Source organism: Cydia amplana, chromosome 13, assembly GCF_948474715.1.
Source record: "Cydia amplana chromosome 13, ilCydAmpl1.1, whole genome shotgun sequence".
NCBI classification, from domain to species: Eukaryota; Metazoa; Arthropoda; class Insecta; order Lepidoptera; family Tortricidae; genus Cydia; species Cydia amplana.
This window is the reverse complement of record NC_086081.1, coordinates 646,833-768,653: the sequence shown is the minus strand read 5'-3', so window position 1 is coordinate 768,653 and position 121,821 is coordinate 646,833. Positions and strand designations below refer to the sequence as shown.

Genomic DNA, 121,821 nt, shown 5'->3' with positions numbered 1-121,821 from the left:
CCATGGTTGTTATTGGGAGGATATTATATTACATTAACGAGATTTGCTGTAAATAGCGCCAATTATCATGCATATTGTGAATTTGATAATATTTCTAGTTTATTAATCTTATTTAAAATAAAATCAGTATCATATAATAGAATTATTTTGCGGAAATTCATATTAATTAAAACAAAAACATTAATTGCATGTAAAAATACGCAAGTACATACTTAAATATAACGGGTGAGCACTGATTGTCTAGCAGTACGTAATCATTTCGCGGATTAGAAAATATTTTTGTTTTAATTAAATCAGTATCATTCACATAAGTCACATTTATACGGCGCTTTGATATCTCTGCTTATTATTATTACCCGAATGTTTTCAAACTATGTACCTATTTTAAAAGCTTATTAATTGTGTTGACGTTGACGCTGATGCATGCAATGTACCTACCTAAACAAGGAACGAAATTAAGTACTTTAACATATATTGCCAATCTTTATTGTATTCTGGTCTCTGCTGCCGAACAGTATTGCGTCTAGTTCACATTGTACTGTCGCGTTGGAATGTGGATTGTGCATTATGCAATATATTTGGAAATTTTGACTGCAAATAAAGTAAAAAATTAAAAAAATATATATTGAAAGGTCAGAAAGCATGAAAAAAAGCTATATTTTTCTTGCTAAACGACGTAAAAACTAAAACGTAAACGTCTTGACGTAAAATATATTTATTGATAGCAAAAGCATTTCACGAAATGATTGATTGGCTACAATCATGAAGTGATCAATTATAAAATGGTGCTTTACGAAGTTATCAAATTCTACGATCTGACCAAGACCTGGGTCGTTAACTTTTGTATTGTCCACAGAAGAGACTTTTCCTGAAACCTATGAATATAATTGTATGTAACTCACGTTTACTGCACTGCTGCAGTTCACAGTACACGGCACAAGTCACTGTCACCGACTGTCACGGCGCTGGCAGTGTGCGCGAGCGCAGGTTACACAGTATTCCCAATTTCTTGTTCAGAGAGAGCGAGGCGAACCAGCCGGCCTAGCCAAAGCATAGTCTTATAGAAGTGGTCTACGCGTGCCTCCGTGAGGGACAAAACATATAAAGTCGAATTTATTTTTTGTTATGGTGGGCAACAAATAAATTCGACCAATCATCCATACTAATTTATGGTGGGGAATAAAGAAAAATGTGAGACTGTGACAAGGACAAACAATAATAGCGCTTTCGCTGCTACTCCTATTGAAAGATACATAAGACTATCCCGTTCTGTCAGTTATCCCCACCACTCATGCCCAATCCAGTTTAATACTAGATTCATGAGCCAAGGTGACAGTCGCTATCGCTTGGACAACAAAACGCTTTGTGTCTCTCTATTACTCTTTCCTATTAATGTCAGTGATAGCTGCGAGCTGCGTTTCGATCGGAGCGTAAGCGATAGGCATGTTGGCTACGAGGCCTGGGACCTTAGCCAAGATGGCAATCGTTGATAAAAAACGCCGATCGACAGTTAAATAATGTATGGAAAATAGTGTCGTGATTTTAGGATTTGTCATCGCAATAAATTTTAGTTTTCATTTGGCGTTCTTGGCTAGGTCCCCAGAGCGATAATAAGCCAAGAAAATTTGCAATTGAAACTTAAGAATGAGAACTTTTTGGTGTTTCACGCAAATACGAATAAGGTAAACGTACTGGTGCTCGACGCGGTCCCAGTACATGTCATCTTGAAACTTAAGTCATTGTCAATATAGGTGACAGCAGGGTGTCATCTATTGGGCATTAGCATGTCGAGCACTAGTACGTTTACCTTAAAATGTATTAGATATCGCTAAAGTTTGACTCGCATGTTAGCGTTAACGTTAAGAATGACGTCCTAGCGCTGCGTTTGATCGCACGTGGGAACCGACCCGGGGCCACTAAGTTAGCGAGGTTTGAGGTCAAAGTTAATCGCTACGAGCGATTATTTATGCTCGTCTCGTCTATTTGCCTAAATGCTCAAAGGTTGTCGAAGTTGTCGTCCCCATAGTGCCAAGAAAAAAACTGGTGCTCTGTCCGTGTCGATATTTTGGACCTTGACTGTATGAAGTGTAGCTATAACCGTCAAGCTGTGAATGAGGGACATTGACTCTAGACTGACCATGAATCTAGTATTTTAACTGGATCAGTCATGAGGGGTGGCGGGAAATGACCGAAAGGGATAGTCTTATGTATCTTTCAGTAGGAGTAGCAGCGAAAGCGAAAGCTATTATTGTTTGTCCTTGTCACAGTCTCACATTTTTTTTATTCCCCACTATAAATTAGTATGGATTATGGTGGGCAACAAATAAATTCGACCAATCATAGAATCGCCTTGCCTATGTTTTGTACCTCACGGACGCACGCGTATACCACATCTATTAGGATCCTACTATCTATGAGACTGACCGACTAAGAAGAATTAACCGATCATTTTGATGTGTGTGTGACAATTTTTAATTATGACAGCAGCGCGACCATTTCTAAGTGTTTTTTTAAATCCCTCTGTCACAGAAAAGAGATTATTATTCTATTCGCTATTCGTGCCTAACCAAGATGACAACCGTTGATAGAAAACGTCAATCGAAACTTATGATACCGTACTTACTGCTGTGGACTTATTGCACACACAAAGAAAAATGTACAAATGGCGGACCTAATGCCAAAAGGCATTCTCTTTTTGTAGCATCTGTCATACCGATACATTTTCTTTTTTCGTTTGGCGTTTGTTGATGTACGAGTGTCATCTTGTCTAGGCCGCCAGGCACACTTTATTTTTTTTTATTTTTTTTTTTTTATTTACTTGAAACCTAATACAGTAAGTATTACAGCCTTATACAATTACAAAAAAAAGGAAACAAAACAAAAAAAAAAACTTATAAGTATTAGGTTTGTATCAGTTTCATTTTGGATTGAGCCTCTGTTTCCTGAACTAGGACAAAGCCTGTGACTCAGGATTCAGCGATTCTAACTACAGGCATAGAGAAATATACTATATTAGTAAGACTAAAGGCATAGAGAAATATACTATATTAGTAAGACAAGAGTGCTCACTCCATACATCAGTTCAGACTATTAATTTCAGTGTCTACATCTAGCATCGAGTAGCGGAACTGTCAGTACTGCTACTTGACAATAGATGTAGCACCGACCGGAAAGTCTTATGCTGTTGAGATAAGACTTTCCGGTCGGTGCTACATCTATTGTCAAGTAGCAGTACTGATAGTTCCGCTACTCGATGCTAGATGCTAATAGTCTTTTTGGTACTAAAACTGATGTATGGAGTGAGCACTCTATGTATTTTTTTCTCTATGCTAAAGGCAAAAGACTATTCTTTAAGTTGCCCCACACACTACGCTCACAACACAACCAATCGAAGCCCGCTGTTTTGGTGGCCTCGCGGGGAAAGGACCGCGGCCTCCACTCCTGCCAACAAATTGCAGCTAATCTGCGATTTATTGTCTACTACATATACGAGCCGCATTGCAACTGTAAAAACCTGATGTTGATCTGATATTGGTTTAGTATTAATCGTAGTGTATCGCGTTCGGGCAAAATTAAATAACTTATTAGTTACTTTAACTAGAAAACAATAAGCTGGTAACACACACACACACACACCTTGTTCACTGGTATACGCCTTCATTGCATTGTAGCTACAATGCAATGAAGGCGTATACCAGTATACAAGCTAACAAGCGTATACAAGCCAACAAGCTAATTGTCTCTCATTCCGTGGTGAACTCCTTTACTTAACTGGGTTATAGGTAGATTTTATAAAAAGTCTCTCAAGTCTCTTACAAAAAGTAATTGCACGAGGGTTAGCGAAGCTCCCTTTCTGGTTGGGCAAATAATGTTTTCGTATGTCCGGATGTTCTCTTCTACCAGGTCGCAATTCTCAACTGATACTAGTGAAATCATGATTATTAAATAATTTTTTTTATTCAGTTTTTGGAAAATGGCCGAGTATACATTTACTCAGTTTTAATAAGCTATGCTCGCGGTCTACTTACAGTCCACAAAGCCCCTAGTGTAGGTATTTATTATATATTTTATTCTTTATTTAGAACTACATAATACCCAATTTCAATTTTCCATTAAAAATTAGCCAAAACTTCTGTTCTTTAGTGATCAAGTATTCTGTGCTATCAAATCAAATTAAGTATTTCCGAAGTCCGAATGCCTCCATATCTCATTATTTATTCGAGACACCTGTTCGCCTCAATTCGCGCCTACTTTACGCGATTATTCACATTTTAACGACGTCTTATTAATTGGATACTACTTTCTATTATATGTGATAGATTCATATTTATTTGAGAATTATTTTAGCTATAAATAAAATCCTTGAAGCCGATGAGTCCAGTTATAACTGTCCCAACTAATCCATACTTATATTATAAATGCGAAAGTGTGTCTGTCTGTCTGTTTGTCTTTTTGTCTGTCTATTACCTCTTCACGCTTAAACCGCTGAACCCATTTAAATGAAATTTGGTATAGAAATGGTTTGAGTTCCGGGGAAGGACATAGAATAGTTTTTATTCAAGAATTCATCCTTTTAAATAGAGGATGAAAAGAGAGGCGGAATCGACTATTGAGTTGGTATATGAAAATACGTTGGTATACGCAGACGAAGTCGCCGGTAGAAGCTAGTATCTAATATACAATTCAACATGTGTCATCCCTGAGTCGGAAGGAGGAAGACGGATACGACACTTAAGGTCATTTTTAAAGTTTTCCTCTATTAGACGTGTGACTACCTATCTGGGGACACGGCAGTGCCCCCGCCAAGTCGAGCAAAACAACCGCCGTACCATCCTTTTCTCGAAGCGATTCAGGGCATTTTCGACGTCCTGTAATTTTGTGCTGGCTGAAGCTAGAACCCTGAATTTTCAGTAATATATGGCTAAACATGCTTAAGATATATTCTCAAAAACATTCAATTTGAACTAGTAGTTTAAGAATTATTGTACGTCAGAGTTCCTTATTTTCGACACCGACACACTCGCTCACTCACTCACTCACCTACGATCATCATAATTCTAAGGTACTTCTAGTATACCCTCAAGCTTCAAATTTTAAACATAAGTAGTTTTCAGCTTATCAAGCCATAGAAAAACTAAAAATATTGCAATATTACGTTTTAAAGATCTAAGAACCTCCCTGGCACTGATTAAAATAACCGACTTGGTTTCACATTACATCTCAAAACTTTTTTGTAGTAGAAGCGTTGCGAGACTTGCACCTAAACATGTAATGTTTTTGATGGGATTTTATTTACACCTACACCTACCTACTTATACATTAAGGCGAAGTTACACTCAAAATTAAAGGTGTTTTGAATCTGGGGCCGTGGGGACCTAGCGCGTATAGCCTCTACGAGGAGCTGTCAAAGCGCCTTATAGAGGCTTAATTCTGGTGACCAGAGGAGAGAGCTGGCCAGTATTTTGCCCAGCGGATCAGCATTGCCATCCAGCGGGGCACTGCGGCCAGCCTTCTGGGTACCCTACCGAGCGACTACGACTTAGGCCAATTTTTTTATTTATAAGTTTTGAATTTCAATTGTCACTTCATATAAAGTGACGGCGATTGAAAACGCATCGATCCCTATAACAGAGACAATTTATCTACTAAACTACCTACAAATGTTTAATTAGGTAACGAAAAATTGAAAAATTCATTGCTTAAGCAATAACAATTCTTATAGCAAATACTTTTGGAACACCGGTTCGATCGCTCTTAACCAACTAAGCTACCAAAACTTACTAAGCGTCTTTCCATTTCTTTTTAATTAAACGCAGGAAGGCGAATGACGACATCAATCATATATCGATCACCTATATTACTTATATCTTGGAGGATACAACTAAACGGAGTAGCCATTAACAAGCTTTCCCCTCTGTCGAAAATAGGCGGCCAACGGTCATACACAATGTATGGACTGACGTTTATCTGACATGGCTATTTTTACGTTACGCATACATTTGACGTTCCCCTCCCCCGCAAAAATCGGCAGACTGTTTTGTACAGAAAATTACAGACAAGGCGTCTCCGTTTGATTATATCCTCTAAGACTTATATCGATCTTTTTCTGTTGCTTTTGTTGTATCTTATGAATGTTGGTCAACTGTTGATTTTGCTTCTTTCCGGCCCTAAACCTAATTCCTTGGACATTGGACCCTTTTAGAGTGGCCTCGCACGGATTAAGGTCACTATAAGAGGTCGGTTAGGGGTAGGCCCGGCCTTAACGCCTTTGTGTCCCATATCTTGGCCGTTGGGCCAGTAATCTACGTTGGAATCATCTGGAGTTGCACAAGGCTCTTAATTAGCTCGCTAAAGTTATATGGGGATGTTCTGAATTTTGGACAAATCTTAAACGTAGAAACGTTTAGAGCTTTAGTGCTGAATAGGAAATTATTATTTTGTTGTTGCCATGGAGTAACTAAAACTATAGAAAAAAAAAATCTAGTATTTGATCTTAAATTAAAAAAAAGGTAAATACCAAGTGTATTAATTGTTAGGCGGAGCTGTATCAAATATCAAGGAGTACTGTAAAATCTTTTTAACCATTATGTAGATACCTGTGTTTGACATCAATTTCACCAGCACTGAGAATCGGGGGCAAGGTGTGCGAGCCACATCAGTGTAAGTGCGGGGTAATGGTGGAGACGGATGGACACCACGGGCTAAGCTGCTTACGGTGTGTGGGTAGGATACCTAGGCACTGTGCCATCAATGAGTTAATAAGGCGAGCTTTGGTGTCGGCGAACGTCCCATGTATCATGGAGCCCCAGGGCCTAAGTCGTTTGGACGGTAAGAGACCGGATGGTCTTACACTTGTTCCTTGGGCGAAGGGCCGCAGCTTGCTTTGGGATGCCACGTTTGTGAGTACTTTTGCACCCACTCATCTCGCGCGCACGGTGAACAAGGCAGGTGCAGCGGCTGAAAGTGCTGCTAGGTTGAAGCACAGCAAGTACGCGAACCTTGAACAAGTGTACGACTTCGTCCCGGTTGCCGTCGAGACGGCGGGGCCTTGGTGTGCCGAGGCCAAAGCCTTTATTAAGGATATAGGGCGACGTTTAACGGATAGGGGCTGTGACCCTCGCTCTGGTTCTTTCCTTGTCCAACATATATCACTGGCCATTCAGCGGGGTAATGCGGCCAGTATTTTTGGCACATTTGATCCGGGAGACAATCAGAGTGAGGGGTGATATTTTATTTGTTAAGTTACTTTTACTCATTCTTAGGTTTATTTTAGTTTATAATTTGTATGTTTAATCAGTTAACTACCAACTAACTGTAAACTGTAACTTATTAACTAGCGAACTAAAAGCAAACCCAAATCCTGCATATAATTCTTTAAATCTTTCATTAACCCTTCCTTCTCATAGCCGATATTCCGTCCGGACGTTCCGGGCCGATTGAATTCCGACTGCCCGGATATTTACTATGCAGGGAGCCGGAAGCCACAGCACTGTAATACCAGTACGGAGATTTAGGTAAGTCATCCGGAAATGTGGATGTAAACTATTAGAACTGGCTTATAAACTGAAATAGATACCATACACCAAATAAAATGTGACCAAGCCCACCGGTGGCGGAGGCGGGAATCGAACCCGCGTCTTCAGCTTACGCGGCTAACGTCCTGACCACTAGAACTAGCTTAGGTATCTGTTTTTGGCATCGTGAAGCGCGACGTGCAGTTGTAGTAGTAGTAGTAGTAGTAAACTCTTTATTGTACAAAAATACATATTAAAAATAACATACAAGTAGTGAGAAGTACAAAGGCGATCTCTTCCAGTTAACCGTTCAGTTGTGTGTCCAGGGTAGAACGGACTTGATTTAGCCACCTTGTTGGGTAACCGCCTCTAGGTCGTTTGCCATCATTGCCTTGCCAGTAACTTATGAGAGTTGTCATAGACGATGTAACTACTGTTGTTATTCTTCTGCGGTGGACGGTGGATCAATGATTGATGCGAGCTGAATCGGCGACTTTTTGCGTCTGCATTTAACGGTGGAACTGTAATACTAGCCGACTGCAACCCTCGCGTCGAAAACAACTCTGATATATTTTACTGTTATACTTAACAAGAAAATATCTGGGAGATCGAGCTTTGCTCGGAAAACATATATAAAAACTCAAAATGGCGCATTTTCCCAGAGATTAGACCTAGCTAGATCGATTTTTCGCCCCCGAAAACCCCCGTACCTATAGAAAATTTCATAGAAATCATAAGAGCCGTTTCCGAGATCCTCGAAATATATATATATACATATAAATAAAAGAATATACAAGAATTGCTCGTTTAAAGGTATAAGATAAGATAACAAGAAATTACTACATGCATAGGCCTCGGTGGTTACTTTAATACATTACATATTATAATTTCTGGAATATATTACAGACGTGTGTTGTGATATGCGTTCTTCATGCCGTCATCACTCTTTTTCACGTGTTTCCCTGTCAAATATATAAGTAAAAATGGTTATTGTTTTTTTACACGTCTGCTAAAGGAGGCTTATGTTTTTTTCAGCCCTATTATGTGTTCAAGCTTTTATTTAGTTGCCTGTCTTTGTTTCGGTCTGTAACAATCAAATCTTGCATGTTAAATTTGACCCATAATATGTAAAGTCACTAGACTTATAAATGATAATGCAATATTATGGTACCATCGAGCTGATAATGCAAGCTATAGAAACTCTGTGATAAAACAACGCGACCTAGTTTCGTTTGGGGTTTTTAGAATTGTTTCGATAAGTATTACTTGCCTGTGGAAAGAATAGTACAGTCAGCGATAAAAGCTTGTAGATATTTGCCAAAAACTTATTTCATTTATATACAATTTAAACGATACGACTATTATAATGCGGCATTTTGAGTGTGTCATAACCGACCGTAGTTATGCAGAAAACGACCAACTCAATTTTTTTATCAATGCAGAAAGCGACGAAAGTCACTGAGTTAGGGTGCTTTGACAAAAATAACTACTACAGAACTACGGTCAATTTTACCGTTACTAGGTGATAGATTGTTATTGCTCTGTTTGTGTTTTAAATCGCTTTTTGTTTTTGTTTCACTAACACTTAGTTTTTAATCTTAATTGTTACTAACCATTATGGGCCATTGTTGTCTATTAAGTAAATAGTAAATTGAATTGAATTGAATTAAAATAATCTCTTACTGGGCTCAATAGCTATTCCAAGAGTAGGAGTTGGGATCGGCGGAGCGCTCGTTGTCAGCACGTCTAAACAGGATATGCAATGTGCCGCCGCCCCTGTAAACAAAGTGAATAATTAAGAAAACAACGGGTTGCACTCCGGGAGTGCCGACCGAAGTGAAAACTCAATGACATCTTACGGTCACGTGATCGTCTCACGCTGTCTCGAGTTTAACATCCCCACCTCAAAAAGTGCACAGCGCCGCTAAAGAAGTTTTCACTTCAAAAATACATAAATAACATGGAACTTGGCGTAAACATTCAAATAAATATACAGGGTGCTTCCTGTAACAGGAGCAATAAATTAAACTGTAGGCTGTACTCCTCAAACTGACCAACATTTGTTCAGCAACTATTGAAAATACCTCATGTTTTGATTTTTATTACACTTTAAAGTTTATTCTAAGACGCAATGTATTGCAAATTTTGTTATGTTTAAAGCGTGACAAGCAACGTCAAACAGACTGATGTCAGCGTACATTGAAGGCAATATTTATTTTGTAAGAAAAAGAGGAAGTCTAAAGGATTCATAATTTTTAAAAGTTGCTGAACAAATGTTGGTCAGTTTGAGGAGTACAGCCTTGAGTTTAATTTATTGCTCCTGTTACAGGAAGCATCCTGTATATCTATGTCTGGGGCTTAGTGTTCGTTGCTAGAAATTGTAATACAAAGAGAATAGCAAATGGGTCAAACATGTTTGTGTACCTATGAGTTAAGCTTATGCTAAATGTGGACATTATAAATAAAAAGTTTTTTAAAGCCTGGTTCTTATCGGTATCTCAAAACCTACTTTTCTTATAAAGTCTTAGAAAAATGTACTCAAAACGTCAACTTTCGTCAATGTCCACAGAAAAGACGCTGTTTTTTTTCCAGAACATTTTGACTCTCATGGATGTTACAAATTTAAATACAAATTTAAATTTTTGGCACAAAAGTGGTAAAAAGGATCTCTAACCAGTGATGACCACGCCGGGACTGATAAAGTTGTTCTGGCCGGGGGTCGGATGCACGCCTGTAGTCATCAAGTCGCAGTGGCTGGTCGAGTGCGCGGCGATGGTGAACATCTGGCCTGTCAACATCACTAATCATACTTTTTTAAAGGATGACTCACGTGAGAACGATCCTGAGGGGCTATGGAGAAAACCAACGGAGATCTTTCTCTTTTACTCCAATGAAGGCGTAATTAAAGTGACAGAGAAAAATGCCCGCAATTTGCGAAATTCGGTTTTCGCGGTAGCCCCTCTGGTCGGGACCGAGGCGCCTATCACTTCGCTTTCTAATACGCGTGCGGGTGTTCACGTGATCCTGTCTATAGGAAACGAAGTGTCAGAAACCTCGGCTGGGACCCGAACCATACTAGAGTGACAACAGACAGTATGATACGATTTTAAAGGGGCCGACTGATTAACAGTCCGCCGGACGGTATCGGCCTGTCAGTTGTTCGGAACTGTCAACTTTTTGTTCTGACAGGCCGATACCACAGGGCTGACACGCCATACATCAAAAATGATTTGCGTTTATATGTGTGCGCGGCACGTCTGTACACGCGTCATTGAGTTTCTGACGGAATCCTGACATGCTCTCAGTAGAGCGACTTACGCACACATTCATGTCGCGGCCTGTCGCGGGCGAGGTAATCCGAATCGGGGCGGGGCGGTGCGTGTCCGTTCTGTATATTATCATACTATTATACTATTACTTATTCTGTGCCGATACCGTCTGGCGGACTGTTAATCAGTGGGACCCTTAAGAGTTAAGACGCTAGACCGGGCCATGTCATTTTCTATGACGTCTGATCGGTGATCACATGGTGCTTTCCATAGAAAACGAAGCGCCGGAAGCTCCGGCCCGGCCCCGACCCGGTCTGGCGTGAGTCACCCTTTAGGAGCGGAAAAAGATTGAAAACATACTGTCGGAATTCTTATAATACTAAATGAATCCAAAAAGTCAAACGACCACTTCGTGAGTTCAAAGCTGTGTTAATTAATTTAACATATTGTGTAAAAATATATTCCATAATGGCATGTTCCTCTGTATGAATTGTCCACTTTTCGTATAAGTACGTATAATAATAATAATATACTAGCTTCTGCCCGCGACTTAGTCTGCGTAGAATTAGTGACAATAGTGACAGCAGCTAAAGTATAGCGCCTGGATAATACTAATAGCAATCATTTAATTTGCGCATTGCATACTTAAATTATTAGGCAATTAATTCATTAACTCTTTCAATTCTACCCCCTTTGCACTCTCTTCAGGGATGATTTTCGACGTAAAAACTATCCTATGTCCTTCCCCGGGACTCAACTCAAACTATCTCTACTATGCCAAATTTTAACTAAATCGGTTCAGCGGTTTAAGCGTGAAGAGGTAACAGACAGACAGACGGACACACTTTACAATTTATAATATTAGTATGGTTGTAAATAACTTACCCGTACGGGACAAACAGTACACACTGTGAAGAAAATGTATTTATTAACCCAATTAGTATAATTAAGTCTCTTCATATTTTATAAATGCGAAAAATCACACTTCCAAGGCCCTACAATTCCAAGGCACAGCTTTAACGATGCTAGTGGGATCCGATTGATGAGGGTACGATTTCGTTGCGAATTTCCTATTTTTCGCACTTGTATCGTAAATAACTAATAATATATGTCTGTTGTCTGTTTGTCAAGGAAACTGATAAAGGATTACGCACTTGTACTGTTGCCACAGCAGCCATAAGCGTGGCGACGACTACGATCAGCGTACGAGTCATTGTTACCTGGAAAAGTACGTCACCCTTACGTCACCCTAGGCCCGTAAGTGGGATTTTCTCCCCGCTACGCTATTCTCACTTCCTGGCCAAGGCAAGACGTAAAACTTTAGACAAACCACGGGCGGTAATTCGTAAAGCCCCAGATCGCATATTTATGGCCCTCACCTTCGGTTCGGGCCACAAATACCTGCGATCTGGAGCATTCACGAATTCACCTCCCTAGGTATGTAGTGTACTATTACATTACAGCCATTCGCTAAAGCGCATTAGGTATGTCACCGACAAATTAATATTCGCTAGGTGCACGACTGGTGCAGCCCTCATTTTGGCAGACTTTCTACGTTAAATCTTATGGAGTAAAATTAGTTCAAGCGGCTGCCGCTAGTACTAATGTCAGACATTCCATAAGATTACCTGTGTTTGTGACGATCAGCGCCACTTCCCCCTCCACCGACTGCGCAACTTGCCAATACGCAGGTATTTTTAATGGTTTAGGAGGCAAAGCAGCATAAAAATAGCCTAATGGTATGGTCGAACCCTGGACCGCGGCAGGTAGGGTCACTACCCACTAGGCCAGACCAGTCCTCAAAATTATCAGCAAACTAAAATTATCTAAGTGTCTAAGTACTTAATAAATTAAAACAAAACACGAACCTGATGTACTCTGAGACTTAGCAATTGATATGGCTCAGAAATTTTGCTTATATACCGGCCATGATAACCAGACATGTATTGGATTGTATCAATATAATGTATAATTATGTCACTTTAAATAATCGCTATGTACAGATTCGACTCGGTTTTTTATATTCATATATATATATATACCTATGATTAGCTACTTTAAATGTAAGCTGTATTATTGGCGATAAAACGTTTGGTCATTTTACTACTACCTAATCAGCCTGCGTTTGTACAAATTATTACCCGACTTCAAAATAAAGAGGTCAAACAATCAATCAATCAATCAATCAATCAATCAATCAATCAATCAATCAATCAATCAATCAATCAATCAATCAATCAATCAATCAATCAATCAATCAATCAATCAATCAATCAATCAATCAATCAATCAATCAATCAATCAATCAATCAATCAATCAATCAATCAATCAATCAATCAATCAATCAATCAATCAATCAATCAATCAATCAATCAATCAATCAATCAATCAATCAATCAATCAATCAATCAATCAATCAATCAATCAATCAATCAATCAATCAATCAATCAATCAATCAATCAATCAATCAATCAATCAATCAATCAATCAATCAATCAATCAATCAATCAATCAATCAATCAATCAATCAATAAATCAATCAATCAATCAATCAATCAATCAATCAATCAATCAATCAATCAATCAATCAATCAATCAATCAATCAATCAATCAATCAATCAATCAATCAATCAATCAATCAATCAATCAATCAATCAATCAATCAATCAATCAATCAATCAATCAATCAATCAATCAATCAATCAATCAATCAATCAATCAATCAATCAATCAATCAATCAATCAATCAATCAATCAATCAATCAATCAATCAATCAATCAATCAATCAATCAATCAATCAATGGATCAATTCGATCATGTTTTTTTTTATTTTTATATGAATCAGAACTTCGCCATTTCTGAACCAATTTGTTTGTTTTGTGTTTAAAATCCAGACTGGTAATAATATTCATGAGGAATTGAGGGAACTCCTCGAATCTATAAGCGATTACGATTTCACGATCAAACGTTTGATAGGCTTCCTTGAAGAGGCCAGCCTATTATGGATAGCTTTATCCATCTTTATCCACGTGATAAAATAACTGTCACTGTTTAACACCGTGGGAAAGAAAGTGACGGACACCGTTTTATCACGCTGTCACGTAGACAAGAACGACCATCATATCCGTACAGGTCTTCAGGCGTACTGGCCCCGTAGACAACATGCCAATCGCTAACGCTACGCAGCGAACGAAACGCAACTGTCACTGTCACACAAATATGGAACAGTGATAGAGAGACACAAAACGATTCGATGGCGAGGCGCAAGCGATCGTCACCTTGGCTAGGCCGCCTGGACTGATTAGACTAGCCCACCCTCCATCCCCTTTATGCAAAATAGGGGCCAGTCGTGTGGCGTTGCGTAAACCTGCCAATGCTACAATACAATACCATCCCCAGCGGAGACATTGATACGCAGAGCTGGTGGTTCTAGTGTATTGCCAAGGTTCCGCACCTGAAAAGCGTGCAGTCAATGCCCTAATTCCTTTTCTGGAAAGACTATACCTATTAACTTAATAGCCTAGCCCATTTGTTGTTGTTCTAGTTCTGTAGTAGGAGTGGTGGTGAATTTTTATATTTGTTTTGCCTTCTGGTTTCTTTTCCGCACCTTCTTTCTTTTCACCTTTTAAACGGAATGTTCTGCTCACCAAGTTCAGCGTGTGTCAGGCACTAAAGAGTCGCACGCTCACTTTCTTCAGTGGAAGCTCTATACAATTCGCCAATGCGAGTTAAGGATGACTCACGTTAGACCGGGGCGTGACAGGGCCGGAGCTTCCGGCACATACTAAAGAGTCGCACGCTCACTTTCTTCAGTGGAAGCTCTATAGGTACAATTCGCCAATGCGAGTTAACGCTACGTCTTACGTAGGCGAACAACGCGCGAACGCGGTGCGCCGCGCCGCGCCGCTTCGCGTCTAAATCGCTCACGTACGAGTAGGACACACCTATACGTATCAACGGTTTGTTTCATCCTCGCCGCGCCGCGCCGCGCCGCGTTCGCGCGTTGTTCGCCTACGTAAGCCGTAGCGTTAGGATGACTCACGTTAGACCGGGGCGTGACCGGGCCGGAGCTTCCGGCACATACTTTTCTATGACAGATGACAGATGATCACGTGATGCTTTCCATAGAAAACGAAGCCTCGGAAGCTCCGGGCTGGACATGGCCCGGTCTAACGTGAGTCATCCTTTAAACGGACTCCGTCCGGGGCCCATTCCACTCACATGGCAGCCTGCCTTTCCACTGAGTCGGATGAGTATGAGAGGAGCCGTGCGGGTATCACCCAATAGCGGAGAAGACAACCAATACTGTTGGTTGATTCTCTCAAGTCTCTTCTCATCTCTTCTCCAGTCGAAAGGCAACGATCATTCCGAACTGAGCGGACAGGAATTAAATGGTTTTGCACTTTTATTGACATAGGTATAATTTGAGATGACTGTGATTTTAGTCAATAGGTTTGGAAGAAGTCACAAATAAGTATATGGTTTGATTTGCGATAATTTTATTTCCTGGATTATAATGAAACAGAGGCTTGTAGACATATTACGTGGTCTTCAAGCTGCCATCACGTCTTTTCACGTTTTTACCTGTCAAAAAAATTAACAAACATACCTAATTATTGTTTTTAAAGGCTGCCGAAGGAGCCTAGTTAAAAATGTCGAGATATGTATAACGGATTATTTCGCGTATAATTAATTTAATATACATTTCATGACAACTATCGCGGTAACCGAAGACAATCTGCCGTATTCGAACTTCAATATATTCACAAGAGACGACACATACTAGATCCATTCTAGATACGTTATAGTTTAGATTTTAACTAGTTCTCTTTTGCAGCGCAATTCGGGCAACCAATGTCACTTTTATCTATGATATCTATTAGATGTGAATTAGATCTCTAAGTAATATCTTGTGGAAATCATTCAAGAGTATCTCCAGAATCGCGGAAATGTCATATTTGACAGGTTAGATCTTAAAGATATCGTTATCGTATCTTGGCGATGTCTAATAGATGTCTATTACAAAATCCGAATCGGGCCCAATATTAAAAATATCGATTCAATATGATATCCGCGATTACAAGTACGCACGGCCGTCCGTTCAGTACTCAGCGAGCCGCGTTCGCAAGGGAGTCCCTTGAAGGGACCTGGATTCTTAGACAAGATGCCAATCGTTCACTCCGTAGCGATGATGTTGGCTACGCACCCTTGTACTCACTGCGTCTTAAGGGGCCCACTGACTACAGTCCGCCGGACGGTATCGGCCTGTCAGTTGTTCGGAACTGTCAACTATTTGTTCTAACTGACAGGCCGATACCGTCCGGTGGACTGTCACAGTGGGCCCCTATAAATTTGTTTTCCTAGTGAGATTATGTGGCAAATACGTACGTGTGAAATATAAACTAGACGCTAATTGTTCCAGGAGACGGGGGATACTAGGAGTCGAAATTTGCCCTCCTTTTTCCTCTCTGGCTCCAGCTGCGAAAAAAGAGAAAAAAACTTTTTGGAAAAATGGTTTTCTATGTATTTAAGTATTTATAAAAATAAATATATTATATATTTAGTGGTGGAGCGCTGGTGGCCTAGCGGTAAGAGCGTGCGACTTGCAATCCGGAGGTCGCGGGTTCAAAGCCCGGCTCGTACCAATGAGTTTTTCGGAACTTATGTACGAAATATCATTTGATATTTACCAGTCGCTTTTCGGTGAAGGAACCCGGACTCATTCCAATAAAGGCCTAGTTTACCCTCTGGGTTGGAAGGTCAGATGGCAGTCGCTTTCATAAATACTAGTGCCCACGCCAATTCCTGGGATTAGTTGCCAAGCGGACCCCAGGCTCCCATGAGCCGTGGCAAAATGCCGAGACAACGCAAGGAAGATGATAATATATATTTCATTGTCTGAGTACCTACAACACAACAATTCTTGAACTAACAGTGGGACTTAGTCAATTTGTGTAATGAATGTCGTATATATATATTTTTTTATAATAATTGTAGGTATTTACCGTTGATAGTTGTCACCAGAGTCGAATTCGAAGTCGTCGAGGTCAGGGTTACGACGTCCAAACATCTGTTTTAAAGTTCCCCTGTAAAAATGTGAATTAAGTATTTGAAGCGGTGGTGGCCGAGTGGATAATGACGTCCGACTTTCAATCCGGAGGTCGTGGGTTCAAATCATGGCTCGTACCTACCAATGAGTTTTTCGGAACTTATGTACGATAGTACGATAGGTATATCATTTGATATTAACCACTAGCTTTTCGGTGAAGGAAAACATCGTGAGGAAACCTGCATACATCTGTGAAGAAATTCAAAGGTGTATGTGAAGTCCCCAATCCGCATTGGGCTAGCGTGGGGACTATAGCCCGAGTCCTCTCGCGCATGAGAGGAGGCCTGTGCCCAGCAGTGGGACGTATATAGGCTCAAATTATATATATATATATATATATTTTTTTAAAGTATTTGTCTGGAAATGCATATTAATAGGTACTAAGGGTCCGTGGGTTCAGGGAGCGGAGTTTTCGGAAAATAAGGAAATAAGTAGTATCTTTTTACGGTTGCTTATGCTTAATAGTCTCGATACAAATGCGACGGCCGGTCTGGCCTAGTGGGTAGTGACCCTGCCTGTGAAGCCGCGGTCCTGGGTTCGAATCCCAGTAAGGGCATTTATGTGTGATGAGCACAGATATTTGTTCCTGAGTCATGGTTGTTTTCTATGTAAGTATTTGTATATTATATACAGGGTGTCCCAAGAAGTAGTGATATACTGAAGCTGGGAGGTAGAGGACCTAGAGGGCTATCTGAATCACCCCCATGTATGTTCCGCGATTTTTCGTATTTTCGGAGTTATGATTTTTTTTAATTTTTCACCTATCGCCGAGTACGATGAGATTTTTATTTATGGTGACGTGAATTATTGCGGTAGATGCTTGATTTTTTTTGTGTGCTACGCTGATAGATAGGCCAATTCAGTATGTAACATTTACTATCGTTAGATCTCTGAATGGAATTAAAAAAAATGTAATGCCAAGAAAGATAAAATTACCCAGTATGTTTTATTTTTCTAAGCGCCCTTGAAGTTGTGATCGCGTGTAGCGGCATCAGAAATACATCATCTGTGAAAATTTCAACTGCCTAGCTATCGCGGTTCATGAGATACAGCCTGGTGACAGACAGACAGACTGCAAAGTCTTAGTAATAGGGTCCCGTTGTTACCATTTGGGTACGGAACCCTAAACAGGAGCACTAACCAGCCCTGACGGCGATAACTATCAAATCGTTCGGCGTCACTCCGGTAATCGTCGTCGGCGTCACGCCGGTAGTCGTCGATTAGTCGCATCGGCGAGTCTGGTGTACGGCGGTGATGTGCAGGCTGGTCTGATGGTGGTGGTGGTGGTGGCCTGTAAACAAGAGCTCGAGTCAGAGGGCCTACCGCGAAAACCGACTTTCGCAAATTGCGGGGATCTTTCTCTTTTACTCCAATGAAGGCGTAATTGGAGTGACAGAGAAAAATGCCCGCAGTTTGCGAAATTCGGTTTTCGCGGTAGCCCCTCTGTTTCCAGTCCCCGGCAAGCTCGGTTTTTCATACAAACGTAGTTACGCTCTCATTTTAAAAAGACTAGTTAGATTGTAATGAAACTTTGCACATACAAAGACATGATCGACGAGGTATATCTACTTCTGTAATTAGTTTATGTTAGCTTCAGATGCCATAGTTAAAAAAATACAGCGTAAGTATACAAATATTTTAAATTTTACATACAAAACTTGTTCTTGCTCCATTTCGTTTGTTTTATAAACTGGAGCTATATTGTAAACTAATTACAGAACTAGATATATAGTTGAGAGTGTAGGTCCTAAAATACGGCGTTACGTGAATAAGAGATTTCCTTTGGCAGGATTGGTCTTTGGGACCCAAGGATGGATTCTTAAGAAGTGGAGCCACCGAGATTCTTGATGTAAAATTTTAGGAATCGGGGATGACGAATTCATTTACCTATGATATCATAATGATACCATTCCGTAGTAAAAACACATAAAATATGAAAAAGAAAACAATACGGCTGGGCAAATAGCAATCTCGAGGCCTTTCTCGAGGGACTATATACCTATATCGATTCGAATCCTGCGTTTTCGACTTTCGCTCAATAGAAAAAAATCACGAACATACTCGTAACATCTAAAATGCACTTTATACATTTGTAACAAATTATGCACAAAAGCTAAAAATATGAAAATTACTTCTAAAACTCGGTAATCAAACGAGCAAAAATACTAATCGCGTAAAAATATTTTCTATGATGTTAATTTCCAGAGAATGAAATTCCTAGGAGATAAGGTACTTATGTAAATAACTTACGGGGGCTGAACACACTATAAATAAAATATATTAATTAATTAAATTACTTACTATATCCTACCATCACCCCTCCGGTAATAAATGCGAAAATAATTCGGTTTTTCTGTCCGTATATTACGTTTTACGCTTAAATTGCTGAACTTATATCTTTTATAATTTGATTATCAGATTTAGATAAAATTTATAAATTTAGATAAAAAGATTAAGTGTCTTTATTAGCAGCTGATGTCAAGCAGCCCTAGTAGCACGGTCGCATTTTTATCGTTTATCACCATGCCTGTCACGTTCTAACAAGTAAGTATGTAAGTGCGAAAGAGACGGGCATAGTGATAGTCGATAAAAATGGAACCGTGCTGAGCCCGCAGGAACGAGGTTTTCTCAAATTTTATTTACACTTATATCTTTTATTACTCATTTATATCAGGTAAGCAAATTCTACATTTTTTACATTAAAGGAAAAATGGAAAAAATTACCGCTTCGGGCAAGACTCGAACTTGTGACCTTCCGGAACATTGGTTCGATCGCTCTTAACTGACTGAGATACCGAGTACAAAAAAGTCTAAAATTATGGGTTATAAAAGATATATCTTTTTAATTTAAGATTAGTACTTAAGTTTGTAAATATGCATGCTTTTTTATGAAATAAACAGATTAAATTTTAATTTTTTTTTATGTTACAGCAGCAGGGTTACAAAGGGCTATATACTCACTTGTACTAATGCGATAGCAGCCAGCATTGCGACAACTACGAGCGCTTGAGTCATTTTGTCTGGAAAATTTAATTAATACACATTACTAGGTACATACTAATGGCCGTAGGTACTCTAAAAACTCATTATGATACCGATAGAGGAGCAGTGTTGGTAGGAACAAGAGTCTTAATTCGAAGAACTGGACTCGTTTTATGAGACTTAGCACCAAACTCCCGAGTCTTGTAAGTCTCGTGTATAGTTACCTATATCGTTTTTAACCTTTTGACTGCTAAAGCCGTCAATTGACGGGCGCGGCTGTAGCCCAATATCAAACTTCGTGCATCCCGATAAGGTTCACGATATCGCGCCGCACACGATAGGCGTGGCGTTCAAAGGATTACGTAAGCGTTAAGCGCAATCTATACTCTGTTATCAATTTTATAGGTTTTAAAGAAAATAGGCGTTACTATTTGACTGGTGTATGTATGGTGTTAAGAGGCCCACAGATTACCATATCGCCGGACGATATCAGCCTGTGAGTTGTTCGGAACTGTGACCTGTTGCGTTTAACTGACAGGCTCATATCGTCCGGAGAAACTTGTAGTCTGTGGTCCCCTTTAGATATGTACACATTAATTTTATACTAGAGTCTGTGCGGAAAGAGAAGAGTCGTGGAATGTACGTGGGCCCAATACATTCCACGACTCTTCTCTTTCCGAGCAGACGCTATGACAATGCTTCTCTGACACGGACTCAAGTTTCTACAAAAGACTTGAGTTTCGAAATAGTTCTCGTACTCGCATAATGATAAAAACCCAAAAATCACTAGATGTATGCCTTTAAAATTTCAGAAGTTCCCTCGATTCCTCATAGATGCCATCATCAGAACTGGGTTTTGACAAAAACGGGATCAATCTGAATGCATATATAAATAAATAAATATTATAGGACATTAATTACACGAATTGACTAAGCCCCACGGTAAGCTCAAGAAAGCTTGTGTTGTGGGTACTCAGACAACGATATACATAATATACAAATACTTAAATACATATAAAACAACCATGACTCAGGAACAAATATCTGTGCACATCACACAAATAAATGCCCTTACTGGGATTCGAACCCAGGACCGCGGCTTCACAGCGCGGCTTCTTCATATATGTACATACAAACAAAAAAAGATTTTTCAAAATCGGTCTAGTAATGACGGAGATATAACATTAGCAGGAGTAACAAACATTAAAAAAAAAACATACAACCGAATTGATAACCTCCACCTTTTGAGATTTGGAAGTCGGTTAAAAAAGAAAGAAAACATACTTAATATAGGTAATTTAAAAACAAAACACGAACCTGAATGGGACCCGTGGAGCTTGACAATAATAATTATAAATATCAGGATTCGCTTATATACCAACTATGTAGTGACGATACGTATCGAATGGTACACTGTCAATTATAATTTATTTGTTATTTTAATTGGCTGTGTCCAAATTTGACTGGGTTATAGATACTTACATTAGATTATATGATTATAGTTACGGAAGCTAATGTGCTTTTACGGACAATTTACTATCCAATTAGTTATCTTGATTTTGTATTGTACCGATTTTGTACTTAAAATATAGAAGACGTATTCTGATTGTAATAACAGGTTATAAATTTGATGTGGTTTTGTTATGAATGTGCTCTTTATTATTTTCTTACTGAAAGGTTCCATTTAAGGTGTATTGGGATGATTTCGAAAGCCGAGCAATTTTGAAAGTAGCAAACGTCTATGAAGCTTTTTTAATACCACGCCGGTGACAAACAAGCAGACGGCCCCACTTGTTGGTCACCGCAGCCACTGAAGCCTATGGACGCCTCCAACTCCAGAGCGTGTTACAAGCGCGTTGCTGACCCTCCTTTTTTTAAGAACCCCATACTGTAGACCTTTGAGAAAACCATGGCTTTTCATACTTTAGCGACACACAGATAGTTACTACATATGCTTACGGAGGCACCTTACTTACGGTTGCTACAGAAGAAAGGGCTTCTAGCTTCGTAGAGTCGCTATCGAAGTTAACGAAAATCCAAATATCCTTATCAATTGCATCAATTTTTCATTTGAAGATTGCAGTTTTTTTTCGTTACACCCCTTAAAAGCAAATTTCAATTGTTTATCTAAAAAAATGTAAAAAATCGTGCATGGAAAGTTAAATGCTCTAGTGCAGAAACGTATCACTTTCTGCACACCTTTTAGAACAACAATGACCCTCTTTCAGAGCATGATAGATGAATAATTTTCGATACAAGTGCGAAAAAGAGGAAATTCGAAACGCGAGTGGCGATAAATTAAAACACGACTGAAGGAAGTGTTTTAAATCGACACGAGTTGCGAATTACCTATTCGCACGTGTATATTATATACACGTGTATTTACAAGAGCATAGACTCCAATTTACAGTAGTGATGGGTAGGACATCAATTTAAAATGAGTTTGTATGAGTACCTCATTTTCTAAAATGAGGTGTTACAATGTCTTACTTCAAATGAGGTGAGGTAAAGGATTACTGTTTCTAAGCAAGCTTCGTAAATGCCTGTTTGAGAGCGCGTACCGCGAACCAAGTTCGTCATGTGGCGTCCCTGTCACACTTACCTACGAATTTACAAGTGCGACAGAGAAGCAACACATCGAACTTCCTTTTAGTGACTGATTTCTCGCGCCATTTTGACAAGTAAGAAAGGATCAAAAAGGCGTAAGATGTATGACAGCTTGCAGCGCTTACGCTTGTTGTCTTTCGTGTTTAATTGTTAACGTATTTTCGGTGGTGACGCGAAGCGATATTGAAGTACGTTGCGTGTCTGTCTCACTCCCTCTTTGGGTATTTCTAATTCATTGTTTCATTTTGAAAGGATTTTTGAGGGGTTCATGTCACAGAGAGGCGGTGAGTGGTACAAACTCAACGCATTTCTCGGTGGACCTTTTGTCGTTGCAATAAGGTTTGTAGTTCGGCAGTTGACAGTGTGGACCATTATTCGTTTCTTCATTTGAGACATTTGAGTTACGAGTGTCGGCGAGCAGGCGAGCACCTAACGCCTCGCGCGATCCAGGGACTGGCAGGGACTCTCTTGCGAGTTTTGAGGAGTGTATGAGTTTTGAGGGTCGCGAGACTCGCGAGTGAATTAGAACGGATAAGCGTTTTTTGAAATTTGAAGTATGTGAATGATTTGTGTGGCAAGAGGTGTTTGTGATGCGCGCGAGTAAATGAGTAAAATGAATAGAGGAGTGAAGTAAGACATTTTTGCGGTACGAAGTACTGCGACAAATTAACAAAATGAGTGGTACAAATGAGGTGCCTCACGAGTGAGGGACTGTTTTGTGGTAGGAGTGGTGGTGAGTTTATATACTTAAATATTTGTTTTGCCTTCTGGTTTCTTTTCTGCACCTTATTTCTTTGTACCTTTTAAACGAAATGGTCTGCTCGGACCGAAATTTGAAATAGTTTTGTACTTTTATTGACCTATAGTTTGAGATGATTGTGATTTTAGTCAATATTATAGGTACTGGATTGTAAGAAGGAATAAACAAGAACATTATTTGCTTTGCGATATTTTATTTCCTGGATTATATGAAACAGAGGCTTGTAGTCATATTACGTGGTCTTCAAGCTGCAATCACGTCTTTTCACGTTTTGACCTGTCAAAAAAATAACAAATATAATTATTGTTTTACAGGCTACCGAAGGAGCCTAAATAAAAATATCGAAATATAACCTCCTATCCTTATGTCCTATAATATTTATTATTTAAAAAAAAACTGGAGTGTGGAAACGGATTATATTGCGTATCATTATTATACGTAACATAAACGTAAATATACATTTCATGATAACATAATCGCGGTAACCGAAGACAATATTAAAAACCGTCCAAGTGCGAGTCGGACTCGCGTTCCAAAAGGGTTCCATACATTAAATCTGAGTCACGCTTAACTACACATTTCTATTAGGTTTTCCTGTCTATAGGTATCGAACTACTATGTGCATTTTTTTTTAACTTTTAAGACCCAGTAGTTTCGGAGATAAGGGAAGGGGAGGGGGAAGGTTAGACAGGCAGACAGACAGACGCACGAGTAATCCTATAAGGGTCCTTAAAAATATCGATTCAATAAATATGATACCCGCTATCCCGTGCACGCACGACGCACGGCCGTCCGCTCAGTGCTCACTGAGCTCTCTGCTCTGCGAGTTGCATTCGGAGAGGGACCAACTCACAGCACCTTAAATTTGTTTTTCACCTCAGCAGCTCGAACAAGGGTACTTTGATACTTAAGAACAGTGAGCAAAATCGCATTTTGCTCACTGAGTGAGACAAAATGACATTCAAGTGACCTTAATATTCAAATGTCATTTCAACATGCGGGGTCTAATACAAGTTCGAAATACTTGGATTTTATTATCTCTGTCCCTTTCACGTCGTTAGCAAAAAGAAAGAGACAAAAAAAGTTCAAACGACATTCAACGGTATATTGACGGTTTATAATAGACCCCCGAAAAACGTCAAAACGCATCGTTCCAAAACATATATACGAGTATGAATTCTTAATAATTAATTAATGAAAATAAAGTTTAAGATTTGATAAAAACTGATAAAAACACTATATTTTACGTAATTTATTGTAAGATTAAATAATGAACTCAAAAAATACAGAGAATATCACGTAAAATAAATAATTATACTTTTAAGAATCTCTACTATAGTTTACAAATAGTAAGTATCCGCAATTCGGACCGTATCTTACAATGTTTTTTATACAAAAAAAAGTTGTCACATGTAGTGTCAATCAATTGATGGTCGTTGTTTTCATATATTACCTATTTTACTGAAATTTACTACGTTTTGTTTTTGTGTTTGATTGTGGTGATTAAACTTAATTGTTAGTATATGTTAAGAAAACATGAGTAAATAGGTAGGTAAGTGCTTTCGGGTTGTCTAATATGTTCTCACTGCTAAGGTGAAAAGTTTTGTGAACTATACACGAGATTAAAGTTATTTACATCTCGTGCGCTTTTGAGTCCCTTACTACGCTCAAGATTCTACGCTACGCTCGTGAATCTACTATAGAATCTTTCGCTTGCACGGGACTCAAAATAAGCACTCGAAGAAATATCAAACTTTGATCTCTTGTTGTACAAATAACTATTTCTAGTGAGATTGTGTAGCAAACACCTACGTGTGAAATAGAAACTTACTAGGCGCTGAATGTTCCAGGAGACGGGGGATACTGAGAGTCGAAATTTGCCTCCCTTTTTCTTATATATATATAGTTTTTACCCCTGTGAAAATATTTAAACAAACTTTTTATCGCTGACAGTACTTTTCATTCAACAGGCAACTAATACTCATAGAGACAATTCTAACAAAACTTTTTTTTTTTACATATGATGAATAGAATGAATATAGTGACGAAAATGGTTAGCCAAGCCAACCAATAATAATAAATGATTTAAGAAAAACTAAAGGGACGAATTCAAGGGAAATAGTCTAAAATAGGGATGATGACACAATATGTTGAATTTTATAACAAAATCTAGTGAAATAGATAGCAAATGAGCAATTTATCACAATATTGTAGATATTAATAAAAATATGGAAAGAATACAAAAATACAGCACCTGAAAGTTTCAAAAATAAAGTTTTAACTTTCAAAAACGAAATAAGTAACCTAGGATACCATTTGATTCCTCACATTTTATCCAAAAAAATATTGTATAGCAAATATATACATAAACGCAATATTTCAACGACAGAAATGCAATTTTTTTGTTTTGTTCATACTTCAAGATTCAAGATGCGATCTCAGTGACCTTGACGTTACGTTCACATAGCGATTTGTTAGGGTCGTTTCGCGAGTGAAGTACGACTGTCAGACTTTGACTATCATTTCTGACTTTTGTATTGCTTTAATGCAATGGGTCCCATATAGACATTTGATCCTAAAAACAAACTTGATTGATTGATACCATAAATGAAAATTTGTCATCTAGCCTATTTCATAATTATTTAGCACCGTCGATTGGACCGAAACGGCTTAAAGGGGCCCGGCCCACTGATGATCAGTCCGCCGGACAATATCGGCCTGTTAGTTGTTCGGAGCTGACACCTTTTGAGTTTAACTGACAGGCTGATATCGTCCGGTGAACTGATCATCAGTGGGCCCCTTAAAGGTGACAGTCCATTTCCAACCGCAGCTGCACTACTGTTCATTTTACTATGGAAATTGACAGTAATAGCGGCGCGTTCAGTACCAGTAGTGCAGCTGCGGTTAGAAATGGAATGTTACCCTAAGACAGAAAAATATGGCGTGTTTGTTGTCGGAGGAACGGATTAATTTCGAGTCATTGCGCCACAACAGTAAGTACCTAAAGTCAATGAGGACAAGACCGTCTGTCGGATAATATTGTTGTATTTATATACAAGCTCTGTCGTATGTTGCGTCGCTTTTAATTCCTAATTTTTGATATTTAACAAAAATTAACACATATCAGTGACAGAATAAGGATCAAAGTCAAATGGCGTTCTAACAGTTTTAATCTTTTGTCGAAAGATGGCAGTAAATATAGTGTGGCTACATAATTTACCATGACATTATCTAACTCTCTACACACTCTATTCTCTTTGGTAATATGAGATACCTACCCACCACTCGCACTGACAAAAAGTTATCAGATCTCTTGTAGAGCCAAGCTTCTAACTCTACAGGCCCTACCTTCACACTTCACAGACTCTACACCTTAGTGCAAATATGTGGCTTGGCCGTTTCATTTTTACAAGAACTATTTTATAATAAAAAATAATGAATAGTGAATACATTTTTAACCTTACGCCCATGTGACGAAACGGCCAAGCCACATATTTTGACTAAGGTGTAGAGTCTGTGAAGGTAGGGCCTGTAGAGTTAGAAGCTTGGCTCTACAAGAGATCTGATAATTTTTTGTCAGTGCGAGCCTTATGGTTTCGTCTTGGCAACATTTTACGTGAAAATGTTTTTGGTGGGATTTCACATCTTTTTGTAAGTTGCTTATGACAATCTTCTGATTTAAATTGTTGCGGGTGATTTACTATTAAAAATCCTGAAATACGTACCTGGGGGCATCTTTTAGGTATGTTATTTTATATACAATCTGCTTTTTACTGATTCCCCATACAAACATCAACCAGCTTTTTCCCTTAACGCCTTTTTCCACCCCTTTTCACCCTTACGGGGTGATTTTGGGGTTGAAACTATTTTATATCCTTCCCCATAATAATAACTATCTACATACCAAATTTCAACTAAATCAGTTCCGCGGTTATTGATTTCCCATACAAAATTCCACCCCCCTTTACCCCCTTAGGGGCTAATAATTTCAAGTTTTTGAATTTTTTTGTTGTTGGTGGACTGATACTATCATATATCACATACCAAATTTCAGCTTCCTAGGACTTCAGGAAGCACCCTAGAGGTTTTGATGATCAACAGTGAGTGAGTGAGTCAGTGACGAAATCGGGGTTTTTTAGACATTAATAAAATCTAAAGTATAAGAGCTATGCAATTGAAATTTTTTATGCTTAATAAGTCCACTGTTGATATCATATCCCGAGAGTTTTGTTTATCTGGTATAATCCAAACCCAAGTTAAGAGGGTTCAAAAATACGACGAAGCGCTTCGAGAAAAGGTAGGTAGTGCCCTTGCGCTTCGCTTTGCTCGTCTTGGTGGGGGCACTACCGTGCCCCCAGATAATGTCCTGCAATATTTTTTTTATAATATAATATTTATTTTATATAATAGCTAGGCTCTTACCGTCGATGCTTGTGATTTTGGGAATGATGTTGGGCAAGGTCTTGTTTACGACTACCAAACATCTGTTTTAAAGTTCCCGTGTAAAAAAAGTGAATTAAGTAGTAGTAAAAAAAGTAGTTTAAGTGACTGTAAAAAATAACCACTAAAGCTCTGTACGGTTACCATCAGTTTGTCACTGACATAAACGCCGTCGAGAACGTAATTTACTTTCTATACATCCCGTTTGCACTAATATACGAGTGCGAGCGAGATGTATAGAAAGTAAATTACGTTCTCGACGGCGTTTATATCAGTGACAAACTGATGGTAACCGTACTGGTTTCCTAGCTTTGCCGTCATATAGCGGCCGTCTCCATACAAAATACTACTCATTCATATTTAGTCGTATTATTTTGTATGGAGACGGCCGCTATATGACGGCACCGCTATCCTAGGAAAACAGAGGGTCTACTGCGAATCACCTTCGACCTCTTGCCTCCCTGTCACACTTACGTGCGAATTTACAGGTGCGACAGAGAGGCATCACGTCGATCGTGGTTCGCGGTAGGCCCTCAGAGCTTTACCATCCAGCATTCCGATAGCGCTCATATGGTTGTGGTTGATAGTCGGAGTCCCGCAGGTAATCGTCGTCGACGTCACGCCGGTAGTCATCGACGTCACGCCGGTAATCGTCGTCGACGTCACGCCGGTAGTCGTCGATGAGTCGCATCGGATAGTCTGGTGTTCGGCTGTGATATCCAGGTTGGTCTGATGAGTATTGATGTGGTGGCCTGAGGACAGGGGCACGAGTCAGATTTACGAATACAAATGCGTTTATTTCATTACTTTTTGTACAGATGTTGATAGGTATAAGGGTTAGGTAGGTAATTGATCCATCTTAGGTAAATTAGATAAGTACTTATACTTACCTCTAGGTATACCTTAAGGGGCCCACTGATTAACAGTCCGCCGGACGATATCGGCCTGTCAGTCAGAACAAAAAGTTGACAGTTCCGAACAACTGACAGGCCGATATCGTCGGGCGGACTAGCAATCAGTGGGCCCCTTTACTTAAATCTAAATAACTTACCCGGGCCTAACACACTGTAAAGAAAATGTAATAATGAAATTAAGTATATCCCACTATCCCTACGATAATATTAAAAATGGGAAACTAATTTTGTCTTTCTGTCTGTCTTAACCTTTTCATACTTAAGCTGTTGAACTGATTCAAATGGAATTTGGTATGGACATAGTTTGAGGCCCGGAGAGACATAGGGTAGTCCGTGTCCGTCTGTCTGTCTGTCACCAGTCTGTATGTACTTCATGAACCATTATAGCTCGGCAGTTGAATTTTTCACAGATAGTGTATTTATGTTGCCGCTATAACAACAACTAGATTAGGTACTAAAAAGTACACAACAATAGTGATTTAATTCTCTTTGCTTGCAACCTGTCGGAACACTGCTCCGATCGCTCTTAACAGTCTTAACCAACTAAGCTACCAAAACCAAGACACGTCTAATGTTAATAGTCTTTGGTGCAAGTAGGTTCAGAAAATCTTTCAGCCGGGTTTATATATGTTAAAGGCGGTTTCTGGCGAAATTTCTGTAAAATATCAAAGGAAACTTACATAGGATAAACTTTAATTTACGTTAGACCGGGCCGTGTCTGGGGCGGAGCTTCCGTCGCTTACTTTTCAATGATAGATCACGTGATGCTTTCCATAGAAAACGAAGCTCCGGAAGCTCCGGCCCGGAGACAGCCCGGTCTAACGTGAGTCATCCTTTACAGAGGGCTACTCACTTGTACTAATGCGACAGCAGCCAGCACCGCGACAGCTACGAGCGCTTGAGTCATTGTTGTCTGGAACATTAATTAATACACATTACTATTACAGATGTAGTGCATAATTATTTTCACCTCAGCAGCTCGAACAAGGGTATTTAAAAACAGTGAGCAAAATCGCATTTTGCTCACTGAGTGAGACAAAATGAGCAAAAGCGATTTTGCTCACTGTTTTTAAATATCAAAGTATCCTTGTTCGAGCTGCTGAGGTGAAAATTTAATTGTTGGTATATGTTAAGAAAAGATGTGTGAATATTAGAGGTAAGTGATGAAGAAGGATTACATTTTTCGGGTTCTCTAATATGTTCTCACTGCTGAGGTGAAAAGTTTTGTGAACTACACGAGATCAAAGTTATTTACATCTCGTGCGCTTTTGAGTCCCTTACTACGCTCAAGATTCTAAATTAGATAGTATAGAATCTTTCGCTTGCACGGGACTCAAAATAAGCACTCGAAGAAATATCAAACTTTGATCTCTTGTTGTACAAATAACTATTTCCATCGTATTTTCACGGAAACGTACGAACCTGTCTTGCTATTTCAGTCAGTTTCGGTACAAAAAGTACTGAGGTTGACTGAAGTAGCATGACAAATACGAACATGTCCGAGAAAATACGATGGAAAACAATTACTTATGCCTATATCTATACGTAACAACAGTCGTACTCTAAAAACTTATTATGATACCGATAAATGAACGGTGTTGGTAGGAAGAGGAACTCGAGTAATTTGAGCCTAAATTTTAAGAAATCGACTCCTGTTATGAGACTTCGCGAAAAATTTCCGAGTCTTGTAGTGAATAAAAAATAAAAGACTTAAATTATAAAAATAATGTAATTGTAGGTATATAAAAGTGTAATTTTGAATGATTTTTAATATTTAATAATAAATGCCGGATAAGGCTCGCAGAAAAACACTGGAGTACAAGAGCCTCTTGTTGAGTTGTCCTGGTTATTGGGAGTTTGGCAGGGATGCTATAAAGAATAAGGCCAAACATGCAATTTATTCTACAACCCAGGTGATGGACCCTATTCTTTATAGCACCCTTGCCTAACTCTCATAACCAGGTTAAGGCAACAAGAGGCTCTTGTACTCCAATAGTTCAGTGTTTTGCTGCGAGCCTTATCCGGCATTTATTATTGAATATTTAAAAGCATTGAAGAATATAATCTTAATATACCAGAACTAATTGATCCTCACTATTACAATCCAAACTTTCATTTCTATTCACTAGTCTTTAAAGTCAAGAGTAGATTTCTTTATTTTTTAAGCGCAACCCAAAACCCGAATAGGTTAAGACTCCGTTAACAATTATATACGTGAAAAGGCGTCATTGTTTGACTTTTGTATATTGAATGAATGAATGAATGAAAATATTTATTTTCAGGCAACTATTGTCCCATAGATATATAGGTAAGTACCTTAAAACTAGCATACCTACATATTATACACTATATCTTAAAAACTAAAACAGACGCTGTGGCTGCAATTTGTGATATAATAGATATACGTGAATTAAGTATAATAATATATTATGATATTTTTTCTCTGAAAAGGACTTAAGTTTTTACTAAAGAATCGAGTCTCTAAATATAGTTCTCACACTGTCTAAATGAGCCATTATATCACGATTGTATAAAATACTATTATAAAAGAAAAGTAAAAACACTATTACTACTACACAGGGATCGGATACCGGTATTTTTTCTATGGGAACGGAAACGGTATTTTTTCGTTCTTTGCTAATTACTTCATTTCTAATTGGGCAATCAAATAATACGAAGTCGTAACCTAAAAACACAACCGAGTCCTACATTTCGAGTATAAAATAATTCGAAAAATATGGTTATTTCTAAGTTTTTGCAAAAAACCGGTTCCGATCCCTGCTACTACATAATTAAAAAACAAAATTAGAACCGGAATTAGAGACGTGGGTAGACTGTACTCGCAGACTTGACAATAATAATATGAATATGAACGCTTATATACTAACAATGTAATTATGTAGTGACGATACGTATCGAATGGTACATTATCCTCTCGCCGCCCAGAGACCTATAAAAAGGTCTCCTGTTCCATTCTAATTTGAACTTTGTGTTGACAAAATAAAATTTCATTTTGTTTGGCAAGGTTTGACGTATGGGCGGCTTGAGGTTATCAATTAATTGTCATTTTAATTGACTATGTCCAAATTTGACTCGGTTATATAGATATATTACGAATATTAGTTTATGTGATTAGATTAAGCGGAAGCTAATTTGATTTTACGGACAATATATTATCCAATTAGGTCCTGCCTGTATACCGATTTTCAGATAAACATGCCACCAGGTGCCTATTTCACCACGGTGAGAGGTGCGGAAATTGTCGACATCACTGTTACTGACGTCACAGGCCTCCATAGACTACGGTAACCGCTTACCATCGGACGGGCGGTGTGCTTGTTTGCCACCAACATATTAATTAAAAAAAACTCCATTATATCGCCAATAAATAAGTACTTATTTTGCGAAGCTAATGACAATTGTCACAAGAAACACGACAATTGTCACGAAATTCCGACACAGAACTCATTTCGTGTCAAGAATTACCGAAAGTTCTATTAAATCGTGTGACAATTGACATCATCGTCATCATAAACTTCGAAAGAGAAATACCTGTTTTTTGCCGATTTAATAAAGTTTTTTAAATAATACAATGATGGTGGCAAACAGGAATACGGCCCGCCCGATGGTAAGCGGTAACCGTAGCCAGCAACAGTGACATTTAATTGTCGCACCTGTCGCCGTGGTGAAATAGGGGCCAGCATGTCGAATTGTATCATAATTCATACAATTTCCGCGTGTATGTTACTTGATGGACAATTAGGTGGATTAGCAAATAAATATTTTTTATTGAACTCAAAAAAAAAAAAACTCATTACATTTTACAAATCACATTGAAAAAATTGTGGTTAAACAAAATTGGTCAGACTTATCGCTAAAAAGCGAATTTAAACTGTCGTTAGTCATACTAACATTTAACTAGATACTCTTATGTATAAAGGTAAGTTTTACACACAAAGCTTTTACTCGCTCTATTTTTTTTAAATAAGTAACAATTTTAGGAACGAATTTTAATACCAGACATAGATGTATGTTACGTTAAATTTCAGGCCAAGTTACATGTAAAATTGTAAACTATAGTCGGATTATTCCTATCTACAATATTTGACACATGTCACTCACCACAGCAATGCCTACAACGTAGTCTTGCACAATGCTTGCACATCGAAATCACAAAGGAAGACAATTGTGCAATTGCACTGCGAAGGTTTACGATCTACGTCTTTTTAGGGTTCCGTAGCCAAATGGCAAAAATCGGAACCCTTATGGATTCGTCATGTCTGTCTGTCCGTCTGTCTGTCCGTCCGTATGTCACAGCCACTTTTTTCCGAAACTATAAGAACTATACTGTTGAAACTTGGTAAGTAGATGTATTCTGTGAACCGCATTAAGATTCTCATACAAACATAGAAAAAAAAAACAATAAATTTTGGGGGTTCCCCATACTTAGAACTGAAACTCAAAAAATTTGTTTTCATCAAACCCATACGTGTGGGGTATCTATGGATAGGTCTTCAAAAATGATATTGAGGTTTCTAATATCATTTTTTTCTAAACTGAATAGTTTGCGCGAGAGACACTTCCAAAGTGGTAAAATGTGTGTGTCCCCCCCCCTGTAACTTTTAAAATAAGAGAATGATAAAGCTAAAAAAAATATATGATGTACATTACCATGCAAACTTCCACCGAAAATTGGTTTGAACGAAATCTAGTAAGTAGTTTTTTTTAATACGTCAAAATCCCCTAAATACGGAACCCTTCATGGGTGAGTCCGACTCGCACTTGGCCGCTTTTTTTAATTTAGGGTTGGCCGGACACCACCGTTATGAATCGGTAGTCGTCTAAGTAAATCGATATAATTTTTTCATTTCAGGTTGCAACAAAGCATTTTTAAAATTATTATATTTTCTTATTATTATTTATTAAGTAACCATATAACTAGCTTTATTTATTAAATCTCAAATAAAAAATCATTAAACGTCACAATTCGATACCTCAGTCTAGGTGCAATCCAATCGTAATCGCTTGCTGTGACAATCGATTTGGATTAGTTATATCTCTATAAACGTCAGTCATAATGTGTCTAATAATGCAAATAGGAATAATCCGACTATAAACATGTCGTTTTAAAATAAGAACGCAACTTTGATTGTATGGGAGTGGTTTTTTCGTAGAGGGTTCGTGAGATGATGTAAATCATCTTGTGTACAAAACTACATATAATTGAACTACATATTTCTATTTATGGATAAGTTGGATTGATATGTTTATCTTTTCTTATCTTTTCGATTCCTTTTTTTCTGTCTACTAAGATGGATTAATTATATGTCAGTTTGGTCTTAGAAGATTGATTGTCTTATCATAGGTCTGATGTCCGTACCCCATGGGATAGGCGACCTAGTTCTAAGATAATTATGTCTACGATTTCGAAAATTAATACTATTATATTTCGCTATTTCAATACAGCATTTGCTTAAAGGATGACTCACGTTAGAACAGGCCGTGTCCAGGACGGAGTTTCCGGCGCTTACTTTTCTATGATGTTCAGGTGTTCACGTGATGCTTTAGAAAACGAAGTGCCGTAAGCTCCGGCCCGGACACGGCCCGGTCTAACGTGAGTCATCCTTAACCGTTAGACGCCAAACCTCTGAAGAGTCACATGCCGCTAATAGCATACGACAAACTCAAAGGTTAACTGTAAGAAATCCCTTAAAGGTTCGCCTTTGTACTGCCTATACTGTGCCATATACCTATATTTGTGTTCTGTGCTTTGTATAATAAAGAGTTGATACATAGACATAGATACATACAAATCAAGGCTGTTCATACATATGGCGAGCGCAAAATGTATGCCTTTGATAGCCGCTCGTCGCGCCGCCGGTTGCATGCGTCCAGACCGCAATACATATGTACCTACATATCTTTAGGTATCACCTATGAAATAATATTACCATTATTTCCCAAGGACACGATCCCTATCATTATATGTTAGTGTTTGATTTGATCCTTTCGCATTTTCTCAAAGGTTAGCTGGAAGAGATCCCTTTTAGGGATAAGTTCGCCTTTGTACATAACATTCTTATTTTTGTTTTGTTTTTGTCCGTTTTATGTAAACCTGTTTATGTGGAATAAAGTGACATACATACATACATACATATATGCCTACACATGATAAATGACGCAAGCACATTGTCTCACAGTTCAAGGCCGATTTAAACCCTTATAAGGTCTAGGGGCCACAAATACGTAAAATTGAACCCTATCTCTTTGAGATAAAGTTTAAAATCAGATGGGAAATATATCGCTGCCTTATAAAGGCTTAAACCGCTCACACAATAAACGGCCACATTCCTATTGTCTTAGGGGTCTGATTACCATGACAATGACCCAAACTGGCTCTAATCACTATCCTGTTCTGACCCTCCTATTCATGAATGTTTCTAATCGTTTCTAGTATTATTATTTATCACACAGTGGAACCTCTATAATTCGGACCTCGATAAGACGAAGTCCTCTTTAGAGTCTGTGCGGAAAGAGAAGAGTCGTGGAATGTATGGGGCCCAATACATTCCACGACTCTTCTCTTTCCGAAGCAACTCTAAATATGAAATATAAAGCTATTTATTTATTCCCTTTCCGTTCAAAGCCAAAAATCTCCAGAACTCGAAATATTTAACTTAATTAAGACGATGGTAATCAACGATTCCCTTCTCAGTTATTCAGTATTTTTTTTACTCCTCAACTCAAAAATGAAAATAAATTATTGTTTTATCAGCTGTATAACTCGAAATTATTTATTAACAAACCTCTGTAACTCAAAGAATACAATAAGCGATACTTAACGCGTTTGTATAATAACCTCTGTAATATGTATATACATTATTCACTCGGTTCAGTACTTCTGTAACCTCTATAAGACGAACGAACACCTATTATTTAGAATTGTAATTCGACATACCTACCTTACATAAGACGTGAAACTATTTTGTAATATGTTATTGTAACTGCTACTGTAACCTGAATTACCATATACGCAATAAATCATTAATATCCCTTTTAACATGGTAAGACATGAAATAATGTATCCATATAGGTAGGTATATCTATAGGGATAGTAATGAGTTAAAAATTACTATAATTTACGATAAATAAATAAAAGCGTTCTGAAAGTAGAGTTTTCAGGATGTACGTCAAAACGGACATTGCGACGAACCATACATAATGATTGTTCCCAAGGTTGTCCTAAAAACCACGGAAGACAGAAAGAGCGCGCCGCGCTAAAAAACGGACAACGCTGTCATACAGTTTCAAAAAAGAAAAATGAAAAATGTATTACAGAGCAATAAATAAATCATTCATTCATTTAACTTTTTGGCGTTTTCCTTCTAATTTGCGGTTTCGAGGTTCTACTGTAGAATCAAATTTTGGATTCTAAATTATACATAGCAGTAAATCTTTGCGAAGGGCCCTATTTTAAAAGGCTCAGATATCGTTGTTATTTCTAGTTAACTGTGTTTATATGGGCCGAATATTAATCATATTCCTTTGAAAAGGGAAAATAAAGCAGCCGTTTTGAGGAAAAGGGGTATTACCCGTCCTATTGATACATCTTTTGCTTAATATAATTTATTGAATTACTTGCAAGGGTTTTTCAAAAGATTACAGTTTGGGGTTCTTGGAAAAAGGCTCTTTTTAAGAGGCGACGCGCATGTGACAACCCTGTTGCATGTAAACATAATAAGCTACTGTCATCGCATACTAAAGGGTATGCTTGTTTCTTACACTGTCGTAAGGTCAAAACTACTACAAATGAACTGCCATAGTATCCGTCATTAGACGCAAGAGGTATACGTACATTCAGTAGCAGAAGTTGCTAAGCGGGCGAGGTGTTCAAAATTACCTTGACGCGCTCTTATTCTCTTAACAATAAAGTCGCGTCAAGATCATTTTGAACTATTTGAACACCTCGCCTGCTTAGCAACTATTGCTGCTGAATGTACACAGAGAATTCCTACGTATTTTTATTAAGAAATCTATATATATAAACGTGAAAGACCTGACTGACTGACTGACTGACTTAAATCAACGCACAGCCCAAACCGCTGGGACTAGAAAGTCCAAATTTGGCAAGTAGGTTCCTTATAAGGTCTAGGGGTCCACTAAGAAAGGATTTTACAAAATTCATCCCCTAAAGGGGTGAAATGGGGATCCAAAGTTTGTATGGGGTTCAAGTTTTATTTTGAACTAGGAAATTGAAACTTCGTTAAAAGATAAATTATTAAAATACAAGAAAACTAATTTCAGCGTTTTTGAAAATTCATTCCCTAAGGTGGCGAAAAAGGGGTAGAAAGTTTGTATGCAGATCGAAATTTTTTTCGAGTGCGGGACTTGAAACTTTGTATATGGGCATATTATTAAAATACAAGAAAAGAAATTTCAGCGTTTTTAAAAATTCATCCCCTAACAGGGTTAAAACGGGGTTGAAAGATGGAATCCATTACGAATTCTTTGAAACTGCTTATAAACGCGTAACATAAAATAAAAAAATAACATTTATTGAACATTATTAATAATTCAAAAGCAGAAATGGTCAAACATACTGACTGAGTGGACCCCACGCTACGACAAAAAAAGAAAAAAAGGCAGACAATACAAGAGATGGTCAGATGATTTGAAGAAAACTGCTGGTCCACTATGGAACCGACTAGCCAGAGACAGAGAAGCATGGAAGGCAATGGAGGAGGCCTTTGTGTCAAAAGGACACGTCGAGCCGACGGTTGTTGCAAACACATAAATAAATAAATAAATATTGTATTAAATATTATTAACTGTATGTTCGATAATAAAAGGCTTTGAAATTGAAATTGAAATTAATAATTCAACCCCTAAGGGGGTTAAAAAGGGGATGAAAGTTTGTCTTGGGGTTCAAATTTTATTGTAAGCTAGAAACTTGAAACTTCGTAAAAAGGTATTATAATAAAAGAGAAGGAAACTAATTTCAGCGTTTTTGAAAATGCATCCCCCAAGGTGGTGAAAAAGGGGTTGAAAGTTTGTATGCACATCAAATATTTTTTGAGTGCGGGACTTGAATCTTTGTATAAGGGCATATTATAGGAATACAAGAAAAGTGATTTCAGCGTTTTTAAATATTCATCCCTTAAAAGGGTTAAATAAGGGTTGAAAGTTTGTATGGAGATCAAACATTTTTTTGAGTGGGGGACTTGAATCTTTGTATAAAAGCATAAGTATTATTAGAATACAAGAAAAGTTATTTTAGCGTTCTTGAAAATTCATCCCCCAAGGTAGTGAAAAAGGGGTTGAAAGTTTGTATGCACGTCAAATATTTTTTTGTGTGCGGGACTTGAATCTTTGTATAAGAGTATATTATAAGAATACAAGAAAAGTAATTTCAGCGTTTTTAAAAATTCATCCCTTAAAAGGGTTAAATAGGGGTTGAAAGTTTGTATGGAGATCAAACATTTTTTTAAGTGCGGGGCTTGAATCTTTGTATAAAGTCATATTATTAGAACACAAGAAAAGTTATTTCAGCGTTTTTGAAAATTCATCCCCCAAGGTGGTGAAAAAGGGGTTGAAAGTTTGTATGCACATCAAATATTTTTTTGAGCGTGGGACTTGAATCTTTGTATAAGGGCATATTTATAAGAATACAAAAAAGTGATTTCAGTGTTTTTAAAAATTCATCCCTTAAAAGGGTTAAATAGGGGTTGAAAATTTGTATGGAGGTCAAACATTGAGTGCGGCACGATTCAAATCGTTGTATAAAGGCATATTATTAGAATACATGAAAAGTAATTTCAGCTTTTTTAAAAATACATCCCCTAAAAGGTTTAAGAAGGGGTTGAAAGTTGGTAGAGAGATAAAATTTTATTTAAAGCTAGGAACTTCAAACTTCGTAAATAGGTAGTTAGGTAGTAGTAGGTTTTACTAAATACTGGACTTGAAAATATGCTGGAGGTTGAGAGGGATTATATCGAGAACAATTTTATTCAGTTAGGGGCTTGAAACTTCGTAGCCAGGTTGTGTATAATAATTAACAAATGATTAACAGTCCCTACTGCTATCTTTTGCTGCATAATGTTTTAAGCTAATGTAGAATATGTAACCACCAATATACAAATCCACGCGTACGAAGTCGCGGGCAACAGCTAGTATAAAATAAAACATACAAATGTTCTGTGAGTTTATTTATTTTTCTTTACTAAGTACCTATAGATGATTTTGCTGCTGACTGTAAGTAGGTATATTATTTACCTAGTGTAAATTAGAAACAGGTTTTTTATTGCGAAACGATTGACAGCCATATTCGAACTTTAAGATACGTCAAATACTAGAGATTGAAACGATATGGATTGGATATGTCAGTGTCAAACAAGTGTCAAAAGTGACGTTTCTTCAAACAAACGCGTCACTTTTGACACTTGTTTGACACTGACATATCCAATCCATATCGTTTCAATCTCTAGTATTTGACGTAGGTATCTTAAAGTTCGAATATGGCCGTAAGACGATTGACATTATTTTATGATTGTTGACGTTTAATTTTCAACTGCCAAAATTCAACCATTGATATTTAAGTAGGTACTTTATCAGCTACAGGGGCATAAAGGGGTACCATAAACTCCCCGTTTTATTACTGTTTCTAACATTCATTAAAAACTCTGCCAAATCTTAATGACATCAATATAGCGAGTAATTTCCCGAACTTCCAAACCGGAATGTCCTCATATCTCCCATTTATACGCTTCCTGATATATGGGCTAACTTCTGTTTTAACTTATAACGTTATCAGTAAATTACGATACTCATACCTATAAATAACGAAATACGAATGTAATTCTGAGAGTGTGTCTATATTTTCCGATAAAAAGTGAGAGTCCCTCGGGAAATCCGAAAACTAGTCCCCGTGTTGAAACTTGCCTGTTTTATGTTCTTTTATTTTAGTTTTTGGAGCGTGTTATGCTAATATTGAACTGAAGCGCCTGCGGATTTTTTTACAGCAATGACACGAAACTGTATAAGTAAGTTATTTAGGCGGACTAATTTTTTAACACCTAAAGGTGACAGTCCATTTCCAACCGCAGCTGCACTACTGTTCATTTTACTATGGCAATTGACAGTAACAGCGACGCGTTCAGTACCAGTAGTGCAGCTGCGGTCAGAAATGGAATGTTACCCTTACTTGGCGTGACCTGGGGCCTATTGCATAACATTTTACAGCTCATAATACAAGCGGAAGTCTCTTTCTAATAAATGGGAATGAAAAGAGGCGTCGGTTTGTATTATGAGTTGTAAAATGTTATGCAATAGGCCCCTGATTACTCTGAAAATATATATTTCTGCTGATCATCAGTTACCTCGGCTAAATCTAGCTACTTAAAAAAAAATTAACATGCAGAAACGTCTGCGATCGATGCTATTATATTAGCTAGTTTATACTAAAAATATACTGTTATGGTATGCAGGCAAACGATATACAACTGAAGGTAACAAATAAATAATTTGTAATTTGAATTAGGAAAAAGTAAATGAAAATTAGACATGTTTTTGCGATTTTTCTCTATCAAGAGCTTGCAAATATATGTAGTCTAATTTCCATGTGAATATTAGCATTTGCACTTGATTGAAACGTGTAAAACTACAGTTTTGCATTGGCTCTCTCCTCTCGAATAATATACTTAGGGCCAGTTGCACCAACCACATTTAGCGGACCGATTAACGTCAATCGGCAGTGTGGTAAGAAACTTCCTCTACAATAAAATTTAGCGAACGTTTTAACAGTGACAGATGGTTTGGTGCAACCGACCCTTAGTCTGTTATGTGTTTTGCGTTCGCCCCCTCTTAAAGAGTTTTTCTGTTTTGTGTTAGTAACGCACCTAATGAGCCCTGTTTACGACTGGTCTCTCAGACCCTTTACAGCATCTTTACAGAGTGAAATACGGCTGGGATGGGATGTTTAATTTCACCTGGTAGTAAATTAACTGGCTATTTCGGTGCTCTATTATTAATGGCGTTCTTGATAGTTAAAACGGGAAAATATGAGGTGTTTTATACGCCTTAAAGTTGTATTACTTAGTTTAACTAAGTATTAACTAAGTTATTTATAATTCCAAGGAGCAAAGTTAGTGTTTTTATGGTCGTGAGCTAGCGAGGGAGTATTATTCGTCATATTTTCATAGAAATTCGACATTAATTATGACATTGTGACACTATGTCCTTGCAAATGCCATGCAAAGTTACCTTGGTCCGACTCTAAGGCTATTTAAAAGTAATTTTTCAGCTATGTTATATGCAAAACACGAGTAAAAAGTAAAAGACGAAAATATCATGACGTATTTGTGCGAGTAGCTTTTTCTTACGGGTCACAAGAATATCTTATGTTTTTTCTTATTCTTACACAAGTATAAAATGTTTTCTTTTTGTCTTCGATTCCCAAAACAAAAGCTCGTAAATGTGTTATGAAGCGAAGTGCAGGTTTATAAATATATAAATACTTAATCCGGTCCCGGAAGGATTTCCTCAATTTACATTATACTGAAACAACGCACATGGCCACAGACCATACATTGAACTAGATCTCGACTCGAAGCACCTACCTACCACCACCTAATCAGAAACTTTTGCGATATGAATATTTTTTAAAACGATATTCTAAAATTATGCTATTCTTGATTGGGAGTAAGTTTCCCATGGCGCGTAGTTAACGTGCCAATCGTTAACGCTCCGTAGCGTATCGTAGTCATACTAGTCATCCCTCTCTCTATCACTCTTCCATAATAGTGCGACAATGACGGTTGCGTTTCGTTAGTTAGGGAGCGTTAACGATTGCACGTTGGTTACGCACCCAGAGCTTCCAACGATGCAGCGCTCTATGTCGTGGACTACGGTTGAAAAATACCTAAGAAATGAAATTCATTCAAATAAAGGCGTAAGTATTGTTCTAGATGGAAATCGAGGACAAGGAAGGCCGACCTCAAGTAAATGGGAACAGCCGGCCTAGACAAGGTGACAAGCGCTATCGTTTCGACAGCGAAACGCTTTGTGTCACTCTATCACTCTTCCATATTAGTGCAACAGTGACAGTTGCGTTTCGATCGCCACGGAGCGTAGCTATGTAGCAGGAAGAAGAAGATGCAGCATTATGAGTGTGGTATGTGTGAGTTCTACCAAAGACGTCCCGACCGAAATGGGAAACTATTTTTTTCACGGTCTTTGCACAAAAAAAGCTTGTTTTATTCCACCTGTAGAAACATGTCAAAGTACTATTTGCGGTGTCTAGTACAATACATGATCTGTGTGTTTTACTCATTAATACGAAACGGGCTACAATAAGTTAGCGAAAACGTCGTTTGTAAAACACGCAAGCGCTGAATACAGCTGAATATGATGTTAGAGGCGTATGCAGATTTTGAAAATGTGTTACCGACATAATATGTTTTACTTGTTCTTTTGCCAGTATACTCTGTCCTTATAAAAATACATGACTTATACAGTAATATTTACCATAAATCCAGCAGTACACTCGTTTGCCATCAGTCGTCGAATATTTAACCAAGTAGGTAACATATTTGCAGTGCAAGAGAGAGATGCGCAGACATTAATGTCATATTGGTATCATTTATTTAAAATCTGAATACGCTTCTATGCGCGAGCACGGGAATAAAATCTCACCTAATCATAAATGTAAGAAAATTTTAGTTCCACTACTTTACTAGACAAACAAATAACAACCGTAACACAACAGCTGAAAGCTCTTTCTCGATTACCACAGTTTCTACGCTACGCTGTCTGTTAGCTAGGTAGAGGTACTGTCTTAAGATTGTGTTTATGTAAATACAATCCTATCTCAATCAGGTAAAGTTTAATTTAGGTATGTTAGTAGTGAATCCTCGACACCTTTATTAGTTTACAGTTTTAGTACATCGAACGCTTACGCGAGGAATACAAGTAAATGTTGAAGCACTTTGAAAACAGTAAGCTCTTTTATTTAAGTGTTGGATTTAAGAACATTTTATACAGTGTGTAAATCCAATACGGGCGAATATTTAAACGGTGGTTAGCATAGGACCTAAAAAGTATATTGAGATAGATTTTACTTAGAAATGCATTGAAAATTATAACCATACAAAATAATTCGGCCCGCAATGTAATACACCACACACGTTACGGGATACGAGCTTTTTAAAGTAACTGTCAACGCTTGTTGGCAGTTACTATGAAAAGCTCGTATCTCGTAATGTCATTATCATCTTGTTTCTTAATGTTTACAGTACATTGCTGCTCGGTACATGTGGAAAAAATTAATCACGGGGTCATAATTAAGTGTAACTTAAAAAAACATCTTAATTAATGATAAGACGGGTAAATTCTATATCTGGTTTAATTTATTGCCCGTATTTGACTTACACACTGTATTCGTAGTTCGCAGTCGCATTTATTATGTAAAGAAATATGCAAGAATTAGCTGTGAATTTCTTGTTTTCCTATGTTCGTTTTAAGACGATTTGTGCACAATGAGTCCGATTTAGATTTAACAACTTTTTACGGCTTTGACCTTATTTTGATACGACCTTCAGGGCATCCGCTAACTGGTGCGGGGGCACTGAGCCGGCACACACACGCGGGTGCTCTAGTAGGTAAAATCCGCCGCACGCGTCCGCGGCTAGTTAGCGTTGCTCGTACTATTTTTAATAAATCCGCTCAGCACCCGCTCCGTGCACCCGCGCCACGTCAGCTAGCGGACGCCCAGACGTACTACCGCAAAAACCGTTTTTCGCAAATTTCGGGGATCTTCCTCTTTTAGGTACTCCAATGAAGGCGTAATTAGAGTGACAGAGAAAAATGCCCGCAAATTGCGAACTTCGATTTTCGCGGTTATAGCCCTGAACTGAAAATCGGTCACGCAGCTCACGCTGATTGGTGAATGAGAATTGAGAAATGAAGTAAAAGTCGTGTGTGAGAATAGATGCGCACCAATCGCCAAGATCATCAACTCGTGTCAAAACCAGTTCAACCCGTAACAGATTTTAAAATCTGAATTAGGCTCTTGCACGGTTTATAAAGATTTTTGCTAAAACGGAAATGCAATTTTAAACTTATTGTGTTGATAGTTGTTAAGTTTTTAAAGTCCCGCTTTGTTATTATAATATGTAACTTAATTTCACACCGTTAACGAGTTTAAAAACAAAATGCAATTTCAAACTTAGCAAGTTTTAACTTGTTTGGGGGTTGGGCATTGTTAAACAAAATGTGTGGAGTTTAATTCAAAGTAGGGTCAAGTGGGATAATGCGACATTTGGAGAAGAATGAGCTACAAAACATTTACATTTAGTGTACGGACGGACGCAACGGCTTCGTAGTAGGTAGGTACAGAAATAAAATTTAAAGGTCAAAAAGTCTTTTAGTATGAGTTAAGGTCAAGTAAAACAAGGAGTAAATTGTAACTATGTACAAACTTGTTGTTTAAAATAACTGAACCTCTAGTGTCAATTGCATTCAATAGCGTGACGGATGTACGCGTTTGCGTTAAGCCTGCTTTTGTATGGGATTTTAAACAGCGCGCCAAGCGGGACGATTTGGAAACTCAAAATCCCATACAAAATGAGACTTAATGCAAACTCGTACGATACATCACTATTGAATGAAAGTTTCACTAGGAGTAGGTACTGAAATAAATAGTAATTATAAGTGGATTTTTAAGCTTAATTTTCGTACTTTATGCTTATCGGCATGTCAAAATCTTTTATTTCTTTGTCTTATCAAGATACGAGGGGCAACTGAAAAGTTCGCGGCTATAGAAAAAAAAACTTATTTTAATTTTTCTTTCTTTTCTAGCTTAGGCCGCGAATATTTCAGCCTCCCCTCGTAAGATCAAAACCGTACGAATTCTTAAATTAGAACAGACCTCCTATTGTCCTGAGATTTCTACTCGCCAGAACTCTCATCGCATTCAGAACAACCCATAGTACCTACTCGGTCCGCGCCTTATCGCGGCGCGCACGCGACAAATTGTTTCCATTTCTATTTACCTCCTCCTCGACTGTCGTTGCAAACACTTGCAGACCATTGGTGATAGTACGAAGATTTATTTTTAGGCGGCTTAGCCAAAGTGCCGATCACTATCGCTTCGCCATCGAATCGCTTTGTGTCTCTCTATCACTCTTCCATATTAGTGTGACAGTGACAGTTGCGTTTCGTTCGCTATCGTAAGCGATTGGCATGTTGTCTACTGGGCTTGATCAATCTTCATCGACGTGCGAAAACTATATGCAGTCTACATATATTTCATTCGTGACGGCTAATCGTCGGAGGTAAAGTAGAAGCTCAGATTGGACGGCGTGCACCAGGATATCAGGACGACTCCTAGTGAAAAGTTGGAGAAAAGCCACGAATATATCGTACTGGAGAGATTTGCTTGACCAGGCTAGGGTCCACAATACGATGATGATATACCGTGAGCTCCGCTCCCGAAGTAGATTCGTACCTTTGTCCCTTTCTATGTTGAATTCTATCAGCATACACGCGATTCATTTTTAGGATAACTCTCTTGCTCCTAATAAATATATGAGGAGTGTGTCTTTTCAAAAGAGCTTATTTTTGTATTTATGATGTTCATAGAGAAATAAGCCCATATGAAAACAATCTCGTCATATAAAGTTGCTTTTCAAATCTAGGGCTCAAGAAACTTTGGATGACCTAAGACCTTGACTTGCTATTGCAAATGGAATAGCTTGGCCTGGACACAATTCAGGATTTCGCTCGGAAATAGGTTTGGAAGGAAAATATTATGTTTGTCTGCACAAGTGCGGGGCGTTGAGGGATTTGTGGGAGTGTGGATGCATCGTATTTTTAAGGTGTGCATGTGGCCAGTGCAGTGTTTTCTTTTAATTTTAAAAGTGTGACTGAAAAATGAACGTTCAGGACCGAGATTTAGTATACACTACCTATACTATACTAAATTTTAGGAGACTTTCTGCAATGAATGTGCGCCATACCGACATTACCGACAATTGTTTATAATGTCTACTAAATAGGTAGATTTTTTTATTTATTGTCGTTTTGGATGAAATTTGGTAGGTTTGGAGACCTCCTAATCTGAGGAAAAAAGTTGGTGTTTTACATCATGATCAGGAAAATCAATAAAATAGGGTTTATAAAACATTAATACATTTATTAAAGTACACTTTGTATAAGAATATGGCATCACAGAGAAAAAATACTTTCAGCACCTCAATTTTCTTACCAATACTTAAAATAACTTAACTAAAAATAACATTACGAAAATTTTCCTACACTTCACTGGTACTGCCCGAAGATGGACTGAGCGAATTTACCAAAGTACTGCACTGGGGGGAAGTGGGGAACGGCGGCCTGGTAAGCTGGAGGTTGTGCTTGGTAAGCCTGGGCCTGGTAAGGGACCACTACAGGTCCTTGGCGGATGAAGATCTGCCGCGGCTTGGTTTGGATAGGGATGAGGTTTTGAGATTCTGGTTTGAGTTGCCGAGAGGGTAGTTGTTGGACTTGGTATTGGGGCTGAGGTTGGTATTGGATTACTTGGAGTTGAGGTTGGAATTGAAGTTGTTGTTGAGATTGTTGCTGCAGCTGATATTGTTGAGGCTGAGGCTGAGGCTGATATTGAATTTGTTGTTGAGGATGCTGCTGTTGTTGAGCTTGTTGTTGTTGAGCTTGTTGTTGCTGATATTGTTGCTGTTGTAGCTGCTCTTGTTGTTGTTGTGGTTGGTATTGAAGTTGTTGAGGCTGAACGTAGTTTGCTGCAGGAGCTCCTACGGAGAAACTGGCGTAGCTGACGGCTCCTTGAGGTTGTGCGTTGTAGTTCTGGAAAAAGTAAAAACATCTTTCACATCTCGAGTAGGAGGTTGGAATTTTATCGGGCAGTTAGCAGGATGGGCCAACGACATCGCTAATATGTATAGAAAAAACAAAACACAAAGAACCCGATAAAAAAAAAGTTACGTGTTAAGTTTCGTGAAGAGATCTTTCTATACCCAATATGCAGGGGGTGAAAAGAAGTAGAACAAGAGAGATAAACTGTTTACAATCTGTATCTATTATTCAACTTAAATTGGCCTCGTTTCCAGTAACTTAAGTATTTATGACATTGTTACTCCCTGATACCAAACTGAGTTAAAATCTTCACCTGTTGTTGTAGTGGTTGTGGCTTAGCCCTCTCTTCCGCTGCCTTCACAGCTTCAGGTTGTCCGGTCTTCAGCTCTCTCTGGGCTGGTCTTTGATGTTGCTCCTCACTTATGCCTTCATCGGCGTAAGTAATTCCAGGTTGGGCTTGCACCAATTGGATGAGGGGCGGCTGGTATCCTTGGTTCTGGTATTGAGGGGCCTGCTGTAATTCATAATTTATAATTTTTGATTATATGTAATATTAAATTCGTAGTAGGGTATTCAAAAATCCGATAGGAATAATATCAAAGAATTAATGATTATAGATGTAAACTCAAAGAAAGAATCGGGCTCTCAAGTTACACAGACGTACTTGATGCTGTAACATGGCGTCATATGTTTTGAGGTAAGTAAATAGCCAAACGTCAAATATTGTCAACCTGAGCAACCGTATAATGTAAGTACAGGGACGTACAACGAATCCATCTACTTCAGCTGTTTTAAAAAAAGACAACATTAAACCGCAACAAGAACCACTATGCCACCACTACATAATTTTATGTCAAAATATATAGCAGTAGTGTGTTTTGTGATAGGTGAAAAAAAGATAAAGCAATAACCTGGTATTGAATCGGCTGATTAAAGGCCTGCTGATAAACAGGGAACTGCTGAATAGGCTGATGCTGATACACAATCGGCTGCGGCGCCTGCTGATACGGCTGGTAGTTGACCGTCAGCCGAGCGATGGCCTGCTTGGGATTGGGTAGCTTCGGGTTGTACTCCTGCAACTGGATGGCGTTCTGTTGGGGCTGGTAGGTGATCTTGTGCTCGGAGTACGCCAGTTGAGATGGGATTGGGGCTGATATCTCGTATGTTGTGGGTGATGATAGCTGAAAAAGAAATTAAAAAATATAAAAACTACCTGACCGTTTTCATGTATTCATGCATTAATTGCTACCAATTTATTGCATGCATTGCATATTCAATTAACCATCTGTCATCAACTCATCACTAAAGCTAACATTGAAAACGTAGATACATACTTCATCATTATCATAACTTAAGAGCTTTGCTCTTGTCGGTGGAGTAATCGCCAATCATTCCTTTCTTGTGCCAGTCTTTTAATTTCCTCATACGATGTATCATTTTTTTTTGGCAAGATAAGTAGTTATTCTAGGTTTCCCTTCTTCTCTTGTCTTTTCAATCCTGCCTTCCAAGATGTTCAGGAAAAACTTGTCATGCCGTATCAGGTGTCCTACCATCATGCCTCTCCTATTTCTTATTGTATTTAATAAGCATCGCTTTTCATAGATACATACTTACCTTCCTAAATATTCTCACATCGTCAAAATATTTCTCAGAATCGTGTCAATTAAATTACATAAACTAAAAAAATAATAATGAATTTTCGAGATCCTTCTTAAGTGACGGTAAAAAGATACCACTTAGTTCCCAAAAGATTTTCAGGTTTGGCACATCATTTATCATTTCTATTTGCATAGTTAAATCAATAAAAAGCTCTAAAAATAAACGATGAAAATACCTTTAACTTGTAAGTTTGCACTGAAAACCTATTCAGACGAAGTGGCTGCGAAAATTCCATTTTAGTTTATGACCACTCATTTCAGGGCAAGGACCAGTAGGTAATAAACACTAAGTTTACATGCGCTCCAGATAGTTTCAGCATCATTGTTGCTTTCATTCATTTTCCCTAGTTTGTCTTTAGTATCGGACTTAAGAGACCCACAGGTTACCAGTTGGACGGACGATATCAGCCTGTCAGTTGTTCGGCGGAACTGTCACCTTTTTTTTGCGTTTAACCATAGAGAAATATAGTAAGACAAGAGTGCTCACTCCATACATCAGTTCAGACTATTAATTTCAGTGTCTACATCTAGCATCGAGTAGCGGAACTATCAGTACTGCTACTTGACAATAGATGTAGCAGTACTGGTAGTTCCGCTAATCGATGCTAGATGCTAATAGTCTTTTTGGTACTAAAACTGATGTATGGAGTGAGCACTCTATGTATTTTTTTCTCTATGGTTTAGCTGATATCAGCCTGTGATATCGTCCGGCGAACTGGTAATCTGTGGGCTCTTTAAGTATCGGCACCAGAGTTGAGGTTACAAAAAAACATGTCATGTAATGACAGTGAAATGATAACTTTGTGTTCCTGTATCGTACTGCAAGAATAACTAAAAATTCAATGGAATAGGACAATTTACGTTTACTCATTTATTCATTCACTACCATTTTTGGGATACATAGCAGAATGTCCAAGTCGCAAAATGTGCAGGCTACGTAAAATGAGCAAATCGCAAAATGTGCAAATCTCATAATGAGAAGATCGCAAAATGTACAGATCTCATAATGAGCAGATCGCAAAATGTGCAGATCTCATAATGAGCAGATCGCAAAATGTGCAGATCTCATAATGAGCAGATCGCAAAATGTGCAAGCAGATCGCATAATGAGCAAGTCGCAAAATGTGTAGATTTTGAAATAGAGCTCAGATTCTACAGGTCCAAAAAGCGTAATCGTTGCCAATAAGGCTTCTGTTGATTACCGAATGTTAAAATATTTTGAAACAAACCTGCTATCTTTTTTATTATTTTGATACCTTATCGTGACCTTGTTTTATGAGCAAATAATTTATGAGGCAGTGCTTTGAAATATGCCCGTTGGACTTTGTACCATGCAGTTTAACTAGGGACGACACACAAAGCAAACGACATTACTATATGCACCTTTCGCGACCTGCACTTTTTACGATTTGCACATTTAGCGACCTGCGCTTTTTATGATTTGCACATTATGCGGCCTGCACTTTTTACGATTTGCACATTTCGCGACCTGCACTTTGTACGATTTGCACATTTTGCGACCTGCTCGTTTTACGATCTGCACGTTTTACTACCTGCACCTTCTGCGATTTGCACTAGTGCTCATTTTGCGACTTGCACATTCTGCTATGTATCCCATTTTTGCAATCAGCACTTCGTAGTGTGTGTAATAATTCGCCTGATTCACCTCAACTCTCCTGTCAATACACATATGCCTATTTTATTTAGAAATATTTCCCTCTTGTCTTGTAAGCAATCACCTTAATCCGGTATTTGAAAAAAAAACCTGGGGCCTTACCATGATGTCCTTATTGTGATTCTGTTTAGGACCTAAACTGAATCGCTAAAGGACGGAGCTATGCGACTTATATATTAGCTCCATCCTTTAGCGATTCAGTTCAGGGCCTAAACAGAAGTCATGGTAAGGCCCCTGGCCCCTATTCACAAAATGCTGAAGCTCAAACGGAGGATGCTGTCACAGTCGCCATCCAAATGTTACTTTAATGGTCGAACAGGATCGCAATGTGTCTATACAGTGTGTAAGTCCAATACGGGCAATAAATTAAACCAGGTATAAGAATTTACCCGTCTAATCATTAATTAAGAAGTTTTTTAAAGTTACACTTAATATGACTCCGTAATGAATTTTTTTCACATGTACCAAGCAGCAATGTACTGCAAACATTAAGAAACAGAAGATGACATGACATTACGAGATACGAGCTTTTTATTGTAACTGCTAACAAGCGTTGACAGTTACTTTAAAAAGCTCGTATTCCGTAACGTGTGGTGTATTACATTGCGGGCCGAATTATTTTGTATGGTTAAAATTTTCATTGCATTTCTAAGTAAAATGTATCTGAATATACTTTTTAGGTCCTATGCTAACCACCGTTTAAATATTCGCCCGATTGGATTTACACACTGTATAATGACTTCGGCAATGAGTTAAGGTTGTCACATGCTAAGTATGATTAATGAGTTTATTTTAGGACTACTGGGGGCGCTTTGTCATCGTAATTATGGAAGTTGTACTGTTGTTTAGTAGCTTAGCTAATGATCTCAGATGTCTTGAAGTATTTTCTGCGTAAGTAATTAATAGACTTGGGAATTTTAGGTCTTTTGGTATTTTATTAAGGGAAAATAAGTTTATAATTGACCGAACGAGTCCATAGAGCATCTCCGTTTCCTTATGTGCGGTTGTTCTCCTCTGCAGAACCGATAGTCGACTCTATGTCTTTGAAGTCCACGAATGGTCAGCTAAATAATTGTGTAAACGATGGTACAACTTACACGAGGCTGATAAACAGGAATAGGAGAGAAGAGATGGCTAGCGATGGCGGCAGGGAAGGGAGGACCCTGGCCGGTCAGCACGTCAGATATCTTGGCCACGTGGGACACTGGCTGGGCGTAGATGTGCTGTGGACAAATGGTTTCAGTCAGATTTATATGACGCATCAAAACTATTTAGTTTGAAAATGTCGCAGCGTTTATGTGGCTGTAGCTAATTTCGTTGGAAATAATCGTTAAGAATTATAGTGCGACATAAAATAGTAGAAATTAAATACGTAAAAGGGAACTAAAAATATCCCATACTGAATTGTTGCCATGTTTAAAAAGCATTTTACGTCAAAAATGTTACAGTTACGTAGGAAATGGCGCCCTCAATAATTTCCTACAATTTCTTGTCGGACTATGAAAACGTTCATTTTCGGTGGAACCTTTACTTAATAAAAAAAAAGCTTTACTTAAATTATTAGTTTAGCTTAAATACGCTGCCATCAATACCCTATGAGCTTAGGTACTTGAGGTGTAGGCAAACACAATAAATTCAGATTACGAGTCAACAAAACAGACAAAACTACCTAAAAGTTAATCAAATGAAGTCGGCAGTCGTCTTTTTACCTGATCCTCGACCCAACTTTGGACAGGCGTTGACGCGGGTACAGTCACTACAGGCCGTCAAGGCCGTGACAGAGATATTGAAGGCTTCGAACATTTGGAAGAAAATTTACCATGCCGAATATGTGGCGCATTAAATATGCATGTGTTTTGAAAAATTGGAGCCAAAAGATGCATAATTAATATAGACAAAATAAAGAATGGAATGGAAAGTTGTTGTTAGTTTTAGACATAAAATGGTATTATACTGCTATAATGAAATAGAGAGTGTGATTTGCCATTTGATGAAATTACTACTTTAAGGAAGGTATAGATTTAATACTTTTTACGAGTTATAATATTGGCTAACCTTTTATGTGATAAAAAAAAGAAAAAAAGTTACATTTTCATAGAAAGTTGACGTTTATGGTGATGCTTCCACATTTTGTTATAGCAAAGTCTGTGCAGAGATAGCTTGGCCAGACTTTAATTATTTAGAGTGTTTTTAGAGTCATATTCCTTATCAAAAATATTTTCACCAAAATATATCTGAATCACAATTTTTTTTATCAACTGTCAGTTTTCTCTTAACTGTCAGTTTGGTCAGTGCCCTGGTTTCCAAAAAAATTCAAACTCAACAATACCCCCAACGCTTTGCATTTCCTTGTAAAAACGCAAAACATTTTCCACGTTTCCTCCCATCTCAATAAATTTGGGTAACGCTTGCAAAAATGCCTCCGTGTGCCATCACAAGGAGGGCTATGAATCATAAATTAAGGGCCCAATTTGGGTCAACGTAATGAAACTTCAAGTTGGGTTGCAAATGAACTGACGTTTTATTTAAAAAAACACGTTATTACTTAGTTTACAACAGATGGCGCTAGTGGTAATACATATACTATTATTTTGTTACTATGATAGAAAATTAGATTTACAACATCCTCTCTTAACAAAATAATCTAAAAATGACCTGAGAGTTTTAATCTCAAAAACAACAAACAGAAGCTTACTATTTCAGAAACTTATATTCCAGATATGCCCATTAATTTCATAAATTTATAGTGCTTGTCTGCACTAAGGCTTTTTGTGAGCAAATCAGCTGGCATGTTAGAAGTTGGTACATATTCTAGTTTGACCTTATTATACATAACACATTCTCTAACAAAGTGATGTCGCACATCAATATGCTTGGTCCTCTTGTGGAACAATGGATTAGCTGCTAATTTGAGTGAACTTTGACTATCACTGTATAAGCATATTGGTGTACTCTCACATGGTTTTAAGATATCATTTAACAAATTCTTTAAATAAATTGCCTCTTTACAAGCTTCGCTTAATCCCATGTATTCCGATTCACAGCTCGACAAAGCAATAGTTCTTTGCTTTCTGGATTCATAAGATATTACACATCCCGACATTATGAAGCAATAACCTGTGTAAGATCTTCTATCTATAGTACATGCTGCCCAATCAGCATCCACAAAACCATGCAAAGAACTATTACACTTTCTATACACTAAACCATAGCTTTTAGTTTTCTGTAAATATCTTAACAGTCTTTTTAAATGTTTCCAATGAGTTTCATTATAACTATTGTTATACTGGCTAAGAAAACTTACACTATAAGCAATATCAGGTCGTGTTAGGACAGACAGGTACATAAGACTACCTATTAATTGTTGATAGGGATACCTTTTATCACAATTATTTATTTCCTTTTCTAATTTTAAATTGACTTCCATAGGAGTGCTTGAACCTTGACAATTGGGCATATTAAATTTGTTTAAAATATTCTCAACAAATTGTTCTTGGTCAACAGTGATACAATCTTTTTTAACATTTACTCTCATTCCTAAACACTGCTTGATCTGGCCTAAGTCCTTTATTTTAAATTTATTAACAAGTTCAGACTTTAACTCCTCATATGAATTTCTGCAATTATAAAACACAAAGAAGTCATCCACAAATAATGCAATATATACTTTCACATTGTTTTCACATTTTATAAACAGACAGGGTTCATACTTTGATTTCTGATAACCCAGTTTTAACAAACATTCTTCTACTCTAGTGTACCAGGCCCTAGCAGACTGCTTTAGGCCATAAATTGCCCTCTTTAATTTTAGTACCTTATTATCACAATTTACAAAATTGGAACATTCTGGTATTTCCATGTATACATTTTCTTTAATGAAACCGTTCAAAAAAGCTGTAGGTACATCTAAGTGATTCATATTTAAATCTAATTGAACACTCAGAGCAAACAAGAGTCTTAGAGTGGAGTACCTTAACACTGGCGAGAAGGTTTCTGTAAAGTCTATGCCCTTCTTTTGTGTGAAACCTTTTGCGACTAACCTTGCTCTATAGCGCACTTCACCATCACTGTTAAATTTCTTTTTAAACACCCACTTATTTTTCACCACTGTACCATCCTTTGGCCTATCTACCAGCACCCAAGTGTCATTATCACTGAAAGATTTCAGTTCCTCTTTCATTGCACTTTGCCACTGCACTTTTTCTGGTCCGGTCACAGCCTCGGTAAGTGAGATATTTTCTCCTGGAACCTCATCAACACACATGGTTGCATAGCCATAGTAATCTGGTTGACGTCGAACACGCTTGGACACCTCCTGCATTTCTTGCTCTGTCTCCAGTGTCGAATCCATTTCTAGCTCGTAAAAGCTGTCATCCTCACTTGGAACATACGTCACATCATTGTTATCCTCGTGAACGCTGTCATCTGTGGTACTCTGTGACATACTTCTAGACCAGCTACTCTGTGCCTCTAGAGTCACACACTCACTATCCTCCTTTTGATGGTCTTCTACCAAAAGCGTTCTTTCTTTTACACCAAAATTTTCCATAATTATTATGTCTCTGGCAATAACTATATCCTGAGAATTTGGATCATACAAGCGATAACCTTTGGTGACTTCTGAATAACCAACAAGGTACATCTTGGTCGCTTTCTTGTCCCATTTTCTGCGCTTTTGCTTTGGGACATGCATCATTACTGGGCTACCGAAGATCCGTAAGTGGCCAATGTTTGGCTTCTTGCCTGTCCACATTTCATAAGGTGTAGTATCTCCATCGAGTCCTGATGCCGGTGACCTATTCTTTACATACACTGCTGTGTTTATAGCTTCTGCCCAAAACTTCTTATCAAATTGAGCATCGAAAAGAAAACAGCGTGCTTTCTCTACTAAAGAACGGTTGTATCTTTCCGAAACACCATTAGATTCTGGTGTATACGCAGTTGTTTTCTGATGCACTATGCCGCACTGCTTCAAGTAGTTCTCCATTTCAGTTGAGCAAAATTCTCCACCACCGTCACTTCTTATCACTTTAATTTTCTTAGACTGCTGGTTTTCAACTAATTTCTGGAACTCCTTGAAGTATCTGAATGTTTGATGTTTTGATTGAAGAAAGTAAACAAAACACATTTTGCTATAGTCATCTACAAATAAGAGGTAGTATCTTGCATTTCCAAGTGACTGATTTTCCATTGGGCCGCACAAATCCGTGTGGATTAATTCCAGGACTTGATCCATACTTGAAGTTGCTGTTGCCGCTAGCATACTTATTTGCCTAATATTTAAACGGTACACTCCATCTACTAAATCAGCCTTTCCGATGACTTGATTTTGTGCATTTATAATGTAACAGCCCGTTTTCTCAAAATGAACCTTGTTTCCATTCGCAATCAGCTGACTGACTGATAACAAATTCGTGGTTAGGTTAGGAACGCACAATACATCACGAACTGGAATGTCATACTCCGTATTATTCACCACTGTAGTAATCTGTGTATCTCCTGAACACACTACTGGCACACAGGCTTTATTAGCAACGATTATTTCTTTCATTTTCGGTTGGTAACAAACATTGGATAGAATGTTTTTATTAGATACAAAATGGCCGCTCGCGCCTGAATCGACGTAAAAATCATTCGGGCTAAATTTTCCTGTTGAAAATACGGCACTAAACGCATTCATCTTCACTTTCTGCCTTTCAGGACATTGATTTTTATAATGCCCCAGCTGTTTACAGTCGTAACAACGTATCGACGCTTTTGACGTTTTGACGTTTCCATTGACAGATGTCGAAGAACTCGAAGATTGCGTTTCGTTACTCCCACTGTTGTAACTTTTCTTTTGAAATGTTTTATTGCTACCTCCAATTCGTTTGTGCGAATTTTTAGCAATGAATGCGGTTTCTGATTTAACCTCAAAATCTGTACTCATATCCAATAACTTTGTTTTTATAGAATCTGCACTTATAGTCATCCCCGAATGCTCAATAGCCATAATCATCGGGCTAAATTTCTCTGGAAGACCCGCCAATAACAAAGAACCGATCCACTCATCGTTTATCTCGAAACCAGTACCTTTTAATTTCTGTGCCGTTTCCACTAACTGTGTCACGTACGCAGTCATAGACTCACTTGTTTCTAGGCGTATTGAAATTAAATTCCTCAGCAAGCTAATCTTACGCGTGTAACCGGAGTCGTCAAACAATGATTTTAGCTTAATCCAAGTACTTCTCACTGAAGTCTCGCCTTTAATATGGACATAAAGCGAAGGATCAATGGTTAAAACCATCTTAGCTCTGGCTTTTCTGTCGCTTGCATCGTCTAGCACATGCTGGCTGGCCAAGTCGACGCCCTCCAAGACGAGAAAGTTTTCCACAGCAAACGCCCAGTCGTCGTAGTTTTCTCGCCCTTTCAACTTTGGAACGTTCACTGAATAGTTCGCTGACATTTTATTACTGTGCACTACGAAAAACTACCGAAAAAACTCCGAAAAACTAATTAAATACGAGCTGGACCCGTAACCTAATGAAACTTCAAGTTGGGTTGCAAATGAACTGACGTTTTATTTAAAAAACACGTTATTACTTAGTTTACAACAGATGGCGCTAGTGGTAATACATATACTATTATTTTGTTACTATGATAGAAAATTAGATTTACAACACAACGGAGGAGCCGTTTCAGCAAAATTTAGGGGCGGCGCAACCCGACAGTCGAATGCGCTATTAGCACGGTAAGGATTGGAACAATCAGTATCTTCACTCAGTAAAGCATTGAAATAATATTATTCTTTGACAATTTTTTTTTATATACCTATATTTGATTTGTTTCGACGTAAACATATTCTTTGATATAGGTAAATTTTTCACTGTTATAGGTATTAATTGTATTTTACTCTTGATGCATATTTTGACGAGTGGTAATACGAGTATTTACCCAATAGGGTAAAGGTCAGATGATATCTTGGTATCATAATATTTCGAGAAAAGTTTTTCATAAGGAGAAAGTTTTCATGCTACGTGCTTAATGCATAATACTTTTTATAGAAATGAAATAGGTTTAAATTTCTGTAACTTATAATTATTTATGGGGATATAATTAACAAGAAAACATTTTATGTCATATGTCTCGCGCATCTGATATATTTCGCCAGGTATATGAAATCAGGATGGTGTCAAAAGTTAGACTCCGTACGTTTATAAATGCAGAGTTATAATACTGTTTCCCCATCACCGTGGAGCTATTACGGAAGATTATTTCTTAAGAAAATGTTTATGTACCAGTTTATAGGCGAAGGGATTAAAAGAAATAAAGACGGGAACAAGATTAAATACATTGTCGTGTTGCGCCGCCATTTTGAATGATGCTGTCTGTTTTATGGAGCAAAACGGCGATCACGCCTTGCCTAGGGATTCATTATTGCGGAAATAATTGCATTTATATTATTGTCTTGATTTTATTTTGCATCATTCGTTGAGATTCTTGATAATAATTCAGGCAGTAGCTTTGTCTCTGAGTCAAAGAGGTGAGAATGTAAGAAGTAACAGAATACTCGTAAGGTAGGTAAAATAAATATAAATATAATTTATAACATCCAAAGCCTGTATTAGACTGAGCATAGTAACGCTACCCCCTCTGCCACTTATACGGTAGTTTTACTCCATCTTCGAGTCAATCCCGTGCCGTGATTGGTCCGTGTCTTTGAACGGACCAATTACGGCAAGGGATTCGCTCACCTCGTCCCCCCGCACCCCCGTATTTTTGGCAGCATCGGTTTCATGAAATAATTGCTCTAAACTCAGTGTAGAGGATTCCTAGTATATGCCTGTATCCAATAGTAAAAAAAAACACAAAAACAAAGAAACAAACATGCTATTTTAAACCTAAACATGCTACACCTAAACTAAAATTTGAATATAAACTGAAATAAATATCTGAAGAAAATGTGACCAAGGCCTCCGGTGGTTGAGGCCGAAATCGAAACGGTTTCTTCATTATTCAGCTTAACCCTCACTGATTATCAGTCCGCCGGACGATATCGGCCCGTCAGTTGTTCGGAACTGTCAACTTTTGCTTTTAACTGACAGGCCGATATCGTCCGGCGGACTGGTAATCAGTGGGCCCCTTAAGGGCCACCCCACATCTAGCGTCTTTCGAGCGTCGGCGTCGGTCAGCGCTATGGAAAATGACGTCGCTGCGCAGTTGCGTCGGCGTTGCGTCGAGCAGGGCCATAGAGTTGTAGACGCCGACGAGACGCCGACGCTCGAAAGACGCTAGATGTGGGATGGCCCTTACACTCTACCCGGCTACTCAAAAAATATTTAAAAAATAATCTAATTTGTTCCATAGTTGTAGGTTTCAATATGTAAAATACTGGCCTGGACTACCTTCTATGAAGACTTTCTAAATAGCCTGCTCATTGAAGCAAGCTCCAGCTCCTACTGATAAGTTATCCTAGCAACGATATTTTAAACAATCTCAGGACAAAGCGGGCAGCGATAAGGCGATTAACGTCGCAATTACTTATCTACTGCCGACTACCCTCGACCTCTGTTCGGCTACTAAGACTAGTTATGTTGTGAATTGGATTAATAACTTTTTCGATTTTGCCCCCGGGGAGGTACTGCTTAAATTTTTGCCTATGCGCAGGAATCTACATTTCTACAAGCCATAAAACATTTACAAAAATTAAATTCGGGAAAATGAAGGAGATTTAATATTATTTTTTAAATAGGTAGTGTAGTGTTCAGCATAATCATTTCTTAAATTCTTTTTCTTGAGTCAGATAGTAGAGTCACCACACGGGATTGTTACGCCATTTAGGGTCCTAGCTAAATTGGTTGTTCCATACTTACGCTATGGAATGTCCAATTTGTGACTCACTGGCCATTTAGCCTTACCATCACGGAGCTTGACTGTATTACAAATTTAATAAATTAGGGTACAAATCCAACGCATACGATTTCAGCACGAGTCGAATCGGGCCCCGGCTATTACTCCCTAGAATATTTCCTGGGTCCGTCGTGACCTTGCCCTGTTTATATAACAATATATTTTTACATGGACCGTCTCTTAGCTTGGACCTTATATGGGCTAGTGGAGTTTTCTTTTTAGGACGCCTTGTATGAAGGCTGGTTTCGGGTAATTTAATGGAAAGTGGTGCGATTATGAGAGACAGAGAAGCAAGAATATATTATGTGTATTTTTACTTGTATATATACCTATCTATATAAATAAATACATGTTTATGTTAAATAAAAACAAAAAAAGCGTGTAATATTTATTTTCGCGGTGGAATAGTGGAAGCATTACTTAATTTCATGTAAAAAGACGTAAGTACTTAGGTAAGTATAACGGGTTAGCGTTAGCACCGATTGACTAGCACGTCATTATTTCGTGGATTAGCAAAATAATATTTTTTGTTTTAATTATTATAATTATAAATGATTTCCGCAAAGTAACACATAATTCTATTAATATTTTGACTTTTTAACTTTTTTATAGGACATTCAAAACATATTCTTTGGGTGTGGAAATACCTATGTGTCGATATCATTTGAAATTCTAAGCTTCTCAAGATTAACTGCGAGTCTTCTACTACCAATAAACTGTAGTCCTTAATAAGGTTTTAAGGCGGGTCTCAATTTGAACCTTATCCGTTTGATGTTTCATATTAAATTCTATTTCTTAGGGAAAAAGCGTGGCGGCTGGTAACTACGGCTTCCTAAAGCTATTCCGGATTCCATTGCAATGGAATTTGAATCCAACACAAAATAACCTTATATTTTAAAACAAACTTTAACACAATACATTAAAGTCCATGTTGGTCTCAAGTCTCAACTATGTTAGTTATTTAAAAAAATGCTGGCTGGATTCGATCGGCCATTTAAGGATATAGTGACGTAACGGTTGCTATTTAAATATGGAGACTGATTGAAAAGTTGACGTGATTGAGTATGTACCGTCGACTGATATTTCGTAAACCTTATCGTCAAGAGATAAAGTTCACTTTTGGCTAGTTAAAAGTGTATTTATACTGCAAACCAAACTGACGACCGGGAACTTAAGCCTTCTCATTCACACTTGCATAATCGTAGTAGGAGTGAATGAGATAGTAATAATGATGTCGTCTGTCGTCATTTGGTTTGTAGGTTCACACGGATATTAGCTTTTTTATGGTAATTATACATGATTAAGTTGAAAGCGGCTTGACATTATGATCGAGTATGGATTTATTGCCTGGTAATGTTTGTATTTTGTAATTGCAATAAGTTATTGGGCAAATTAAGCGCAGAGCCAAAGACGAGAAACTTCCACGCTTTTTGTAGGTACATTATTCGAATTAATCGCGACTGAATTGCTTGTAAAAGATAATACAAAACAAAACACATTCAATACAAAAAGGTAATTTTTTTTTCAATAATACGAAACGCGTCTATCCTGCTAATCAATAAAGAAACGCAGTACCAACTTTATATGCAGTTCATACTTAATATAGGTAACTTTTCCAGACCGGTAATACGACATTCAAAAATTCAAGAAAAGAGCGTATCTACTTCCATTTTAAATTCCGGCAACGCATTTGCAATCACTCTAGTGTTGCGGGTATCCATGGGCCACGGTAATTGCTTCGCATTCAGGTGATTCGTTAGCTCGTTTGCCTCCTATCGTAAGCCAAAAAACTATTAGAACGAACGACAGAGTGTGTATAGAATAATGTCTACCTACTCCGCAAAAGAAGTACGAAAAGTAAAAGTACGTTAACAGAATTGCGAAAATCGCATTGAGGTTGAAAGAAACACTTAATTCTAGCAGTGACTCACACATTCACAGAAAAACCTCATCATTCGTAACGAACTAGCGGGCCAATTCGAACGTACACTGACATCAGAATGATATTTGAATCATGTTATTTATAGTTATCGTGCGTCTCGCCCGCGCCAATACATGTACAGACATGTATGAGCGAATGGTGGATTTGGTCACATTTTCTTTGGTGTGTCGTATCTATTTCAGTTTATAATTTCAAATATAATAGTGTGACTACTTAAAAAACTATCGCGTTTTGAACACATATTAACTCACATTTATAGACGGGTATGGAACATTTTATTTTATTACCTTAATTAAAAAATAAATCAAAATATTTTCCTAAAAATAATTTTATTTGTTCCCTAGTGGAAGTATGAGCGAAATACACGATAACTAAATAACACGATTCAGAATGCTTTTGGCAACTTTAGTTGCCAGCTGTCACCCTTATTTAGGTCACTGAAAAATATCAATCGTGTGACTGGATATAATTCTGATGTCAGTGTACGTCCGAATTGGCCTGTAGGTTTATGCCGAAGATGAATGCCTGAAAAGGCGCGGACGGACCGCAAATTGCAAATAATTTCAAAGGCGGCATTTCGGGCAAATCACCTGGGGGCCTATTTCTTAGTAAATGAGCTAGGTCCTGATTGCTATCTAGATTAAATTAGAAGTGTGATTTGCACAAGGCGTTGTTACTGAGCTTCTTGGGTAAGAAAAGGCAAAATAATGGATGCCCACGTACCTAATAGCAACCACATTTCTTATTGACATTTAATTGTTATTTCAATAAGAAGAAAAACAGATGATTAGTGTGGATCGAGAGTAATAATATATATCAAATTGTGCCATTCAAAACCAAAAGGGTACTTATTGTCGGTAGTCAATGAGGCGCTATTTCAATATAGCTTCAATTTGAAATCAACCTTATCGACAACCGACAATGTGGTACCTTTTGGTTGAAAGCGTCGCAATTTTATTTATTTATCTACCAGAGTTTCCAGCATTTCCCCTAACTTTGGTAAAATAGAGAATATCTCAGTTTATTTACGTTTATTATGCATGTACAGGGTAGGATGAATTGCCCACAAGTATTTTCCTCAAACTTTCCTGTTCGGATTCTTCACTTTATTCCTACGGGAATATTTGGCTTATATGTTTATCGGAGTAAAGTTGCTGACATCGAGTATTGCCTGGATTTCTGGTTTTGTCTTCTATCAATCAACTATCAAAATTGGGTACTTTCCTCTACTTAAAATAAACTATTTCACACCGTGCACGAAATAAAGCACCAGATAATTATTAGAAAAACGTAGGTAGCATTTATTTTTAAATACTATTTCAATTTAATGAATTGGATTGAAATATAAAAGTAGTCGAGTTGACCATGACGTTACTACACATATTTTCATATAAATTCGACATTAGAAAATCGTTTTGACAGTTCTAAAAAAGAAGCTGATTTGTCTAGTAGGAAAGTAGCCAATTTATTCGTATATCGTATTCGAAATCGACTGTTCCTCGTCTCCATAATTTTGACATAAGACCGCACTAATCCCTATATCACTTGCATCACATTGAATAATAAACGGCTTAGTATAATCCGGACATAAAAATATCACAACGATTAAATATAGCCTATTCACACGTTTTTTAAACGACAGATCGTATTTTACAGTAAAATATAAAAAACATATTCAATAACATCCCCATCGAATAATGGATGTCCGTCGACTTTACGCATATGCAAACTCGGGCCCAATGGCCGCTTCAGCAATCGTAAAATAAAATTTGATGGGGCCCGAATCAAATCCGTATCCTTAAAATTGAATATCAGGGTGCGGGCATTAATTTATGCTGCGATAAAGTGGAGGGCCCTCGTGTGTCCACAAAGATTACCCCCTGTAGATTCAGGACTTAGAATATTTAGGGGGCCTTGCCAAGGTGACTATTGTATATTGACAAACGCTACTCAGAATTGTCAGTGATTTCGACCCAAATAGTAAAATACGCGATCCAAAGAGTTTTTCTAGGTCGTCAAATTATTGTGCTTTTTATTTCGCATACATTTTACATGCTAAAATATTCTAAGTAAGTATTTTTTTATTATAATTTTGCTTAAGTATTAGACCAAAAGAGTTTTTTGGACAAAAAGTATTCAGTATCATTTTTAACATCACCCAAGCACAAATGCGTGTAGTTAGAGTGCGAGTTTATTGGAAGCTAGGTGATTCTTCTTTCTCCTTTTTCTTCTAAATTACTCCTACTACTTCTAATTATTACATACTCAATCGTCTGAGTGTTATTGGACTGTCTTAAACGTTCTATCTGGCGGCTGGTGGTCTGTGTCCACAATAAGGACCAAATTGTCGTCGTAGCTGCCCGTGACCGTGCATACTCAATTACTTGTCCGCGTGTTTTTTGAAAAAGCTGTAACCTACGTCTGCAAATAGCAGCTGTAAGAGTAAAAATAAAAATAAAGGAGTACAGGATTTAAAGGGTCCAATGTGGCACTGGGAATTGCACACATCCATAGGCTACGCAATAGGTACTCAACCATCAGACAATATCTTTGTTTAGTGCCTATTAACGACGTGAAAAAACGATCATATCATGTGAATTTTGATCATACTTAAGTCTTAAATCCCCACAACCGGGATGGTAATTTCAACTTACATTGTGACATCAAAATGATATCTAAATGATGTCAGTTTGTGTCGCGCTCACGCCATTACATGTATGGATAAGTACAACCGAAATTCACGCGCGACTATGCATAATTTAGATATCATTTTGATGTCACAATGCAAGTTTGAATTGGCCTCTAGTGGGCTGTCACTTTCCTTTAAAAAGTCCCTAAATATAAAATTTCCCGCCACAGGAAGGGCTAGCGACTCTTATCGCGCGATATTTTACAGCTCGGAGATTAGGCTGTCGTGCTAACTTTATTACCACTTTATTACAATATTAAAAAAGTAGTAAAGTGAAAAAGAAAAGTAATCCTAATGATATTACTCATGAATCATGATAGCCGTCTGGCCCGTATTGCTAGTATTAGTGAGTACAAGATATACTGTGATATCAAATCAATATCAAAATTAAGATAAGATTGTTGAAGTCCGAATGCCACTCCAGGAAAAACTAGCGAGTGCCAACGGACTCCGGTTTTTACGGCCAAGGGGGAAAAGTGGGCCATTATCGGAGCTCTTTACGTCACGTCCTAATGCTACTTACTCTATAATGCTCTAGATATTTTAATGCTACATTTCGCTTGCTACTGCAGTAACGTTGCTGTTGCAGCGTTACTTATTTTTTAGTCCCATTTAATTTAATTTCTACTATTTTATCTCGCACTATAACAAAGTAACGATATATTATTATGGTAAGGATCACGGCTGGTAGCTACAGCTACCAAAACCGAATAAGTACAGTTATATTATGATGATGATGATGATGATTAACTTTACTTGATGGTTAACTAACATAATATGTATGTAAACTAACATACTCGTAATATTATGTTTGTAATAAATGCTTTTGACTTTTTAACCATACATCGCTGTTTAAAGCCAAAAGCATAAAGTCGAACATTTTATATGTCTAACGACAGTAATGTTATATAACGATGATAGTACAGTTATAAGATATTTTTACATTTCGTGAGAATATGTTTGAATATATGTTGTCAAGCTGACCCCAGGCTCCCATGAGCCGTGGCAAAATGCCGGGATAACGCGAGGAAGAAGAAGATTTTTGAATATTCTCACGAAATGTAAAAAATCTGAAACAACTAGTCTAGACTTTCGTTGCGACTGCTCTCAAAATCAATTACCTCGAATCGGATATTGCTACAAACATTGCAAGTTAAATAAAAATCGTGTAAGCACCCATAAAATTAGATTCGAACTAGTAAAAACCGTTCTTGTATCCGATATTAAAGGGCAGTCTCCTGGGTGGATATTTTAATAACGGGGGTGACATTCCACACGCTTACCAATCATTTGCCTTTAAGTCTGTGATGAACTTTGGGCGTATTTAATAAAAGATTATCGCGCGATAATGCAAGATAAAGGTCATTTCTGATTTCACGTGAACTATTCAGCGCGAGGTAGTGTCATATACTGTGAGGTTCCACGGGTGATGGTACCTTATGGGGGTTGGCGCTTATGCACTTATTAACTACATAATTTTCACATAGCTTGGGTACGGTGACAGCTTCATTCAAATTTCGTAAAAACTAGTGCCTACGTCAATTCTTGGGATTCGTTGTCAAGCGGACCCCAGGCTCTCATGAGCCGTGACAATAATGCCGGGATAACGCGAGAAAGAATATACTTCACGTATATCAATATTACGATCCGCTCCGGCGTCGCACGAGTTAAAAAATTATACATAAACCTTCCACTTGAATCACTCTATTTATTTAAAAAAAACGCATCAAAATCCGTTGCGTAGTTTTAAAGATCTAAGCATACATAGGGACAGACAGACAGCGGGAAGCGACTTTGTTTTATACTAGTGATGAAGACTAACAAATTTCAAAATGATATTAGGTACCTACTCCTTCAGTGGTTAACTTCTGAGTTCCAGCGCTAGAGAATTAAGCTTCGTGAATATGATCGCAGTTTAGCCCGTTATTTGTAAAGAGCCACGTTTAATATTAATATCCCGGCTGCAATATTTCCCGCTCGGCTATTCGCTATAATATTAGTAGTAGGTACCTCCTAGTTCGCGACACTGGGGAGATTAAACACAACTTTAATTACATGTTCGCTAACTTACATTCGACATTCGACCGTTTATTTCACGGATAATATTGAGTACATGTACAACTGAACTGATAAATGTGGGTCCCGTTGTTTCCCATAAAGTTTTGTCATAATGTATTATTTGTAATATGTCATAAAACTAAAACCGTTAACATTTCAGGATTTTCGTTAGGTTATCCTATAGTTAGGTTAGGTTAGGTTTGTTTTATGGCGGAAGAGTACTTCGGCGTTACTGGGAACTCGCCGTATAGCAGCGAGGCGGCAACAGAGGGGTTTTAGTGGGTAAACCTGGGGTCTCATTAGCCCACAACAGGGAGTCCCATATAACCATCCCGGCCCGTCCCCGCGCCGGGTGGTATGCGTAAAGCATTTCCACTTTAAAAAAAAATACACTATGGCTTAAAACTATTTGGGAAACAATAGAGACCTGATAAATGTATATGTAGGTATAAATGTAATGGATAATGATGTACACAAAATTTAATTTGCACCGTGTCTTTTTAGGTAGCTATTCTTCTTTATTCATTCATAACAATACAATATTTTGTTGAACATAAGCTTAAAATTAAAAATATTCGACTAGAGTCCGTCTAAGCTAACTTTGCACCGATTTGAACAATACAAAGTGAGGGAGTGTCATTTAATGATGACATTGTTACACTTTGTCAATGCAAATGCCATGCAAAGATTTCTTGGTCCGAATATATTGGCATGATTGAAATTAGAACGATTAAAAAGCGCTTTTATTTACCTACATGTAATGAGGAATAAAAAATATTAGTACATTACGAATATTACGATAGTATAGAAAGACAGAAATGGAAAAACGATTCAAAAGAGCTTCTACCATGTGTAACTTGATATAATTAGATAACGCCTACGACGATTAAAATAGCAATTTAGTAAGCGTGTTATAATATTGTCATTGAATTTAAATTACAATTGAAATTATACCTATAGGAATTGTGCGTCGTCATCGGGATGGTTTAACGACCTTAAATATTTTTAGGCACATATAAAAGGAAAATGTATCTGTGTGAAGTAATAAAAAAGCTATGAATAGAAGTGACGAAAGAAGAAGGTTAGGTACTAAAAGGCGGCATCGTCAAACAGCGGTCTTGACATCACTACGAGAACCGGCAACACTGGGAGCAGCATGATGACGTCTGTCATCTAGAGATCGGTTTTTTGCGCGTGATCGGCGTCGCGTATTACCTAAGTCCCTAACTCTCATATATTGTGATTCTCTAATAAATATTGTTATAAATGGTGCTCTGGTGTTTTTACCCTTACAGCTTCAGAAGTGCGATAGTGGATTCCCGCCTACTACGATATAATTTGTCGAAATTGACATTACGAAATTTACCGCGCGTAGTCCTTCCTTGTTTCATTGTTCTGATCGTTAATCTGATTGTAATGAGTAAATGCACCAACACCACTCATCAGTTAGGGACTTAAATATACAAAGTCCAAGATTGGTGTCAAAATCATACCTACAAGAATAGCCTACAAAACTAACCTGTGCCGGCTATTGGCTGGCGTATCGTACCTTTGCCGTGTGTTTTGTGTGTTTTGTGTTTGATTTCAGATACCTATTTCAGTTTATGTACATCAATGATCATGACTGTCAAAAATAATACATATTGACAGTGTAATAAGGCTGCTGGCATGTATGTATATTACAATATTCACAGCAGAAGATCACAAGATATAAGCTGACAGATACCATTAGGTACTCTTGAATTTTGATATTGGTATGAATAAAATAAATCCTTGGGATTACAGAGTAACTCAGGTAAAAGTTAACTCAGGTAAGAAGTCTGTGTTGATCCAACACCTAACAATGCTCCGGGCCCTCCGGGGCCATAGTGGTAAATATTCACTGCCTCACTTATATGTTGTGTTATTTTTGTAATCTATGTGCTTTCAGATACATAACATAATGTGATTAAGTATGTCTACATGACATATTAACAAAATGCTATGATCATTTTCTAAAGTTTGTGTCGTGGTGAAATTTACATTCAAGTAAAAAGCATACAAAACAAGTTTGGTAATGTAAACTTAGCCTTGATTGATACTATATGTATGTTGGTATTATGCTTTCATGATTAACAATGAGTGCTATTTAATACTTTATCCTTTCAGTCAAATTAAAATAGATTACAAGTTTTCAAAAACACTGGAATATTGGTTACAACAACGATAAGGAGAAATTACTTGCTGTTTCACATGTGTGTGTGTGTGATATTACACATGCTTATTGCAACTGAAATAATGCTTTGTTGGTATGTTTTTGGTTTGTGTAATTTCCAGAAATTTGACAGCAATGATTCTTGAATTGAACGACCATACCGTCGTTGAACGCACTAGAGTGACTATCGGGTCAGGCCTCTATAATGTGCCTGGATGGACATGGATAATATTTCAAAGTTAGTTGGTTATGGATGCCAGGTATAATATGTCCAAGTGTTCAACTAATTCATTATATGGAGAAAATATGTTGATACTTAATCTCTGATGTCATGGAGAATGAGGTATTTATTTAGAAATAAAATGCTTGTTCATGTTGTACATGTATACTAACGGTTAGTATGTGTTACATTGACTGTGGGTTGGTAAAGTGCGCTTTGTGAATAAGCGAAAGGTGACAGTTATTTGTAGCTGGTTAGTATTGTCTGTGACAAAAGTAGTCGCTCCATGTTTCCGGAGCCTCCTCGGACTGAATATTTTAAAAGACAGTTCATATCACATATAACCTCCTGCATCTTTGCAATTAACATTAAGCTGCAGACATACTGATAAATAAGGCAGTAAATCATTTGAGATGTTGAGAAAATTTCTGTCTGTACATATTATAGATTGGTTCTATGTATGAAAAATCTTATGAATGTTCATATACAAATTAATTGCATACAGCTTATAGTATGTTGTGGTTGTTGTTTTCTTCATTGGGATGTTGGTTTAAGTTTGCATTGCAAATATTTTTCACAAAATGTCATGTTATAAAATGAACCAAAGACATATATTTAAACAGACTTACCAAACTAATGAAAGTTATTGGCATGACATTGTCAAGTGTTTGAGTTATTGACAATGATAATCATTTGTGTTCTAACAGTATGTTTCAGATGCATTTCCTTATAACAAAACTTTATTGTTGGTGAAGTTTTGACTATAATTTTATAATAGGTACTTGCACCGATGAAGTATGATTACAGGTGTTTCCAAGGTTTAATCCTGTCAAAGAGATGGACATATTGAACAAGATAATTTACTGAGCTGAGTATGACACTGGTAAAGCAGGTTGTTGCTAATGGTAAGCGAGGTAAATACTTTCAGGAGTCAATATGGATATTGACGGTCTACATGATACATGTCTTTTACATACAAGTGCGACTGGACTCTAAACGTTCCAGTCCGATAAGTGTTTTATGGGTGAATATTAAACGAAGGTAAATAGCTTGGTTAAAGCTTTCCAAATAACTATGTTAACCCATTCACTGCTAATGAACATTGACCGAAGAATATCATGTCACGAGCTACTGTTTGAAGTTATTGACGGTTTTTGTCTGAACTTGTAGTGTGTTATGGTACCGTTTGCATTAATAAACAGTACACTTTTATTACTTCTGGGTTTCATAAATCAGAAGTTATAAATAATAATATGTTTCACAAATTTTGTGGGTTCACTAAGTATGTATTTCATTGATTTGAAAAATGCATAAATTGTGGTTTATTATGTTATGAACTCATTTATCTTACAATGTGTGCTTGCATGGCACATTTAACAAAATTATTTAGTTTTGTGCAGGTATAAGTTAACCTGGATGATGATGTGTTGAGTTATCTACACATAAAATGCACATGCACAGCTGGAGAAAATCAACCATGTGTTACTGCTGTTCTTGGGATTGGAAGCTTTATGGTTTAAGCATATGTGCCATGATTTGACTGATTGATCATTATCAATATACACTTCATGATGGTTGAAAAATACAATTTGTGAAACCTCGATAAGGCGAACCTGGGTAAGAGAGGAACCTCGATAACATGAACTTCTGTTCAGGCTCTACTGTAGTTCAATGTTGGTATAGTAAGAGTGTTGCCTTTATTTAGGGGCACGGAAGAGGCAAGCCAAGTTGCACATGATCATTTACAATTGGTTGCATAGTAGCAACTGCTTATTATTTTATATTTCCCATGTTAAGGGCAAATGCTGTTATTTCAGGTACCGTTTTCAGATTAAGAACTGACTACGAGTATATTCTCAGGTTAGGAACTGAGATATAATTTTATGAGACACTCGGATTGAGAACTGAGTGATTATTTTATTTATATTACTTACTCTCGAGTTCGGAATCGAGTTGTGATTTTGTTTTATCCCAGATTTAGAACTGGGTTACTGTTGTCATACTTATGTGTTTTGTTAACAGGTTTGCCGACTAAAATAAACACATTGTGCTTGATTAATTTTATTAGACACTCGGATTGAGAACTGAGTGATTATTTTATTTATATTACTTACTCTCGAGTTTGGAATCGAGTTGTGATTTTGTTTATCCCAGATTTAGAACTGGGTTACTGTTGTCATACTTATGTGTTTTGTTAACAGGTTTGGCGACTAAAATAAACACGTTGTGCTTGATTAATTTTATTAGACACTCTGATTGAGAACTGAGTGATTATTTTATTTATATTACTTACTCTCGAGTTTGGAATCGAGTTGTGATTTTGTTTTATCCCAGATTTAGAACTGGGGTACTGTTGTCATACTTATGTGTTTTGTTAACAGGTTTGGCGACTAAAATAAACACATTGTGCTTGATTAATTTTATTAGACACTCGGATTGAGAACTGAGTGATTATTTTATTTATATTACTTACTCTCGAGTTTGGAATCGAGTTGTGATTTTGTTTTATCCCAGATTTAGAACTGGGTTACTGTTGTCATACTTATGTGTTTTGTTAACGGGTTTGCCGACTAAAATAAACACATTGTGCTTGATTAATTTTATTAGACACTCGGATTGAGAACTGAGTGATTATTTTATTTATATTACTTACTCTCTTCAATGTCTGCTATAGAGCTTTAATTATTATGTGCTCTTTAAGAAGGGCTGTTACTTTAGTCTTGGCAAGGGATGCTATCCTTAATAGGCTACTTCCTGGCGCCGGTAATCGCAACAGAGGCTTTAAGGAGCGGCCTGTTGCTTGTCACTATCCTTGAGAGGGTGGTTGTTGCTGATATTTGCAGTGTAGGCCTTAAGAGGTGGACCATTGCATGTGATATAAGACTATCCTTCAGGGGATGGTTGTTACTGGTATTTGCGGTGTAGGCCTTAAGAGGCGGACCATTGCATGTGATATAAGACATCCTTAAGAGGATGGTTGTTACTGGTATTTGCAGTGTAGGCCTTAAGAGGTGGACCATTGCATGTGATATAAGACTATCCTTCAGGGGATGGTTGTTACTGGTATTTGCGGTGTAGGCCTTAAGAGGCGGACCATTGCATGTGATATAGACTATCCTTGGGAGGATGGTTGTTACTGGTATTTGCAGTGTAGGCTTTAAGAAGCGGACCATTGCATGTGATATAAGACTATCCTTCAGAGGATGGTTGTTACAGGTATTTGCAGTGTAGGCCTTAAGAGGCGGACCATTGCATGTGATATAAGACTTTCCTTAAGAGGATGGTTGTTACTGGTATTTGCAGTGTAGGCTTTAAGAGGCGGACCATTGCATGTGATATAGACTATCCTTGGGAGGATGGTTGTTACTGGTATTTGCAGTGTAGGCTTTAAGAGGCGGACCATTGCATGTGATATAAGACTATCCTTAAGAGGATGGTTGTTTACTGGTATTTGCAGTGTAGGCTTTAAGAGGCGGACCATTGCATTCCTTAAGAGGATGGTTGTTTACTGGTATTTGCAGTGTAGGCTTTAAGAGGCGGACCATTGCATGTCATATAAGACTATCTTTAAGAGGATGGTTGTTACTGGTGTTTGCAGTGTAGGCCTTAAGAGGCGGACCATTGCATGTGATATGATATTATCCTTAAGAGGACCATTATTTCTACTACCGATGAATGTTTTATCTATATCGTATCGTACTATTTGTTGTTGACCTTGAGAGGTTGGCTTGAGACCTTGTTTACAAAAGGATATTTTAATGACCTTAAGACTGATGATCTCAAGGTTACCTTGAAAGGGTTGCTTGCACTTATACCTTCTAGGGATCGCTGGCGAAGTACCGGATCCAGTAGAGTTGGAGGGAGTGCCTGTTCGAAATACCCAGTTGGAGCGAGTGCGTGCACCGGGCTCCGTGACAACCTTATCGTGAAGGGCCGACTTCTACGGTCGTTGCGCCTACAAGGGCAGTGGTGTCCTAGCCTAGGCAGCTCCGCACATGCATGAGACGTGTCCCATGTTAGCCTCTCACGAGTTGTACGCATTTTTGTGCGTGCATGCGAGGGAGTCTTACATCCTACAACGGAGAAGCCAATTGTGAGTTTGTTCCAAGTCTTTGCTTTTAAAACGACACAAATAGTCATTGTTACGTTAAGCGGTCAGTATGAACGCACCGCTCAATGGAAGGTTTGGGTTAGCTGCATGGGTATACATGCTAGAAATTTATCAAAATCTAATAAATCCTTCAAAGTTATATGACGTTATTCACAAGAAAATAATTAATGTTAGATGGTGTTACAAAAAAAGGGGGTGGTTTATCTACCTGCCGCTAGATGTCACGCTCATCGCAATATTTTATTATTTTGCATAATTAATTAATTGGTATTTATATCCTCTTGGTGTCATATGCACGTGAATTAAGCCTTTTGTGTATTTCAAGCAAGTGCTGAGCAGACTTGCATATCCTAACACCTCTCATACCACGGATTATTTGGTACCTAGCCTGGTCATGCTTTCTTACATTTGGTTCAGTCGGCTTAAGCCCTTACTCCAATTCGACTGAAATAGAACTAAATATCTTGGTGTAAGTTGACAATAACGAAATAGACCGTTTCAACGGAACTCGAGTCGAATTATTCAAAAGGACCAAGGCTTGTATATCGGCTGAGCGTAAAAGGTGCTTGTTCAATTCGCAGAATATTGAACTGGTGGAGGCTACATCCACCTGGTGAAGACCCAGCTTGCTGCGACTGCGTTGGCTGTGGCAGACTTCAGTGGCTGCACTGATGACAGTGACCTGCGGGGCGCTGGTCGGGTCAGGCGATGGCCGAGCTAAAAGGCGGCATCGTCAAACAGCGGTCTTGACATCACTACGAGAACCGGCAACACTGGGAGCAGCATGATGACGTCTGTCATCTAGAGATCGGTTTTTTGCGCGTGATCGGCGTCGCGTATTACCTAAGTCCCTAACTCTCATATATTGTGATTCTCTAATAAATATTGTTATAAATGGTGCTCTGGTGTTTTTACCCTTACAGTACAAATTAAATTATCATTTTATTATTTATGTACTTCTTATAATACTGCTGATAATGCAGCGGCAGAAGAAAAAAGCTCGTTTTTTTTAAATAAATGGTGGGTTAAAAAAACCCGCCAAAACAGGTAATTAATTATATACCTACCTACATGAAAGTTGCCCATAGTAAAAGTGGTTCATTATGATCTACATATTCAATACACCTCTCTGAGAATGGCCAGACATAACAAAATCACTCTGTATATAACCACAAATGTAGTTACCAGCGCCTTTTATTAAAAAAAAAACCGGCCAAGTGCGAGTCGGACTCGCGCACGGAGGGTTCCGCACCATCAACAAAAAATAGAGCAAAACAAGCAAAAAACGGTCACCCATCCAAGTACTGACCCCGCCCGACGTTGCTTAACTTCGGTCAAAAATCACGTTTGTTGTATGGGAGCCCCACTTAAATCTTTATTTTATTCTGTTTTTAGTATTTGTTGTTATAGCGGCAACAGAAATACATCATCTGTGAAAATTTCAACTGTCTAGCTATCACGGTTCGTGAGATACAGCCTGGTGACAGACGGACGGACGGACGGACAGCGGAGTCTTAGTAATAGGCTCCCGTTTTTACCCTTTGGGTACGGAACCCTAAAAATATTACGTTACTAAGACAATATTGTACGACAAAAACGCAACATACAATTTGTTGTAAAAAAATCCTGTCTTCTCTAAAAAATACTTTTACTCGTTTCGTTTTAAAATGAGAGCGTAACTCCAATTGTATGGGAGCGGATTCTCAGCGGCGTATTCGTGTCACTCTTAAATAGTTATTTACGATACGAGGGCTGTTTGATAAGTACCCGTTTATGAAAAAAATTATCAGTTGTTTTTGTTTATATGCATTTATTTTTCTTCATAGTCTCCTTTTACCTCTATACACTTGTTCCACCTATATTCAAGCTTCAATAAACCATCCAAAAAGTATGATTTCGGAAAGTCATTAAAATAGGCCTCTGTGGCGGCAATGACTTCGTCATTTGATCCAAATCGCTTACCACCGAGGCATTTTTTCAGGTTGGGAAACAAAAATAAATCGCATGGGGTCAAATCTGGAGAATACGGGGGGTAAGGCAATAGGGCGTAGCGTAATTGTGTTAATTTAGCCATCACAACTCTAGACGAATGAGCTGGTGCGTTGTCGTGATGAAACAGTACTTTTTTATTTTTTAAATGGGGTCGTTTGTCCTTCAACACAGCGTCAAATTCATCTAATAAATTGGCATAGTACTGCCCTGTTATCGTTTTCCCCTTTTCTAAGAACTCAATATGTATAATACCCTGCGAATCCCAAAAAACGGTCGCCATGACCTTTCCAGCCGATGGAACGATTTTTGCTATCTTTCGCGCAGGTTCACCCGGTAAAATCCACTGCTTCGACTGCCCTTTCATTGCCGGAGGGTAGTGGTGACCCACGTTTCGTCTACGGTCACGAAACGACGCAGAAACTTCTTCGGGTTACGTTTGAACACGGCCAAACACTGCTCCGAAGTAGTCAGTCGGTTCCGTTTTTGTTCCTCCGTGAGTAAACGCGGCACCCACCTCGCCGATACTGTCTTCATACCCAATTTATCTTCTAATATGTTTTGTACCCGCTCGATTGGAACATTTACAGCATCAACGGTTTCTCAAAGTTCAATTCGGCGGTCGGCTAACACGATATTTTCAATTTTCTTAACCATATCGTCTGTAGTGACCTCAATTGGGCGGCCTGGGCGATCCTCATCAAAGACGGTTGTTCTCCCCCGCTTAAACTCGTTAAACCAGTATCTTACGGTTGTCATAGAAGGAGCACATTCATGGTAAGCCGCTTGCATTATTACTTTTATTTCCTCACATGTTTTTCCTTCCAAAAACAAGAATCTAATTACAGACCGATACTGCTCTTTCTCCATTTTCACAATTTTAAGTTCACGCTTTCACTGAATCGCTGTCAAATGAGAAAAAAACAAAAGAATGCTGTTTTTTTTTTAAATTTTCCCACCTCTGAAAAATGGCTTAAAACGATTGTATACATATTTTCGGCCCGTGATATTAATACATTTGGAAAACGGGTACTTATCAAACAGCCCTCGTACAAGTGCGAAAAAGAGGAAATTCGAAACGAGTGGCGATAAATTATAACACGACCGAAGGGAGTGTTTTAAATCGACACGAGTTGCGAATTACCTATTCGCACGTGTATCGAACAACGTTTTACAGTACATATGGCACTTTAATGTTTCGACATACGCACGAAAAGTGCTATTTTACGCACTAGTGCGGAAAAGTAGCCCCATATGTACTGTAAAAGTATTTTTTCTATAATCTGGAGGTCACATTCTGGTCTCACCCAGCGGTCACTTATGCCACCAGCTATGGGAACTAGACCGATCTGGTTGGATGCTTGATCACATCCGCGTTGAGGTAACACGTCGGGCGACTTGTCGGCCGAGCGGTCGACGGAAACGTCACACACTTACGTCCACGTTACATTTGCGTTGCCTAATTACGTAGTGAGACAGGTGAACTAGCCGACGGAAAGGAAAACTAAACCCATTATATGCATAGACACGTTAAGTAGTCATAATTGAATTGACAAAGTGATATTTTACATTGCCCTTGACTATAATTACCTACCTATAATATCACCAATTGAAGAAAGCCGATTCTCGCTCTATCGCTCAGTTCGTCGGCTAAAGACAAATCTACTACTTTGCAGGATTGTTCATTATTTTCTCTCTTTAATAACATGTTGCGCACGCTTGCCAGCGTAATTTGACCCTCATCGTCAAGAAGACTGTAACAATCGAAATTCGCAAATTGCGGGCATTTTTCTCTGTCACTCTAAAATACGCCTTCACTGGAGTAAAAGAGAAAGATCCCCGGAATTTGGAATTTCGGTTTTCGCGGTAGCCCCTCGGAGATCAAAGTTACCTTTTATCGGCGCCTTCTGACTAGGGCTTGCAAATATTCGAAACTTTCAGATATTCGAATATTCGGCTTTTTCTGACGACGTATTCGAATATTCGAATAATTATTCGAATATTATAAAAAATAAGAAAAGGAACGAGAAATCGGTTTATTATCGTTTTATTTAAAAGCTTTTTTCACATATTGCTAAAACTAAGGATATTTGGCAGAAATCCACTTAGTTGACTAGATTTTATCATCCTACTCACTACTATTACTACTACTATGTTTAAGCAAATAAAACTCTGAATCTGAATCTGAATCTACTATTTATAAGATGCCCACATTTATAAAAACAAGTAAAACGCCAAAATTAGACGTATTTAATATTTCTAGATAAAACTTATTATAAATGCGTCGTTGCGTGAAATAATATAACTTTAACTATCCAAACACCCTAGGTATGTAAGATATTTTTTTTAGTAGCTAATTATTTTCCGATTTAAATTAACTTGTAATCACTCAGAGGCCTGTAAAAAGGCCTTTAATTTCATTGTATTTTGAATCTTTATTGACTTTATTTGTTTTGGCAAGTTATTATTCCTAATGGTCGGCTAATTATATAATACTTATTGGAATATTTAAGGGAAAAAGTTCGTTGAGTCCTGGGTGGATTATTCGTCAGCTAAAGGTGCATGGTTAGATTACCAAGTTGGGCAGGTTTGGTATGATTAAATTTGAAAATTGCGTTAAGTGGCAAGGTTTAGACTTCAAAAATTCGCTTAACGTACGCTTGTACTGAATAAACAGAATGACCCTTTAACTTAAAACTTACGCACCGTAAAAATAACATACTTTTTTATTTCGTTTTCTTTTAAATTGAGTTAGGTTTCACTGTATTCACGAAGTCTATCGAGAGGAATACAGTAAAAATATTATTTCCTTCGTATTTGGGTACCTACCGTTCCTCATTCACTGTAAATACCCGTAAAACACACAGAAACTGTAACTACAGCGGTTGACATAGATTTTTTTATAGTAATAAAAAATATTCGAATATTCGAAACCTGAGCGGCCGAATATTCGAATATCAAAACAGGTCGAATATTCGACAAATTCGAATATTCGAATTGCAAGCCCTACTTCTGACTTGCCATTCCAGGGTGCGTAGCGAACGTGCAATCGTTAACGCTCCGTAGCGAACGAAACACATCTGTCACTGTCACACTAGAGGGGAAGAGTGATAGAGAGATGACTACGATATGATACGCTACGAAGCGTTAAAGATTGGCACGTTGGCTACGCGCCCAGGATTGTTTTGATGTTGTCGGGCCCCGTTAAGGTAAACACGTTATCAGCTAACGTTTTGGAATTGTACAGATCTTGTTTTTGTTGTTGTGTGGGGAAAAGCGATGTTTTGCTTAGGGGATGAATGAAACAAGAAAAACATGGGCAAAATACCTATACAATTTTACTTAAGTAGAAATCGGAGCCTGTTGTAATGTGTATCATTCGAGCGTTTCTTTTATTTTTTGCCATTTTTATATATTGTGACCTTTTTTGCCACTTTTGTGTTATTTCTACTCATAATCACGAGCTCTTTCGATCCTAATGGGATAAAAAAATGTCCCAGAGTATTTTTCCTATTGTGTTACCATTTCCCCATATAGGTACTTTGTATGGCGGTAACAAAAAGGAAAGTTTGAAAAATGAATGGAAATTTTAGGACACTTGTTTTCTCCTATAAGAATGAAAAGGGCTCGGGATCCTGACTAAAAATAACACAAAAGTGGCATAAAAGGTCACAATATATAAAACTGGAAAAAATTTAAGAAACGCTCATTTAGAACAAAAATAGAGGAAAACGCTATGTCCATTTGTAGGTATTTAAAGTTCTCGGCTCCAACCTGTACCTACCTAATACTTTTTTGCGTTAATATAAGATACCTAGATATGGTTGTAATATAAAATTCCGGCCGAGCTTCTTGCAATGGTATTTTCACAGGTTAAAGGAACACTACATATATCGGAGCGGCCGAAGTGCTCACAAATATCTGAACACGCCTCTATTGTCAAGGCGTTAGAGTGCATGTTCAGATATTTTGAGCACCTAGGCCGCTCCGATATATCTGATGGCGACTGTAATATGCCTAAATTGAATAATCAACGAAGGCTGAACTGGTTTTAGGCTCAACATGATACTACAGACGTAACGTTATCTGATCTAGTACCACATATGAGCTGGGTGTGGTGTGAAAGCGGTCCACATTACCAACGTGTTCCGAAGGATTATGTCAGTGCAGCTAATAAACATGAATATATTATGGACATGGATATTACGTTTAATGAAAGTGAGCTGGCAGTGAGGAAGAAGTCAGGTACATACCTATACTACTACCTTTCAATCAGAGACGGATTATAGGTACTAACTAAGTATCCACTACATTTCTGACTTCGAAAAACGGTGCATACTGCATATGACTGACACTCTGACACCATATTACTAAAAGTTATCTCTTCCCAAATGAACTCCGCAGCACAATTGACCCGATATTCAAAAAAAGTTGTGATGGTCAATTAAAATAAAATTCTATAAGTACTTACCTATAACCTATGTCAAACCACTTGCATGCCATTTTCAACATGCTCGCAGAATTGAGTCGCTCCCGGCAAAATAAACGAGTGGCGCGGCGGTCATTTTAGTGTGCAGCCGATTTTTTTTATTTTGTCCAAGTTATTATAAACTAGGTTAAAAAGAAATATTATTTTTCATGCCAGTAACTAAATTAAAGTTCTTTATGTGCAAAATTTTAATCTCGAGAGAAACACAATGAGAAGTTTCCTGCAGCTATTTTTTTACGAGTCATTTTAAGCACGTTTACTACTGAAGTTTTTTAGGAATGTAAAAGAATTTTAAAACCAAGGAAATATGAAATATTTTTATATAATAAGGTGGTTTTTAGGGTTCCGTAGCCAAATGGCAAAAAACGGAACCCTTATAGATTCGTCATGTCTGTCTGTCTGTCTGTCTGTCCGTCTGTTTGTCCGTCCGTATGTCACAGCCACTTTTCTCCGAAACTATAAGAACTATACTGTTGAAACTTGGTAAGTAGATGTATTCTGTAAACCGCATTAAGATTTTCACACAAAAATAGAAAAAAAAACAATAAATTTTTGGGGTTCCCCATACTTCGAACTGAAACTCAAAAATTTTTTTTTCATCAAACCCATACGTGTGGGGTATCTATGGATTAGATATGAGCGCCGATAGGCATATAGCCGGCGGCGGCGCGCCGGTCAAAATTGGTCGGCGGCGGCGGCGAATCGGCGGCGTGGCCTTGAAACACCTTCGATTAATGAAAAAAGAATTCAAACCAAAATTTTACCGAAAAAACATGTTTTTGCTGTAAGAAAGTTATGAAATAAATGCATTTTTTTATTTTCAAGGATAATTTATTGAATAATGGTACGAAAAAAATTGATATCGTATAAACTGTGGATAAGCGGTATCGCGCGGCATCAGAGGCGGTCTTAATCATGGCGAGGCTTTGGCCGGAAGATCTTAGGCCTCGGCCCTTATCTTTTGTGCTAAGTTAAAAATTGCCGATTGACTGTATCAGGGAAACGTCTTGTCGACAGTCCAAAAAAAAACGAGCTCCGTCATTAACCAATATCGACCCAACAAAACCGATTTATGTCAAAAAGTGAGGCCCTACGCCGAGCTCCATGTAACACTGAAGACTTTATTTCGACGCCTCCCAATGCGAGGCCAGAGGATGAGCTGCAGGTAAGCATACAGCTAAGAATCGAACGCCAAGTGTAAGCTTGGCTGACGGCTGAACGCCTGGAGCGCCGATTGCGGCGCGCTTCTGTGCGAGGCCGAGCTGCAAGAGAGCAGAGCGACGGTGCAGGCCGATAAAAACTGAAGCCATAGTGTTAAAGATCTGGAGCTTTCCTGCGGGCGCATTCGTGCGACGCCAAAGGCCGAGCTGAAATGGAGCTAAGATCGGATAAGGACCAATGCTCAAGCGTTTTAAAACAGACCGAAAGTTGAGCTCCAAACAGGGCCAAGAACTTGCAGGTTCAGATAGCGGCTTAATTCCATGCGAGCGATGCAAGGCCAAAGATTGAGCTGCGAGAGAGCAAAGCTTGAAATTTCAACAGTGGCCAAGTTTAATTGAGACCCGATTCCGACGCCCTTCCGTGCGAAGCCAACGGCCGGACATTTGGACGTGGAACCGCTTAATATCTCAAAATTAACCCAATTTTATACCTTTTAAAGACGTTTAACCACAGAACAAGTAGAATGGCGATGCGAGTAGGGTACGTGTCGCCGCCGGTTATGAGCAAACGCTCGCATGCTAGTTCTCGCCCGCGCTGACCGAAAAACGTAAACTTGCCTTTTGCGCCACAATAACGTTCAGATTAAGAAGCCAGACATCAAATCTGTCTAAAGGAGGCGTATCCATTCACCAGACACAAGTTTTTACTACCGTTGCGCGAGAAATGTGGAAATGTGGAGAGGAACGAGCGGCGACACCGGTTCCGATACTAACTGCGCGCGATAGCCGTTCTAACCTCTTTAATATGTTCTGTGCGTTTAACCATGCTTGCAATGGTTAAATTCGCGGTAAATGACGGATGGTTAGCTGGCAAAATTAGTTATGCATTGGATCGGTAATCCAAAGATGTGGGTTCGAGTCTCACGTGAGCCAGAGTTGATCACAGTAAATTTGTTCATTGTGATTGACATGTCTAGTGTATATATACAATCTATAAATTGTAATGTGGAACGTTCCACAATAAAAATGGAAGGAAATCAGTATGTTTATTACAAGCATATTGATGTTAAAATTGATATTAAATAATTTCGTTTCCCCAAGACTAGTAGCGCGGTTACTAGACAGATAAGTTTGCATTTGCCTTCGATATTTTTGAATTATATGGGCCTAAAATACCTTTTGAATGCCTATAAACTATTCGAAGTGGCGCCGTTAATGATCTAAACTCGATTAAAAATATATTATCTGATTCTGAAAGTAGTAGTAACTACCAAGGTCACGCCGATGCCACGCCGATAGAGCAGCGTCGGCGGCGGCGGCGCGAAAATTTTGTCGGCGGCGGCGGCGCGCCGGCGCGGCGCTCATATCTACTATGGATAGGTCTTCAAAAATGATATTGAGATTTATAATATCATTTTTTTCTAAACTGAATAGTTTGCGCGAGAGACACTTCCAAAGTGGTAAAATGTGTCCCCCCCCCCCCCGTAACTTCTAAAATAACAGAATGATAAAACTAAAAAAAATATATGATGTACATTACCATGTAAACTTCCACCGAAAATTGGTTTGAACGAGATCTAGTAAGTAGTTTTTTTTTTATACGTCATAAATTGCCTAAATACGGAACCCTTCATGGGCGAGTCCGACTCGCACTTGGCCGCTTTTTACTATATGGCAAAAATAAAGTCATAAGCCTTAGGTTTTTAAATCAATGTGCTATAATTACAAACTAGTTGTCAAATCGCAAGCCACCATAATAAAATTATTTACTTACATGACAAAAATATCTGAAAAGACTTCAATCTTCACATATTTTTGTAAAAAATACTGTCTTGCTAACCTAAACCTTAAAAAATAACTTAAAAGTTACATTATGGAATTATAGTGGCGTTACCCCACTCTGTCGCTAGCCAAGTTAGTGAACACTTGCAAATTTAGCTTACACAGGACATACAATACAACCCAAAAGACAAATTAGCCATAATTCATATAGTAATATAATAAAGTACCACGCATGCATGGATAAAGCACAGGATAAAGATAAAACGTCAAAATAAATAAAACACGCTTTATCTTCATACGCGGCAAAATATCTGCTGAATAACATTTAACTTTACACCAGCAATAAACGTGTTTAATGCAATTTAACGGCATTATAAACAAGTTTATTAATGCCGAATCTGATTGCAGTGCAGAGGGCCTAGCCAAGATGCCAATCGTTTGCGCCGTAGCGAAAAAAAAAGCGGCCAAGTGCGAGTCGGACTCGCCCATGAAGGGTTCCGTATTTAGGCGATTTATGACGTATAAAAAAAAACTACTTACTAGATCTCGTTCAAACCAATTTTCGGTGGAAGTTTACATGGTAATGTACATCATATATTTTTTTAGTTTTATCATTCTCTTATTTTAGAAGTTACAGGGGGGGGGGGACACATTTTACCACTTTGGAAGTGTCTTACGCGCAAACTATTCAGTTTAGAAAAAAATGATATTAAAAACCTCAATATCATTTTTGAAGACCTATCCATAGATACCCCACACGTATGGGTTTGATAAAAAAAAATTTTTGAGATTCAGTTCGAAGTATGGGGAACCCCAAAAATTTATTGTTTTTTTTCTATTTTTGTGTGAAAATCTTAATGCGGTTCACAGAATACATCTACTTACCAAGTTTCAACAGTATAGTTCTTATAGTTTCGGAGAAAAGTGGCTGTGACATACGGACGGACAGACGGACAGACGGACAGACGGACAGACAGACAGACAGACAGACAGACATGACGAATCTATAAGGGTTCCGTTTTTTGCCATTTGGCTACGGAACCCTAAAAAGGTAATCCCTCTCTATCTCTTCATATTAGTGCGACAGAAAGACATTAAGCGTTTCGTTCGCTACGGCGCAAACGATTGCCATCTTGGATAGGCACCCAGGATTATTTAAAAATCACCCAGAGCTTCGGTTGACGACCAGTATTCCCCTGAACTTTAGGTAAAGACAATTATTAATTTATTACTATATAAAAGGTCAAATAATAATAATAAAATAAGATCCCTGAAAAGTGGAAACATTATGAATTTCAGGAGCATTTCGCAGTCGCCAAAATTCCGGAAATCCTACTCATTAAACGTCGTATTTTCATAGCAATTTGATGTTTATTTATGGTGATATCGATAATTAAAAATGTAGGTTTGCAGGGATACTAATAGTTATACTGACTGTAATGTGTAATGTACTGACTTATTATGATTATGATTATTATGATGACCTTAGTATTTCGAACAGTTACTCGTATAAATATCAATTATAAAAACAACAGTGTGTCATAGCGACTACAAGTACCGCTCGTCACGTCACAACGCGATGCGACAAATGCAATTTGTCACCGAGTTTATTGGTGTCACCGCGACTACTTCGACTATGGGGATAAGCGTGAAACGGTCTTAAATTACGGGTTCTGTGCAAGTGAATATATTACGCTTCAGGAAAGTATTTAGTTTTTGTCAACTAAATACCTATTCTCAAACACATTTCATAAAAATATAACTTCTGTGGGCAATACAATAAAAGTTTCTGGTACCTACATAATATGTCCGGTTTTGCTTATACCCCAAAGGTGCAGCGTCAAAAAATCCTTTAGATTACCTTAACTTTGCGATGTCTACAGGAAAGACGCGAACGAGTCAAGTATACTATGAAACGTGTATGACCCAAGTTACAAAATGAGAATTAATCTGAAATGTCTTCACTTATTACCTAATAAATAAATTTACCTACTACAAACAATGCATTCCTACTGCATTGTCCTCAAAATTACATTAAAGTGTGTTACGGTTCCACGGCTAAATCTCTCAAAAGAGGTAACTCCGGTCCCCTTAACATTATCTGTCATCTGGGCCATTGTTGAGAAATCCAATTATTCCTATAATAATGAACTTATTAAGCGCACAATATTGAAGGTATAATTGTTAACGAGTATATTGTTCCAGGCTATTGTGCGGTGTTATTTATTCACTTGCCCTTGGGCGGGTCCGATTTCTCTTATAAACATTACAATATGACAATGATAATGGTGTAAACAAGGTGTAAATATAATTAGGAATAAATATTGTCAAGGATGGGACACGGTGTAGGCCTTTATTTTATTGGGATTTTATTTGGTTCGTGAGTTATGGATTTTTTCCATTGTATTTATCTTGACTATGTATATATTGTACTAGTACCCGCAATACAAGCCTTGAGATTACTGTGGGACTAAGTCGGTTTGTGGGAAATTTTGCCACAGTTATTTGTATAGTAAATTTGGATTTACAAATCAAAACATTTCATAAAATAACTTGATTTGTTTCCAAAGTTGTTTACTTAGTTAAGTAATTCAATTGCAATGAATCGCTATAGCTATATGGTTCAATTCAAAAATAAATGTTTTTTTTTTAATATTTCCGTGGTTATTTCCCTTACAACGGAACCACACCAGCAGTAACACCGACATTAAACAAATGACTGTCATTTACACGCTCGTGACACCCCTGACGAGCTCGAATCAACTCAGGTGACAACCCTTTAGTACAATCATTTGAACCAAACCGCTACGGCAAAACAATTAATTATAGGAGTTTTTTTCTGTAAGCTATTCGGACAGATTCAGATTCAGATATTTATTGATAAAATTTAGCATTTTACATGTCATTTTACAATATAAGAATAATTAAATTAAATTCTTACAGCTTCTATAATTTTATAAATTTAGTACTTACATGCTTTTGTTTTTATTACTTAATTATGTAAAAACAGCAGAAATTTGATTGTTACTTTCCCTATTTCCCTTTGTAACATTATTTTGTTCCAGATATAGATAATAATTATATATTAATATAAGTATTGTACCTATTCATACATATGATTCAAATTAACATTTATCAAATGAAACTAGCATACCTCCTAAAATTAAATGTGTATGAAAGTAACAAAAATGTTTTTGTGGCTTTGTGCCTAGTAGCATTTTCAGGAAAACACATTCATCAAATAAAGAAAACCTTCTAATATACTGGATAATTACTGAGAAGAATTTCTGGGTGGAAAAATTGCACGATTCAAAAATATAATTTATAACAATATATTACTCGATATAATAAAATTCAAGCTAGGTACAGTCGCCATCAGATATATCGGAGCGGCCAAGGTGTTCACAATATCTGACCACGCACGCTAACGCCCTGACAATAGAGGCGTGTTCAGATATTTGTGAGCGCCTTAGCCGCTCCGATATATATGATGGCGACTGTAGTTTAAGTAGACGGCGCGTGCTAAAATATAATAGGACTGGGCTAGATAAATAGCGCCCGAAAAATGGCGAGAATTGAAGTGCAAGCAAGTTGGCGACATGCAGTGAAAAATCGTTTGTGTGGCAGCCCTGGGTAATTTGGCGTCGAACGGGCAGTTTGCGGGATATATGACGGTGATAACCCTCTGGAGTTTACGTGCGAAACTAAAGGGTGGATCAGCAAATAAGTCTTGCTTGTAGATAAGAATGATTAAGTTCGATTCGATAAATGGGATTTTGTTAAATAGATAGAATGGGCTTTCGATTTGGAAATGGTACGTTTAATATATTTTGGAGTATAATCAGCAGTAGAAACAGTTCGATATATATATCGTGTCGTGTCGTTGTCGTGTCGTATGTCGCGTGGGACCGTTACGTCACGGCTCCAGCGTTGTACGCCACACCCTCCACACATGGTATGGCATAAGTTACACGCTTTTAGCATTTAGATCTAAAACAGTTTGAGGTGTATTAACTATACTGGTACCTATATTAACTATATAGGTTAACTGGAAGAGATCCCTGAAAGGGATAAGTTCGCATTTGTACAAATGATGTGTTTTTTCATGCTTTATGTTTCTTTTTGTACTATTAAGTGTTTTACTGCTACTACTGCCAAAACTATTAGCGGTTTTTAAATGATTATGTTTCACAACGAAGGCCGCAATCATGGACGGAGCAAAAGGAAGCAGTGAAATAGTTATTTGTTTTACAAGGAGGCAAAGCTGTTGTCTAACCGCTCGTTATAATGTTGATACCCGAGCAAGCGAAATATTCCAAATTAAATCGAAAAATGGAATCTTGTGCGTTGCGAAGCTTTCAAAGCACGAGGGTTAAACAAAATTTGCCCCCGAGTGAAACACAAAATTTTTCACCACATCAACCCAAAGAAAATATGGTCAATCCTGGGTCAATCACACAAAATCAAACCAAATAAATTCCAAATGAAATTCCATTTAAAAGTTAATTCTACCAGTAAACATACCTAAGAAAAAAACTCAAAAATTTGCATTTGATTACTTTGCCTCACATGTGAATAAAATGCAACTTTGCTATCCGTTTTTGAACAATCAAGAAAGCTTTTACCAGTTGGTGTGGTGAAATAGTTACCTATTTACAGTACATATGGGGCTACTTACGAAAAATTATTTTCTTCGTCCGCTTTCGGCCATGACTCGTGCCCCATTTCATTACCAACCGAACGAACGAGTTTATCGAATTTAAATGATTCATTGCCTGTATGTTTTCCGTTTGTTTCGCAACTCTGTTCGCAACTTACCTGTACACACGTGTATGTACATTTGTACATGTTGTGCATACATAATTTATTGAGACAAAGCTCGAAACAATACCGACTTGTTCTTTAATGAAGGAACTGTGTTGGAAGCAAAGCAAAGTTTAAAGTCTGTCAGTCTATTGATTGGTTATGCTTTTTCGGATTTGGCAAAGGAATATCTAAAGAACGGTTTTTAAATCATTATTACAGCGTGAAAATTGTCGAGTGTGAAAAGTCATTAATCAAATAATCATTAATAAGATATAGGTAGGTATTTGAAAAAAAAATGCAATAATGGCAGATTTATCGCTAAAAAGCAATAGGTATCGCCCAGAGAGAGATGTACTGTGCAAGATTGTCTAATTATGTAATCATAATAATTATAGGTATAGGTACAAAGTATACACTTTCAAAATATATTTAGACTTAAAGAAAACTATAAAGATATGTAATAACATTATTTTGAAGCGTTTCTTAAACAAAGATATTGGAACCTGAATAATACTTAGTTTCCAAATAAAATATTAATAAAAACAGCACCGTTCAAATTACAGTTTGTTTATTTAGCTGCAAAATTGCGGGGTCGGTGTTTCAAGAGCAAACTAATTTAAAATTTCCTAGAAAATAAAAATATTCAATAGCGACGATACCACAGAACAAGTTAGAATGGCGATGCGAGCAGGGTACGTGTCGCCGCCGGTTTTGAGCAAACGCTCGCATGCATGCACTGACCGAAAAACGAAGTAAACATGGCTTTTGCGCCACAATAACCTTCAGATTAAGAAGCCAGACATCAAATCTGTCTAAAGGAGGCGTATCCATTCACCACGCACACAAGTTTTTACTACCGTTGCGCGAGTGTTAGTAAATGTGGAGAGGAACGAGCGGCGACACCGGTTTCGATACTAACTGCGCGCGATAGCCATTCTAACCTCTTTAATATGTTCTGTGGACGATACCAGACGGTAAGTATTGTTTTAACAAATTGGAATACAATTATAATATAAACCAGTCTTATGATAGTAATTTAGGACAATTTAAAAAGGTGGGTATTTTACTTATTTTAAAAATTACTGTCTACTTATTTCAAGATAATATTTTTTTATTTGAATGCCTGGTTATTGCCCCCGAGTTTTTAGTGTTCCGTACATTAAATGCATTTTTTTTATGATATAGGAGCCAAACTAGCGATTACCGTAAACCCCCCCCTTCCCCACAATGCCACCCTTTCCAGATTTTTTCACTCTAGGTTTTTTTTGGAATTTAAAATACCTTTTTGTACTAAATTAAGTTTGGAAACGCCATTTTACAGGTCAGAGGAATTACATAGAAAGTTTTTGGAATGTGTTTTTCTTTGCCTACGTTTTGTTCTTTGTTTTTATTCTCTAAAACCGGTATTAATTTTAGCAGCACAGAAACTGAACTTTATACTGTCAATTTGAATACGAAATATTTCCAAGATTTACCGAGAAAATAATGTGATTAATCAATCTAAATTACAATCCCTTCCGATTAAATTGCAAGTTATTAATGTCATTCGACATTCATTAATCCGATTAGATGGGAAAAGTTCGTCTCGAACGTATTTATATTTAATTAAACTTTGGAACCGCCATGTCGTCTTGGGACCGAGTTGAACAAGATGGCCGACGCGGCGTGCCGCAAAATGGCGGTTACGCGGGAAATTGTGTTATCGGATTATGGATGAAATGGTTAAGGGATTGGGTAAACATATTAATTATTTATAATTTAGCAATCCAATTTGTTTAAAACCTGTAACGGACATCTATCGATATTTATGTATTTCTTAGTGTCTAAAAGATTTTAGAAGATGGGATATAAAGTGTAATTACGTATGTCGGTTCATTCCGAAAATCAGATGACTATCACCTAAATTCCATTATAGTCCCTTTTCAGAATCATCCGACGGTTTTCGACATTCGGAATTACCTGAATACACCATATACTTAATAGAATTGTAAGTATGTTTCACAACACATCTGTCTGGAGTCATCAACATGCAACTCTCAACGTCATGCAACTCTCATGAGCAGCAAAATCGTTTTTTAATAAAATCACATTTAACTTTACTAAACCCTGACCTGACAGATTAGGAAAACGTAGCCAGTTTATTTATTTTCAAATAATTAATAATAATAATGTATTTTTTATTGTTTTGCAAGTGTTTTTTATTTTACTTTTATATTCATATTGTAAAAAAACCTAAACTAAGAAGATAAATGAATAAAGAAGATAATAATAATTTCAGCCTATATAGGTACGTCCCACAGCTGGGCGCAGGCCTCCTCTCATGCGCGAGAGGGCTTGGGCTATAGTCCCCACGCTAGCCCAATAATTAATGCTATTAAACTTAATCTCTTTATCAAGCTGCTAAGTTTAGTAGCTTTGTATCCAGGATTGGAAACAAATCATAATCATAAGTGTCAGACACAAGAAAGAAACTATAATTATGAAACTATCGTTAAAGATATTATTATCAAAACAAAGACGACGCCGCGCCACACGCAATGATTTTATAAGTAGCACCAGAATTTAAAGGAGCGACCTTGCGAAAATTTCGCATTTTTGACAAAAAGTGGATTCTTCCGAATATAAGTATATTTCTTGGTATATTTCAAGTTCGCAATAAAGCGTTTAGTGGAAGCAAAGCAAAGAGTGCTTTTTGATTGTTCGGGGCGTTTGCATAAGGCCGGTGGAAAGAAATTGGGTTCTGGATTATGAAAAATAATTTGTAGAAGGATGTTTTGTTTTACTGTAAAATTATGTTTTTTACTTTTTTAACCTCCTTCGACGTAAATGGAAAAAAACAGTTTATTCGGTGTTCTATACAATATGAATTTTGCTGCTGCTAAATATGTATTTGTGACATGCAAAGCGAGCTGCAATAGTGCATGGCGACTTTATGAATGGAATAAATTAAAGTGGCCACGCATTTTTCCAGCTGGCTCTACACAATTACATTGTATACTTATTTATGTAAGCGGCGACATTATGTGTACGAATAGCTCCCCAATGGATTAACAGATTTTGAACTTTTGATTTAGTTTATATTGTTATTTTATTGAACGTCTTATATCTGTTGACATTAGGAGTTTTATTGGTTGGATAATTTTTCTGATCCTATATGCAGAATTCTAAACATGACACGACGATATGACACGCTATAAATTTCGTATTCGCGCACGTAAAAAACTGCTGCGTTGCAATGTTTTGCTCGTATACTTTAATGACAAGTTGTAAAACTTTCATTATGTACGTTAGCGTTCTTGTAGTTTATTAAACACTTTTTATTACACACACGTCCATCAGCATTAAGCATTGAGAGCGTTTTTATTTCCAGCTGAAACTTTAAATACACTGCAGTGGAATTAATCCCGCAGACCAAACAATTAATTTTAATAAAAGCCCGTTTTAATACAATCCCCATTTTACAGCGACCCACGGGCCCGGTGAGTACAGTCGCTGGGTATTTTTTTGCATAAAAGATAAAACTTGTTACACAGAACCAAAGATATATGTATAGTTTGCTTCAAGGAATAAATCTGGGACCTACAACATTTTCTTAGTACATTACACAAAATTTATACACTTATCTATTTTGTGATACATAAATTCCATGAATATCATCCATGTTAAAGATAACAAAGTGAATAATAACAGGGTAAAGGTCAATTTTGTTTAATCTAATAGGAGACCCAAATAGGCGCATATTATATTTATTGAATAAATATCTTAGTTATTATCTACTTATTTGCGTTCAAAAATAGACGATCTCTTATTAAATTAATTCAACAAAATGAAAATATAATAAATGAAAAAGACAAATGAACCCTTATTCGGATCCAGTCACCCACAGAAAAGGTTTTATAAGAGGCCTTTAAATCTTAATGCGTGAAGTATTTTATACTGAATCATACGCACATTTTTTTCATAGACTTGAGCGAAGCGATTGAATACCTACTTCAATACCTTAACTGATTGAGTGTGAGCATATAATTTATTTCTTATATTTTATAGATTCTACTGTAGTCAGTATGTTCACATCGCAGTTATTCTACTTACATTAGTATTAGTAACTAAATACGATGTGAAGCTTTCTAATTTCTCAAAATTAATGGATTATTCTATTCTACTATTTCACAATTTAATGATCATTCTAGTAACAACTAATGACGTGGTCAACTTGCCTAAGTTCCTCATCATCGCTTCTACTTCCTCAAGAACTGGATCAAGGGCATTCGAAACGAAACCCAAAGCTATCTGGTGAAACGCGCTTATAACATGCTTATAACCAACAGTTCCACTTTTGATTCCTCCAACACGTCTTCCTGCGCTCTCCTCAAATAGCCAATTTGGCAAGTAATGACCCATTTATCCACGGCGCAAACCTTTTTTACTGCCCACGGATATTAAAGCGTCTTTGTTACGTTTCAATGACACTTTAAATAAATTTGCTGTAATTTGGGGGACTGTTTTGTGATGAAAAGGTTTCTGTGGAAGAATTTATAGGTTGTGCATAACTGGAAGGTCCCACGCTAGCCAGTGGCACAATTTTGTCTTTCAAGTAAGGTATAAGTTCACATCTTTAATCATGATATTATATAAAGTTATTGTCAAGATGATTTGAAGCCTTTTTTTTTTTTTTTTTTTTTACGTTGGGGAAATGCGTTTACGCATGCCACCGGGGGAACCAGGGGGAATGACGGACTAACCAGTGGAGGATTACCGTCTAAAACCACCAACGAGTGCCGACTTCGCTTTAGATGGGGTGCCGCAGGGTCGCTATCAGCATTCGACCACGTGCAGATGATTTGAAGCCTGACGTTTTGTCAAATTATCTATTCAGTAATTCAGCGGCTAAAACTCAAACTTTAAACTTTGCAAGATCAGATAAAGTTCATTCGATAGAATAGCGAATCGAAAATATAGGTAAGTATCTATCGGTCTCGGACTTTGCAATTTTTTTGTGTTTATAGTGTGTTTTGATATTAGAAAACATTTCAGAACATTTAAGTTTTCACAAAATTGATGTAAAAAGTAAAACCAGCTCTGATGATTGTATTTCTCCATCACAAAAATATTGCTTTTTTAAAGATTACGTCATTTTTTAAACGCTTTCCATTTGTCCGTATCCCATGTCGCGTGGTCCTGTCACTCGTTGAAATATCAAAAGAAAGCGCCTTTATCTCGCTTTCGACGAGTGGTTCGGAATGTCAGGGTAAATTAAAATCATCGGTCATGAATGTGGTTCAGACAGTTTACAACAGCCGCAGGAGATACAATGAAGTTAATTTTATCGTCTCCCAATCAGATAAATGCAATGACATTTCAAGTGTATTCTTTAAACACTTGTTTATCGCTATAGGTCTCCAAATTTGAATGAAAGCACACACACTGATGAGCCCCAGTTTGATTTTAATCTCCATTCAAGTCTTCGTCTCATTGAGCCTAGACTATCTAGCGATTTACTAATAGCTCGTCAAAAATAATAGAATTTGTGCAACTTGTACAATGTGAACCATTTCCGCGCGTCAGCGTCGGTTCGGTTCGCACGGATTTGGATTTTATGCGGTAGGGTTTAGCGGGAACCGGTTTCCGTGGGAAATATATTTAGTCCGTATCTTTTCACTTTATTTAAAGTAACTTCATCTAACAAAGTAAATCAACTTAAAACTTATTCAAGAAAAAGAAGATGGTGACGATGATATTGATGATTGATCAATCGTACGTACGAGTATATAACTGTAATTAGTGATTTTGTATGTATAATCACTAATAGTATTACTAATAGCTTAGCTTATATTTTATCATGCAATAGGCCCCTGGTTATAATGGCATTTCCTGTAAATTTATCTTCATTTACGCAAATAGTATAAATTCGAACATTCATAATAATTACCTATTATAAGTACAAGTGAAGAATATTTTTGGGACATATTAACCCTTATTAGGAGATAATCACCCATAGATAAGGTCTTAGTAGTAGTAGTAGTAGTAGTAAACACTTTATTGCACAAAACAAGTACATAACACAGAGATAATCCAGTAAATGTGTACAAAGGCGAACTTATCCCGTTAAGGGATCTCTTCCAGCTAACCTTTAAGTAACTGAGAGATACATTATGAAATGGTAGTCAAACTAAGATGTTTTTATAAGGTACTATAAGAGGCCTAGTGATACATGATTAAAACATTTATTCAACAATCATATATTATTCAAAAACAGACTGTATATTTAGTAAAACAATATACTTACTCGTAAGGCCCTACTTGATTATTTTGGCACTCCCTTATTTACGATAGCACACAATATAAAGTATGTGCCCGAGTAGGGATCCTTGCGGGATTTCAGACACACCCAGCGAGTGATAAATGCCTGCTGTCAGCTTTACTGTGTGCGGTGATTGCTACTGACCTATATAGATGTCACGTGTTATTCTTAAGTAGCTGACTGGAGTAGATAGTTTTATTTCGTTTCGCGGGAATATCGACTTTGTGTTGACAAAACCGGGAACATTGCGTGTCAGGGTTTTATTTGAAAGCACGTTTTATTAATATTTTAAACCGTATTATCTAATTCATACCTATTTGTAATAATTGTTTTATATTTTATTAGTATTACTACCTACTAGCCATCGAGTGACCACTTTGACTAAGTAGGTACCTATATATTTGTTCAGTATCTGGCGTATAATATTAGAGTCTATTCATATTCCTACACTTATTTCTACGCCGTTGCGAAAAATCGATTTATCTGCGACATACTGTGGCTTCCAAGAATTGTGACGTAAAGTACAATTCATGTTCAATACTGTCATCATAACTCAGTAGGTACTTTCGCAATGAAACTTTCAAGTAAAATCATTATACTGCCTTGTCTCGATACAAGGCATGCCAGTTGCCAACTATTCGGCAAAAACGCTATAAAAATCTCCCCCTTTCCCCCTTGGAATTATCACGGAACTTTTATATTAAATTTCTTGGCGAAGTTGTTTTGTAAGGGCAAATACAGACGGGCCTGCGGCCGCCGTTCAACCAATATTGGAATTATCTTTGAATCGGAACCTTTATTTAAAATGTAAACCATGTTAATATTGATTCATCAAACGTTTTGCTCTGTGGAGATTGTTTTATGTAAATGATACTTAGGTAGGTATTTTTCTGCTTGAATTTTTTTTTTATATATTTTTTTATTGAAAACTGACCAGAAATTGTCACAGGTCACAGTTCAGCTAACCAGAATTTGATAGATGTCCCCGAAGAGAGGACGACTGTACAAATGCAAATTTGCGCATCAAAATACCATACGGGTTAGAGTATTTTGATATTGGTTTCAAACACTGAAGAAAATAATTACTTAGCCTAACCTATTGAGTAGGCACCTAATTATAAAAAAATACTGAACTTAAACGAAGTAATAAAGACATAAATTTTCACCAATATCCTAAAACCGATTTCTTGTTACAAACCGACCGTCGGCCGGTGTAACATTATAGTTCGCAATATTTTGTTACTGCCATGCACACATTTCGTTCGGTGAATAACAGGGCAAAAATGATTCACTTTACTTTACACTCTTGCTGTGGTGAAACTGAGATGATGCCTATAGATTTGAAAGTAGTCGATAGTGATTTTATTACACAAGGTCATTTTCAAATGTCCCTTCCATAGTTAGCTTTGTTACTCGCACTGCAACTACATGCCATTTGGGGCATGACACTTAAAATTTATTGTATTTGATTTGATCACATTAAGGCTTCAAAAAGGTAAAACATAAAATAATCATGCCTAATGATATGGTGTCAAGTATGAAAGTAACTTTTAATCTTGAGGATCCTAATCAATTGTATTACTTGAATAAATGTATGTTTTTGCTTGATTATTGCCATGGTGCACAAACTCATAGAAAAAAAGTCTAGTGATCGCATTCACCTCTAAAAATTTGACATTAACAATCTACACTGAACACTATCCAGACATGACAGAGTCAATACATGAGAGAATCAACACGTCAGATCTTGTAAGTATTGATTTGACGCGGAAGCGAAAATTTACAATTTAGAATGTCGAATAACCCTTGGATAACAAAGAGTGGTACGAAAGAATGACGATCTCATCTTCGACCAATATAACACCATAAGCTATAATAAATAACCCCTGCAGAAGGTAAACACTGTCGTCCCCAGTTCCCTTGCTCCCCAAACGTCATTGCTTGATATATGACGTCAAGAATTGCCACGCGACGCACTCGTACCATCGACACAGTTATCTGATCTTAAACCTTATAGCAACGTCATAAGAGCTACCAATGGTTAAATTTGTTGTAGTCAGTACACAGCGTTAAATATACGGCGTTCTCTGTGAGTCAAGAGATTGAGATTTTTATTTATGAAGGGGGAGAAGTCCGCTGAAATTAATTTTTGTTTTCTTGTTCCTCCTGATCTCAAACAATGGGCATTTTCAAATTATCTGGAGTAGGTACTTGAAGAACATTGGATTAGCTTAAACTAAGTTGCTTGATACAGAAGTAAATGCTTTTTTTAGTTAATCCACCCATTCAAAGATTTTAATTAGGACTCATAACATAGTATAACTAATTCCTAACTGAAGTAAATTCTTCTTTTCAGCGAAGGCTTTAAATATAAATTAAAGACTTACCCGGACAGGAGTTTTTTCGGCCTGCGAGTCTTTGGAGTCAGCATATTCGATTCCTGGGGTGGCCGGTGTCACTGTTGTGAAAAATTGTATGTATTAATACTGTAAATACAACAGGTAAATCTGTCACTGTAAAAACCTGTTTTTTGTGAAAGCTCGTTTTCCCTAGGTGAAACTATTTTTCCGTAAGGCCTCGGTGAAAACTAGTTTTAACTGATGGGTTTTTTAGTCAAAACTAGTTATCGTAAAGTGCCGTGGTGAAAACTAGTTTTTACTAATTTTTCAAATATTTATTTAAGTGAAAACTAGTTTCACGCTCAATAATTTAGCTAATAATAAGCGGGAACATATTGTTATAATTGCCTCTACCTAATTAGTAACATTAATTAGCATTCGACTTTTATTTATTAAGTACATTTACTTTTTACGAAAAACTATCATTTCTTGGGGCTAATCATCAGACTCAGAATCTCGAGGACTCTTGCTTAAAACAAAGAAAAATAGTGTCCTTAGTTATTCATACATATTTTGGGTGTCAATTTTATGGCGGTCCTTATAAATATGTGAGAAAATTTGCCACAAAACTGAAAATTTTGTGCGGACACTTTTTTTCCTTTATAAATCGATAGTCCTTGTGATTCTCAGTAGAAAAAACATAAAAGTTGATGGTTTTTCGAAAAAAAAGGAAATGGTACACTTTTTTTTTAAAAAGGCTCCTAATGCACCAACCTGTGGGTAAAATGGCGGGCGCCCTTTTCTGAACAACCCCATCCTCTGCCCTCCTCTCCGTCCTGCTGTCTTCCTTCTGCTTACTTCTGGCTACTTCTGCGTGGCATGCTGCCACCAGCAACAGTGTTGCCACCTTTAATATTAACGAACATACATTAATGAAGTGGCCATACCTATTCCTAACGAATATTATAAGATTTTTATAAGCAATGAACCTGTAGTAACCTTTGTAACCTGTACTATTAAATTAGATTTTGTTCATTTGACTGATGGCCTGCTAATTTATAGTGTGATGTAATTATTATACGAGTACGAGTTAGTACCGTACATGTAGGTACACAACCACCCAACTATGTATGGTTCAAAAGCTCCGATGGTCCAAAATGAACTCGAATATGTATAAATATTATTATGAAGATATTCGCACAAAGGTGCAGGTGGCAAAATAATGTTGGTATATAAATGAAAGGAAGAACTCAGCTACACCAAAAATAAACCTGGTATTTATACTTATTTAATACGGATTAAACTTTTGGACCATAGTTCTACTAAACTATAGTTGGGTGGTTTTACGATATGTAAAAACCCGTTTTTAGTAGGACATTTTACCAATTATGAACGATATATGATCCATTAATTTCACAGATGCATCTAAGTACCCAATGATTGCGAAATACTAATATTTATGGTCACGTTCTGAACTTTAGCTAAAGGTAAAGGCATAAACGAACTAAGATAAGGCTATAGTTTAATGGTCGTTCCATTTCCAGGAACGTACACTTAAAAGTCTATGTCGATACTTAGCTGATGCTCTTTTAGAGATTGAAATTTATCACTACACCTTATAAAACAAAGTCCGTCACCGCGACTGTCTGTTTGTGTGTATGGATGTTCGTAATAAACTCAAAAACTACTGAACAGATTTTCATGCGGGTTTCACCTTACAATAGTGATTCTTGAGGAAGGTTTAGGTGTATCATTTTTTAAGGTTTATGTGTAACCCGTGCGAAGCTGGGGCGGGTCTACTAACTAATATAATTTCTAATCATACCAACCAACCTCGGATAAACCATATAAACCACGGATAGCTTAAAAGGATACCGTCCAGTCGCCATCAGATATATCGGAGCAACCAAGTTTCTCACTAATATGTGTACACGCCATTATTATCAAGGTGTTAAAGTGGGTGTGCAGACATTTTTGAGCACCTCGGCCGCTCCGATATATCTGATGACGACTCTACTAACGAGTTAAGTCAACTACCTATAGATAAGCTTTTTTTGCTATGGTGTTTAAAGAGAGAGACGTTTCCACTCTGTATGATGAATCAACTTTTTTTTTATTGAAAAGCGCAAGCTTTTTAGTTGAAAGCGCAATTAGTATCATCAGCTGTCATCTCATAGAGAACCGTCAAACTTTTATACAAGCTTTTAACGAACTAACTTGACGTTGACAGACAGCTTGGTCCAGCCGGCTGGAGAACTTTATACCTACAAGCTTTTAACGAACTGCGGTCACGATGACAGACTGGTGCCACCGGCCTCTATCTTACTCGTAGTCAGTATACCAGTGCGGTGCGCGTTTGAGTTCGATTCTAACTAAACTAGATGCTGATTGAAAGGCCGGTGGCACGAACCGTATAACCTCAATCAGACTAGACAGCTTTAATCAAGGCACTCTACGTGTAAATTTCCCCGCAAATGGTAAAGAAACTAAATTTTTATCACGATTTAAGAATTTTAAAACACAGATGGTTTTTATAATACATAGTTTCTTCTGTTCAAGGTAGAAAAGTTTACAAATTGTATGAAAAGAACACTATTACGGATGTAGTTTCTAAAACAGGAGAGATTTTTTTTTTGTTTTCAGTCCATTTACCATTATCTATCCACTTAGTTTCCAATACTACCAGAACATGTTTTTCATTTACATACTATGTATTACTTATGTTACCCAATGTTAAATACTTAGGATTTGCTTTTTAATGATTTACAGTGATTACCATTGGGTCCGGTTATTATTTATTTGTTCGTTAGATTTGGATAAAATTTGGCTGGATTGGAGAGCTTCTCATTCTGGGCGGGATTAAATACGAACGGTTAGAAAACATATCAGGAAAATAAGCTATTGAAAAAAAATTAAGTGATAAAAATGTCGAATGGCAGAAATCACAACGTGTAAAAAGCGATTTCTGGAATATATTATGTACATTGCACGCTCTGAATAAAAAGCTGATGCTGTAATACAGTACAATACAATAATTCACTCCACAACACTGAAACAAACTTTTGTCTCATTTCACTGTACGAATGATAACATACAATAACAAACAACAAATGTCTCTTCTGTTTCTGAAAATTTAGCTTCCGATATAATTTTGGTCTAAAGTGTCCTTTTATGGAACTCGCTAAGTATGTAAACAAACCGCCATATTGAGATTGTCATAAAATATTAATTTACTAGTGATCTTTTGTTTACATAAGTAGCAAGTTCCATAGAATGACACATTACACCGAAATAGTGTATTTGTAAAATTTTACATAATTGAAATTAGTATCCAAACCAAAAGTTTCCGGTATTGAACTTGAAACCAACTAAATCATAAATGAAAAATGTTTTTTATTTAAAGATTTTCAATTTATCACTTAATTTAGCAATGCCTCTGTAATTAAACTATCCAGGAAAAACAAATTTTAATAAGGTTTCCGAGGATTCACTTATCATTAACGGCACTATAATTGAACTATCTAAGAAATTACACGCACAGCACTGACACTGAATTTTTCAACCTTTGTACATTTTTAAATTCACATTCGAAATTCAAATCTGTACATTTTTCCCACCCGCTCCTTACAAATCACACGTCATTTGTTTTTTTAACAACACTTCGTAAATAGCAGTAAAAGCACTGACCAAAAGCTTCATGTTCACTGCTGTGACGGGAGTACGTATGTGTGGGCGCGCCGCGTGCCAGCTCACTTATATGCGTACGCGCAACCAGCTCGACGATTTGCTGGGATGTAGTAAGGACTGGTAGATTGGTCACTTCGATAATTTATTTTGAAATATTGTCTCCTGTTTTTAATAACATTTTTAAAACTAACGGTGTTAATATCTAAAATCCCACAGCTATAATATCACTGAATAAAATATATTTTATCTCTTCTCTTCTTCTTCCTGCTAGACCTGTTCCCATTTACTTGGGGTCGGCCTTCCTTGTCCTCAATTTCCATCTAGCGCGGTCTTGCGCTACGTCTTTATTTAAATGAGCTTCTTTTAGGTCTTTTTCAACCGTCGTCCACCAGGTGGTAGGTGGTCTGCCTGAGTTGCGTGTAGTGGTTGGCAGTTTTAGGGCAAGCTTCACCATATGGTCTTCTGAACGCCTTTGGACGTGACCATACCATCTTAAATATATTTTGTCTCCCGACAGATAACTGCGCGTTTTTTTTTGTTGTCCCCTACACTTTTTTTCAAATTTGGGATTTTTTATGTTATTTCTACTCAGAATCACGAGCTCTTTCTATCCTAATAGGAGAAAAAAAGTGTCCCAAAATTTCCATACATTTTTCGATCTTTCGATTTCGCGACCGCCATACAAAGTCTATGAAAAATGGTGACGGAATGGAAATAAAAACCTTAGGACACTTTTTTTCTCCTATTAGGATAGAAAGAGCTCGTGATTCTGAGTAGAAATAACATAAAAAATCCCAAATTTGAAAACAAAGTGTAGGGGACAACCAAAAAAAAACGCCCAACTATAGGTATAGATGACAATAGATTCATTTAATATGCAGTTTTTTATTTAAACACGTACGACATATAACTAAAAATATAACATCGACATTTAAAAAAATACCTACACCGTCAATCTATTTACTTGTAGGTGGTAATTTAAAAAATCAAATAAACGAAATAATCAAAATTACTATCAACCGATAGTCACATAAAAAAAATTAATAACGAAGCATATAACTGTGAAGATTTCATGTATCAAAATATTATAATATATTTTTTTTGCTTTTTACGAGTTAAGATAACAATACAATCTAACTTTGTTTTTAACCGAGGAGCCAATCATAAACGACCCGACTAACAGGTCGAGTTACCCGGGTTACCCCACGTCCGGCCGCCCGGTCGTCTGTCGCGAACTTTTACCCAATAATATACAGGGTGATTTTACTCATTTTAGGGTTCCATGTACCTCAAATGGAAAAAACGGAACCCTTATAGGATCACTCGTGTGAATGTATGTCTGTCTATCTGTCTGTCCGACCATTCCTGGCCTTTATCTCAGAAACTACTGGGTCTAAAATTTTGAAAGAAAATACACAAAATAGTTCTTTACCTATAGATGACAGGAAAACCTATTAGAAATATGCAGTCAAGAGTGAGTCTGACTTAATGTACGGAACCCTTGGAAGCTTGGAACGCGAGTCCGACTCCCACTTGGCCGGTTTTTATTACGTCTGATGAATCTGACCCTACACAGGTACTTATGCAAGCATTACATGAAAAACTTTAACTGCGAGACCAATCCTGAAACTACAAAAAAGATAGCGTGTTACAAAATGTATGAACCGCGAAACATTATGTCAAAGAGTAATTTCTATAGAACAGCTGATTTTTTTGCTATTTCTGGTTTGGTTCTATACTAAAAAACGTTTTATCGTGACCTTTAAGGTTATCGTTATGTTAGAGTATGGTAGTAATTGGTCAGATTTAACAAAAACACCCTGTATCCAATCTCTCATTCTTAACAGCTCACTTACCGGTCAAATTGACAGGAACATTAGTCATCATCAAGCAATGTTTAAGCATTTAAAATGCACAGGAAAAAACATATTTCCTAAGCTTTAAGTTTCGTTTTGCAATTGGTACTTCGTTTAGTTTTATTAGCCCTACGACTTGTACACACACACACATACTTGAGCTGACAGTGTATATTGTAGATGGAATGATGGCGTAGGTATGTCTGTCTCATGGTAATTTTGTTATTAAAACCAGAATCTACAATACAGGGGGACCAAACTCTGAGGGGTGAATAATGTAGGTCATACTGAACAACTTTTACTATGGGGCCAACCCCGAAATGGCAAAAAACCGGCCAAGTGCGAGTCGGACTCGCGCACGGAGGGTTCCGCACCATCAACAAAAAATAGAGCAAAACAAGCAAAAAAACGGTCACCCATCCAAGTACTGACCCCGCCCGACGTTGCTTAAATTCGGTCAAAAATCACGTTTGTTGTATGGGAGCCCCACTTAAATCTTTATTTTATTCTGTTTTTAGTATTTGTTGTTATAGCGGCAACAGAAATACATCATCTGTGAAAATTTCAACTGTCTAGCTATCACGATTCGTGAGATACAGCCTGGTGACAGATGGACGGACGGACGGACGGACGGACGGACAGCGGAGTCTTAGTAATAGGGTCCCGTTTTTACCCTTTGGGTACGGAACCCTAAAAATCAGCTGTTCTATAGAAAATATTGACTCTGATTCACCGAAATGTATGAGACAAGATTTTTTTTCGTGATCTCGGGGTTGTCACCATAGTAATAGTTGTTCAGTATGACCAACATATTCACCCCGTAGAGTTTGGTCAGAGATAACAAAAGCATCGTGTATTATAGATTCTGGTTTTATTAACAAAATTGCCGTTCTCATGGTTATCAATGTATGAAGCCAAAATTCTACGATTATTCCAAAACCATTAATTTTCGCTAAACATAGGTAATATATGGAGGTCAAACTGGTAGAAAGGTACTCTATCACTAGTTTTCGTTTGATATACAGGGTGCTTCCTGTAACAGGAGCAATAAATTAAACTGTAGGCTGTACTCCTCATCAAACTGACCAACATTTGTTCAGCAACTTTTGATAATAACTCATGTTTTGATTTTTATTACACTTTAAAGTTTATTCTAAGACGCAATGTATTGCAAATTTTGTTATGTTTAAAGCGTGACAAGCAACGTCAAACACACTGATGTCAGCGTACATTGAAGGCAATATTTATTTTGTATGAAAAAAAGGAAGTCTAAAGAATTCATAATTTTTAAAAGTTGCTGAACAAATGTTGGTCAGTTTGAGGAGTACAGCCTTTAGTTTAATTTATTGCTCCTGTTACAGGAAGCACCCTGTATATTAAACGGTGTATCTGTATTGACGGCTCATTTAGACGGTGCGAGAACTCTCGCTTTTCTTTACATTAGGTACCTACATCATTTGATCGGTCGGCTGAATTCATGTAACCTCAATGGTCCGCAATGTAGTTAACTAAAATTGTATACGAGTTCGCGCGCCATCTAAATGAGCCTTAAAGAAGGGCATGTATATTTCTAGAAATAAGTAGAAAGACCAAAGCAGGGATTACGACATTGTAATTTCTTAAATACAGACTTAAACATGGTTAAACTGACACAAAAATATGTTTAGGTATTTATATTCCTAGCATGCTTGCAATATTAAACCACGTATTAAATGAAGAAACGTCTTACATTTCCAGTGTTATTATAAAACGTTTCAAAAGTTGTTGAGGGGCTTACCGGTTCAGTCGGTTGACTATTTAAATTGGTTTAAAAACCTCTTCTTAAGCAACTCTCGACATCTTTTCTGGAACTTTAATATTGTGATTAAATACATTCATATCAAACTTTGTGCAAATAAAGTCGTCTAATGCTAAACACTTATGACCTGCACTTGTGTCCCTTTATTTCCCATAAAGTTTTAAGTCATAATGTATTGTTTATCATATTATCATCAATACATACATATTAAAAAGTCCCCTGCCGCGTCTGTCTGTCTGTATGTTCGCGATGAACTCAAAAACTACTGTACGGATTTTCATGCGGTTTTCACTTATTAATAGAGTGATTCTTGAGGAAGGTTTTGGTGTATAACTTGTAAAGGTTTTGTGTAAATTAGTTGAACTACCCGTGCGAAGCTAGGACGGGTCGCTAGTTAGTCATAAACTGAAACCGTTGACTTTTCAGGATTTTCGTTAGGTTATCCTATAATAGATAGGGTAGGTTAGGTTTGTTTTATGGCAATCCTGAAAAGTAACGCGTTTCTGAACCAAATAAATTATGACTAACGAAAATGCGGGCAAACAATACACGACTTAAAACTTTTTGGGAAACAATAGAGACCCGGTCTCAGGTTCTAATCCCGACTTCCCGACAAGGGAATTTATTTGTGTGATGAGTAAACATTTGATCGTGTGTCGTGGGTGTGCTTACGTATCATAAATATTAAACAATACATGTGTATTGAGGTATAACTCACCTCGCAAAATAAGGTTAAGTGTTTTAAAAACAAACACGAATACTGTTTGAGCCTGCATCTCAGATGTCAAATTTGCTAGGTATATTATTTTGTCTTTTCTATGTTATTTAATTTTGTTTTGTGTCGTGTTATCTATCGTGTTTGTTTTCACCGGATGGTCTCATCGGAAGATCAGCGCTGAAAGTCGCCAGCAACATGAGGTGAGACCATTTCGTGGCACCTTATCCTTTTATGTTTCTCTGTAATGTATAATTTTATATTTTGTGTTTGTGCTCATGAATAATAGTACATTATTGCAGAGGCCGGGAAAGGGCAATTCGTGGATGAGTGTCGATTTTGTCGGACGACGCGGAGTCCGACAAAGAAGACGAATCCACGAATTGCTATTCCTGCCGAGGCATATATAGTGCTTTTCTCCAAACATGCGAGGAAATAAGGTAAAATTATAATTATTTAAGCATCAAGCATCACTCAAATCGAACCTTCATATCAAAAATGTCAAAAACAATTTCCCTCTTTAATTAATTTTTAAAAGTTAAGGGTATAAACTATAAACTTATTCTGCCAGTCAGTACCATTCAATATTCGTTCATTCAATATAACTGTGCAATATAGTTGGTCAAACCAATTTGTCAGTCAGTAAGAACTATACCCATCCTTTACTTTCGGGTGCTAGTACTGTAAGACAAAGATAGTATGATTCTCTCTGTCTATGTTTGAAACGAGAAAGTCCTTTGACGAACTATATAAGCTTTATGAACACGGATGAGATCCTTAAAAAAATATAAAAATAATTTTTGATTTTATTAAGCAGTATTCGCACGATCATACACGAGCACAACGGTCTTGTAAGAACGAGACAAGTAAGGTCGTTTATCTTACTATCTCACTCTATCCTATAGCTTGAAATGATAGCTGATGTCGTGTAGACGCGGCTCGCGGCTATAATAATTGGCTGTTTGCGTTTTTAATTTTTAAAAAGTAAAAAACACTACAGTAATAAGTCATTACTGTAGTGTTTTTTTCATTCCCGTCCGCTAGAACAGGACAGCGATAGTTTGATTTTTTTTAATTAGAGTTTGACAATAACGAATAACTTCCCGTACTATTTTTGGTACAATAAGGTGAACATTTCCGAGCATATTGGAGAAAAAATATTTTTTCTACTCGTCGACTGCAATGCTTGAACTTCGTATACCAAAGTGAAATCGCATACTTTTTTCACTATGGGACCCCAACTCAACTATAATATAACTTTCGATACTGTTTAGGCAACTATAATATTCATTTCGATACAGTTTAGTCAACTATAATGAAATTGACCAATCGAAAGCGCCGAGCAAGTACCAGGGCCTCATGAGTTACGAGAAGGTGTCGTTGACCAACCGGCCGGGGGCGCGGGGCGCGGGGGCCGGGTCGCGTACGAGTATATGAAGGTATCGCGGCTGCTCTCGCATCTTAGCTGTATACTTTTGGTTTTTTACCTACATATATGATTTTGTTGACTCGTAGAATAAGTATTGTATACAATAGTGATATAATCAGGCTTTTCAATCTCGTACCTTCCTTAGGCACTTCCTTAGGTTCTAAACACGGTACTCGACTGAAAAGCTCTCCATTATATCACGATTGTATAAAATACTATCTATTCTATTCTATTTTCAAAATCCTTTAAGGGCCTCAGTTCCTTTGTCTACCCAAATTAGCCGTCCCCCATTGATCCCTTTCTGGAGATTGAAAGATACGACATGTTAAGTATGTTAGCAGCCGTAACAAAGGTAAGTCGGAACACGTGTGAGCCCCTATGCTTGTTGGATCACTCAGCTGTCTGTCAGATTGTTTGAAACTGGATTTGATGGAGCATAGTCGGGAAAGGTTCATTATCAATCGGGATATGTAATTGAAAAGCAAAGAAATATATACGCTCGTGGACGAATAGACCCTATGACGGAATTAGCCACATTGACCTCAATTACTAATAATATGTTTACATGCCAAATTATTTCAGTAGGTACACGGTGTTTTTTTTAAATTCCGTTAACTTCAGATTCAGATTCATATTCAGATTATTTATTGGTAAAACAAATACAATGTTTTTACACGTCATACATTTAGGCAGGTACATAATTTATATATTTATATTTACATTATTCATTATTGTATTAATGTAATTAGAGTATGGCTAAGTTCATTTAAGCAAACTGCATGGCATAGTTACTTTTTAATTGTTTTAATTATTTTTTTATTTTATGTTAAAATTAATTAGGTAATACCGTTGCAACACCTAAGGAAAACAAACTCATAATAATGCAGTAATAATGTCAGTCATAACAAAGTTATACGTAATTTCTGACTTTCCCTCACGGTTCCATTTAAATTTATCAATTTTATCATCCATGTAAAATTCTACTATCCATGTACTTATATTGTGTCTACTCGCTTTCAAACTGTATAATTTAGTTGCCAGCAACAGTGACTTTGCATTGCAAGTGACATATACGGCTTACGGTGTTAGGCTGCCTACTCACAGCAAGTCAGCAACACACTAAATGATCGTCGGTGGACCTTATGTGCAATGTAATAAGGTTGATGATATTACTCAGTTAACAGCGACGATGGTGGGACTGACCGATACACAGACTAACTTACTAGATGGAACTGAGCAAGACAACTCTGTGTAACAAGTTCGAAAAATAGGAAATTGCGATGGCGAATTACAGTACATAACAATCATAATCATAATCATAATCATTTATTGTATAATATTAATATTACATATTAATTATTTTTTACAAAACGTATTGAATAAAATTAACTAATAATATAGGTAATACTTAATCATTATTCTAGTTAATTATAATTATACTCTTGGTATCTCACAAATTAAGTTTTAAAAATTCGTCGATACTGTAAAATGTGTGGTCGAGAAGCCAACTTTTTAATCTACTTTTAAAGCAAGCTAGAGAATAATTAATAATATGTCCCTTTAAATTTTCGACATAGTTACGTAGGTAATGTGCTAATTATCGCACTAGTGCATCTAATATAATGTATGTACTGTAATTTACTGTTTATTACATATGAATCAAATTAATAGAATATTCCTACTGAAATGGCTGACTTCACTATCGGTCTGTAAATGCCTCGTCTTGCGGAGTCTAGTGGTCTGTGCCAAGAATGTACGTTGGCAAAGAAAATAGTTCGCACATACTGACCCGGCCACGTGTGCTTGCAGTTGCATTAGTTGCAGCTTAAATGCAACTTACGCAACGCCGATTAAAATATAATGTGTGGGGTACAATTGCGTAAAGGCGTTTAGGGTTTTAGTCATAACTGATGTGCAGTTAGATGCAGTATTTTTATACAAGCCTTATTTAGTTCCCAATGAGACTAAAAGTCCAATTCAAACGTACAGTGACAATGATATCACAATTATATTTGAATTATAATACGTTATTTAGTTATCGTGCGTCTCGCTCGCGCCAATACATGCACGGATAAGTACAAGCGATGATAACTAAATAACACGATTCAAGTATCATTCCTGTAGATTTCAGTGTATGTTCGAATTGGCCTGCATGTCCAGTCGCCATCAGATATATCGGAGCGGCCAATGTATTCACAAAATCTGAACACGGACTCTAACGCCCTGACAATAGAAGCGTGTTCAGATATTTGTGAGCACCTCGGCCGCTCCGATATATCTGATGGCAACTGTCCATTTGTGTAACATTAGCGCCGAAAATGTTACTTAATTATGCTGGGACGCTAAATGTCAATAATCTCGATACATTTCAACTTTCGATAGGGGTTCGTCGATTGTCATCTTGGCTAGGTCCCAGGGCCGTTATACTGTTTGTCTGTCCCGTCAGTGCTAGACCGCATTGTGTGCGGTTAATTTGCTATGTTCAGACCACAGACCTCGGACGTATTTAGAAAGCCTTGACCTGTCGCTAATGTCTTTAAGCATTCAATGATTTACAATAGGTTTATAATTTTTTTGAGTATGAATTTATAGAAAAAAACCTATGAAATCATAAAGTACCTAATAATGAGTATATACTATCGGTAACGTAATGGGAGAAAGGCGACCAATATTGTAACAATTGTTACTCGCGCAAAATAAAAATCGGCCCAGAAATAGACTAATCTATGAATAGGTACTTTAAATTGATTGCACATATTGTCCCGTTGTCAGAGTATTTACGCGTCATTACCAAACTAAAATTAAGTTGCAAGTTTGGCGGGACATGTTGCTAGGCAGAGTGATGGCAGGTGGACTAAAATCTTAATAGAATGGTGGCCGCTTTCGAATGAAAGAAGCGCCTGGCGTTCGTTGGGTGGACAACATCCGGAAGATTGCGGGTCACTTCTGGATGAGATTAGCTCAGGACCGGGACAAGTGGCGTACTAGAAGAGATGCCTATAATAATAATAATAACTCCACGGCCGACTTCGGCCACGGCGACTGCTGTCAACTCCGTTGCTGTCGCTGGTGTGCTCGCAAGTGGCTGATGTAGCCGATCTTGTTAGTAAAAGTTCGCGAACACTGCGGGCATTGTGAGCACACCGTTAACATACTTATAGGGTTAAGAGAGGCCTATGCTCAGCACTGGGCGATAAAGGGCTGATATGATGATGATGATGATGTGTCAAGCGTAAGTACTTATAACACCACACAAGAAATAGAGTGGTCTAGTTATAGTATTATATAAAGCACTCTAGTGCCCAATACTCGCAAGTTACGACCTAGTCCTCACGTCTCACTTTTATTAACATCATAAAACAATTTCATGCGCTGAGACTTTCAAAATTTTTGTCTAAAGCCTGTTCACACTAACATTCATGAAAGCCAAATAATGACTGATTTTTATTACCCTTTTGGGTAGACGTAAGATAAGGTGGAGTAATGAATGATAAATCAAATTAGCTATTAAATGACTACCTAATATGTAAAGCGTCACTCTATGGCACTTGCTAACTATGTAAACAAACCGCCATATTGAAACTGTCCCTGAACGATGAATTTACTAGTGACTTTTGTATACATACTACATAGTTAGCAAGTTCCATAGAATGAAACTTTAGTTATAAAGTAGATGAAACGTCAAAACTTGCTTTTTGGTATAAGAGACAATTTTCAGCGCAAAACATGATGGAATCAGAATCAGAATCAGAATCAAGTATTTTATTCGTGATAAACTTAAAACTAACATTACATACAAGAGTATAACTAAAAACTACAAATATTCAAAACTTGGTAAGCGTTAAAGTTTACCACGAAATGGGCTCGCCTCAGCATAATACTGACCCGAAAGTCAGCGCTGATCTTCCGGCAAGACCATTTGTGGACTGCTAGCTTTCTGGTTTTTATGAAATACTAGCGACCCGTTTCGCACGGGTTAACAAATTATACATAAACCTTCCTCTTGAATCACTCTATCTATTAAAAAAAACCGCATCAAAATCCGTTGCGTAGTTTTAAAGATCTAAGCATACAGACAGACAGACAGGGAAGCGACTTTGTTTTATACTATGTAGTGATTGTTTTTCGTCGCACTTGCTAAAGAAAAAGGTTAAAACTTTTCTTTTAATTGAAAGGCTTTTTTTAAATTTAAATAAACGACTGACCTAAAAATGTTTAATCTCAGGTCAAAAAGTTAGCTACTACCTACTACACCTGGCAGAGCGCCACCCGCCCGTTGTGTGTTCGTTTCCTTAAATAAAACTAACTTCGCAACTCGCCGCATTATTTTAAGTAGCTTCCTTATTTATTTTTATGTACGAACTTGACTGCAAGTTTCCTTGCACTCTGCCAAAGATATAACTCTACATTATACCTAGTTTACGATCTAAATTCCTTGGTTTATGTTGTAGTGTTACATAATTTACCTCATGCGTATCCGTCCTTTAAAAAAAATCCTTAACGATATGACTAAAACTCTCATAATAATCGAATCCGATGCCTCTCCAATTACCTAATGTCCTAATGTAATATTACCAATAATGTAATACATATCACCATTACTCCATATCTATAAAACAAGTAGTCACCTAACTGGTTATGGCGTATATCGATTTCCCACGATATACATTTCTTTTGAGAGTTGAGTAAAGTGCCGTAAATTTAAGACGAAACAGGAGCTGAGATTTAAATATTTTAGGTAAATATATACCCGTCTCGCTAACGGAAGCGGCTCCTAAAACTAGTGCGATAAGGACAAGGCGAAAAATCCTGCGTAAAAATCTCAAAAATCGAGGTTTCGTACTCGACTGTTTCCTCCTCCAAAACTTAACCAATAGTAACCAAATTTGGAAATCTAAATGATTATGAAATTATCTGTGTCGAACCGTTTCGCTTTTTTGGCTAATTGATATCAGTTTTGAATACCACGCCTCTCATTGCGGCATAGTCAATTAGGCCATTTTGGCCATTTTTGAAGGGCTCTAGCGCCTTAAAAAACAAAAATATCAAAAAAAGCAAAACGGTCCGACACAGACATTGACAATATTAATATGTGTTGAAAAAATCATTGCTCTAGCTTCAAAACCCACAGAGGAAACAGTCGAGTACGTTTGTATGGAGAAATGACCACTCCTGTTGGCTCTGTCTTGTAATGATGGCATTTATTATGATGGCGTCTAGTGACTGTCACGAATAAGATATTTGTTTTACACATGTGAGGTGAGGCAAAGTAATCAAATGAAAATGTTGAATGGTTTTCTTATGTTTGCTGGTAGAATTGACTTATAAACGACGATTTTAAATGAAATATTTAATAACATGAATTAATCGATTAGCTTTGATTTTGTTTGATATTTTACAGTTATTATTTTCCTTGTGTTGGTGTGCTCGCAACGCTCAGGATTCCGATTTGAGAATTTTCGAATGTTTCGCTTGCTCGGATATCAATATTAGCACGAGAGGTTAGACAAATAAAAAAAACCGGCCAAGTGCAAGTCGGACTCGCGTTCCAAGGGTTCGGTACATTAAGTCCAACTCACGCTTGACTGCACATATCTAATAGGTTTTCCTGTCATCTACTTATAGGTAAAGAACTATTTTGTGTACCTATTTTTTTCAAAATTTTAGACCCAGTAGTTTCGGAGATAAGGGGGGAATGGTCATTTTTTGCCTATTTTCTTGAATAACTGGTAGTATTTATCCTAAAAATATAAAAAAAATATATATGTATTTGAGATTCTTACAATGAGCTCTTTCCTTTGACATGTAACACGATATATTTTGAAAAACTTTATTTTTTAATTTTCTCATTTACCCCCCAAAAATGGCCTCCGTATTTAAAATTAATTTATTTACGTTATACATCCATCTTTGGGTCACAAACTTACATATGTGTGCCAAATTTCAACTTAATTGGTCCAGTAATTTCGTAGAAAAAAGGCTGTGACAGACGGACGGACAGACAGACACACGAGTGATCCTATTAGGGTTCCGTTTTTTCCTTTTGAGGTACGGAACCCTAAAAAACAACAGTTGCATAATAGCATAGAGAAAAAAATACATAGAGTGCTCACTCCATACATCAGTTTTAGTACCAAAAAGACTATTAGCATCTAGCATCGAGTAGCGGAACTATCAGTACTGCTACTTGACAATAGATGTAGCACCGACCGGAAAGTCTTATGCTGTTGAGATAAGACTTTCCGGTCGGTGCTACATCTATTGTCAAGTAGCAGTACTAATAGTTCCGCTACTCGATGCTAGATGTAGACACTGAAATTAATAGTCTGAACTGATGTATGGAGTGAGCACTCTTGTCTTATTATATTTCTCTATGATAATAGTGTGTGACAAGACCACTGCGCCGGCCGGGCCCGCGCGTCGCACTTCTTATGAAGCTGATTTTGATCTCACTGGCAGTCATTTAATCTACAAATAAGAGTGCTGGAGTAGAAAAAAAGTGTTTAAGTACTCACTAAGTGGCACACCACTCATACCAGTAAGCAGATGGGCGGGCCAGAATGAGATCATAATCTAATCCTCACGTATTGCATAAGCTCCGACACCGGCCGAAGACCGGACGAATTCTTGACGAATATAGATCAACTTTCACGATATAATGTTGTCTTATTGAGGTTCGAAAGGTGAAATGAGTCATGTCATGTTCATGTGTACCTAATTGACATACTGAGAGATGTAGAATGTCGTAGACGGTTCGGAGTTCATTATAGGTCTAAGTAGTACCTAAAAGAAGACAGTAAAAGGTATCCCATCAAAAACATTACATGTAAAAAGGTGCAAGTCTCGCAACGCTTTTACTAGAAAAAAGTTTTGAGATGTAATGTGAAACCAAGTCGGTTATTTTAATCAGTGCCAGGGGGTGTTGAAACCGTATCAATAAGATATCTTTAATTTGTAATAATACGTATAATGATTGGCCATCGCACATGTGAACGCCCGCCATTTAAATGTAACTCTCGTATATGCCCTAGAAATGGTCCGGTTAGGATAACTGTTACTTTTGACTGACAATATTTAGACCGTATCTCCTTGCGATACGGTATAGAATTGGTCATCTACAAGTGATCCAGTTAAGATGACTGTAACACAGTTATCACGGACAATAGTTAGACCTTAATACTTTAATATAAGGTGTATAATGAGTCAACTGTAGACATTGGTAGAACATGTAACAGAGGATGTGGGCTTGGTTGCTAAATCGTTAGGTACAGGTTTTTTATTAGTTCTAATTTAGGGTTAAGCGTAACAAGTAACGATAAAAGGAAGTTTAATATAATACTTGTGTAAGGAAATTTCTTAAATAATACGAAAATTACTATAATATAAATCAGCAATTACTTAAAATTACTCAGAGATTTATTGAGATTATACTCCTAACCTACAGTGAAATATCATCAAACTGTTCGAATATCGAAGCGATTATTTTAAAAAGTGATTACTTTATCAAAAATTTTGCAGAAACCTTAATTTCATTTTGAAAGACCTATGAAATATGTGTCACACGGCCTCACAAAATACACGTCTGTTCCAAAATTCATCAAGTTTTTGAGATGGCTGTGATATACGGACAGATGGACGTATAGACGGACATGACGAATCTATAAGGGTTTTTCGTTTTTGCAATTTTCGCTACGGAACGCTTAAACATGTAGGTATAAATAAATAAATAATAGGACATTCTTACACAGATTGACTAAGTCCCACAGTAAGCACAAGAAGGCTTGTGTTGTGGGTACTCAGACAACGATATATATAATATACAAATACATAAATAGATAGAAAACAACCAAGACTCAGGAACAAATATCTGTGCTCATCACACAAATAAATGCCCTTACTGGGATTCGAACCCAGGACCGCGGCTTCACAGGCAGAGTCACTACCCACTAGGCTAGACCAGTCGTCAAGGTATTCTTTTCTACAGTCGTTTTCAAAAACAACAAAAACCTAATGTTTTAACAATTTTTTGTATTTGCTCAACTAATTAAAGTGACTAAATGAAAAAGTAAAATAGGCAAAAGTGCAAATGAAAGTTGAATATAACCCCGCGACCACGACCAGTGAAATCTGTGTCTATCTACTAAATTGTAGGTAAATAAAGGTAATTTAAAATAAATTCGCGATAGTCTATAAATGCGAGTTAATATGAGTTTAATAAAAATCTTAAGCCACTGCATAGTTGCTACTGTGCCACATTCCTCATCTATATGAGGTTGTCACTTGATCTGATTCAAGAGTTTATTAATAGCCATACGGTATGTACAATTAACTCCGATCTGATAGCGGACTTCTTTTGTTTGGAGTTGTGGACCCGTAATGGCCGATCCCGTTATAAGTTGCTTTAATTAAGTTGTTTGTGTACTTTAAATTATGATTCTAGGGTACCTATTGAGTAACGTTATTTTATGAAGATTTGGTTAGAAGATTTACGTTGTTTTAGTGCGTACAAAGATTTTTTTCCACATTTTGTATCAAGTAAAGTCAACTGGCATATTTGAATTCTTTTTTTAAGCAACGGGAATTACAGCGCTCCCGTTACCTAGTGCTATTTCATACATTTCTCTCTGTTTTCAGTTACATCGTTTCCACATATCAATCTAAATCCTCCATTTTTGACAACATTTAACGGAGACATCGTATTACACGCCATCGCCACGTTAATGGGGGAATAACATTTAATTTCCAACAAGATCATATCTCACACCCCTGTTTAAAGGAAAATCACAATTATTTAAAGCCGTATAAAGTCTAAATTTATACATAAAGAGGAGGGTAGATGAGAGGTTTTGGAAATACAGGTGTGTTCGTTACCTGGGAGATGAAAGGAATTATGGAGTCTGATATGGAGCGAGCGTATGGTGTGAATCAAGCGATAATAGGTTTAAAGTATGCCTTGTTGCTCGGGTTTAAGGAAGCGATATATAATTTCAAGTCAGCAGCAGAAGTTGCTAAGCTGGCGAGGTGTTCAAAATTACCTTGACGCGCTCTTAATCTCTTAACAATAAAGTCCCGCCAAGATCATTTTGAACACCTCGCCCGCTTAGTAACTATTGCTGCTGACTGTACATGCTTTATTTGATTTAAAACATAAGAAAAATATGCAGAAAATAAAAAAAGTTACTTGCTTAACAAACATAACGAAGATGACAAATCGCTTAACTTTTAATAAGCGTCATTGAAGAGTTCCGTTTTGATCTTCATCAGTTTCCACATAATTTTTTTTTATGTCACATCGGTGGCAAACAAGCATACGGGCCGCCTGATGGTAAGCAGTCACCGTAGCCTATGGACGCCTGCAACTCCAGAGGTGTTACATGCGCGTTGCCGACCTTTTTAAAAACCTGTACACTCCTTTTTTGAAGAACCCCACACTGTAGACCCTCGGGAAAACCTCGGAAGGGAGCTCATTCCACAGCCGGAGCGTCCGCGGGGGGAAATTCCTCTTAAACCGCACAGTACGCGACCATTTAGGTTCTAGGGTGTGTGGATGAACACCCTGCCGATGGCGAGCGGTGCGGTGATAGAAAGCGGCCGTTGGCATCATGTCAAACAATTCTTCAGAGCACAGCCCATTGTACAAGCGAGGACAGTACATTGTACACACATAAGGAGGCAAGGTCTCTCCTCATCATGAGCAAATGGCACTTTTTTGAATCCAAATGCTTGGTTTGATAGACTTCAGGTAGATGAGATATATGGCGACAAAACTTACCTACTAGGTCACTAAGGTCGGACCTAGCAGGTAATCCAGACCATACCAGGACCAGATTTCTAAAGAAGAACACCATAAATCAATGACTCTATCACGACTTACAGTGCAATCAATACTCATCAGCACACAAATCTGCAAATAAAGGGACTGTTGTAAGCACAGAACATATTAAAGAGGTAAGAACGGCTATCGCGCGCAGTTAGTATCGGAACCGGTGTCGCCGCTCGTTCCTCTCCACATTTACTAACACTCGCGCAATGGTAGTAAAAACTAGCTAGCGCCTTGTGTGCGTGGTGAATGGATACGCCTCCTTTAGACAGATTTGATGTCTGGCTTCTTAATCTGAACGTTATTAGATTAGATTAGATTACTTCATTTTCGGTCAGCGCGGGCGAGTAGGATGCGAGCGTTTGCTCAAAACCGGCGGCGACACGTACCCTGCTCGCATCGCCATTATAACTTGTTCTGTGGTTGTAAGGCACTGGGCCGGCAATTAACTTATGTTGTATGTAGGTATATTTGGTCCCAATCTCTCCCAATTATATCAGCAATACGTCCCTATATCAGGATTATCAGGCACGTCGGCAAGTTGAGCCGTAAAGCGGGCGTAGTTAAAACTAAACGACCGCCCTGATAAAAGAGGGTCCACACACGACCCCGTCAAACTTCAAACTTCAACATTTATTCAGCAAATAGGCCACAAGGGCACTTTTACACGTCAACATTGAATTTACAGTAGCCAAAAATAATAATAATAATACATCAGGGCAGCTTGTGGCGAGCTGTTGGGGAGTAACGACCCCACGGACCCGAGTGCTCCAGAGAGTCGGTCAGGGTCTCCGTCTCCGGCGTGTCTTCGTCGGTCGGAGTGGACACCAAGGGGACCCGCAGGACTCTCGGCTCTGGCTTGCCTTCATTGGCCGTCCAGAGAGGAGTCGTTAGAGCTATATGCTCCAGGGGTGGAAGTGAAATTTGGGTAAGCCGAGTTGGCACAGTGGCTGTTAACAGCCACTGGGTAGAAAGCGGTGTACACCTCTCGACACCCCTGAGCCGCTCACACCGGTGTTGCCCCTGGTCGTCTTTACGACGACAGTTTCTGGGGCCCAACTAGTCAGCGGCGAGTCACCACCTGCCTCGATAACGTGTGTTAGCATTGTTATGGCAGGTGTCCGGACTTCTTTACAATAGCCCAGTATCATTGTCCACCCAAACTTCAATCCATAGACCGATATACTGTTTACTTTTTCTACAATAGTCCCAATGCCTGCTGCGACCGGTTCATGAGTGTCTATTGTTGCGCCTGTGAACGGGTTCCAGCAGGCGTTCTACATGACATTAAAGCTCTCCAAGGGGCCTCTACGTGTTGGATCAATATCCCCACGCAAGCCTATCAAAAGACCGGGATTACAGGCCCGTGAAAGCCAAAAGGAGATACATCAATAATTATAAAATACAACTAACTGCAACTACCAAATCAAGCTAACGTATTACAATTACTTGGCGTGCGACGAGCATGTCAAACAAATGCAAGCGTATAGGAGCGGCCTTAGTGCACGCTGCTCAAATCCCTTGTGAGCCCGGCGCCACGTTGCACGCCCCGCCGAACGCTCCGCTCCGAGCGTCCACTCAGGCCTTAGACTTACTTATTCCACTGTGGCAGATAGTTTTGGCGCGTTGTTATATCCGCAACTATTGACTCTGCCTGTACTCAATATAGCCGACGTGTGTTATCATTTCTCAACTTTCTGTCAATATCTGTACATTTCTACTAAATTGTAGCTAAAGTTACCTCCTTCATTAAGTCGTTGTTCGATATGACATTTCACTGTATGCTCTTTGTCTTGACTGACTGTACCAATCGCTAATTAATAACTATGGTAAGGTCAACCAGGACAATTGGCACTATGGGACAAAGCATACTACTCTAAAAAATACAAGCCACGTTTACTTTGGGTGAACTCCCTTAATTTTATGACGTATAAAAGTGTGCCATGAATACAAGTGACTAGCTCTAAGTATTTTGTATTTTTAGTACTTTTTAGTTATTTTTAGTACTCTACACAGTAGAGTAGTTGTTTTTTCTCCATAGTGGCATTGCCCTGGCTGACCTTACATAATCAGCGATATCTTCATAGTCATACACTTATCGCAATCAATCAAAAATTGCTAAGCGGCTCCGAATGTCCGCTTCTGACATAAGTTTCGCAATAGATAAGTGTCGTTAGCAATTTAATGGCCACTTAACGATATCAGTTACTATATTCAAGACAATAACTCAATTAGGTATAATTACTTATAGTATTATGATAATTATGACACTACAGAGTAATATGGTTACAGTGTCCTGTTTTTAGGGTTCCGTACCCAAAAGGTAAAAACGGGACCCTATTACTAAGACTCCGCTGTCCGTCCGTCCGTCCGTTCCTCTGTCACCAGGCTGTATTTCATGAACCGTGATAGCTAGACAGTTGAAATTTTCACTGATGATGTATTTCTGTTGCCGCTATAACAACAAATACTAAAAACAGAATAAAATAAAGATTTAAGTGGGGCTCCCATACAACAAACGTGATTTTTGACCGAAGTTAAGCAACGTCGGGCGGGGTCAGTACTTGGATGGGTGACCGTTTTTAGGGTTCCGTACCCAAAGGGTAAAAACGGGACCCTATTACTAAGACTCCGCTGTCCGTCCGTCCGTCCGTCCGCCCGTCCGTCCGTCTGTCACCAGGCTGTATCTCACGAACCGTGATAGCTAGACAGTTGAAATTTTCACAGATGATGTATTTCTGTTGCCGCTATAACAACAAATACTAAAAACAGAATGAAAATAAAGATTTAAGTGGGGCTCCCATACAAAAAACGTGATTTTTGACCGAAGTTAAGCAACGTCCGCGGGGTCATCAGTACTTGGATGGGTGACCGTTTTTTTGCTTGTTTTTTTTGCTTGTTTTGCTCTATTTTTTGTTGATGGTGCGGAACCCTCCGTGCGCGAGTCCGACTCGCACTTGGCCGGTTTTTTTTTGCTTGTTTTGCTCTATTTTTTGTTGATGGTGCGGAATCCTCCGAGCGCGAGTTCGACTCGCACTTGGCCGGTTTTTAAGTCTACCTTTAAGTACATTTTGTTTTGAGACCAGGGACCTTACCATGATGTCCTTATTGCGATTTTGTTTAGGACCTAAACTGAATCGCTAAAGGACGGGGCTATATAAGTCGCATAGCTCCGTTTTTTAGCGATTCAGTTAAGGCCATCATGGTAAGGCCTCAGTACGGATATGATGGTCGTTCTTGTCTACGTGACAGCGTGATAAAACGGTATCCGTCACTTTTAATCGCGCGGTGTTAAAAAGTGACGAATATTTTGTCACGTGGATAAAGCCATCCATAATAGGTCTGCAGTCATTTGTACCTATTCATGTCAATACCAAAAGTCAAAACTTTACTTTTTGATTCAAAATATATCCGACTGATAGGTGTCATTGTCATGTCTTTAAAGGGGCACACTGATTACCAGTCCGCCGGACGTTATCGGCCTGTCAGTTAGAACAAAAAGTTGACAGTTCCGAAGAACTGACAGGCCGATGCCGATATCGTCTGGCGGACTGTTAATCAGTGGGCCCCTTTACGCGGTGATTAACACTAGCTCATTGATTATAGAGTTTAGGTTGAATTTGAAAACGTTATAAGTAAATATTATATTGTACAGAACAGAGAAAAATATGTTCTGAGCGAAATGAACGCGCGACTGACAGCTAACTGCTATGATGCCAATATGATTCAAATATCGTTTTGATGTCAAGTGCACGGTGTTCCGTGTCTGAAACCCAGGCATGCGTGTGCGCACCCGGCACGCGACACTACGTGCAACGACCACACACGACTAGGGTTTGCTCCCGGTACTGAGTTTGTATGGCGAGAACCGGGAATTCCCAGTGCCGGGAGCAAACCCTACACACGACGCGGTCCACTCACGCGCAGGTCGCGGATAGGTCGTTAAGGGGACTTATGGTGTTACAATTCTAAAGTTTGAACAACCTGGGCAATTTATTAAAGCATTGTAAATGAGAATGACCCGTTTATGTGGACGACGTACAGATGACAAGAACTTGGCGCGTGTATGATATATATGACGCGTGGAATGATGACACTTAAGACAGTTCATTTTTAGGGTTCCGTACCCAAAGGGTAAAAACGGGACCCTAGATTACTAAGACTCCGCTGTCCGTCCGCCTGTCACCAGGCTGTATCTCACGAACCGTGATAGCTAGACAGTTGAAATTTTCACAGATGATGTATTTCTGTTGCCGCTATAACAACAAATACTAAAAACAGAATAAAATAAAGATTTAAGTGGGGCTCCCATACAACAAACGTGATTTTTGACCGAAGTTAAGCAACGTCGGGCGGGGTCAGTACTTGGATGGGTGACCGTTTTTTTGCTTGTTTTGCTCTATTTTTTGTTGATGGTGCGGAACCCTCCGTGCGCGAGTCCGACTCGCACTTGGCCGGTTTTTTTTATATGAGATGAGTTATTTTTAATGATACTCAAATGATAATTAGTTTGTGTATAAATATTAAAAATATCGAATAGCTACATATTTATTTATTTATTTGTACGCATAGCTAAAACTCAATTATAACAAATGAACGAATTATAATATACTATTCCATTAATCACGAAATAACGTATATTCTTCTTATCAGCAAACTTTCCAACTAAAGACATAAATCTCCCAAGTTCATACATATACATATGCAAGTAGAATTAATTGCTAAAACGCTTATAAACTTAGCTCAAACTTGTGTGCACAATATTAGACTAAGACCGAATTAAATTAGGTGTCTTGGGGTTATTCACATATTAGGTTCCACAGCTCGGCACTGTAGTCGCTATGTGTATGTTATATTGATTTTTAAATGCCTGACACATTCTCCACATGGGATAAAAAACACCAAACAACAGTTGATTTGATTTGATTACAGCACAAATACCTACATGCCGGAGCGAACGGCGGTCATAAAACTTGGCTGTCGTGTCTAATTTTGAATTTAAATGTCCGTAGTTCCAAATATGTATGTCAGTCAGCCAGTCAGTCAGTCTATGTCAGGTCGCCATGGAGGTTGGAAGCCACGACAATGGCATCTAAACTAATGTTGCCATTATATCCATAGTGACTGCGTTCATGAAATAATCCCAATATACCCGACGCATAAGTTTTCAAAGACAAAGGCCCCTTAATACTTTCGCAACCGATGGAGATAAGCGAGATGAAAGATATCAAGAGCGGGACAGAATCGATCAGACCTTTGACTGCACCGGTGGACAAAGAGACTAACGCGAAGCGAACCCGTATGAATTTGTAATGAGCCATACTAGTACGACAGTACGTACCATAGCCCACACTGTTAACGGACAGTTCGTAAACCTTATTACAAAAGGCATAAGGTGCACCGGTGGTCAGTTAAGTGTTGCTATTTGTACAGTCAGTATCAATAGGAGCGGACATTTCCTTTTTGTTAAGCTATGAGAGAATGGTAGATACTTTTGACGTGTAGTCTGATCCGCACAGGGATTGGAACCGGTATTTGCAAAAACTTCCAAATAACCATATTTTTCGAACTATTTTATACTAGAAATTAGGACTAAGTTGTGTTTTTAGGTAACGACTTCGTTTTATACACACAAATTACTTTATTTAATTATCTTACTCTTACAAATACATTTCAACACATTGGTCGTTAAATTCACCTTATAAAATAAATTACAATTAAATAAAAACTAAATTACAACTACTTAACACAAATAGTCTCCCAGATCCGATCCCTGCGGAAGGGTGCCCATAATGCTGGCTACATTCCCCGCTGAATGGCAACTCCGATTCTTTGGCCAAGAAATGAGCCAGCCCTAGGATCTCTGGTGGTGTCAAGGAGCATCTTCTTCAAACCTTTATACAGACTAAGCGCATCCTGACACCAAGGTCCCAAAGTTTCAACCGCAAACGCCGCAAATAAGTGATTGCTTGATAGTCCAGCATATTTGCGGCGCTTTAGAGCTTCATCAGCTGATGCCGCCGCTCCGCCAGGCCTTAATGAAGTAGCGGCTAAATGGGACGGCGCCAGAGTATCCACGCAAGTTGCATCCCAGATAAGCGACCGTCCCATCCGCCAGGGACTAAGGGTCATTCCGTCGGGCCTCTTTCCATCGTCGCGCACAAGACCGGGAGGCTCCAACACGGATGGCACGCCAACACTGACAAGGGCCCGGCGGATAACATCATTAAGACTGGCATGGCGGGAAAATCGACCAGCGCTCTTCCGGCAGGAAAGGCCGTGGTAACCGCGACTATCAACCTCCACTCCGCAAGGACAGCGATGAGGGACAACTAAATCAGCCCCTATGCGGAGGCCGACCGCCAATCGTAGGGAGTTATTGTCCAAAAGGGTAGCGCAGTTACTGGAGGGATATGCATGAAGCCAATACCCTGACTCCGTTTTGGAAGAAGCTAGGAGACGGGCTTTCTCCTCACTTGTAGCAGCAGAATCAAGGAGTGAAGCTTGAACCTGGCGACAGAGAGGTTCATCCCACGTCCTCTGAATGTGTCCTTTGGAAGGCAGGTCCACGTTCGGGCACGCCAAACGCCAAGCAAGCAAGCATTCGTATTATTATATTGCCAATTAGAAATAATTTACTAAGAACAAAAATATACCATTAATTTAATTTGTACCTGATTCCCGTCCCGCCATAAATTGACATAGGTACATCTGCTAGACAGATTCGAAGAACACATCTGTACGTATATCCTTATCCCCTGTCAAAAAGGCAAAATTAACTTTCCAAAACCCACTAACGTTAAGATTATCCCAACATAATTAATTAAAACAACAACCCATCTCAAAGGCTCGTACAGCAAATAATTATCACTTGCAAAGTGAAATAAATACACCCTCCCACCCTCGGGCGCCTTAAAATTTGAATTAAGCACTTTTCGTACGAAGGTATTTTACCCTTAACACAGTATAGAGACAATGACAGTAATCAAACTCTAGGGACCTGGTGGCAACCGTTGATATAAAACGCCAATCGAATCTGAAATGCTGTATGGACATGATCACGTGACTTTTCGTTGCATTTGTCATCTCGATACATTTTTACTTTTTAACCGGCATTTGTCGCTAAAGAGCTTATATAATATTGAAAGCTCATAGGTATATTTTAATTGAAGGGAATGTGGAAAAATTCACCTAGAGTTTTTTTAATTCGTCTTGCGCTTTATCGCGTACTCTCCTTCCCAATACGGTCATTTTTAGCTCCGAATTTTTATGTGAGTGTTTTTTTCGTCCGATTTTGATCAAATTTGTAAAATAGATAGAGTTCCCTATTTTGTACAATATAATCGCAATTTCACTGTAAGTATGTACTAAAAAAAAAATCATCTGAGTAACGAGAACGTATGAACTTTTCGTAACTTAATGGAAAATGACGATATTGCAGTTATTACAGGAATAATAACATTCATACAAATGAACTTATCTATAAGACTAAATTACATCGGTTAGGTATATTTATTTTGTCCCAAATTGGGATTTGGTGTTTCTTCCGCCCGGAATGAGGAATTTCTGAACCTTACGAAATGTTTTCAAAATCTGACAAAAAATAAAACGACACCCAAATAAAAAAGTTTTTAGGAGCGTGACTTGAAACTTACTGGACTACCGCATGCCATTCTACTCTGTCTTTCGTCCGCCTTCGGGCTCTGAAGGTTATTTTGAACATGGTTCTGGCTAGGTCAACAGTCGGAAAATA

General features: G+C 37.8%; 2 protein-coding genes and 1 long non-coding RNA gene across 3 annotated transcripts; all 3 read right to left on the bottom strand.

Annotated features, from left to right (window-relative positions):
- Positions 1-15,269: 15,269 nt before the first annotated feature.
- Positions 15,270-25,141, bottom strand: LOC134653376 (uncharacterized). The gene is made up of 2 exons (XR_010097250.1): positions 25,058-25,141; positions 15,270-15,371 (listed from the first exon to the last, which is right to left on the bottom strand). It is a non-coding gene; the product is annotated as an uncharacterized LOC134653376 (long non-coding RNA).
- Positions 25,142-45,776: 20,635 nt separating this feature from the next.
- LOC134653671 (putative uncharacterized protein DDB_G0271606) lies at positions 45,777-47,140 on the bottom strand. Its single transcript, XM_063509063.1, has 3 exons — positions 47,126-47,140; positions 46,775-46,975; positions 45,777-46,452 (listed from the first exon to the last, which is right to left on the bottom strand). The coding sequence occupies exons 1-3, from the start codon at positions 47,138-47,140 to the stop codon at positions 45,913-45,915; spliced, it is 756 nt and encodes a 251-aa protein (XP_063365133.1). The 3' UTR covers positions 45,777-45,912.
- Positions 47,141-47,309: 169 nt separating this feature from the next.
- LOC134653670 (uncharacterized) lies at positions 47,310-98,495 on the bottom strand. The gene is made up of 5 exons (XM_063509062.1): positions 98,451-98,495; positions 95,538-95,670; positions 94,812-94,882; positions 50,892-51,017; positions 47,310-47,642 (listed from the first exon to the last, which is right to left on the bottom strand). The coding sequence occupies exons 1-5, from the start codon at positions 98,460-98,462 to the stop codon at positions 47,310-47,312; spliced, it is 675 nt and encodes a 224-aa protein (XP_063365132.1). The 5' UTR covers positions 98,463-98,495.
- Between the last annotated feature and the right edge of the window lie 23,326 nt (positions 98,496-121,821).

Coding starts and splice junctions, on each gene's coding strand:
- LOC134653671 (XM_063509063.1), bottom strand. Junction 46,453..46,774: donor CACAACCACTACAACAACAG/GTGAAGATTTTA, acceptor TACTTTTTCCAG/AACTACAACGCACAACCTCA.
- LOC134653670 (XM_063509062.1), bottom strand. Junction 51,018..94,811: donor CCGAAAAAACTCCTGTCCGG/GTAAGTCTTTAA, acceptor ATTTGTCCACAG/CACATCTACGCCCAGCCAGT. Junction 47,643..50,891: donor TTCCTGTTTATCAGCCTCGT/GTAAGTTGTACC, acceptor TTTCTTTTTCAG/CTATCATCACCCACAACATA.